This window comes from Periplaneta americana, chromosome 12, assembly GCF_040183065.1.
Source record: "Periplaneta americana isolate PAMFEO1 chromosome 12, P.americana_PAMFEO1_priV1, whole genome shotgun sequence".
Taxonomy (NCBI): domain Eukaryota; kingdom Metazoa; phylum Arthropoda; class Insecta; order Blattodea; family Blattidae; genus Periplaneta; species Periplaneta americana.
The window spans coordinates 74,696,180-74,840,358 of NC_091128.1; the positions used below are offsets into that span (position 1 = coordinate 74,696,180).

General features: G+C 36.3%; 4 protein-coding genes across 6 annotated transcripts; 1 reads left to right on the plus strand and 3 right to left on the minus strand.

The window, feature by feature from the left end:
* The first annotated feature begins 3,344 nt into the window (after positions 1-3,344).
* On the plus strand, positions 3,345-54,603 carry LOC138710043 (glutamate receptor U1-like). Its single transcript, XM_069840694.1, has 9 exons — positions 3,345-3,823; positions 3,900-4,054; positions 6,194-6,481; positions 9,267-9,370; positions 16,925-17,101; positions 21,526-21,764; positions 27,464-27,681; positions 40,622-40,884; positions 53,262-54,603. The coding sequence occupies exons 1-9, from the start codon at positions 3,682-3,684 to the stop codon at positions 53,518-53,520; spliced, it is 1,845 nt and encodes a 614-aa protein (XP_069696795.1). The 5' UTR covers positions 3,345-3,681; the 3' UTR covers positions 53,521-54,603.
* Positions 54,604-59,189: 4,586 nt separating this feature from the next.
* Positions 59,190-88,251, minus strand: LOC138710565 (gastrula zinc finger protein XlCGF8.2DB-like). 3 transcript variants are annotated; one of them, XM_069841549.1, is made up of 5 exons: positions 88,081-88,251; positions 86,738-86,877; positions 81,056-81,123; positions 77,257-79,363; positions 69,280-69,416 (listed from the first exon to the last, which is right to left on the minus strand). In XM_069841549.1, exons 1-4 carry the CDS (start codon positions 88,097-88,099, stop codon positions 77,266-77,268), a joined length of 2,325 nt encoding a protein of 774 aa, XP_069697650.1. In that variant the 5' UTR covers positions 88,100-88,251; the 3' UTR covers positions 69,280-69,416; positions 77,257-77,265. The 3 variants fall into 3 exon arrangements, with proteins under 3 accessions (XP_069697651.1, XP_069697650.1, XP_069697649.1); XM_069841550.1 differs by lacking the exon at positions 77,257-79,363 and having other exon boundaries at positions 59,190-69,416; XM_069841548.1 differs by lacking the exon at positions 69,280-69,416 and having other exon boundaries at positions 72,447-79,363.
* Positions 88,252-88,620: 369 nt separating this feature from the next.
* On the minus strand, positions 88,621-89,156 carry LOC138710045 (uncharacterized). The gene is made up of 2 exons (XM_069840695.1): positions 88,856-89,156; positions 88,621-88,776 (listed from the first exon to the last, which is right to left on the minus strand). Exons 1-2 carry the CDS (start codon positions 89,100-89,102, stop codon positions 88,640-88,642), a joined length of 384 nt encoding a protein of 127 aa, XP_069696796.1. The 5' UTR covers positions 89,103-89,156; the 3' UTR covers positions 88,621-88,639.
* A 12,396-nt stretch (positions 89,157-101,552) lies between these two features.
* On the minus strand, positions 101,553-114,493 carry LOC138710566 (zinc finger protein 701-like). The gene is made up of 5 exons (XM_069841551.1): positions 114,409-114,493; positions 113,613-113,751; positions 107,513-107,665; positions 105,329-105,408; positions 101,553-102,432 (listed from the first exon to the last, which is right to left on the minus strand). Exons 3-5 carry the CDS (start codon positions 107,663-107,665, stop codon positions 101,679-101,681), a joined length of 987 nt encoding a protein of 328 aa, XP_069697652.1. The 5' UTR covers positions 113,613-113,751; positions 114,409-114,493; the 3' UTR covers positions 101,553-101,678.
* Between the last annotated feature and the right edge of the window lie 29,686 nt (positions 114,494-144,179).

Genomic DNA, 144,179 nt, shown 5'->3' on the forward strand with positions numbered 1-144,179 from the left:
TTTTTCAATTGGAGTAATTAATAACACCAAGAATACAGTGTGAGTCATGGTTTACTCCGGGATTTCATATTATCACTCCACAGCAACGATTAAGGATAGGGCTAAGTAATGAATGGCAATGTCTTCTTCTGCCTTTCCAAGGATTGGGGTTTATCCCGTTCCGCGCCAAAGACATTATTCTTTGGCGCGGAACGGGATAAACCCCAATCCTTGGAAAGGCAGAAGAAGACATTGCCATTCATTACTTAGCCCTATCCGTAAAATGAAAAATTCAGAATTTTGTAACATCTCATAAATTTTCAATATGACTGTTCTTCATGATACATGATCTAATTTAATCCATACACGTTGCAGCATCGCCATGTCCACCTCTGCGATAGCTGTGGTAATGTCGTCTTGCAATTCGTATAAGTCTCGAGAGCGGGGCAATGACGTGTTTTTAACAAATCCTCACAGAAAAATATCCAAGGGAACTAAGTCCGGTGATCGAGGAGGCCAAGTGAGAAATGGTCGCCTATCGGTAGATGCATGTTCAATCCATCTGGTTGACGTCATGGGACTACATTGAAAGGCATTTCACTCGATCTACTGATTCCTCACTTGCGCCTGGTCGCCCACGGCGTTTACGCGTGCACGGACATTCTGTATTCTCGAACCGGCGTGTTGATTTGTCTGTAAGTGCATTCTTGTGAAATATAGCACGAAAATATCGATGTACCGTGATAATGGAGTTGGTTCTTGCGAGCTCCAGAATGCAGTAAGCCTTCTCATCTCCTGCCCTCATTCTCAATGTAGCTGTAACTTCAATTTCTTTTGCATTCATGGCCGCACAAACAAATTGTTGCATTAGATTATTACCAAAGTATGAAGTAACAATACTTTAAACTTTGTATTTCAAACTAGCACTGCATTCTTGTATATATTACAATTTCTTTGTTAGAGCTGACCAAAATCGAGGATTAAATTATGACTAGAGTTCTGCGTTTGGTTACCTAAAGTCTCCAGGCAAATCGCAACAGTGTAGGTATGTACGGAGTATAGCTTGAAGGTATCCGACGCTACTTCGTTCAGGTTTGCTGTTCAGTGAATCTACGAAAACAAGGAAGCTAGGCGGTTGAAAATGAGTGCTCCAATAGAAGAACTTGGTAGCGAGCATACCATTAGGAAAGAAGAAAATGTATTTTATCAGAAACAACAAATTTTTCATTCGCGCTCGTTTCACTGCCAGACGCGCTAACTGTTACTTCACAGCGATGGACTATTAGAAACACTTAAAATGTTAACAATCATTGATTGTAATATATAAAGATTCGTATTCGTTTTATTTGAAGTTCATGCTGACGTTTATATATTTTCATTTCTTAATTCCAAACTAAGGTATGTATCTAGATGCGTTTCACTTATTGTACAAATCAGGGTTAGATAAATTCCGGCGCTAGGTAGCCATGGAGAATAAAAAAAAAAAATATGTGGCGCCTGAATTGTTTATTGAATTCAAAATTTTGTAGGACTTCGATTTCTTTCAGCTTCTTTTTCTTCTTCTTCACTAGACATTACAACTCTATATTAAGACTTTTGGCCTCCTCAATAACTTTATTCCATTTCACTACGACTAATACATAATAAATTTTAAGAAAATCTAGGAAGAAACTCGAATATTTAAATCAATAGCGTTACATTTGTTACGCATCTCAAGATATTATCCTACATGTCTTCAGAGCGTCTTTGAGAGCGTGTGTCTGCATTGTATATATTATATTTAATATTGTTTAATACATTTCAATAAATGTAGCTTTAACTTAGCTCGAATGGTTTTTTCAATGCTTGTGTGGACAAAATGTGGTGGCTCCCGAAAATAAAGGAGCTGGCTTCTGATTTCTTTTTAGTTTTGTCGTTCCCTAGTAAAAATTATGTTTTATTGCATATAAACTGCCTTTAAATAAATACTTCGTTATTTCTGTTATTAAATCCAAGTGGTATTTTATACATGGGTACTACGTATTCCTGTTGTGCACCGACTTATACACACAGGTACACGAATAAACAGATGTAAAGACTGCACCGGAGAGCATGGGGAGACTGCTGAACTGCGGTGTGAACATACTGTTGACTCGTAACTTGCTCTCTAGTATGACCGATATACAGGGTCGGATTTAGGTATAGTGTCGCCCCTAGGCAGTGCTAAAATTTGCCGCCCCCCAACTCTCACAAACAGTTTATGAGCAGCTATTATACAGTTCATGTTTAGTTTAAATTAGTTTTAAATGAAATGTTACAATTCAGAAAACAATCAAAATACATGCATCTTACTCGTGAATTATAAAGATTTTCTTTGCACTTTCTTCACAGAGAAAGCACTGATGATGTCATCAAAGTCGATCTGAAGAAGCATATCAGATTCAATGCAAGGAAATAATTATATTCAAACTTATTCATTGTTGAAACAAAATTGATTTGTGAAAGTCAAGCTGTGGTTTATTTTTAAATATTGGTTTTGTTGGTAGAATAATTGAGGGGTTTGCCGGAAAAAGGGCGTATACGTCAATATGACGAATTGAGATAAGTACATGCAATCTAAGATTTTAAAACGCACCTGAATAAAATGTTATACACGCACGCAGCCCTGTACTGCAGGTATTTACAGTACACTCAAAACAAGATTTCGCTGCTATAATTAGCGAATTATTCACTACATTTTAAACCGTTTTCCCGAAGAAGGGCGTATAGGTCTATCCGCCTTTCTTCCGGCAAAGCCCTCAATTATTACTTCGATAGGAAGTATAAGTAAAGTAAATTGAAAAATAAACTTCAACTCTTTGTGGAATAAATCTTTCATATCGAATTATATAGTGCATATGTCGGAAAGTGATTAAATAGTATTGTTGACGATATATTATATTGGAAATGGAAATGAGAGTTATGGTTATTATTCATAGCGATAATATAATAAACACACATCCAATTTGATTTTCAACAATGCATTTTGTTTATACAAGCAGTTAAATTTAGGCAGTTTCAAAGTATAATAACGTGACACCGGCATTACAATATGAGGGGCTCACAACCAGAGTGGACCAAGTCCACCAGTGGACAATTTGTGGATTAATACAATCTCAGATGAAGAAAACGTAGATTTATTCATTGCCATAAAAGACCCAAGTCCATAACTGATTTCTTACTCCACAGAGAGTAGCATTTCCTATGGAAGGTGAAGGTTGGTAAGCATGAGCCAGGAACTTTAAGATTCAATTTCTCAAAATTATTCAGAAGGACTTAGTCCATTCTAGTTGTGAACCCCTCATATAACTATGCAGGTGCACACTTTTCTCTTACTCTCGCCACGACCACGACAATGCGATAACAAAACAATATCCGACCTCCACAAAATTTTCAAGAACAAACTTCAGAAAAGATTTACCAACAAGTGTTTTAGAAACATATTTCACTATCAAATTATAATGAAAAGAAGGAAAAGAATGAGAGAGAGAAAATGCCGCTCCCCTGGAAATTGCCGCCCTAGGCAACTGCCTAGGTTGCCTAGGCCTAAATCCGTCACTGTCGATGTATACCTAACATAGTCAAAGTAACCAAACGCAGGGCTCTAATTATGACTCACGGTGTACAAGCACTACTTTACACAGTAGGGTATTTTAAGAATGTCACCTGTGTTCAGAGGCGGAGATGAAGGCTGTCTTGTGGCTGTCAGTAGCGGTGCAGATAGTGGGAGTCAGCGGCAGTCTGCACGATCGAGTGGGGCTGGTGACCGCCCTGCAGGAGGCTTTCACGTCGCGGTGCCTGTACCTGCTGCGTGACCAGGAGGAATGTGAGTGGCTGTCCTGGTGCTTCTGCTGTCAGGCAGGGCTTGCCGATCCCGGACTCTGACCGTCTTATTGTTGCAGACCTGAACACTTCGCAGGCGACGACGCAGCTTGGCAGGATGTTGTTCAGCCATTGGACGCAGACCACTCTGTCCTCACGGAGGGACGGCGTCGCTGGATGTCGCGCCAGCCGTCCCATCTACATCCTGCCAGACGAGGAGACGCACCTTACAACGGTCAGTACTCAAGATTGATCGGAAAAACTGTACCTTTAACAAAGGTTTGAATTAGCATTTGAGCAAAAATAGACAACCAAACGCTATCACATGTAGGATGCGTATTTTCCGGGCTAGAGGACCGTGGTTTGTCGGTGTTACAACCAAACGATTCGTCCACTACTCCGGTGGACATCTTCAGTGGCGTGGTACACGTATGCGGAGAGATCTGCTGTATCAGGAACTGGCATTGAGACTGGTAGCACGTCGATATTTAAGGTGTGGGACTGTTGTCGCTTGTCGTTGTCGCCGTGTTCTGATTGTCATAGCGTCTAATTGTCGGAGAAAAGGTTTCTCCGACAATTAGACACTATGACAAACAATCAGAACACCGAAGCCACTGGTGCGGACCGCGGCGACAACGACAAGCGACAACAGTCCCACACCTTAAAATATATCGACGTGCTGTCGAGATGAGCCCTAAGAGAAATGGGCCACGGACCTTCCCCATAAGTTCCCCTTTTTTCTAACAAACAACTTAATGCCCTAGTTCAGAGTCTATAAAATTATGGAATACATGTGCAACGTCACTCACGTAGTCGCAATGCGAAAGGACAGGGAACCTTACAATTTGCAGATTCAGAATTCACGGCGTCTCTCCTGATGGTCTTCATCTGCCTTGTCATCGAACAACAGACGACAGAGTCTTCTCGACTCCTCCTGCACTGCGAAATGACACAGTTCGTTTCAATGTGCAGATTTACACCAGCCATCTCCTCCTCGTCCCGTCCCGTGATCATTTTGATCACATTTCCGTCCCCCTCGCGTATGTGGTACCTAAGAGGTTACGTCCATTTTCGGTTTTCCCCTTCAAAATTTTCTAGAGCTCCTTCAGTGGAGCAGGGTAACCCGGAGTGAGACTAGTGGCCAACAGGCTTGGAGCTCACATATTTAGTTTCTTGCAACCCCGAACCCCTTGCAAGGACGCGTTCTGCGTACCTTTTAAATTTGTCCTCCCAATTCACCTCTTTCAATTCAATTCAATTCAATTCACCAGTCTCAATGCCAGTTCCTGATACACACCGCAGAGCTATCTGCACACGTGTACCACGCCACTGAAGATGTCCATCGGAGTAGTGGACGAAACGTTTGGCTGTAACACCGACAGACCACGGCCTTCTAGCCCGGAAAATACGCATCCTATCAACGCCGGCCGTGAAAGCCTACATTCGAAGGCTATCACATATGTCACTCCTGATGTTCTTGGTAGTGTGTGGCAACACAGATGTCTGGCGGGGAATTAGAGAAGCCTTCATCGAGCTTCAGTGAATACACAATGGAAACGTGGAGAGTTATATTTTCATTTAGTGACTGCTTCACATTTATTTAGGATTTCGTTACAATAGTACGATATACTTCAATCCCACATTCGCTACCACGATACGTACCATCATTTCCCATAAATATGGTCCTGGAACACAACTATGGTCCACGATACAACTATTCAAAGGACATTGTAGAAGTAACATAGACCGTTCGTGGATAGCTACAGTGACTTGACTTCAAACTACAATACAGCAGAATAATAGATAAACGAGGTACTACATTATGGAGTACAACATTTGAATGGACCATAGTTATGTTCAGGACCTTAGTTATGAGAAATGACAGTATTACAAATTGCAATGGAATGCAAACAAAAGTAAATTAAATGATAAAACGTACCGCGCAAAAATATTAAAAAGTAGCAGTAAAAGGTTAGAATAGACAGAATGAAGCGAGAAACGAATAAAGGTACCAAACAGGGAGGGGATGATGCTGGAAAATGACCTCCACTATCATCTGGAGGTAGCATTTCAAACAATGTTTTATTTCAGATTATTTCAGAGAACTCTAATGTACTCTACAAGAAAAGGATGCACAGGTAAGGATTCTAAACTTGGTTAGGAAATTTTAAAGGGTAATAAACTACTAACTAGCTGTTAGTGCAAATAGTTAATTGAAGTTTCTACATTTACTTCACTAGAATTCTAGTCAATATCATGAAACATGATATAGGTACTTTATGCGTTGGAAGCTAATGGCATACAAATGTAATAATTATTACAATATTGCATTCATGATTTCTTTGGATTACCTATTTTCCTGCTCTGGATTTAGAAATTCGTTTCGAGTGCCGTCTGGTTGAAGTTCCTGCAACAGCGGTCATTGTCGGAGTTCTTCAGGGGCAAAGACGTCCCGTTCAACTGCGAATTCCTAGTGGCACGGCGGGACTACAGTGGAGGCTACGCTCTGTTGGAAGTGTACCGAATCACTCCGAACTCCTCTCTGCAGACATACCAATTTGGTAACTGGTCTTCAGCCAAAGGTCTTGACACATCCAATGTGACCTTCTACGACAGAAGGAATAGTCTGTCAGGAACCGTTCTCACCACAGCCATACCCAAGGTATATCAACAGTGACTAAATGGCATCTATGTTCCATTTAAGCTGCGTGACCTCGCAGTAACTAAGTCCTAATTTGAATGCTTCTGAGCACTAGTGCCCCCTACAATTTCTATCTTATAAAACAAAGTGAGGTAAAAGTCGCGAAACATAAGTATTTAGGATGAACAATTGTAATTATTGTAACTCACTGATTACGACCGTATTTTACCTAAATGTAAGTTTTCTTATACCTTAAATGGTGTGCTAAAACTGTTCATCTTTAACTCCTTAACACTTTTCAATTCTGTAGAGGTATTTTTACTGAAGATTTTGGAGCCTTTATTCGAAATGTTTCTGCATTCCAAACGTATTCTTGCTTTAAGTTCGCGGATACTTTCTGGGCGGGTTTGACATACAATATATTTTAAATGGTCCCACAGGAAGAAATTGAAACATTGGTCTGGGCAGGCCATTCAACAGGACATCGTTATCCAATCCTCTTTTTAGGGAATTCACAGTTTAGAAAGTCTCGCAAAATCACTGCAAAATGCGAAGGCGCTTCACCGTTAAAAAAAATTTTACGTCTATTTCCTAATGGAACATCATTGAGAAAATCCATTAGGAAGGTCTGCAGCATACAGAGATATGTTTCAGCAGAGACCTGCACAACGGCCCAGCCCACAGGCTACTTACGCACTCCACCGCACTGGGCTTCGCATTCTCGCACGGAACAAGCTCGTGACGTCACCACTCAGGCCGGACCGGGCTGCTTGCGTAGCGGTTTCGTGCGGTGGGCTGGTATCAAGGCATCGAGCACAAGTCTCCTCTTTTATCAGTTACTTATTCATTGAGTTTGCGCGGGCTTGTGTTTGAGTGTGCGGTTCGATCAATGATCACTTGATCAGCTACTGTTTCAAACATTTTTGTTTTAGTTTTCGATTTCTGTTTTTCAAGATTAGTTCAAATAATGGTGCATCGCAAAGAAAATACAGTTTCTGTGATTAAGGTTTTCCGGGCTAAGATGCCGTGGTCTACTGGTAGACTGCTAGAATGATAGATCACGGCAGCTCAGCCCGAAAAACCATAACAGACACCGACCGTGAAAGCTCGCATTCTAAAATACAGTCTCTAGAGAAAAAGTAGTGAAGGATAAAATCGCTGCTAGATTAGTTTAAAAGAACAGAGTCGGATTGAAATTAAAACATTATAATAGGGACAATTTTTAAATTTGTGTTCGACAGCAGTGGAAATACTTTAATTCCGTATGTTGTCTGGTATGAGGGGAACTGTATGCTCATGCCACACGCGAAGCGAAAGCACAACCAATACGCGCAAGCGGAAAAGCAGTAGAATACAACCAACTGGTGGGTTGATGTCAGTGCAATGCTGAGCAGTACAATGGGCTACGGTGGGCTTAGAAGCCCAGTGCGATGGGCTAGGAAGCTGTCGCGTCAAGCAATGTTGGTCTTGGGTGGCCTGGGCTTCTGACGCGTGCGGGCTGGAGTGCTCAGCTGTGAGCTACCGTGCATTACTCTGTGTTTCAGCTGTTACATTATCGTCACAAAAATAGGACCGATCCACTGTTCTTCCTATATTCCAGCCCATATCATGATCCTAGGATCATTTTGTGTGTGACAATCTTCCATCCATTGAGGATTCCTATCCGATCAATAGCGAAAAATGTGTTATTGACGTGACCACTTAGGTAAAACATAGCTTCATCTCTGAAGAATATGGATGAATTCCCGTAGTCCAAAAACCACTCGCAAAATTCAATTCGACGATTATTGTTATCCCTGTGAAAATTCTGGATCACATGAACTTCATAAGGATAGAAGGAATGTGTATGAAAAATATGCAAAACTGCTCTTTGCCAGTAAGCTCTATACTAAACTGGAGGCACCAACGCAATGCTCTTTCCTGTCTGAAAGCGTAACTGTTGGTGACGGTATTGCTCTCTCTTCCTAACTAATGTGTTTCAATGAGTCTTTCGTGAGGTTCATGTTGCACATGCGCAGTATGCAATAAAAATACCGTTATTGTGTACGATAGCATTCACTACAAGAGAGACAAGGACAACACTATGTTAGAAAGAGATAGCAATGTGCTCAGGCGCTCAGCGTTTGGTCACGCTTTTAAAGCATTGAGTTGAGCCTCCTGTTTAGTATAGAGCTCACTGTCTTTGGTTAACTCCCGCTTCTTGACTTAACTTCCTAGTTGATTTTCTTTTTTGGCTTCTCATATTATGTTTCCGGATTGGTTGCGCTCTTCTGTCTTCTACTTCGAGGGCGACCAGTACGAACGATGGTAACCAATTAGGTACAGTAATTATTAGCCTATAACATTTCATCCATATGGTTTGCGACCTTTGCCTCACCTTGTACAATGCAAAATTTATTAAAATATTTTCATATAATAAGTAGTTTTGAGAATGTTGCCCTTTGTTTTTCTGACTATAGCTATTCTTCCTGATAACTGCACGGATTTTTTTTTCATATTCTTATTTACTATGTAGGCTCAAGTCAATTGTCCAGTAATTGTGCACATGGAAAACATTAACACACGTTAGTTACATTTTCTTGTCAAAATTCTGTGGTTCGGTGCAAGAACCTTGTAACCCTAAAACATTTGGTAATATTAATGTGGATTAATATTATTTATAATCCATATTATTGTGATTATTGTGTAGGCCTAAGTATCCATATCAGAGATAGAAGAGAGATGACAACATAGGTCTATTGCATTACAGAGTTCTTGTACTGAACCACAAATTTGTACTAACGTACCCTGTTTCTGTTTTTGCCAGACATCACCATTAAAAGAACCAAAATTCGCATCAGGAAGTGAGCTGACTGGAGTGAACTTTTTCTGTGATGTCTGGATCACTTTGCAGAAATTATTGGATTTCAAGTAAGTATGTACAACAAACACACACAGTGCGTTTCTTAGTTGTATATTTAACAACCCTGTATCAACTATCGGGTTATTTAGCATCGATGAGACTGGTGATAGCGATTTGATATTTGGCGAGATGAGGCCGAGGATTCGTCATAGATTACCTTAATTCGTCTTACGGTTGGGAAAACTTTGGAAAAACCCAACCAGGTAATCAGCCCAAGGGGGAATCGAACCCGCGCTCGAGCGCAATTCCGGATCGGTAGGGAAGCGCCTCAGCCGACTGAGCTATGCTAGTAGTTCACAGTGTGTTAACAAAGAAAATTGTTACATCTTTTAAGGATTTATTATTATTATTATTATTATTATTATTATTATTATTACTATTACTATTATTATTAGTATACGGCATGTTATTCTGAATCCCTTTATAGAAATTAATTACAGTAATTTCAAAAGAGTACAACACACATGCAATGGATTAACATAGAAAATAGTTAACAGTATTTTGTCACATTATTATTATTATTATTATTATTATTATTATTATTATTATTATTATTATTATTATTCCAAATCCATGGCACTACAGCCCACGAAGGGCCAAGACCGACCAGCCGGCTACTGGCCTCGCGTGCACATGCCGAAGCAGAGGTGGACGATCATCCAACCAGTATGGAGATATCGCGTGGTTAGCACGATGATCCCCCCAGCCGTTATACCTGGTTTGCGAAACCGGATTTTCGCAACCTATTGTAGCTCCCCAAGTGCATCACGATGCTGGGTGAGCACCGGTCCCATACACTGGCCGAAATTTCATGAGAAAATTTCTTCCCCCATGAGGACTCGAACCAGCGCGCATTCCGTAACGCGAGTCCTAGGCAGGATGCCTTAGACCGCGACGCCACGGCGCGGGATTATTATTATTATTATTATTATTATTATTATTATTATTATTATTATTATTATTATTATTATTATTGATATCTTAGTAGACAAACGCCAGACATGCAGTGTGTTAATATGGGAAATACCTAGAGTGATTAAGATTATTACAGGTGGATGTGTTTTTGTTTTCCATGGCAATTGGCTAAAGAAAATTAAGTGTAAAATAGAAAATAAAAAACATTTCCGACATACCCTTTTAGATTTTACAGAGGAGTAAAAGTATCGGAGGCCACTAGAACCATTTGTGCTGCTTACTGAGAAAACGCCATCGGGGAAAGCACGGCACGAGAATAGTTTTCTGGTTTGAAAGGAGGCCATCTTGATAAGAATGATTCTCCACTCTCAGGAAGACCGTCCAACTTTGATGAAGACCATTTAAACATAATAATCAACCATGATCCATGTCAGTCAACTCAAAAATTGGCCAATATGATAAATTATGACTAATCAACTATCGTAGAACATTTGCATTCCACAGGAAATGTTCAAAATTAAGTGTAAGGATATCGTATGTTTTAAACGAAAACAACAAAAATCAGCGTCACATTTGTGCTCTTTCCTTGCTTGCTTGCCATCGTTTAGCTCATGAACATTATCGATTGTTTTTGCCCCAGGGTGTTACTGGTGACGATAAATGGTGCCTTTACATCGACATCAAGAACAGGAAGAAAATAAATGGCTGAGCCTTAACTAAAAGCAACTCACAGTACAATAACTGGTGTGCAAGCACGTAATGTGCCTATTTTTTTTCCGCGCTCTGTATTCAACAATATCCCCTTTAATCATGAAGCTGCTCTTGATAATTGATTTGAAGATTTCTTAAACTCCAAAGCATTGGATTTCTTTTGAATCGAAAAACTGCCAGAAAGTTGGGAGTCAGTCATAAACAATGGAGGAGAATATATTTTTAATTAGTTTATGTATATTGTTTACGCGAAATAAATAATTTTGAATTTAATAAAATATGCATCAACCTATTATTATTAAACTTATTATTACTGATCACAATAAATCTAATTAGTATACTTTTTAATGGACAAGTATCGGAGGTACAGTTATCAACCGAAGTTTAATAGTACGATTTTCCGAGGACAGATCCACAATATGATAAAATAAAATGTTCTGTACCACTTACAAGAGCGTATTAATTACTGTTCTCGTCTCAGCTCTTGAACTCTGGAAAAAGAATTGTGTGGTGGAGGAAAAGGTACCAGAAAGATGACAGTTACGTAATTTATATTTCGCAGTGAAGGTACAGGGCGATCCATATAAACCTTTACATTTTAATGAGTTATAATTTATCTTTGGGAGTTAGTGTAAACTTTAATGCAGACGTCTCCAAAAGCGTACACGCGAGTAAGCCCCTGAACGGAATCGAAGCCAGTACGTAATGAGCGCGCTCCGCCTCACCCTTCCCCACTCAATGTTTATGCGCAAACGAAGAGCAGTGGCGGACTACCATTATCATTGTGTTGATCGGAGTGTTCCACCGTTTCACAATGTCTTCTAATCATGGACGTAGTACATTCAAGGATGAATAGGAAGATAAATTTTTTGTGTTTGTGGGGAGAATGTGAAATGCTTAATTTGTTCGGATATTCTTAAGGGTGTGTTAAAATTCAACATGCGACGACAATACTCGACTCTTCACAAAGAATATCATACAATTACAGGCATGTTGGACATGTGAAAATAATTTATTTTGGGTTTATCTGTATAACTGTTGGTTATATGTAATAATCAGTATATTACAATACGTTTACACTCAGTTCCGCATGACAAACATATAGCTTTTCGTTTAATTTTAGGTGAAATGCGTAGGCCTACAAATATTTTGATAAATATAAAACAAAAAAATACAAACACAAATCACACACGTGTCCTCAGTCTTAAACAAAAAAAGCTTCTTGCTAGCTATGTTCTAGCTTGGAATATTGGAAAATCAATGAAGCCCTTTACAGAAGCATCATTTATAAAATCGTGCATACAGGACATTACTAAAATACTGTGTCCAGAACAAAGTCAAAGTTTAAGAAAATTAAATTGTTTCCAATTATAGTTCAGAGAAGGAATTTCAAGATTGTAAATGCAATGGAATCTGAAGTCGAAACCACAATTAACCAGTTTGTAGCTTACTGACATGCATTGGACGAAAGCACAGATAGAAATGACAAAGCTCACCTAGCCATTTTCATCCGAGGAGTTATTGAACATTTTACTGCGTCTGAATGTCTTCTAGATGTAATTACAAAATACAAATGAAGAAGATCTTTTCCAGGCACTGAAAGGCACCATAGAAAAGAAGAGGTTGAATTTGCAATGGCTTGTGTCAATAGCAACAGACGGCGCTCCAGCTTCATATATGTCAAAATAATATACAAACGTATGATATTTCTTATTCTTTTGATGTTATTATTTGTAAACATAAGCAGACTGTTGCCGCGAACCCACACTGATCGCTTCCATCTGTTGAGATACGAGTCTCTCCCCCTTCTCTAGCCTTACAGCACACTGTGTTCGGCGGGCAGCATCGAGAGCACGAATGACGATACGCTTTTTGGAGACCTCTGCTTTAATGGAATATTATGATCCCTATGGTTCTGGGAGAATTTATATTGGTACCCAGGGTCAAATGTTGATTTTGATATTGGATATTATTTCAGAACGCATGTAACGTAGTTCGCAGTAATATCGCAAATTTCAATTCACAAACAAGCAGGCTGTATGCTTGTAAACGCGATTCCTTTCCTGCTCTCTGACATGTGCCAATAAGTAGCCTGTCTCCTAGTTTAATCGGCGCAACGATTTCTTTGGCGAGTTCAGAACACAAGCTTGGGGCATACAGGTTTATGTTTCCCACTCTCGCTAATAAGTGAACCAGTTGTCTCCAGCTTTTCTCACTATCGACAAAATTATTGGCTTGGTTGGAGCACTTTTGTACATCGAATTCTGTTCGCAATGCGCGTTGCGTTTTAACCAGGAAATTTGTCATCCAGTGCGTTTTCAGCATAAAAACACGCTGTCGAAGTGAGTACTGCAAGCTTTCGATATTACGGCCAGTATTGTGAGATTTCTTGAGCTTAGATTCCCTTCAGACTGTGTAACAAGTCCCGTCCTGACATAAAAAAATCCCGCCCTCCTACCAAGCTTATACAGGGACATCATTTTATTTTTACTAACATTTTTAATATTAACCTGTCTATATCTTTAGAGAACCGGAAACACCGCTTGCTCCCCCCCTCCAAGACTGGAGTTCGATGATACTGGCGTAAAACACAAATCACTCTACTAGGTATAGGAAGGAAGAAAAGTAGTTTATCCATTTACGTAAACTAGGAAATATCGCGATTTTGAGTTTGATAATTTTCATTAGGTTTTTCTTTAATCAAAGTACAGTACTGTATTAAGAATAAGTGTTTTTACTCACGAAGTGAGTTATCCATGCGAACGTATTCATTATGCAGTGTATATTATACTGTCTACAGCACATTAGCGTACAATATAGAGAAAGAAGTTAAATTGAAAAATAATCATAATATGAATATTTAAACATGATTTTGAAAATAGTGGCCGTTCATTTCGATACAGGCTTCAGTTCTTTTGTGCATATTATCGCACTATAGACTATTGCATCTAATTCCAATTACCAGTTTCGTCCTTCGTACTAGTAACTCATGTTGAAATAATTTTGTATCTACTCTACGTACTGTGAATTCAATCTTCACTTCTGCCCGACCCGAAAATATAAAATTACTCAGACATGCTATCTACTGTCCGTCCAAGTGGTTATGCCGCAGGATTGTCGAAAGGGAGGAAATCACGTGACAGTTAATTACTTAACGAGGCCCTTTTATTTAAGTTAAATTAAACAGCTGTATAATATTACGTAAACTTCCAATTCCTAAGAGAAATTAATGTTTTCAGAAAAGAGCTAAGACAGCCCAGCTTTTACAGAGGGGCGAGCAGAAGCAGGTGGGGGAAATCGGGATGCGACGTAGGCAAACGGACAGTACCTGTGCGAAAATATGATTCAATATTGAAAGCTCTTTCGTCACTGGAAAACGCGAACATATTTCTGGAACGTACTATACCCAGTAACTCAGTACTGCTTACTATCTGTGGTCTTGGTTCTGTGTGGAGTTGGAATTTCCTTAGTAGAAGGGGTGGGAGTGAAGTACATTCAAAAACTCAGGTACAATAAAAATTGAAGTAAAAATAAAATGATGTCCCTGTATATCTACAAATTGGTTCAAAACCTCTGCGACAAACTCTGATAGATATAACAATAAGGAATCCTTTTTGTTAAACAACCTATGTCTTTTAACGCGTCGTTACCGTATGTCAATGTATGCGAATGTGTGCACCCCTGTTTGTTTGTTGAGATGTTTGTAAGAGACGAAAAGGGTTGTTGTTGTTGTTCGTTTACGTTTAATGTTCAATACCTTTTCCTTTCAGTTCAGTCTAATCATCAATTGAGAATGGATGTCTAAACTTTTCCCGAGTTTTTCGACATGGTAATGTGTTATGGCAGGGCTGGGCATCGGGAGCGGAACTAGACTCTAAACGGGGACGCTTGATATTCATCCGTCACTCAATCAACGCTGCGCGGTGTACGGCGGGGAAGAAAGGGGATGAAGAGAAATCATATGGCTCCCCGTGAGAGAGTAGAATCCGCTCTTGCTGCTCAGCTCTGTGTTATGGGGAGGCTCGCGGAAACGGAAGAAGATCTCTTCACATGTACCAACACCAGTTTCAAAACAGAAATCACCCTCACCACACAATGTTTGCTCGACTTTATCAGCGCCTTCGAGACGATGGTCTCTTCGTCCTCGGCGCATTCGTGGAAGACCGCATACTGTAGACATCCATTTTCAATTGATGATTACACTAAACTGAAAGGAAAAGGCATTGAAAATTAAACGTAAACAAACAACAAGAAGCCTTCTCGTCTCTTACAAACATCTCAACAAACAAACAAACAAACAAACAAACAAACAAACAAACAAACAAACAGGGGTGCACACATTTCCATACATCGACGTACGCCCGCGCAAAAACATTTTCAACGGTAACTTCGAAATGACGCATCAAAAGACATAGGTTGTTTAACAAAAAGAGTTCCTTATTGTTAGATCTATCACTCCTCAGAGTTTGTCGCAGAGGTTTTGAATCACTCTGTATAGGCCTAATATCAGGCCGCTAGATTGTTCTGAAATGTCAAATCAATGTGTATTTGAGAAATAATGAAATAAAACAAATAAATAGACATTCATATTAACATTTTTGTTATGTTACAGTAGTAACAAAGTAGACAGTATTAACAGATAGCAGTCGATTATGAAGCTCACATTTCCATGATTTGGGGGGGGGGGTGAATGACTAGCCTGCATAAAAATTATAAGACAATCTTAAGTATTATTTTGTTTTCTATCTCTCGCAATGAATATACTGAATGTTCAATTCACAACAGTTTTTCTTTCACTTATTCTGTGTGAAAATTCAAGTGTAATGTGGCCCTTAATTTAAGACGCACTTGCACCTATGCCAGAATATGATACCCATTTCGTACATGTGCAAAATGTCTTGATAGATGATTCAATAAAAAAATTTAATTTATGGTTTATTTAACGACGCTCGCAACTGCAGAGGTTATATCAGGGTCGCCGGTGTGCCGGAATTTTGTCCCGCAGGAGTTCTTTTACATGACATGAGCCTGTCGCATTTAAACACACTTAAGTGCCATCGCCCTCGGCCTGGATCGAACCCGCAACCTCGAGTATGGAAGGCCAGCGCTATACCAACTACACTACCGAGGGCGACATGATTCAATAATATAATCCAGAATTGCTCAATATTAAAAAAAAGTAATTAATATAAAAAGTATACATAACTTTAAAAATGTCTAGAAGTGAACATTTATACTACAGTAACATTACAACTGGCAAAATTATAACAAATAATAAATAACACAAATTATACTAAAATTCCGGATTCGACCCTTTAATGCAAAAAAATTCCCACCATCTCGCCCAAACCTAATATTCCCGTTTTTCGTATTTTTTCACGCCGTCTGACAACAATGATTACGGCGAACTAATCACCACATACGTTCTGCAATAATAGCCAATATTAGTATCAACAATGGACGACAATCGTGCCAGAGGTACCAATATACATTCTTTTCAGAATCACAGAAAACACAATACAATTTCAACTTTTTACTAACTCCCAAAGAGAAATAATAACTAATTAAAATGGTAAAGGTTTATATGGAACGCACTGTATAACTATGCCCAAAAAGCACTGACCATAGGTTTAGTTCGCACAAAAAGAGTTCTCTACAATAGGGTAAATGACGTTTTATAATACAGCGGTAATAGTGCACTAAACTCCGCTTTGTCACAGACGTGGTCTGTATTCTTCAGAGGTACAGAGCAAAGGTAGATTTTGGAAGTATTGTTGTTGCTGAAATGATGATTCATCTGATGAAGTCACCATTTAGCAAATATTTCTGAGATTATTATTATTATTATTATTATTATTATTATTATTATTATTATTATTATTATTATTATTATTATTATTATTATTATTATTATGTGTCTCTTGTGATCCCCACAGACCGGAATATCGTGTCGCGGAGGTGAGAATCCATGGAGTTGAGGATGGAAACGGCACTTGGAACGGAATTTTGGGTATGATGCAGAGAAAAGAAGCGGAAGTGACGTGCGAAGACCTAAGCATGCTCCCGTCCAGAGCTCAAGTGGTTGATTTCATGGTTCCTCTACAGAAAGAGAGGTCAGAACTTGAGAAACAATCAGCAGCATATGAACGAAGTTATCATTCGCAACCAAATAAATCACTATTCAGGGGTTTAAATATGGCTCAGGATAATATATATTTAAAGAGAAAAATCCTTTGAAGGCAATCTATCTAATGCTGGGGCTGTGAATAAAATACCCTGCAAGCTAGGAGGCAGAAGTAGCAGTCCCACACACTGAGCTTAGTCTAGCGCAGGGCTGGGCACATTACGTCATTCTGAGAAATGAGCGCTGTGTGCTTTAAAGAGCCGGTATTGCGAGCGCTCTGACGTATGCATACTGTACGTCATTCATTGTCGGTGCAGTGGTGACTCTGCAGTATAATGGCGAACTTTGAAGACGGAACTTCCGCCCATACACTAAAGCGTTCCACTACTCCCGATGCTTTTAATCTATCATGGGAGGAGGAGTTCTTTTGGGTAGAGAGCAGTGGATTAGCAAAGTGTTTAATTTGGCATAAAACATTCCAACTGATTAAGAAGTTCAATATCCAACGGCATTATTCTTTACAACATACTACTGAATATGACAAATATGTTGGTAATGAGCACCATAAATTAATACAACTTAAAGAAAATGTTTCTCAGGTACATTATATTAGAGTATCTATTTGATATTTACATTGCATTATAAGTTATTACACATTTAGTAATATATAATTTTAAATTATACAAGCATTATGATATATCATAGTATAGTATATTAAAATTCATGATATATCATATTATATAATATCATGAACTGTAATATATTATACTATGATATTTCATAATATTTGTATAATTTAAAATTATATATTACTAAATGCACTATAATAATAATGTAAATATCGAATAGATACTCTAATATAATGTACCTGAGGAACTTTTCTTTAAGTTGTATTAATTTATGGTAATATCATATCATATCATATCATATCATATCATATCATATCATATCATATCATATCATATCATATCATATCATATCATATCATATCATATCATATCATATCATATCATATCATATCATATCATATCATGTTATATTATATATTATATTATATTATACTATATTATATTATATTACATTATTTTATATTATATTGTATTATTTCCTGCCTAGTGTCATTTATATTTGTTACTGTTGCTCCTTTTCAAAGGATAAAATTCCAATTTTTATACAATTTTTATATTTCCATTTCGTACTGTGTTCTGGTCACGAGATATAATCATATACTTTGTCTCTTCGGGATTTACTTCCAAATCTATCTCTTTACTTGCTTCAAGTAAAATTCCCGTGTTTTCCCTAAAAGTTTGTAGATTTTCTCCTAACATACTCACGTCATCCGCATAGACAAGCAGCTGATGTATTATTATTATTATTATTATTATTATTATTATTATTATTATTATTATTATTATTATTATTATTATTATTTGGAGTCTGTCCGTTATTCACTCCCGGATGCACTGTACCTTACTACGCTATCACGTCAGCTGTAATACTTCCTACTTTATTTCCAGTGTTATTTATCTTAGGTCTGAAACTAGACGAGTACTCTGCACCTTCAATCAAAGCACTTACTCGCAGAACGTGTCCTAAAATCAGAGAACTGGTAAAACGAGAAATAGCTGTTCAGTATATTTTGTCTGGAGCGTTCTCAGTAAGGAAAATAATACGTTACAACCTTGATTATCCGTTTTAATGAACAGGTCTAGTGAACGGTCAATTGAAAAAAATGGATAATCCATATTACCAAAAAATATTACGGAATTAAAACTGAAAGGAAAAAGAGAGTAAAAAGAACTAGACTTCGTTGTGTAGGACTAGATTGCATTATGAATGACAAGGAAGTTTAGTGTCGAATGCTGGTGAATGGCAGCCAAAATTAAGGACTTATGGAAAAAGACCCTGAAGGAAGCAGAGGCATGCATTGCCATGAATGGACGTCAAATGAAGCACCTCCTATGAACAGGTGTTCAGATCTCAGAAAGTATGTGTTGTAGGATCCTGTTTATTAGACTTTTTTTTTCTTGTTTTGATGCATACTAGCACCTTCTAAGATATCGGATACTTTTTTTAACACTCTGTATATTCATTTCCGGTATCGCAAATCTAGGAAAATTCGAGTTTGCTTTCTTTCCGAATTGAGACGTAGCCTACTAAGAATCATCATCATCATCATCATCATCATCATCATCATCATCATCATCATCATCATCATCATCATCATCATCATCATCATCATCATCAGGCCTAATGCTTTAGGTTATTTTCTGTCTACGTGTAGCAACTACATATTTTCGTCACTCCTTTGTTTACGAGGCGTTTCTGACTCTCTTCTCACAAGTCAGTGGAATCTATCCGGCATGTAGCACGTAGCTTTCAATAATAAATATGTTCACCTAGGCTACGTCACGAGCGTGACGCTATATCAGGGCCGGGCATGAGAGCGGCTCCATTTAGTCAGCCAGAGCTGCTCTCGCTCCGCAAGGCACTTCAATTCCAAGCCAGAGCAGAACGCTCACTCAGTGGCGGACTCACATTACAGCTACCTTCCCTGCATTAATATAACAAGAGCCACGGTTGTTCTCTTCATTCAGTCTGTCAGTACATAATAGTTTATAAGGATATTACATCAATCCATTGTACAGTACAGACTTTATAACACTCTTATTAATTTAATGAAATAAACTTCGCTCTATGCACACACACACAAATCATTAGGCTTATTTACATAACCCATACGCACAATACTGCAATCTCCTCACCACGGTTCTACGAGACAGGCGTATGGCTTTCACTTCCTCAACTTGCTGTGGACAGAGTTCATCTTCCAATATAATTAAACATCGCTTGATAAATTCACCTTCATTGAATGTTTTCAATTCCTTTGTAATTCCGTGGCAAATTTTGTAGCTAATTCTCATAGCCGATTCAGTAAGTGCATTATTGTCATCCTGTTAATAATATAATATAATATAATATAATATAATATAATATAATATAATATAATATAATATAATATAATATAATATAATATAATATAATATAATATAATATAATATAATATAATATAATATAAATGCCTGTTATTATTCGGTTGAGAAGATTTTGTCATTCAGTCTGCTCTCAAAAAAGCTGAAAGTTAGAATTTATAAAACAGTTATATTACCGGTTGTTCTGTATGGTTGTGAAACTTGGACTCTCACTTTGAGAGAGGGACAGAGGTTAAGGGTGTTCGAGAATAAGGTGCTTAGGAAAATATTTGGGGACTAAGAGAGATGAAGTTACAGAAGAATGAAGAGAGTTACAAAATGGAGAACTGCATGCATTGTATTCTTCACCTGACATAATTAGGAATATTAAATCCAGACCCATGAGATGGGCAGGGAATGTAGCACGTATGGGCGAATCCATAAATGCATATAGAGTGTTAGTTGGAAGACCGGAGAGAAGGAGACCTTTGGGAAGGCCGAGACGTAGATGGGAGGATAAAATAAAATGGATTTGATGGAGGTGGGATATGATGATAGAGACTGGATTACCCTTGCACAGGATAGGGACCGATGGCGGCCTTATGTGAGGGCGGCAATGAACTTCCGGGTTCCTTAAAAGCCATTTGTAAGTAAATTGTAATAATAATAATAGTAATAATAATAATAATAATAATAATAATAATAATAATAATAATAATAATAATAATAATACATTATTCAGCGTGGCAATTTATGTTTCTATATACTCCTAATTGAACCGTTGAGCAAAGTAAACATATTACATTTTGTCCGACAGAAAAAAAAAGTTCTCCTAATTCTTTACGAAACCACCTTTTACTGCTCTGCTTGTAGAGACAGAGTTTGTAGAGCGACATGACACCACCACTGCTTTCCTTCAGTACGTGAATGAAACACAGCAATGTACACCCTCTTTGAATGTCTGTGATTACACGATGTTATCATGCACCCGCTTTGGTCACCGCTGTTTTAAAATCTTGATAAGTCATTTTGACTGAAATATATTCAATAAAATAATCCAATATATTTTGACTTATCTGAATACAAGCACAATGCTCTTTAAGATACAGTATGACGTGCTTCTTGTAGTTCTTAATTTTCCCACAAGCATCATCTAATCACGAAAGAAATAACCGTTAACTGCACAATAATTATTGTAATGTTGCCATTCTCTAGTGACACACAATCTTAAAGCACTGTTGAAGGAATATTTTAATAATGATGTGCTTTAATGTTACAAAATTGGAGCAAACATATTTATTTCGCGACCTGTCACTGATCACCAGAATCTGAAGTCAGACTCTCTAGAGTAAGAAATCAATGGTGTAGCAATATGGGCCTATTATGTAGAATTATTATTGTTTTGTCTCGATTCCGAAGTTGCGTTATGATTACATTTCAGGCAGTTCGTGATCTTGAAAAAATCTGACGCATTCCAGCTGTCCTGGACTAGTTTCCTGTTGCCGTTCAGTACGGAGATCTGGGTGGCCACGCTCGTCACCATGGGAACAGTCTCCTGCTGTCTGTGGTTCACTTACAGAGTCCGTCGCCATTATTGGAAGGAGTCGTTAGTAGGCGCCACCAGTTGCTTGCGCCTCCACGACTTAATTTTTTTCACATTTGGAAGTTTTTGTCTTCAAGGTAAATGTCAACATGAATAGTTACACATTGTGGAAATAGATCTGGCTTAATTTACTGGTCCATGATCTCTTATTAAAAGGTCCAGATATGTATCTCTCGTAGATATGTAATAAAAGCAGATGATGGAGAGATTATCCCCAAACAGGAGCGGCATCTGTGGTAGAAATTTCGGTAGAATAATGCATGGAAGTCTTATTTTATAACACCTTACACTAAATGTACTATTTAAATTATTGTATAGAGTGAGTCAACCAGAGCTAGACCGGCGTCAGGAAAAAGTCGTATGTGTAGTAACTGCTGCGCTATCGCAGTGATCAGACCTCTTTCTCGCGTACGTTTCGTGTTTAGTTACGTAAACACGTTCACACAGTGAGAGTGCAGATGTATACCGTACATTTAGATCCAGTAGTGTGTCCATTATGAAATATAGTCTTGAATAACGAGTGTTTATTTACGACAACTTTGTGAAATATGAATCTTGGAGAACAGTTGTAACAAACTTCAGTCAGTCATTCCTTGATTCGCCAGAACTTTCTAAAGCATTGATTTACAATTTAGTGAAGAAATTTCGTACAACTGGATCAGTATTGGATAAGAAACGAACATGTGTGAAGCGTGTTCTTACTGAAGAGATGTTAGATGAAATTGGCTACCGACTAGAGAGAAATTCTACATCATCCCGCCGTGTAGGGGTATCACAGTCTTCAGTGACAAGAGGTACGAAACAATTATAATTAAAACATTATAAAATTCGTGTAGTTCAGAGGTTAACAGAATCCGATTATCAGAGCAGAGTTTGGTTTCACATGTGGTTCCAACAGTCAGTGTATGATGGACTACTTGACCCCACCTTAATTTTTATAGTGACGAAGCATGGTTCCACCTCAGTGGTTAAAAATTTAAGTTTACGCGAATAACCCATATTCACTTAACCCACTTCACAAAATATTCGGCACGAAATTCAAACCATTTCGGAGAACGAACTGCGGCGAGTTGCTGGACATGTCTTCAGGAGATGTGCAGCCTGCCAGATATCACAAGGACGTCATTTCGAACATGAATTGTGAATCCGGTAAGTGCATCATTACGGAATACTAACCGCAAAAGGGCGGAGCGAACCCTTCGCATATGGTAGTGTCGTTACGTATGAATCAGCCGTCGTGATTGCAGTTAGGAGTCTAGCCCTGAATTGTTTGTCATTACAATTCATTCTGGCTCCACTCCTACAGATTTAGTTACTTATTTAATTAATTGAGCCGTTCAGAGCAAAAGCGGTGTAAGTCAAAATTGAATAATGAGGTTTAAAGTAAAAATTCTGTAAAATACAGCGCAAAGTAGCAATTAATATATTATTCTTCCTATCCACTGACTACTAATAGTTTAAATAAAGTGAATATTAATTGCTACTTTGCGCTGTATTTTACAGATGTTTACTTCAATCCTCATTACCCATTCTTGACTTACACCACTTCTGCTCTGAAAGGCTCAATTGATTTATTTATTTATGCCCTATCGAAGCATATTAAATAGGAAACAGATCGAGACGGACCTCGTGGAAAACAACTTATACTTCCGTTTCCATGGTACGAGTGACGTCATCGTATTACAAAAAATTGGAGAATTTTATCAATATAAGGTTCCGCTTAAAAATGTAGGTAAATTTCTAAAATTCCGGAATATAAAATATATGAAAATTAGGCTTATAAGATACAATAAAAATATCTTTCACTTTAAAATGAAACTGAAGCCAATTTACTCTCGTGACAATATACGAGTAAAGGTCATTGGCGTGATGTAGAAACAACGGGACTTGGCCTGCGAGATTGCGCTCGGGGATAGTTTTCAATCCCGATTCGATTAATTACATAGTTGAGTTTTTCCGAGAGTTTCCTCAACTGTAAGAAGAATGTCAAACAATCCCACAGTGAATCTTGTGATATATTCCTATAGTTTATCAAAAATTCCACAGACGCTATCAAATGGTGTGGTGTACAAAGGAGGATTGTCCATCTTGGCAAATTTGTCTCAAATTAAAATTCTGACGCCAACAATTCTATATCCACTGCAAATATGTATCCAACGAACCATAATTCAACCACTGCTTAAGGAACAATCTCTACCCAAAGAGATCGCTGTTCGGGAACCGATGCCTGGAAAGACTTCGAATTTTTCGTTCTAGTTTCCATATTTTGTAGCTTGTTAACTAATCACTCATCTCTCATACGGTTTATATGCCCAAACCGTCCGGATCCTGATCTTTGTGCCATGACAAAATGTATTATATTTTTTACTAGCAGTACCCGTGCGCTCCGCTGCACGTATTAGAAATAAATATAAAGTAATTACATAATTAAAATAGAACGTTTGATCCAGGGAACATTCGTGTTTGATAGAAGGATAAATCGTTTAATATGTTTTTAATATGTTACTTAATTTAAATTGTATTTATATAATTAAAATGCGGTCATTTTGGTCCATAGAGCAATCATTTGGTGCAATGGCAATTCCTTTAACATGTTTCTTAATTGTTATTACATGCAACCATAGTTTAATGAAGATTGACATATCATTTAGTTTTAACGTGTATACTTTATATTACTTGCTATATGTTTCAGAAGTTACTGTAATAACATTGTAGAGAAACTACACTTTCCAATGGTGAAATAATAATTAAACAATTAAGTAGCTTCCGATATTACTTCATACAAACACAGAAACATTCTCTTAGGCTATGTTTAATAGCTTTCGATTGTTGTTGTCCAAGGTCCCTTATAGACGAAGTCATTTGTTTTTATTTCAGTACAGCGCCTTAGATGGCGTTGTTATTGTAATTTTAAAACTAATTTATCTCATTAAATATCAGTCCTATCAACATTCTGTATAGAATAAAACTTATCGGAAATTATTTGTAAAGAAACTTTTGTTACGTAATATTTTTCATGAAAATCAAAAATAAGCGAGATATTTCGATTTATTTAATTCAGCCCCCTTATAACCCCCCTTTTAAATAAAATATTTTGAATGTCATATAGCCTAAAATCTAAGTTACAACGAACTTAATTTATATTCCAATTTTCATATAAATCAGTTCAGTCATTATCGCGTGAAAAGGTAACTAACATCCAGACAGACATACAAACAAAAATGTCAAAAAAGCGATTTTCGGTTTCAGGATGGTTAATTATACATGTTAACACCAATTATTTTTGGAAAATCGAAAATTGCCAGAAAATTTTGGCTACAGATTTATTATTAGTATAGATTTTGAATCAGTGTAAAAGGTTCGTTACTCGTCTGGATTCTCCAAGTACCATGTTTTTTTTTTATTGGTTCGAATATTGTCAGTTTAGAACAGCGGTTCCCAAACTGGTGTTCGTCTACAAAACTGAGAAGAGTCGCGAGATTATTTACAAAATGAAACTAAAAACGTCTTATCAGCATACACCTACTGCGTCTTCAAAAACATAAACAGCATTCAACTAGTTATAGGCCTATACTAAAGTAAAAAAATTTGATTAATGTGACAAATGTGTCTGTTCTTCAGAAAGTAGCTCTCAAATCTGGACTCTGTATTCGATACACATATAGTGATATCACTTTCAAATTCAATGAGCCTTCTCATCTTTGTTTTGACGGCAATATAGACGACAAGCTAATTTTGCATAAATATGAGGTTGAAAATTTTATAAAAAGTTGAATCTCCTTTAGGAAGCTCGAGGTATTCAAGCAATCTTTTGATCCAACACTGGTCTACACCATGCGAAAGCCTGGTTTTTTTAACATTCCATCAGTAGATACGTATGCAGGGTGATTCACGAGGATTTAACGTCCTTTACGGAGCTTATTTCCGAAGACATTCTGAGAAAAAACGTCACATAAACATGGGTCCTATTCTCAATATTTACAGAGTTACGGTTCGTTATTGGAACGCATTGCTGTGAACGCGTGATCTTGGTCAGCGTGCAGTCAGCAGCCAGCGCGAGCGCTACGGAAATCAAAGATAGCCGTATGCAGTTACGTAGCGCGACGAGTGCCGTTCACATGTGTGCGGCCAAGTGTCTCAAGCGGACGGCGACATTTTCAAACGTATTGCAAACTCTCCAAGACTGTAAATTAGGATGCAAAATTGAACTGCAAATAATTAAGTCGGTGGAAGTGGTGTGACTTGTAATAATTGTTGTGAAAAGTGCGTAAGAATAATGTAATTTTCTAGTTAAAATAGTAAAAGATGTCTGTACGAAGCAACTAAGGAGTTCACAGCACATTTTTAGCTCCCTAATACTTGCCAATTAAAGAAATGATACTTCTGAATGGTTCGTTCTCTATTTGTATTATTCTTTTGCCTTCAAACTAAAGAAAAAAAAACGTATTTTACAAACAACTTTAAATTTTCTCAAAATGTCTTCAGAAATAAGCTCCGTAAAGGACGGTATATCCTCGTGAATCACCCTGTATATTTAAATTAATTTGTCCTATTTTTAACCTTTTTTGGGGTGGAAGATTTCAGCTAGTTGAACCTAATTGTCTAAAAATAGATTTAGTAATTATCAGTGACTGCCGTATTGGTTTGAGTGTCTTCTGGAAAATACTCAAAAAGCTGTTGTTTAGAATTTTTCAAACTTAATTTTACAAACTCAATATTTGCCGTATCACATGTAGCTAAATTTTCCACGAGTTCTTTAACGCATTGGAATGTATCACATTCCTTCTTGTCAAGTGACGTAGACCAGAAATCAAGTTCCTGAATAAAGCCTTTGATTTTATCCCTGGCTATTATTATGCTAACATCTTGGCCTTGCAAACTCTTACTATTTACGTTTTCGAAAATATCAGCAAAGTAGGCTACTAGAAATGATCTTCATGTAATATTTCATGTAATTGTTGCAATATATTTTTCTATTTTGGTCGTTCTTTGGGTGGTTTCCACTAATTTTGAGTGAAACTTTAATTGTTTTCGATTTGATAGGGATTTGTATTTTTCGAATGAGATTAAGTACCCTACCAGTTCAATAGTGTGGGGTCGCATGCAGAAGTCTTGTCCATAAGTGGGTCGCGCCTTCAAAAAGTTTAGGAACCATTGGTTTAGAATATACGCACATTTTTCAATCACATGCACTCCAGCATAAGCATTTTTCTGTCAGTTATGAGCTGTTAATCTTGCAAGAAACTCATTCGTCATTATCTGAATTAATAGAATCAGCTGATAATAATATAATATACGTAGCAGCAAAGAATCTGCAAATGTGGCAAGGGAGCTCTCTCGAATTTCAAATAGACGAATGTTCCCGTGCATAAAAAACTTCAGGATACAGTGTCTCATCATCTTGGAAGCATTAACAGACCTAGAAATATGGCATTTTTTTCATGTATAAAATTAACTCCAAATTAAAGGATTAAGAGATTTTTTTACATAAAGCGGTTCTGTGTAATCATCTCCGATTACATCTACAAATATTTGCACAAAAACCCATTACACTTTGTATATAGGCTAACGTAATACTGACCTCTTCTTTGTACAGTGTGGTGCTCATGACATTCCTGTGTTCATTTTTTATAGGTCACGATAATGAGCTGCTTTACCGTCAATGTCGTCCTGGCATGTCTCCGACGCAGTATTTTTTATAGTACATAACGTACAGCCGATCTCCTCTTTGCATACTGTGATGCTCCTGTTACCTCTCTGATGTGTCTTTTTGCAGGTCATGACTTGGTACCGATTTCCTCCTCTGGAAGGATAGTGTTCCTGGTCTCGTATTTGACCGCCGTTGTCCTCCTCGCTGGATATTCAGCATCCCTCATCTCTTATCTGACTGTTCGCCAGCCTGTGGTCCCCTTCACCACTTTTGAGGGACTCTTACGGGATGGTACCTACAAATTCGGGGTGCCAGCTTCCTCTTCTGCGTTTTCATTCTTCAGAGTAAGTACAACTGGTATAAAATTCTGTGGTTCAAGACCATAGGTTTAATAAAATGTAAATTCGATGGTGTTCTGGTAAAGAGGGTTAAGCCATTTTTGTGGAAATGGAGTTTTGTTCCCCTGGTGAATACACAAGTTAAATTTTACTAGTTGGTGTGCAAAAAACCAAATAATACTAGCATTTGATGTGTTTAATTTGTGTAGAAAATAATTTCTAATAAGGGTTCGGAGTTTAATTTTCATTTATTTCAAAACTCATGTTTATGACTTAGCTCTCTTTACCCAAACACCGTCGAATTCTTATTCTATGGATTCGCAAAACTGTATACAACACGATACTTTGTTTGCTATCTTATGTTATATTAAAATAATGTAATTAATTCTATTTTTCAAAATGTTTATATATTTTGTATATATGAACTACCGGTACTACTAACTTTATACAGAGTGTCCACATGAAACCTTTACAATTTCAGATGTAAATAACAAATTATTTAGACACGATGTCAGGATGCGGTTTTCAGCATCAGAAACTGTCAAAGTTTTATGGGAATTTTGTTGGACTGTTGAAATGCAGTTTTTGATTGCAGGTGTGAATTTTGGTGAAATCTGACAGTGATGGAGATGTGGACACCTCAGGCGATGACATAATGGGTATCCCGGCTTATCGAGACACGATCAGAGACGCAACGCACCCAATATGGGAGGGAACCGTCATGACCATGGATGGGCAACTCGTGCTCCCAAAGTGCTAAAAAACCTTGAAAGATAGAAAGGCAGACGGAGCCAGCCGCAGCAGTTACAAGTTGTTTGTAGTTTCGCTGCAAAAGCAGTTCACTGTCGCGGTGCGTTCTGGCGGCTCATGCAGGTGATCGTGATATCTATTCCATGATTTGAATTTCAGAATGACGTATGGTACAATAATTATAGTAACTTTAGACAGACTATACCTGAACACCACATAAAATTATTTTCTAGCTTTGCAAATTAGTTTAGTACTGGAAACACAAACTCAATACAAACTTTTCAAGATACAACAAATATAGCTGCAACACTTATTTATTATTACACTATTTGTTAATATTTTTTTATTATATGTCTTATTTGAAACGTAGAACGCTAGAATTTACAAGTCTTTATATATTAGAGTATTCCTCTTTTCTCAGAAAGGTAATAGTCTGCATTCGCAAACAATAACAAGAAGTATTTTTTACATGTCACGGCAGATGAAATGTTTTTTTTTTTTTTTTACTTTGAGAGCATTTGCACTTCTTTCTTGTATTAAACTCTGCCCCAAGCACATATAGTGTGTATATATATATATATATATATATATATATATATGGAAGCAAAGAGTATATTTGGAAACTCTGACTTAGGCAACATTACGAACAGTTAGATTGCTGATTTTGTTGGAATCTGAGTGGCGTGCTGTTCTGTAGATTTATTAATTCAAGCTATAAATTTTCAGGATTTTCTATCGGCGTACGCCAAAAAGATTCCTTGTCAATTGTCACTGTTTCTCCAAACTTACCAGTGAATTCTGCTGTAGGTCTTGAAGTAGGGTCTTATATTTGATAAGAAGATTTTCTTATCACTCTTCAAGATAGTTTATAGTCAAAGAAAGTGAAGTTGTCTATGTTCTACGTGATACTACCACATTTCAAAATTATACATAAATGTTCTTAGCTAGTCGATTATATGTCGTGCAATTCTGTAACTCGCACGCACAACGAGCTAACGATATTTGATATCAGTCTCACCTTGTTGATATCTCATTTTTACCTTTAGCTGTTCTAAAGCAAATGCAGACAGTATTTCTTTACTAAAACCTTCTCTGTTTATTTGTAACATAAAATGTCATGCGTAAGAAAGTGTAATAGAATACAAGCTTTACCTCTCTTCTTAATAAAAAAAATTGTCTTTTTACTCGTAACTAAAGGGAAATTATCTGGGAATTATATTGTTTTCCACTTAAAACGAGCCGCCAATTACTGCACACGCGATCGAACTTGTGTCTCGAAAAAACCGCACACAGACAGTACAGCTAGTACAGAGTCCGTTCTACCTGCACTGAGATTGTGTTGACACTTTGAGAGCACGAGTTGCCCACCCATGGTCATGACGGCCAACAACCCGGGAATGATACCGAAATTTTATGGAGAATGGGAGTGTGCTGCGGCAAAAGGGCAGTGGGCGGCGAAACACAAGTGTGGAGGAAATTGAACGTGTGCAAGCTGCAGTTGTCCGAAGCCCTAGTAAGTTCATCCGCAGTGCCGCCAGGGAACTGAACTAGTCGCATTCGACTGTTCACAAAGTCCTTCACAGGAATCTGGGACTGTTCGCGTACAAAATTCAGCTAGTGCAAGGTCTTCAGCCAGATGATCTTCCACGCCGCACAGCATTTGCTGTCGACATGCTGTCTACCGGGTGTTCATTTCAAAGTGTGTCATGACGTCACTATTGCGAGTCAGCGATTTGAAGCGAGTTTCAGCTTTTATGTCAGAGAAGTTGCCTATTAATCAAGGCGTTCAATCTGAACTTGAGAACATGTACGGTATAACTTGAATGTCGTAGCCACAGATGGTGGTCTGTAAAGTCTGTGTGCTACCATAACCTCTTTCGAACTGTGTTTTGCGCGGGCAAGTCGTACGCACGGTATTTGTTATCATCGATTGCGTACGGCAACATTCCACAACACAAATCAAAATGCTCCGTGTCCATGTTGACCGTCCAAGTTAATGTCAACAAATACGGAAGTAATCGTCTTAACCCTCTCCCCATATCCCGACAGTAAGAAAAAAAACTCACTTCAGTACGTGTTTCCAAACAGTTCACATTCTTGCCACTACTGGCGTTACCGTACGTATCGGTAAGTAATCTTCAGAATGAACGCCGTACTTGCTAGGCAACTTCTCTCCCATTTAGGTAATACGCCTCTGCGGAAGTGTAGGAAGATTGAATTCTCTAGGCTCATCGGCTAGCCACATGACGACATACAGCGAGCCATGACACATTTTGAACTGAACACCCAGTAGAATTGACGCCGAAGAAGGATTCCTTTGAAAAAATATACCTTGTACACGTTCAATGACCTCCACACTTGTGTTTCGCTGCCCACTGCCCTTTTGCCGCAGTACACTCCATAAATTTTCGGTGCCACTCTCGGATTATTGGTCGTGATGGCGGCTCTCTTCCATATTGGGTCCGGATGTGACGTTGCTCATGTGTATCTGATCGTGTCTCGACAAAACAGGATACACATTGTGCTATCTCCTGAGGTGTTCACATCTCCTTCACTGTCAGATTTCAGATTTCATCTAAATTCACACCTGCAACAAAAAACGCATTTCAACAATCCAACAAAATTCCCTAAAAACTTTGACAGTTTATGATTAACATACAGAAAACCGCATCCAGATATCGTGTCTCAATAATTTATTATTTACATCTGAAGTAGTAAAGGTTTCATGTGGATACTCTATATATGGAGTAAATGCAGTTTTGTTACACCCTGACCAAGAATAAACTGATTTTCTCATAACATGTGCTTCGTTGTGTTTTCAGACTTTTTCCCCCACGATAGGGATTAACTGCTGGATAAAGGAAATAAGTCCACATTAAGAATATATAGGCTATATACAGGGTTTTTAAAAAATACGGGGCATAATTTCAGGTATGTATTTCCCATATATAGACAATCAAAATAGTTCATTACAACATGTGTCCGGAAATGCTTCATTTCCGAGTTATGGCCTTCACAACATTGAAATTCACCGGAACGTTTTTCTTTCTGCAGGTCGTTGCCGTCAAAGGAGACATTAAGAGGGCACTCTGACAGTTCATTCCGAGGTGAAGGTTACATTCAGTGTTGTGTAGGCGTTAGACTGTGCGACATGTATTCAAATCAAGAGCTGGCAGAGATACACTTCATGTAAGGTAAGGCGGACGGCAATGCTGCGCTGGCTCGTCGTTTGTACCAGGAGAGGTACCCACAGCGACAATGTCCAGATCGAAAGACATTTGTACGTCTCCATTACCGTCTGTGCGAGTATGGAAAATTTAACTCTCCTGGTTTGGGAAGGGGACGACCAAGATCTACAACTCCAGAAGTACAGGAGGAGATTCTGGAGGCTGTGAACATGACTCCTTCTATCAGCACACGAAGGGTAGCGTTGCAAATCAATGTTCCTCATACGACTGTCTGGAGACTGTTGAAAGAGTATCAATTGTATCCTTATCATTTGCAACGAGTATAGGCCCTGTCACCAGCAGATTACCCTGCACGAGTTAGGTTCTGTCAGTGGTTCTTGCAGCAGTGTGGTGTAAATCCGAACTTTCCTGCCTTAGTATTATTTACAGATGAAGCACAGTTCACACGAGATGGCATAACAAATTTCCACAATCAGCATGTATGGGCGTATGAAAACCCACGTGCAACTGTTCCATCTCATCATCAGGTGCGGTTCTCCCTCAACATGTGGGCCGGTATCATTGGTGATCGATTAGTTGGACCCCATGTACTGTACTTGTAAACAGACTTACGGGGCAAGCGTACACAAACTTCCTGGAAAACACCACACCTCATGTTTTAGAAGACACTCCACTGATCAATCGTCAACACATTCACTTCTTGCATGATGGCGCTCCTGCACACTTCAGTCGTACGGCTCGCCGGTACTTGGATCGAAGGTTTCCTGATCGATGGATAGGTAGAGGTGGCCCAATTGCTTGGCCTCCACGCTCACCTGATCTGAACCCTCTCGATTTCTACTTGTGGGGCCATTTAAAATCATTGGTTTATTCGTCTCCGGTGCCTGATTTGGAATCCTTTCGGAATCGAAATGTGGCATGTTCTGAGGACATACGCAATACTCCTGGAGTTTGGGATCGTGTTCTCAGGTCAATGAGACATCGATGTGAGGTCTGTATTCAAGCAGGAGGTGGAAATTTTGAACATCTTCTGTAATGACAACGACCTGCGGAAAGAAAAACGTTCCGGTGAATTTCAATGTTGTGAAGGCCATAACTCGGAAATGAAGCATTTCCGGACACATGTTGTAATGAACTATTTTGATTGTCTACATGTGGGAAATACATACCTGAAATTATGCCCCGTATTTTTAAACACCCTGCACACATTACGTAAATACACCTCAGCTGTATGAGACATGAGAAGTGTACACGGTTGGTCATAACTAGGAAACGGATTTCTAGGTCCTAAAAAGAGAGATTTAGGACTTTATAGAGTCCAATGTAGGACTTTTAGGAGTTTATATAAAACTAAAATTAATAACTTAAATGTTAATAAATATTCCATTTTAGGTGGAACTTATGTACAAATAACTGGTGCTGACAATGTGTGCTACTAATCTGAACACTCAAATTCTATCAGTGACAGAAACTAATTGCTGATTTGTCGGTTTCATTTCGCATAACGAGGATGCATTGACTCGAAAACTTAATTAGTAACTCCTCTCTTAACGGGGTTCAAATGATTTTAAAGTAACTTGAAACTCTCGCCTAACCTCAAAAACCTACCACCCCTTTAATGCTAGGATGGACTTTTCCAAACGAACTTTGGTACGAGAAAATTAGGTAAAATCTTCTTCCTTTCCCTTCTAAGATAAAAATGGAACGAACTTGCCAGACCAATTTTGTTTGTGTTATAACTTTTTTAATTATTCATTTTTACACTTATCCCACAATAATAATTTGTGTGCCCAGCATTTGACTCCTGGACAGCACGCAATTTTATGTGGATTATCAAATAAAAAGGTGGATTATGAAATGAAAACTATTTCAGGAATACCATTTTACAAAACAAAGAGACCATTGACACCTTTGATCCTCAGATGGTTTGTTTCCTTCCTGCACGATAAAGCACCATGCTTCCAGACAAACGCAACACAACAGCTCGTTGACTTCTTCAGAAACGCAGAATGGCCCGGTGTGTCACCAAATCTTAACGTGGTCGATCATTTCGGAGCAATATTGAAGGACGCAGTAGAGATTCCGATGATGCAGGAACGAGGACATCATAGGTATTATCGGATCTGATTGCACACCTCACAGCGGTTTTAAATGATATGAATGGAATACTTTTTTTTTCACACTATTATGCACGTATCCTGAAAGATTCCATGCTGTCCGGGAGGAAAATGGTGGGCACATATATTTTTGATTTGGAATAAATTATATCCTTATACGGTATGTATAAATGAATAATTAAATAAATTTCGTGTTCATACGGCTTTGCTTTTACAGTTGATCAATCCCTAGACAAAGATTATGAATGACTAGAGTCCTGCATTTGATTACTTCGAATACAAGTTAGATGTACATCGATCATACTAACTTCGTACGGAGAACAAGTTGCAACAGTTCATGCTCCAGTGAATCAAGCAGTCTTCCCTCATGCACCGGTACTAGAGTTGCCAATCCTTCCGTATTTCCCGGAATCTCCGGTATTTGCCTCTAATTTTTAACAGCCTCCCGGCTACCGTATTTTTCTTCTCTTCGAGCATTTTTCTCCCTTATTTTTGCATAATGTAAAATAATTATTATAAACATTTGATTTTGCTGTGAATGATGATTGTTTATATGATGAATTTCGTTGTTCAAGAGATGCATTGAAATGTACAATCTTCTTAGAAAGTAATGCTTGCCAGAAATGGGTTTTAATAGGCCTACTCACCCGTTTAAAATTAAACAGTATTATTATTATTATTATTATTATTATTATTATTATTATTATTATTATTATTATAAATTTAGAAAAACTAGCTAGTTTTGTTCTAATCATACCAAGTAGTAATGCTCATAAAAAGAGGATGTTTTATCTCATGAACAATAATTGGACAGATGTTTGAAACAGGAGCACGGCACATCTAATCAAATCAGAGCTACAAACTGCAGTCGATTTCAATTATTACGCGAGACAAAATCTGCCTCAAAATACTCTTAATTTAAGTCTAGCTGGCGAAGTGTAGAATAAAGTTGTTTTTTAGTAACTGAACGGAATAATTTTTCAATTTTATATGTTAAATTTTATCGATTCCTTAATCTCCCGTATTTTCTTCAAAAAAAGTTGGCAACCCTAACCGGTACTGTCTTCCTACATCTGTTTATTCGTGTGCCTGTGTGTAAGTCGGACAATACGAATACCACTTGGATTTAATAACAAAAATAACGAAGTATATACAGTGCTTAAAGGCAGCTTATATGAAATAAAAGATAATTTTTACTAAGAACAGACGAAACTATGTATATATATACATACATACATATATATATATATATATATATATATATATATATATATATATGTACACAGTGATTCAAAAGTCCGTCGACATAGGCAAACTCCGTTATTGGTACAGGTAGCGAAAAAATGGAAAGGGCGAAAAGTTGTTGGAGATTATGTAGTTTTCAATCTAATGTGCTTGAATTTTCAACGTAGAATGCACCTGTCGGATTGTAAGTATGTAGGCCTATTACTTAACGTATTTGTTACTTTAAAATAGTTGACATGCGGAGTTTAGCGATTATTTAACTTATCACAGTCCAAAGAAACATTTCTTTAGATTGATAGCATAAGAATTCAAGGAAATTTCATTCTTATCTGGCGATTTTACCTGAACTTGCATTGGCAACACTGCTAATTATAATAACCATTTCGTAATTTACCCGATACACTACGTATCTAAAATCCGGTAGAACTTGCGGAAAAATCACAAATTTAACAGCATTGGATGAGCATTGGGAGATACTCAAGGAAACTTAGTATCTAGAGAGCGGCCACTTTTTCTTTTGACAGCTGTACACTTAAAAATTGGTTCGAATTGATTTTCGTTTTCAACATCACAATGACTTTGCGTTCTGCCTACTCTTCCAGCTTCAGTGCTAATATGTACGAAACGTCCAACCAGATACTGTAAATGGAAAAAGTAAACAAGCTCTAGCATGTTCCCCCCACCTCCATCAATAGTCCACACCTGTGGAGTAACGGTCAGCGCGTCTGGCCGCGAAACCAGGTGGCCCGGGTTCGATTCTCGGTCGGGGCAAGTTACCTGGTTGAGGTTTTTTCCGGGGTTTACCCTCAACTCAATATACTTTCGGTGTTGGACTCCGGACCCATTTCACCGGCATTATCACCTTCATCTCATTCAGACGCTAAATAACCTAAGCTGTTGATAAAGCGTCGTAAAGTAACCTAATGAAATAAATAGAGCAAATGTTTTTTGTACGCTAGTACTAACTGTTGTAGAATGTTGTGAATACATCTCGCTTATCGCGATTACGTCATAATCAGGACGTGGCCCTACAATAACTTTAGGCGCTGGACCCTGGACTTATTTCGCTGGCATTATCACTTTCATCTCGTTCAGACGCTGCATAACAATCGCAGTTGATAAAGCATTGTAAAATAAGCAAATAGAAAAAAAAACAACTTTATTTCTGTGACTTGTTGTGACTTATACTTTATAATTAACTTACTGTACGGTATTCATGTCATTTCTTTTCCTTATACTGTAATTCATGTACATTTACAAATGTAAGTTATGTTATAATATTCTGATGATAAATTGTTGTTATTATTATTATTATTATTATTATTATTATTATTACAAAGTACGTTTGTAAATAGTCTTGAGCTACATAGTAAATAACTGTTTATAGATCTATGAAAAGTGATATTTTTCTACATCTGAGAAACGATAATACATTGTATTCCATCATGTTTATGTTTGTCCTTCAAGTGAGGGTTGATTTTTTTTTCCTTCCTGGGTCTGTATTACGCATTATATCAACTCCATTCGACTGACAGAGTAGGCTATGTGTACGAGGGCAGAGGACTACTTTGCCAGTTACTTTGCAAACACTTCCGACCTGTGTTCACATAACTTAAGAGATAAGGTCCCTCAAATTCGAACTCTAGTTATGACCAACCCCGTATACTGTGGTGGTAATGTCTGAAAGGTAGTAAACCGTAAAGGATACATTTATACTTAACTAATCAAGTAATTATACAATAAAACAATTTGTTATCTCTGTTTCTTGGAGAATTCATTACTAATTGGTATATTGGTAAAGAATTGTACCTTTCTCGGTGTTATTATTATTATTATTATTATTATTATTATTATTATTATTATTATTATTGGTATTAGTTCATGCGGTCGATGGATACAGCACGCTTTTCTAAGGATAGATAATTTTATGGCTACTTTTACAGATAGGCCTACCGATAAGTAAAAAGATGGCATATATAATGTTAATACCCGTACACGGTTTCTTAAATTGAAAAAAATCTATTGTTCAAGCTGATAGGTCTATACAAGGTGTAAGGGGTATAAGTGTCATTATTTTAACTGATGATTATTCATGTCATAAGGAAGAGAAAATGTCCTTACAATTTTTTTTATAATTGCAATATTTAATTTAATAATTATTAAAGTTTACAAATTAGACGTTTTGCAACGTTGCTGGATGGGGAGGAGGGTGTTTAGAAGTACACAGTACAGCTCATGCATTTTAAGACACTCGCGATGTGCAGTACGGGAACAACGTTTCTGTGGAGGGGGTAGGAGTAGAAGGGAAGGTGGGGCGTGTGTCTACCGAGTTCAAGGCAAAGAGTAACCCATTCCCCTATAATTCGTAAGTAGACTCATCCGATCTCGTGCGCAACTCTGTAGGAAGAGTGGGGGAGTGTCTTGACAAAATGCATGAGCTGTACAGCTCAAGCGGAGAGGAGGGTTTAGAAGTACACAGTACAGCTCAAGCGGGTACAGACATACCGGTACAAAACATGCTCTGTTCTAATGCAGGAGCGGACCATGACAATACTGTTGTTTACATAACACGAGCAGCAAATACAAACTTTCAATCTCATTAATAAAACATTATGGTAAATTTACATTTTATGTAACAATATTGCTCCATTTTTAATTGTACGTCTAAAAAATAAACAATAATGGTTTTCTGCACAAAATTACACGAACTTTTTTTTCTAATACAACATTTTAATCTCTCCCGCTTCCGTAAAGCAGTATCATTTTTAAACAAATTTCAGATTATGTAATTTTTGAAACGGGGTAAGAGACTTATAGTTTCTAATAATAGTTGAAAAATTGCTACAAAAATTTCGCCGATTAGGTAACCTTCTTTGAGGAAAATATTAACGGTACATCCTTCTTGCCTCACTTAAATTACGACGATTTTCTCCATAAATTAATAACATATGATATTCCTAAACTGTGAATGACATTGTGAGTTGTTTACCGAATACCCTGTACTGAACTGCCATCCGTTCGGCAGTAGAGCTATAGACAGGGAGCTTGAACTCAGCTGACTCGTACTTACGTCTGTGCAGAGTACTGCCTGCTGAAATTTGCCGCGTCTCTCACGCCAGAATATTAACAAATTTAAGCATGCATTTTTATTTAATTTCACGAAAACCTAATAGAACACACAAATATGTATTTAAACTAATATTAACTCTTTGCTAGATATATCTGCTGATGTAATTGTTTTCGTAATTTTACTAACGATATAAGCAGTGTAACGCAAATAAAATAAGAATTTTTTTCTGGGAAAACTATCAAGCTTTGGCCCCATGTTATATGGACATTTTTTGATCTTGTAGACCAGGGATGAGACGATATTAGCTCCCAATCACGGTAGAAGAGCTCGACCTTGATCACTAGCGCATAGCGCATCCACTACGTAGCGTTGTAACGTAAACAGGGATGTACAGTACATGTACATGCAGCGAATAAAGGCAGCCATTATTACAATAACTTGCGTTACTAAATTTCTGGCTATGTAACAGGGCTAATTATTAAGTTATTTAATATACATGTACATATATAAACAAATCGCAAAGGGAAGGGTTTTTTAGGAACAAAAAGAGAAATAGGAAAAATTAATTGCATGTAAGCCATTTTCTTGTTAAAAGCAATTATATATTATGTAAATACTTCACTTCATTGGTTAGGAGAAACTAATAGGGTCTACCTGCTCGACGTGTGTGATCTCTAAGTACTTTTGAGTATTTGTTGAAAAAATAATAATGACAATATTGATTGAAATAGAGTATATTGATTGTGTGATTGTGAAAATGTAGTCCTTACTCTCCAGTCGTGATTATGTAATGAGTTTTCTTAGAGTGATTTGTGAGATGCACGTAAGACGAAAAAACAAATTGATTAAATTAAGATATTGAGAGCCATCGTAATTTTTGGGGTCAATCATTTAAGAGGATATGTATGACTTTTAAAACTTCCACAATTTCGGTCAAAATTTGTTAAATTTAAACTATATAAACAAATAATATAATAATATCATCTGTACAAAATTTGGTGCAATTAGGTCTAATAGTTTTGAAATTATATTTTTAAGTATATTTTATATTGACGTTACTAAAAAAGCTCCTTGCATCAAAGTTTTCAAAATGTTTAATTAATATTTGCTCAAAATCCTGAAAATAGTTATTGGAATAAAAGTGAATTAGCATTTTGAGCTTAGTATTAGTATAAGTTAAAGTGCAATCAAAGATAAAATATTATTTCTAAATTAACGAAACACGTAGTCTAATAAAAGTAAATATCCAGAAACAAGCAACAAATAAAACATCAACAATACATTTAAAATAAAAAATAAAAGGAATCTAGATACAATCTACTGACTCAAATGTAGATTAATTTACCTTTGATGTCAATTCCGAAATGAATTTATTTCTCTCTTCTCCTGAATAATGCCTATATATTTTTCATGTTGCGTCTCATAATGCCGTTTTATGCAAATGATATTTTTTTACACAACAAACACTGGACTTCATCACCATGTTCGAAGCATAAATATTATATCTTCCACTCTTTCTTGAAAGCTTTAAGCGCTTCCGTTCCGTCATGATGCCCTAGGTTCTAAGATCTGTACATCCTTTAGCAATGTTTACAGGTAAAAGAGCTCCGAGCGCGCGTAGCGGACATAAAAGAGCTCTCGCTCGCAATTATTAGTCACCATCGCAAGACTGTTGTAGACCGTCCCCGACGATTGTGAAAAGAACTGAACTTATACCGCTTATCTCCTGTATATAAAACTGAAAATAAGAGTTTCATCATCATACACAGCTTAAAAATAAAGCTGGATAGTTTATATGCATTTCACATTTCCCAACAGGGGATTTTGAGCTCCTGGGGAATATGCCCAGGAGACCATCTGAATTCACTACAATAATCACAGTCATAACCATCACCACAACATCGCATTAACAAAATCGCATCTAAAAATTGGAGTGTGGATAAAGATTTATTAGTTACATTATTATTACGCCACCCCAAAAATTTCGGTTCTACCTTTTTCACTAACGATATAATTTAAACAATTTAAAGTCAGTCATAGGTAAGCATCATATGTATTTTCTTGATAATTACATTTACATATGAGATATATATGCAACTGAAATACATTACAGTGAGATTAAAACAGCAACAGACTGGTGACATATGAAGGCGCCAAAGAGTTTCCATGGCAACATCTCTTCCCCCCTTTTTGTGGTCAACAAAGATGCTACCGCCCTTTCTTCCTTACAGCACAGTCTAGTATACAGTCACGAAGGTCAATACGTAGTAAATATGCATCCATAGATAGTTGCTAACCACTAGGATCGCTAATATCTCCTCATTACAGATAATGCGAAATAGTGCCGGCACAGTCTATAGTTTCTAGCACACTCACAACTCAAGCTTCGTGACTGTATATACTAGACTGTGCTTTCAGTGTCTTGTTGGCCACAAAGATAGGGGAATGAATGTTGCCATGGAAACCCTTAGGCGCCTTGAAATGCTTCAATTCGGTTTTTGTTTTTAATTCCATTATAAGCAATTTTCTGAAGCTTTCAATGACAAAAAACTGTTATCCTGTCCTACTCACTCAAGAACACGACAGACAAGCTGATGCAGGACATCTACTGGCGTCTGATAGCTCCGCAACAGCAGGCCTTGCCTCGCACGACGTCGGAGGGGCTGCAGCGCGTGTGCGAGGATTATAAGTATGCCTTCCTGGCGACGCGGGAGAGCACCGAGCAGCTGGCCGCCAACTTGAGCTGCCGTCTGACGGCCTTGCCGCGAGCCTACCTGCCTGGGAGCCGCGCCATGGCTGTTGCACGAGGAAGCCCCTACCTTGGAGTCTTCTCACATTTGTAAGAGCATATAATCAATACAGAATTCCTATTCAGAGTCCATAAGATGACAAGTTACCTTGCGATGGCGGAGTTTTTTTTAGGGGGGAAGGGAAGGGGATGATTTTTAGGTTAGCTGGAGAATTTTCAGATATACCCTAAGCACTGATTTTCAAAGTGGGGCAAAATCATCCCCCCTTATGGACTACTTTGCTCCAATATTTAACCAAATTAAAAAAAAAAAAAACATAATAAATACAAGGTAAATTGTTCATAAATTTCACAAAGTGATCCATTATTAAGTTTACTACGTTAGGTACTAACTTTAATTACTTTCCTTTGATTTAGTAATTAAAAATTTTTAATGTCCTTTTAAAAAGTGGAGCAAAGTAGCCCATATGGGAGGATGATTTTGCTCCACTTTGAAAATCAGTGCTTTATAGAGCGAAAAATAACATTGTAATAATGACCCCACTAAAATAAATTGCTAGTTTTGAGTGGAAATTTTCAAGTTATTTGGGTATAGGCCTAAATAAGATTCTAGACAGGAGATTATGTGCTTTAATTACAGGAAAGTGCAAACACTATAACTTATTTCGTCCCTAACAGCATAATTATTGTTGTTCAAATGGAACTCAGAGTAACTAAAAGTTCGAAATGTATAACTGATTAAATAGAAATCACAAAAAAAAAAAAACTTTAGACTACAGACAAAGGATTAAGACGATTAAGAGAGAAAAATTGTGATGGTAAAAGAGAAAAGTGATGGGAGGCTACTTTGCTCCACTTTTTGCGTGGTGCAAAGTAACCTCATATCTAATGTCATTGTAATCTACATGATACACAAGATAATAAAGAAGTAATAAAGGAATATTCAAGAAAACGGTTATTTGATTGTTCATCAGAAATTAATAATTATGAATATTAACTTGGGAATATAAGAATAGGATAAAAAAATTGTAAGGAAGTTTATGTGAAAATATATTATTTTGCGTAGAACTACGTCTTTCTCTCCGCTAGGTATAGGATGGTAACTTAGGAATGTAAAAATAACATAAAAATAGCAATGAAGTTGTTTTCTTTTCTTTTTTTAGTTGGTTATTTAACGACGCTGTCTCAATTACTAGGTTATTTAGTGTCGATGAGATTAGTGATAGCGAGATGGTATTTGGCGAGATGAGGCCGAGAATTCGCCATAGATTACCTAGCATTCACCTTACGGTTGGGGAAAACCTCAGAAAAAACCCAACCAGGTAATCAGCCCAAGCGGGGATCGAACCCGCGCCCGAGCGCAACTTCATACCGGCAGGTAAGCGCCTTAACCGACTGAACCACGCCGGTGGCCAAGAAGTTGTGTGGAAGAATATTAATTATTTTGCGTAGAACTACCTCTTTCTCCCCACTAGTTATGGGAGGGTAACTTGGGAATGTAAGAATAACATAAAAAATCGCAAGGAAGTTATGTGGAAGAATATTAAATATTTTGCATAGAACTACGTCTTTCTCCTCTCTAGGTACAGGAAGGTAATTTGAAAACTGACCGTCACATAAAAATGCATCCCTTCTCGCCGCTATTGCTTGCATTCCACTTGTTCTCCTTTATTTTTCTTCTTCTCGTGTTCTCCTTCTTTTCCCCTTCTTCTCGTGTCCTCCTTCTATTCCCCTTCTCCTTATATTCACCTTTTCGTTCTTGTGTTCCTCTAGTCCTCGTCTTTCCCTTGTATTTACTTCGTTCTCTTTGTATTACTCTTATGTTTCCTTTCCATTCCCCTTCTTCTTCTTCTTCTTCTTCTTCTTCTTATTCTTTAGTTCCTCCAGTTCTCCTTGCTTTCCCCTTAGCCTATTTCCTTCGTTCTCTTTGTATTAACATTGTGTCCTGTTCTTCTCGTGTTTTTTATATTCCCCTTATTCTGCTTACATTCCTCTTTTTCTCCTTATGTTCCCCTAGTTCGCTTTGTTCTCGTGTTTCCATTCTCCTTACATTCCCCTTGTTCTCCTTATATTTATGTTCTCTCTGTATTCCCCTTCTCTTCTTCTTTTGTTCCCCTCGTATTCCCTTGTTCTTGTCTTCGCTTTGTTTTCCTTGTATTCCACTTGTTTTTCCTTGTCTTCTTTGTATTTCCTTTCTTCTCCTTGCCTTCACCTTGTTCTCCTCGTCTTCGCTTTGTTCTTGTATTCCACTCGTTCTCTTTGTCTTCCCGTTAAGGTGAAAACACACTACTGTCACTTCACGTGAGCTCACGCCAACCTGATCAATAAGGAGGTACGGATTTATTATGACCTGTCATGTCGCGTGAGATCAGAAACATACTTTCCTCACGTCACGCTTTATCAGATGATCCGTGCGTAAGGTAGACATGGTGTGTTATAATAGTACATCAAATTCATCGGATTCCGAAGACGAACTTCTAACCGCCTGCCTGTGCCATTTCTGTAGCAATGAGTACTATATATTTGTCGAAAAGTGTGCTGGGAGGTTTTCAACATGGACGTGAGCAACGGACAAATTGAAGAGGCCTACAGGGTCGGAAGAGGGTTGAATCGACCTATCGTGGTCAAATTCGAAAACATATTAACAAAGGAAAAAATTCTGTGTAGAAGAAAGAACTTAAAAAACTCAAATATTCGACTCGAGTTGGATTATGATTATGAGACGAGATGTAGAAGAAGATTGTTGGTACCGTTTATGTGGGCGGCTAGGAAGAACGGACATTTCGCCAGGCTGTATGGAGATAAATTGAACATCAATAATGAGACTTTCGAGCTAGAATTTTGTTTAGAAAATTTAAATCAAAAGGAATTGGAGTCAGAGGATATGAAAGAAAACAGGAAGGACTTGAAATTGAAAATGAGGAAGATGATAAACAAGCAAATGGGTTGAAGAAGTGAGATTAGTAGCCAAGAAAGTGTAGCAGAATTTATAAAAGGAATTTAGTTAGTTCAGGGCAATCCGAAGCAAGGGCAGTAACCACACAAGGAATGTCTGACACAGCAAGTTCAGGAAAAATGGAAGCAGACACGTATGACGTCATTGAAAGAAAGACGCGTGGTCGCAAATAAGTCCATCGTCACCATGCAAGCAACAATTACTGAAGACTGCTGACAATAGCGGAAGGGATAAGATGACGAATCAGCTGACGGCGGGAAGAGTAGGTCATAGAAAACAGATCAAGAAGGTGGTTAAGGAGAAACAAGCAAGACGTCCGAAATCGACAAGGAGGGGAAGCAAAGAAGATTTGGGTAGTCCACCTACTTGTGAAGGGTAGAAAGGAGGAAATAAGGAACCACAGAACTACAGTCTACCAAGCTGGTGCTTAAGGGGGGGAAATGATAAAAGAGTGGCAAAAGACATAGAAACAATTGAGTAGGAGTAGGAGTAAGAGTAACTATCAAAATAATCGGAGGGAAAATGTATGAACGAGTAAGTGAATTAGTGTCCAGAGAAACAATAGATGATAAAGGAGGTGACTAGAGGAAATTGAAAGTGTTTGTTAATAGGAATTGGTAGTGAAATGTTACTAATATTGGAATTGTCGACTAAGTTAGTGTACAATCAGAGAAATTGAAATGATAGGAACAGAGGAAGTATTTCAATGTAAGTTTACAAATGAAGGTTGAGTTGAGCATTGACTTACAAAAATAGTGCTTAACAAAAATTTATCGGGGTGAAAGTGAACAAGTATACATGTGATTCAGTGACTAATGGAGAAATAGGGGATAAGAGTGATGACAGAAGTGAGGAGAGGTAGAAGTGATTGTAAATGTGATGAAAGTGAATGATTATGATTAAGTAGTGCTAGTAAAAGTTAGTTTAAAATTAGGAAAATTTTAGACGATAGGAAGTATTTCAATATAATTAAACCATAAAAGTGGTGAGGTGTTCATTAGATAGAAGGGAAAATTTTAAGATTAGAGGTTGGAGAGGAAATTGAGGATATATATTATAGTAATAGGGGTAGCAAAGGTAAAATAAGATGACTGCACACGACGATGAAAGTTTGTATGTGTTATTGTAATTAGAAGGTGATGGGGAGCACGAATACAGAGATGTGGTGGCGACCCATTACTAAATAAGAGTTGTAGAAATAAATAAATATATCATAACATATCATATTTGCCGAAAAATACAGTGGGTACATGAAAGGAATTTGCGGATAGAGAAAAAAGGGCGAATTTTTTTATTAGCAAAGAAGCAGAAATATTTCAAATGTATTTCAGAATGAAGGAAGAATTCGATTAATTATTTGCACAATCATATTAGAGATGAAATTATTGGCCAAAATACACAATTTCGCGACGCAATCTGCAGACATTAACTGTATGTTTAAGGTACAGTATCCTATTTTGCCCGTGGATATTTTTGTACTACACTTGTAATAATAATAATAATAATAATAATAATAATAATAATAATAAATTTATTTAATCTGGCTGAGCTAAGGCCAGTAGGCCTTCTCTTTCGCCCAGCCAGACTCTAATTCTAATTGTACATACAATTAAAAAAATAATAATACCGGTATTAAAGTTATATTAAACAGTATTTGCATTATGTTACCTACAGAAATTACAATTAAAATAATCTACCAAGTCTTAGTCAATAAACAATATTGTATTAAGAAATACATGAGAAATAATAATATTAGATTAACATAAATGACAAAAATATTACATATTACTTCAATTAATTTACATAGAACAATTTTACATAGCTTAAACAATTTTACTATTAACTATAGGGTATATGTAACACAGGAATGATAGATATGAAATGCTTTGATTTTATTTTGACGTAGGGCCTACCCTATAAATGTAATGTAAGGATAAACTGCCGGTTTGATGATGATGATGATGATGATGATGATGATGATGATGATGATGATGATTAGGAGGAGGAATTTTCTTGAAACCTTATCTGTGCCTGTAATACCACGTTGCTGACCATTAATTTTAGTTTTAACTGTTCAATCGCTGGTAAAGTTTTTGTTATGCTGGCCATGTTTAAAAAAAAACATGTCCATATCGTCCATGCTATTTTCTTTTTTGTTTCTTTTTTCGACTCTATCTCTCTTCATATCTTTAACTTCCTTGATTATCTTAGCCATCTGACTAGCTATTATGTCAGGTCTGGGTCTTTTTCTGGGATTAGTCTGGAAGTCGCTACAGTTGGCAGTCACATTATTTTCACTTCTATTTCCTGGCAGGCAACTCTGTTCAACAATCTCGTCTTTAATGTTAGTACATTCAGTCACGAGTTCAGTAGTCACATCGTCAGTGGCAGCGTGCTCGCTAGTCACAACTTTTCGGGAGTCTGTTATGTTAGTCTGTGTCTGTCCCTTCTTTGTAAAAGGGAGAAGAAAAGCCATCTGAAACTCGTATTTCCATGGCATTAGTTTTTTCGTCTCGTCACCATTTTTCTTCGCACGACGCCGGTTGAATGCGTTCATAGAGCATCTTCGCAATCTCTCCCAAGTCTCTTTCGCATTTTCAGCTGTAAAAATGGAAGCCATACATAAATTTCGAATTAGTGACTATGATATGGGAGATATTGCCGTATTTTATCACGTAAGTCCCTCCTTCGCGTAATTCCCCATTAAGATTTTCATTAAGGGGTTAGGTACAGCTTACAGCAATAAAATTTTGGAAATATTCAACATTTTTTCCTCCATTACTGTATCTTGTACAATAATGAAAATTAGTATGTGTAAAAAAACTGTCCTGCTAAATGAAAAAAAATATTTTTAGAATTTAAAAAAATTATTTACATTTTTTTTTCAAAATTCAGTTCATTGTGCAGTGATGAAGCGTTCCCACATAACTAAAAAACTATCCAACATTCTGTGATGAAATTTTTTGTGTGTATTTATGCATGTCATATCTGCAATATGATGCAAGGTCACTTATCTACCTTTGATAGATTGTCTGATAAAAAATAAATTCATTTAAAAAATGGTCAAATATCAGTATTTTCTTCTAACACAAAATAAAAAGAAATATTACTTATTAAGAAATGTAGTTGAAAAAGCATATTATAAATATGAATTTCAGCAATAAAATAAAAGAGAGAGAACATGAAAAAGTTGATAAGTTTATGAGTTATGAGGGAAACGCTTATATATATATATATATATATATATATATATATATATATATATATATGTATATATATATAATTTTTTTAAATCGTAAAAATATTTTTTTCATATAGCAGAAGGACAGTGTTTTACACATTCCAATTTTCATTATTGTACAAGATACAGTAATGGAGGAAAAAATGTTGAATATTTTCAAAAAATTTTACTGCTGTAAGCTGTACCTAACCCCTTAAAATAAATTAAATACTACCTATTTCCCTCCCTTAGTACCGTACCATTCAAAGAACACTGGAATCTCCCTTCAACTAGTTTGTACTAAAAAAAATTTGTATGTTTAGTGTTTTCAGCTTTCCGTTATGTTTTTGTGCTCAAAGGCCCAATGTCAGGGAACCCATATCTAGCAATAAACATACTGAAGTGTTTTCATTTCTTATAGAAAAGACTGTGGTCACAGTGTACTAATGGAAGTCACAATGATCAACTCCAGCAGCTACGCATTAATGAATGCTCTATAGATATCTATCAGAAAATACACACTTATAAACCTTCCTAGTATCTTTGAGCAAATAATATCGCGAAAAAAGGGAGGGAATTACACGATAATGTATGGAATTTACACTTACGTTTGCTTCATTACTGTTTAAAGTTACAGTTATTGCAAAAAAAGAACAAAGTATTTTGTATACTAATGGTCGAGTGCACCAATCTCGGTTAGGAACATTTAAGTGATAGATATTAGTTAACAACGTATTATGTTGTTTTTCTGTGGCATCAAGCTCGGTTACGACTTAAGGAGGGAGGTACACAATTGGCCTTCAAAAATTTAGTGAAATCCATTTTTTCATATCGCAACTACTATTAAAGCTAAATAAACACAACTTTTCGTGCTTAATATACATACACTACACTTTATAAAAAAGTATTCAGAATATTAAAATAGCTAATAATTACCTGTAAAATAATATCAAAGTTGCATAATTCTTTTTACAACCGTAAAGCATTTTCATATTAAAATAAACAATTGATTAAATATCTGCATGATTCTTTAAGTGGAATGATATAAAGACCTACAGCAACAACAAAGTCTAGGATCTTTTGCCTCTTCCTTCAAGAAATACTTTTTCTTAACAATTTTTTTTTTAGAAAATTTAATACTGAAGAAAAAATATATATATTTCTTGAAGGAATAGATAAAATATCCTACACTGCGTTGTTGATGTGGGTCTTTAAAACATTCAAGTATTTTACTCTTCACCTGACATAATTAGAAACATTAAGTTCAGACGTTTGAGATGAGCAGGGCATGTAGCACATATGGGCGAATCCAGAAATGCATATAGTGTGTTAGTTGGGAGGCTGGGAGGCCAAGACGTAGCTGGGAGGATAATATTAAAATAGATTTGAGAGAGGTGGGATATGATGATAGAGACTGAATTAATCTTGCTCAGGATAGGGACCGATGGCGGGCTTATGTGAGGGCGGCAATGAACCTTCGGGCTCCTTAAAAGCCGTAAGTAGATAGTTCTTTTACATGCGAGTAAATCTACTGACATGAGCCTGTCGCATTTAAGTACACATAATTTCCATCGACCTGGGCCGGGACTGAACCCGCAACCTCGAGCACAAAAGGCCAGCGCTATACCGACTAAGCTATCAGGCCGACTTCATTGTGGAAGAGAAAATTGAAGAAAGAATAAATGTATGTGGAGTGTTGAAGAGGCCTAACACTGTAAATATTCACTAATATTTAACTGAACAGACAATTAGTATAAATTTAATCGTATGTAATCATTTAAGGTAGAAACACATTATTGCCACGGCACGGCACGAAATGTGATTTCCTGTGCTGTCACGTTCTGCATTCAATGTGTGGTATTCGTTTTCTCCATTTATTTACGTTGCTCAGAACCACACTGTTCCCACGCCACGGACGCCACGTCCTCTCCTGTGTAGCACTCGTGCCATCACGTCTAGATTTTCTGTCGCACCGGACATTGTTGGACGGTGGAGAGCACGTGCAGGTTCATTATGGAGGAATATATCATTGAAAAAGTAAGGCAATATGAATTTATGTATAATTTTAAATCATCCAATTGCAGAGACTTAAACACGAGAAAAGAAGCTTGGGAGGAAATAGGAAGAGAGATGAATATAAGCGGTGAGTACTGTATGTTAACTTATTTTCAAGAGCTATTCCATCTCAAATCGACCGAAATATAGAGAAAATTGACCTTAAAATTTCTAAATACAATGAAACTTTTTTTGTACGTAGAGAACAGTGATACAATGAGTATAAAAAATGCGAGGTTTTTTACTGATCGATTTCATATGGAATAGCCCATAAGTAAATCATCGATTCAACTTAACCTCATTATTACTACTATATTATTATTATTATTATTATTATTATTATTATTATTATTATTATTATTATTATTATTATTATTATTGTTATTTTAGGAGGTACATCAGTGTAGATGCGACCATACACATAAAAGTGCATATTATCAATGACTACAACAGCTGTACTGTAGACATTAATCTTAATTTTGCGATCTACCTCGACGAACAACATTCAATTGCCAAGGCACTGAGCCTAGAGAATTAAAATATTCCTTGAAGTTTTCTCGCGCTTGAAAAGACTCGCGTGTACTGTTTCTTCTCAAGTGGTCTAGGTTTCTTAGGGCACAGGTTGGTAGTGAAAGTGCTTGCACATTAGGCTCAAACATATTGTATTTACATAGCATATTATGCAGGCAGCATGACGCAAGTACAATTCTATCGACCATGTTCTGTTGTACCTCCATATATCTTCGAAAAATTCTCCAACGAGCAGTCAAAATTCCGAATGCATTCGCGACCACATTTCTCGCTCGGGAAAGTCTATAGTTGAAAATCTTTTTTGTTTCGTCTCCATCTAAATGGTGCCTGCCATATGGACGCAGAAGATATTTTTTTAGTGGAAATGCTTCATCTCCAACAATTATGTGTGGTTGTGGCTCCCCATTTTCAACTAATGGAGCATTTTGTGGCACATTTAAAACATTAGATCTCAGTTTTTTTTCCCAAAGCGTGAATTAGCAAAAACACACCCATCACTGTTTCTACCGTAAGAGCCTACATCAATTGTAATAAATTTATAATCCGCATCAACCAGAGCATTTTCGATGTCTTCTTCAAACTCTGAAGAACTACTAGAATTACTAACCCATTCACCTTCCATCTCTGCTACAGAAAGCTACTGAATAAAATAGCGACTGAACAGATTGTAAGTTTAGTGTGAAGTGACATGGCGTGGCGATAATGTGCACACAACGCGACACAGCACGTGCCTTCCAACTTATATGATCTCACAGGAGAACACATGCCGTGGCAATAATGTGTTTCCGGCTTTAGTGTTGCGTGTTCATAACTTGATATATTAATAATATTGTATTAAATAATAATAATTATTACTATTATTGAATAAGAATGCTATTTTTACATACTTGATACTTCTTGTAGATAATTCTAGTGTGAATGTATGATTTTCAACTGCTTTTCAATTTCTCTCCAAGCGTCCTGACGCATCTGCTGATTTCTATAATTATAATTATAATATTATTTGAACTTCTATCATAAAGGACAGAGGTTCTCTCGCACCCGCATCAATTCGATCAGCATTTCTTTCATATTGTTCACTCTGTAGCCGTCGGTCACGCGTCTGGAAAATGTGCGACAGCAAAAATATGTGCTCTACGTGAGGCGCAGTCACGTAATTCAACGTCACAGAGACGTCAGGGAAATAGAAGGCGCGGTGACGTGAGGTAAATGTGCGTCTAGTGCCTTCCGTTTAATAGGGAAAAGGCACAGCACATTTTATTGAAGCGACCATATGCGTGAGCTCATGTGACGTGACCAGGGTTGCCAGATTAATCAGTAATCTAGGACAGGTGATGATACTGCGTACTGGTACCCTAACATGACTACACATTTGAATTAATTCAATTTGCAATACAACTGATTTTATTCGTTATATGTATTTCAACTAATTATATGGGGCCTAAAATTTTAAGTTTTTTACATTTTTCCTAGATTGAGAAATTTCCTTTGAATTATTATTGATAAAGTCTGGAAAAATAATGCCAGATTACAGCCTGATCTATACAGAAAAAAATGCATGATACAGTGTTTAAATCCTATCAATTTCCAGAGAGAGTAAAGCATAAGAATACTGTATAATACCTAATACATATTATAGCATTATCATTTTTATTTCAATGCAATCTGATAGGAAGTGCCAGGCAGCAATGACGACGATGTTGAACATAGGTTGGACAGGATCTTGTAAAAATTAATAACGAATTTTAAAAATGATTTTATAAAAATGAGCAAGAAATTATATTTTTAATTTTTTTTTTTTTTTTTTTTTTTTTTTTTTTTTTTTTTTTTTTTTTTTACATCCAGAACACTGGACACACCGTTAAAATCCAGAACAATCCTCAGAAATCCAGGACGTGATTATAGTATGTTTCCGCCTGTTTCTCATGGCTTCTGTTTAATGGAGAAAAGGCACAGCACATTATATTCTTGAAGTGACCCTACGTGCGAGCTGAAACATGACAAATGGGAGCCACTGGCGCGTGGCTCAGTCAGTTAAGGCGTTTGTCTGCCAGTCTGAAGTTGCGCTCGGGTGCGGGTCCGATCCCCGCTTGGGCTCATTACCTGGTTGGGTTTTTTTCCGAGGTGTTCCCTAACCGTAAGGTGAATGCCAGGTAATCTATGACGAATCCTCGGCATCATCTCGCTATCACCAATCTCATCGACGCCAAATAACCTAATAGTTGATACAGCGTCGTTAAATAACCAACTAAAAAAATGACAAATGGGTTTCCGCCTATACCCTCGCACCACCCGCATCTAGCTCTATGTAAAGCTATGCACCTGTCAATTTTTCTTAATGTATGATACTACAAAAATATTCTATAAAATGAGAAGTAATCGGAGAAAACCTATCCCAAAATTACTTCGTCCACCCCAAATTGTATATGACATTAGTCAGCATTTTATACCTTCAGCCATTCTATAGTGATCGTAGCAAATATAGGCTACCTAGCTCGCTAAACTCATATGCTAAACATGAACAAACCCTGCTGGTACAGGTGAACTAGAGGGTGGAGGTTGAGAAGTCACGTTCTACATGTACTAAATGTACTATATTTGCCGACCTCTGGTATTGGACATACCGGAGATTGAATTGCTACACCAACTGATTTAATATAATAAGCTTTGACTAGGTCTACACTGCACACATAAAAGAAAGAGTCGCTGTCAGCTGTCTAGTGGTTATCGTAGGCTACTTATCTGACCTGAGGTTCACGAGTTCAAACTCAGCCATGAGTGATGCGGTTTAGGAGTGATAAAATCATGTCTTCATGAGGAAAATAAAGCTTGAAGGCCCATATCATAAGATTTATGCTATATAGAGAACAATGTCCTTGAATGTGTCAGCTTACTTATTTACTTACAAATGGCTTTTAAGAAACTCACAGGTTCATTGCCACCCTCACATAAGCTTGTCATCAGTCCCTATCCTGTACAAGATTAATCCAGTCTCTACCGTCATATCCCACCTCCCTCAAATACATTCTAATATTATCCTCCCATCTACGTCTCGGCCTCCCCAAAGGTTTTTTTCCCTCCGGCTTCCCAACTAACACTCTATAAGCATTTCTGGATTCGCCCATACGTGCTACATGCCCTACCCATCTCAAACGTCTGGATTTAATGTTCCTAATTATGTCAGGTGAAGAATACAATGCGTGCAGTTCTGCGTTGTGTAACTTCCTTCATTCTCTTGTAACTTCATCCCTCTTAGCTCCAAATATTTTCCTAAGTACCTTATTGAATGTGTTGGCTACTGGACAAGTTACCAACCAATTCAAAATTTGTGTGGGCAGCCTAAGTGAGAGTGATTTTCTGCCAGTCTTCGTAATCAATCCAAGTGAATACTGGGAAATTTCGATAAAGACATAATAGAAAATAAGTACCTAAGTGGAATACAGATGTTACATGCCAAAAAGAAACAAATCAATTATACATATCACACTAACCAACCATCAACCAATGACTAAATCGGGAGGTATGATTATATACAAAAATGTCTATCCAACACACCATTGTATGAGAAAGAAGAGTCTAAAATCTAAGTGCAATGTTACTGCTATCAAAGTAGAAATTACATTTTTCCAACTGCACAGCACAGAAATTTTCTTCACCATGTTTAAGAATAATATTGTGATGCTTATAATAAAATTTGTTTTTCAGCCTTCAGAAATTGGACGCTGTTGGCATCTTGAGAAGATTGAAACTCAACACATCCAGAAAACCTGAAGCTGAAGAACCAGAGTTTGTTGCCATGGATATATCTTCAGTAGCACCTATGTTTGCTATACTTGCTGCTGGACTAGCAACTTCCTTACTGATTCTGTCACTAGAAATAGTGATATATAAACAGAAACTATACAGAAACATATTCACAAAAGATGACCGGAAATCTTTTCATTTTGTAATAACTAAAACTTAGGAACTGTAATCTATACCAGGTGTTTCAGACCACCCGTATCAGCCTTTTTTCTCGAAAACTATATGATAGTGATTGTTCATTAAAAGATTTGATAACCAAAACCTATGGAAAGAATCACTTGGTGGTAGTACAATTTCCCGTAACAAACCGGAAGCAGAGGTATCTGTGGTCAACTTCAAAATTTCAAATGAGAACATAGGTCATTGAAGGTACCATTGGAAACTACTTTTAAAAAAGAAACAACTTTTACTGAAACTTTTTTTTTTTCTAAATTTTATTGTTTGCTTACAAAACAACACACCTGTGACACAGTGCATGAGAGTTGGCCACTAATGGGAAACTAAAAGGTGGAGCTTAAACTGAGGGGATTCAATCCGGCATCAGAATTGGAATCTGATGTGGTTTAGTGAATAGAGCGTCAGCACGTAACTGAAAACTCAGGTTCAGATCCCGGTGCTGGAGAGAATTTTTCTCCACTCCATCGATCCTTCATCATATGATAACGTAGAATTTCTGCATGGAAATATCATATGTACTTCGGTACATCACTATAATATTGAAAAGTAAACTTCATGCTTACGTTAGTGAATTTGGTGCCCATGTGTTTTCAACTGATGGAACAGTTTTGTTATGTAAGGTTTGTGAAAAGACAGTTAATCACGAAAAAAAAGTATTTTATAAGTCAGCATGTGTGAACTACGAAATAAAAATATGAGTTATGTTGATATAATTTAAATTTATTGCTAAAATATATTACACCTTTTTAAAATTTATGCTTTTTTTCAAAATGTATTGTGCCTTTTTTACGTTTTCATTGCCTTTTTTGCCTGCCTATTTTAACTGTTATAAATGCCTAAACATCCGGGCTCTAGTGGGAAGTTTTGTAACTGACCAAAGACATCATAATGCACATAATAGGAAAAAAATGCTGAACGATATGTGAAATCGTTTTTTGTTAGAATCATAATGGTCAAGATATTAGAATAGGCATGCAAAGGACACGGGGAAGGTTACGAACTGGTATCTATCAGATCGTACTTTGCATGCACTGTGGTTTGAGGGAGCATCACAGCTTGTAATAGAAATCGTCAGTTAGGGTTGTATGCTGTACAGGAGGGAATCAGTTACTACAGTTAATATTAGGCTATGCAAGCCTTCCCTACAAGGATAATTTATTTAGGAAATTTATGTTTCGACAGTTATGTTAAATAATATTTCTTTCGAGGTATACTTGACACTAATTCTTAATAAATATTATTTCACGTTATAACACAAACAATTTCAAATATTACTATACATTTTGAATAACACTACTTGTATCCATTCATGAATAAATGCGCAGTAGGCTATATCCTCACACCTTATTGACGAATTTTTCAAAATAAAACTAGAGTAATTCAAATCTCGTTTCTTTTTACACACACATACACAAAAATCCGAGTTTGTCCTTATTTGTGAAAGTCTCAATCTTCTAAATTTTTGTTGTGTTCTCTAGGAATAATTTTTCCAATAACCGAAAAAAAAATAATGCCAGGAAATGCAACGAGTTCAGGACTATCAGCCTGATATCGCACTCGACGAAGATTCTCTTGTGAATACTGAATCGACGTTTATATTCTAAGATGGAAGAACAGTTGGAAGAAGAGCAGTTTGGCTTCAAGAAGGGAAAAGGTAGGAGAGATGCAAATGGACTGCTATGGACAATCGGCAAAAGATACCTAGAGAAGAATAAAGAAGTATATGTAGTATTTGTGGATTTAGAAAAGGCTTTTGATAGAGTGGATTGGAATAAACTGGTGGGGATTCTAAAGAAAATAGGTGTGAATTGGAAAGAGAGAAGGCTGTTTAATAATCTTTATATGAAACAATGAGTCAAAGTCAGGATAGGAGAAGAAATGTCAGAAGGAAGTGAAATTGAGAGAGGAGTACATCAAGGATGCCCTTTATCACCTACCCTGTTCAACATGTACTGGGAGGATTTAGTAAAGAACTGTTTTCAGAACATGAGAGGAGTGATAGTAGGGGAGGAAGAAGAATAAAGTGTATAAGATTTGCTGATGATATGGCGTTGTTAGCAGAAGAGATGATACTAAGGGATATGCTACTGGAGCTAAATAACAGTTGTGAGCAATGTGGGATGAAGATAAATACAAATAAAACGAAGACCATGGACATAGGAAGAAAAATAAAGAACGTAAACTTGAGAATTCTAAATGAGACAGTAGAACAAGTGGACAGCTTCAAATACCGGGTGGGCGAGACAAAATGCCACCAAAGCTGCAGAAAACTAGACGCTGGAGTGCCACTACCTGCTCCCGGGTTTATGGCCCTGTTATTCTCGGACTAGATCTCGCGCAAAGTATATATGGATTAGTTTGCAAGGTCTAATTGAATGATTAACAGAAATCGAGCAATAATTCATAATTTTTTTACCGTTCTTGTGCGCAGTAATAATGAGTGTGCCAATTTACTCAAGACATGTGGAACAATCGAGAGAATATTCTCGGACTACCAGATCCCGCACAACAAAATATTGCAGAAAGCAGTTTTCAGTTTTGTGCTGAGTGCCGAGTGTATATGTGTTATGGTTTATTTAACGACGCTCGCAACTGCAGAGGTTATATCAGCGTCGCCGGATGTGCCGGAATTTTGTCCCGCAGGAGTTCTTTTACATGCCAGTAAATCTACTGACATGAGCCTGTCACATTTAAGCACACTTAAATGCCATCGACCTGGCCCGGGATCGAACCCCGAGTGTATAAATTGTGTCATGAGATACAAATAAAAGTGCGTTGTTATATACTGTAATACTTTCCCAAAAAAGTCTTCGTGGAGAATGCATCACCGTATGTTCAGTCGTCAATTTCCTGTATAACAACGTGTTTCTTCCATCACTGTCTTATTTAATTTCCCATAATTCATATGGTGCTTCATGATATGAACTATCCAGATCTATAAATTCCAGCACTTAGCACTGACTTTTGCAACTATGGCTGATTATTTACAAAGTTCCCTCTCTTTTGTTTGCCATACTAAGAGAGATGGTTCAGAGATGTTCAATGATACAAGCTAACTCTTCCATTTCTGTTCCTTTTGAGAAGTTATTCACTGGAAATTGTTCCTAGTACCCTTCTTCTTTCACATCCAGCTCTCCATATCTTTCTGTACAGTAAGTTGTTCAAAAGTATCAGTTCTTAGAATTACATTCTTCAAAAGAGCTGGTAGGTAGATTACAGTGTGTGGGATACATGCTATCTACTGTCCACCCGAGTAGTTATGTCGCATCACGGTTCCCCCCCACCCATTTCTGCTGGCTCCTCTATAAAGGCTTGTGGTTGGACTGTCTTAGTTATTTTCTGGAAACATTTGCTATCTGGTTGGACTTCTACGTAATATTATACAACTGTTTAAATTAAATAATTAAAGAAAAAGGCTAATGGCTTCATTGCCAGATGCAAGACACTAGACAACAACAACAACAGAAAAAGGCTTCATTAAATAACTGTCATGTGATTTCCCAGTTTCGATGACCCTGCGACATAACCACTCGGTCGGACTGTAGTTCATATTCGAAATGGTTCAATTATCTATAGATGGCAATCCAATGTAATTTCTTCAGGTGATTACGGGCAGCCTTCTTATGATAGAAAAATTCACTGATCTGTGATATTTCAAACTAAACAGCAGAATGAGCAAACCTCTGAAAGATCAGCACCCCAAAATAAATGTTAGTTTGAAACTGGAAGACGTTATGAATTAATGGCATTTCATGTTAAGCCCTTCTTCACATAGATTAATGTCATACTTTATGTAAGCCTGTTACATTGATTTCAGATTTTATCCTTCACGATATAGATACAACATTTAACACTATATAAGGAATATTGGTATTACGATGTTTTTTGCATAAAAACAGTGCTGCGGAAACCGGACTCGTATTATAATCGAGGCCTAAGCCATTTCAAGTGTGAAAGAAGTTTACTTATACATTATGCAGACAACTATCAACCTATCGCACAGCATCTTCTTCCGTGATGTGTACAGGAATGGGCCTGCTGCTCTGTCAAGTTCACACATTCAATCTGATCAACTCCATTTCCGATTTTTTTTTTACTATACTGGTACCATAATATTGCCGTCATACATTGGTTAAATTTATTTTAATGTGTTTAAAGTTTGTTTGGAGGTTTCGTCAATTCTTGTAAAATACAAAAACAAGTCTATAAATAATTACAGATGACTACAAAGGTGCAGTTCACGCTATTTATTTAGTCAACAATCGCAATCTAACCACCAATGAGATACTGCATTGGGTAGTAATGAAAAATTAAATTATAGTTTATTTAACAATGCTCGCAACTGCAGAGGTTATATCAGCGTCGCCAGTATGCAGTAATTTTGTCCTGCAGGAGTTCTTTTACATGCCAGTAGATCTACTGACATGAGCCTGTCGCATTTAAACACACTTCAATGCCATCGACCTGGGCCAGGATCGAACCAGCAACCTTGAGCATAGAAGGCACTGAGGCCGACGGTAGTAATGAAGGATTTGGAAGAAATTATGGTACTACTAGAGATAAAGGTACAGTTTATTAATTTTCTTTCATTCCATCACTTTTTTAATGTGTACACTGTATATAGTGTAATATTTTTATTTTCCTAAAAAGAACATCTGAAAACTAGGGGTCGTACTATATTCGAGATCGTACTAGATTCGGGCCAATATGGTACTTGCTGCATTAATATATCAAAGGTATGAATTGCTCCATCTCCCTTAGCAAACCATTAGACTGCATTTCAATTAGTGACATTTCGTGTTTGCTATATAAAGTATTGTTTTTATCCCATAAAGTTTCGAGTTTTTGTTATTATTTTAAATGTCACATACAGAAAAGTTAGAACATATTTATTTCAATTGTTATACAGCAAAGTTTATATCTAGTTATCATCCCTGTGTTACTGCAAACTTGGTTCCATGAAAGTTACAGTGTATCAATATTATAAATATTGCTGCCATAGTGGTCTAGTGGCTAGAGTGCTGGACTTAAAATTCTTTGGATCCGGGTTCAGTCCCCAGTGTACCCCTGACTTATAACTTGTGTTGGGCAAGCCTATGGCCCAGGTAACACAGGGGTTTTCTTCAGGAGCTCTGGTTCCCCTATAGTATCCCAACAAATCTCCATCATCGTCTCATCTCATCACAGGTGTAGTGTAGACCAACCTCCTTGGGCAACCACTATGTCAGTAAATTGGTCTACACAAACTGACTTTATATGGGTGAATCACGAAAAGTCAAGTACCTGCCATTAATATTTAAAAAATTACAAATATTAGGTCTCTAATTTATCTCTCTCCCTCCCAATTCACTGGATCATCGATAATGTTAACATTACAGCTTTCAAAATATATCAACATTCCAACTTTATCTCAAGATCAGATTTTAATACATAATCAATTACTTCTATTTCAGCATAAAGTAAGTTAAAATTAAATGAAAATTTGTTGTATAGGTAAGCTGTAACATCCATGAAGGAATCAGAGATGCTTTGTAAGTAACAGAGCCTACATTTTAAGGATTATGAGGTATTTCAATTATTATGACAAAGGAGAAAAACTTTTTTTTTAATTACAGAAATTATATCAGTGTGCTAAAAAACAACATTTCGATCTCTTGCTGTTCATTTTATTTCAACAACGAATATAAAATGAAGTAATATAACACATGGACGAATTCTTATATTTGTATTTGCATTAGAAATTACAGGCATATCTGGGTTGCCTCATTATTCACTTCATTCATTCATTCATTCATTCATTCATTCATTCATTCATTCATTCGTTTATTTTATTCCATAGATCTTACATGAGCAATGAAGCTTTAAGATGTGGAACATGTCAACATTTTACAATATTACAATTACAATTTTTACAAATTTTTATAGTTTTACAATTTAGTGAACCATTCAATAACATATTTCAAATACTGAACACAATAAAAAATAAAGATTTACAAAATCTCTTTGATTGAGTGAAACATCTTTATTCTTGGTAGCCTATGTAACTTTTTGGTTAGGTAAGGACGGATTTACAGATTAAACAAATATTACCACACACAGGCTTAGTATACCTTATCTAATAATCAGATAATGAAGTGAGATGGGCCGTGTGAAATGATGCAATGAAAGAAAGGGAAGAGAGAAATAACTAAAAGGTAGTAACTGCTCATCCTTGCAAGGGAATTTGGAGCTGTGAGGCACAATCTATGCAAGCTCCAGGCCCAATGGCCTCTTGTCTCACTCTGTTATTCACAGTCCCATTGAACTTAAAAGAATTTTGAAGGGAAAAAGCCGAAATTGAAGCTAACCTAATAGTTGCCATATGAGGAGGACTGCTGGAAAAACTCAAGGCACATTAAATGGGATGAGAAGGACCACATCGAAAACTATGAGCCACGAAGTTAGTCTCACACTTCTTTTTCGATGGTACTACTAGTGACGACAGAGTAAACAATTCATTTCAAAACGTTACAGTTTTTCTCTTTTTGTAGGTCGAATATAAACATTTCATGTCAAAATACAGTAAAGGAGACACGACCTGTTATGTGACCCTTTCAAGCACTGTGGCTATATCATTAGTGGGTATGGAGGAGGAAGAAAAGGCTTTAGTTTGAGCTGAACTTCCGTATTGGTAGATTCGTGTAATATATGGTGAGGCAATGGAATGTGATGGTTTTCAGAGCCTTCTTGTATGACAATAACCTATAAATTAAAAGAGAACACTTGTTTTCTAAAAAAAATAACAGCAGAATACAATTTGTCAATCTGTATATAATTTCTTAATGACATTCTTTAAATAACATCACACAGGGTGTGCTAGCAATAATTTAACAAAGGGCTCGCAAGAGAAAAAACAAAGTGGGGTGGCAAGCAGAAATATACAAAGGAGGGACAGGAGGAACAATGGTTACTTTATAGTAATAATAATAATAATAATAATAATAATAATAATAATAATAATAATAATAATAATAGTAACAATTACAGCTTTTTACTTTTGAAATAGGTTTCAACCTGCCGTTTAGTTCACTGATGCCTAACAAGTCAGCTCAAATGTGGGATGCACTCGAATGTCAGTAGAAAGGCAATTATTTCTCAACCAGGATAGGACAGAAGAGATCGCCTCCCATTCTGTAATATATTTGTCGAAAATTTTAAGTCATTAACCTGGACAAGTGGAATAGTGTAAGCTTACTTCTTTCAAAAGTGGCAATCTCATATATTACACTACAGCCTCTTTCAGTCTCTTTGCTGCCGATAGTGAGAGGATTCGCGATTTTTTTTTTTTTTGTTTGTGGCTATAATTAAGTTATCCTCTAGGAAATATCGGAAATCATAATCATAAGAAGTCTCCAACAAGCAGTGCAAAAGCTGCTAAATTCCTGTATTTTCAATCGATCACCTTTACAGAATGTAGAATAAGAGAACATTTATTTTATTGATTTTATCTCGTGAGCTATTTTAACCCTGTGTAAATGTGGCTCAACACTGCAACATCTTCAGTGTGGCTGGTCTCTCAGACCAACCTACCAATATGTTCTTTATTTTAAATTTTATTTGATGTTATGTTTGTGGGTAAGATTGCTGACTTAAATTTTGAAAAACCTTGGGTTCAATTTAAGGACAGGTAGGTACCAGGTTTTGGGTTCGATCCTTGTTATTGCTGTAGAAATTGTTTAATTCAGGGTCCCATTCACTGTAACTGAAAGTTCTTATAAATTATGAAGGGGTGACAGAGAATTATTGTGAAGTTTATGGAATATCTAATATAAATATGGGCATTCTGTTAAGAATGGTTTGTCCTGAGTGCTGGGTTCAAATCTTGTCATTCCAATGAGTATTTTTTTTTTTTATAAATTCTGTATCTATGGTCACTAGATACGAGAGAGACTTATAGGCCTATTTATGGATAAGGAATCGACTCCATTGTTGGGGATCCAGGTTTCAATTAGTTACATTTTGGTAAAGGGTCCAAGGTTCAAATTTGTCATTTCACTTCAGGATTTTATTAACTTAGATCCCATTCTCCATATTTTGTAAAGGCAACGAAACTTGAAAAAGGAAAAAATGTTTCTTTCTACAATATAGTATAGATTCCCTTTCATCAGCTACCCACCATGTCATCAAATTGATTGAATTTACCATTTTACCCTCTCATTAGGGAAAGCCCCATTCTACGCCTGATATGAGAAAAATTTAATCTTGGGGAGTCATGATATATATAATATATAAATGATTCTGTGGTGTTATGACAGAAGCTGATATGTACAATTTTGGCAAAAATATTTTCTTGTCTAGATATGTGGCAAATGTTTTTATTGTTATAGCAAAACATGGCATGTCTACTCCCATTAGTAAAAGGTAAAGGTATCCCCGTAACATGCCATGAAGGCACTTGGGGGGCCTGGAGGTAGAGCCCCATGCTTTCCATGACCTCGGCACTAGAATGAGGTAGCTAACAGTAATACTAATAAAGAAATATTCCTTCTAATGTATCCCTGATTTTTCCTGAAAGAGTAACCTTTAAAACTTCTCTCCTGTAATATAAAGAAGACATACATATCAGCTTATGCCACAACACCACGGGAATATAACTGTAATTTTTAAAATAAATCAAGAACCAAAATTCTGATTTATTGTGAACAAAACACTAAAAGCCAAAATAAAAAATAGAAAACAAAACTAAAATTAGTTACACACTTCTGTTCATTGTTCATTCACAATCTTTGCACAGCACTTCAATATATTGAAGACACAGAAACTTGTTGCACTTTCTGCAGTGGTACTTAGTTTTTCTGTTTTGCTTGGAGGTCATACACGGCATCTTCCAATGGCCAGCAAGAAATGGGGTTCTTCTTGTTTGCATTGAATTTTCGAAATAGCAGCAATCTTCTTGCGTAGATGTCTTGGGATGTTGGTCATAGCAGCACGGTTAGCAAGGTGATTTTGTACAATTCCCATTTCCACCCCCCTGAGAAACTTTCTTTGCACAATGTTTTGTTTGGTGCATTCTGGCTGAATACGACTTGGCTATTGATACTTGCAATGTTTATGATGGCATAGAAGAGTACCATAGGTCAACGTCGTGTATTTATTGCCACGTAATTGACGCATAGTTGATCGACATTGATGCCACCTTTGGTTTTGTTATAATTCAGAATTATATCTAGTTCCCTGTTTCTACGTCAATGATGTCATCATCATGCATCGAAGATATCAACACAACATTCTTTTCTTTAGATGAAATGTGCGAAACAAGAGTACAATCATGACGACATGCAAAAATACTGGAGGGAATAGGCCTCGATTGTCCCTGAACAAATTGAGGTGATAACTGCTGTTTGTTTATTCTTATGATGCCTACAAGAGCCAGTTTATGATCTTCTCGAAGTCTTTCACACAGATCAAGACTTGTGAACCAGTTGTCTGTTGTAACATTACGGTTCGTTCCAGAAATAGGTTGTATCAGCCTTTTACAACGTCAGCTGGAGAGTTATTGACAGCATGGTTCGATCCCTCTGATTGCCTCCCTACATAAACTTCCATTTTCGAAGTATAAAATAGTTTGGCGTCACATAAAGCAAAAGCTTTGATTCCGTACTTACTAGGCTTCGAAGGAATGTACTGACAGAATCCAACCTTCCCTCTAAATGCTAGAAGCATTTCATCAACTGTCGTATACTGACTGAGGCTAAAGCTGGATTCGCATTTACTCACAAACAGCTCAAAAAGATCGCGAATTGGAGCCAGTCGATCTGATTGTAGTCTCTCTTGTCTGGTCTCCGAATCGTCAAATTGAAGGTGAGACAGCAGACAAGAGAAATGTTGTTTGGACATCACTAAATGAAAAATTTCTGGAGAGTTTCCATCTGTAGAAAACAGTTTGGAAACATTAACCCTATTAGATTTTTTTACACCAGCCAAGATGAGAATGCCCAACAGAGCTTGTATTTCACTATGATCTGTATCACGAATGTGATATTCTTGTTCATATTTTCCTCGTGCACAGATCTGGATACGCTGATTCGTGTAATAAACTATTATGTCACTCATTTTAGTATCGAAGAAATGCCTCCAAACTTCAAGGGGATTAGTTTTTTCTCTAATAAGCCCTCTAACTCCCGGTAAGTGATTTATTAAGATATTCTTTCGTGTAATTCTGACATTTTTCGAGGGTGCACGAATTCTCCACTTGAAGTTATCTTTTCCAAAATAAATATAGAACAGTTTGCAGTATCAATTTTAAATTCTGATAATACAGTAGCATGCAAATTAACCCGAACACGACATATTTTTACATTTTCTGTCATTGTTGGCCTCATAGCTGCTCATACCGCTTTAATTGACATCTGTAATTCCATTGTTGAAGGTCTGTCATTATTTTTTTTATAATATGTGACATTTTGCCTGTCGTTTTGTACTTATAAGCATTTCAGTTGTGTTGAAGACTTAATACTGCAATCCTGTGTACATTCTGTCGTCTTCACAAATGGATACAACTCCACGAAAACGGTCTAAAATTATAACATTAGCAGAGAATTCTTCTATGACACAGAGGCAAATTGCTGCAGAATGTCACATCGGTTTGGCTACTGTTAATTCGATCATAAAACGAGACAGGGAGACTGGATCCATCACACCCCAGAAAAAAGGAAACTGTGGCCGGAAAAGGAAGCCTTCACCTGCAGATGATCGTTTAATTGTCAGGAAAAGTAAATTAAATCCTAGACTAACTGCTGTCGACTTAACCCGCGAGTTAATGGCTACCACTGGGGCGAATATTCACGTCACAACAGTGCGGCGTAGGCTTTTGGAAGCTGGACAAAGGGCTCGTAAGCCTGTTAAGAAGCAACTGCTAACCCCTGTTATGTGCAAAAAACACTTAATGTGGGCAAAATTACATCAACACTGGACAGTGAATGACTGGAAGAATGTACTTTTTTCCGATGAGTCTCATTTCGAGGTCCACGGCCACCGTGTTTCTTACATATGGAAAGGATCCGAAAAAGTAACAGCAGCTCATCTCCAACAAGCACCCAAATACCCCCCTAAAGTAATGTTTTGGGGTTGTTTTACACATGAAGGGCCTGGAGCATTAATACCTATCAAGGGAATGATGAATTCTGACAAATATATTCACTTATTGGAAACCAGAATCGTACCCCAGCTGCAAAAATCATTTCCGGATGGCAGAGATGTGTTCCAACAAGACCTGGCACCATGCCATATGTCTCGAAAAACTACAGAATTCTTCAACAAGAAGAATATTCAAGTACTCCCCTGGCCAGGCAACTCATCCGACATCAACCCCATTGAGAACTTGTGTTCAATTTGCAAAAGAAGAATGCAAAAAATGGATTGTTCTACAAAGGAGAAGATGATTTCTGCCCTCATTGGTGTATGGTTTCGCGATGAAGAAATGAAGAATATTTGTGGGAAATTAGTGGAATCCATGCCAAATCGTCTCAGAGCTGTTATTAGGAACAAGGGAGGCCACATAGATTACTGAAGTATGTCTTAGATCCTTTTTTTATCCCGTTTGAGTGTTTTTGCATAAGTAATTACATTGTTTGGATTAATTTGCACGCTACTGTAAATGAAAGCACTAGATTTTTTTTTAGTTTTTCATTTTTACGGAATCATTACAATTAAATTAAATTAAATTAAAGTTTTCAAATTTTTCCCGGCCTGACTATTAAAGATATCACCAAATCCATACTCCAAACTACTTAGGCACTACTAAAGTACGTACACAAAAACAATTAGATCACTAAAATGATCCATTAAAGAGAAATATCATTTTGAATAACTGAAAATGTGAAAAATTACATATTGAGAAAATGGAGTCTGAAGTTGCAGTAGTCCTACAGCCAATGTTTATGTCCATATAAGCCCTTCAGAAGTATCCATCACCATAGGTTGGACCTTCCTTTTCTTTTCTGGCTGTTTCCTCCCTTATTGTTCTAAGTTTTTGTGCCCTACGAATTTTTTGGTACTTCATGCTGCAATGTTGTGGACTTTTCCGTAGCTGCAGTTGATCTTTCTTCCTCGTGAGACATACACTTTTTTTTCCCGGAAGAAATTCCAGTTCTCTCTAATTTCTGCACTAGTCTTTGTGAAACCCATGTTACACTCACATATGGCATCACTTGCAGCCATTTGCACCCGTTGCTTTAAGAAATTTACATTCTGTGGACACTTTCTCCGTATGAGGCTGTGGAGACATTCATTTGAATTTTGCGTTCTTCCTTGTAAACATCTTACCAAAAGACTGTCAGCTGCTAATCGTTGGTAAACAGGCATTATTTTGGCTAAGTCCTGGGATGTGAGAGGTGTTCCAACGTGTTTCTTATGGGGTCCAGGTATTTCACCCTTGAACTGCGCCTTCTGATAGAAATACCAAGCTGGGGAGCATTTGCTGTCTTGGATTTTTATTAGTAGAGGAACAATGAAGAAGTCTAGCATAAATGCACTTTTCATAGCATTTACACTCTCATTAGAACTGGAAACAGCACGTCAGTAGTAGTTAGTTATGTTTTTTATGGTGGTGTCTTTGAGACTACTGTAACTTTTACCTCCCAGGGTGACGCCTTTCTTGCTCCATTCCTGCCTACAGTCTCGTGGTCCTTTGCCTAAGCATTTGGCCATATGATTAACACATTCTTCTTTCTGCAGTTCTATTTCTGGACCATAAACTTTCAATTGTACTAGATGAGTGAACGTCTTTGCATCTCCACCTGATAGCATAGTTGTATAGCGAAATCCAAATTGCTCCACAACCTCTTGTCTGCTATCATCTCCATAGCGGGTAACAATTCTTCATAATTACACTGGCACTTATCTCTGTGGCCCTCGTACCAGAAGCCAAACTCTGGACTTGATGCACCCAAGTCATGTTTTGCAAGTGCACATGAGTGGCAGTACTTTGAAAGGACTTCGAAATCTAGCACTAGTCCTGTCAGAAAATCAATGACGCAACAATGCCGTAATTAGACAAGTGTGGGGTCACTTTTGTGTCATGTGCCGTCGTAGCTAACACCTATATTTATAATGTCATTTTCGCAAATGTTTGGATTTAGCTCTCTGTGGGCTTTGCGTACTTCTTGCCTCGCCTTCTGAAGTACTTCTGCAACAGATAAGGAAGTAGCTCCACTGACTATTTTGGAATGAGCATTCTCACTTAGACAATTCATGTTCATTACAGAGCAGAATTCAATGCTGGTAAAAGCCTGGGCAGTTCGTGAGTTTACATCAAATGGTGGCCGAGTTGAATGTGTGTAAATGGAACCTACTCTTTGTGATGTACAACCAGATGAGAGTTGTGTCTGACAAGTTGTACATTGTAATACTAGTCTATGAGCTAATCCATGTGATTCTGTACTTTTCAAACCAAGTGTCTTCTTCTTGCATACATTACATGACAGATCCATCAGTAAGTTGGACACACATTCTAAATTCATTATAGAATATTGTGGGCTATTATAAACACTGGAAGCATCGTCATTATACTCAATAATTATCTTCTCTATCATTTCCAATCTTTTTGTGTTCTGTTGTAATTGTGTCTGCAGAAGAAGATGGATTCTGTTCATCACTTACTGAAGACGTAGAATTACTAGGTTGTGTGACATCAAGAACCATAGGTTTGACAACATTTGTGTCATTATCCACAATTTCACTTTCAGTTCTCAATTTTTCCCATCGCTTCAGCACTTTTTCTCTTGCATTATACTGCGCCTTACGTTTTCTACCCATTTCTATTTAGCATTCACATAGCCATAATAAAATACGAATTATAAATATTCTGTAACTGAATGATATGCAATATGTGTACCTGTTGTAATAATATTAGTATAACATAAAAAATACGCAATGAAAAATACACTATTATAAAATATTTTGTAAAGTCTGTCTACAGTAAACTCGAACACACGAACTAATGAACTAGTAGCTCTAAGACCGCACACACCACTATTCATTCACGACACAAACATTAGCCCAATGTAGCTGTTGCAGCTGAAGGGAAATCTCAAGACATGTACTTATCTCTCGAGATAAACAAAGTGTGAACTCAGACACACTTGAATGAAGAAGACCAGACCCCATTGCAAGCGCAGGACATTAGAATCCATTAGAGACGTAGATTACAGAAATCTCCGTAAGGGAAGAGTGGTTTCACACATACAGGGAAAAATTTAAAGAGACAGTCACACCGTGGATATTTAAAAATTAAATACTGGGCGAAAGGGCGCAGTAATAATCTTGGGACAAGTTGCAAAATGTTATACACAAAGCGAATAAAAATAAGAGGCAATAAAATTATTTTACTCAATTTTCAGAATTTTCATGAAGTTTTCACATTAGTCCTACCTTAAAAGTCCAAAATCGTAAAAGCAGTATACATCTTAGTAAAAAATATCTGAAGGTATCCCCTAAGGCCGTTTGCACACAAAATCAGATGTGCAGCTCTTTGCGACACGATGTTTTGCTTTACAGTGTCTCACGTCTTACGACAGCTGAACACAGTCTGCTCGTAACAACTGATCTGCTGGCTGTGTAGAATTGGAAAAACTGGACTAGGCCAGAAAATGGCGTCAATGAATGAGACTGTCTATATATCAAAAATTCTATTTGATTTGGTTGTTATTTCCTAAGGGCGTCTAATAGGCCTAAGAATCTATACAATTGAAAACATCTTATAATTAAATACTAATGTAATGCACAAACGTCATTTTGTATGTTTATGGATACTTCACGAGCAACAATAATGCAAAATATAGTAAATCAATGAGTGATAGTATAGAGTAGAGCAGTAGATATACTACAAATTATTATTGTTTATTATTCACCTGGTGCTTTCATCTCATTTGAAATTTCCTTCCATATTTTTAGAAACCACATTGTGATATTGTTTCAAAGTGGGATTGTACAGAACGTATCTTTCCTGTATTAAAACAACTAATTTACCCGTATTGAGCTCCATTCTGAATAATGTGCCCTACACAACAATAGTATCTGTAGGTAAAGGAAGCGTGTAATCGTGGACATGGCTACTCACGCATGTGCAGTACGCTGCAGTTATCAGACCATTTGCTCGTGACCAAGTTAAAGCAGGCATCCAATGTTTTCTTCCTGTGTCTGCTCACGAACATCTCATCACGTCTGATTGTATGTGCATCACATAAGAAATTAAAGGAAACACGTACCAAGAGACAAAATGTTGTGTCGCACTGTGGCACATCTGATTCTGTGTACACGTGGCCTAATACATTGAGTAAAAAAAAAAATGATGAATCGCAGGTTAACCTGTAAGGTACTGCTCATATCATTAATGATTGAGAATGGTTTGGATCGCTGCACTTGACAAGCTCATTTCTGATGTGGATGCGCATGTGAGAGTTCCGACTCTGACGACTGAGCAGTCCTTTGCCACATATCGTGCATCTGAAAGCCTGTTCTCCTGTGTGCCTACGTCCATGAGTTCTGAGAGTCGCTTGGAGAGAGAATCCTTTACCACAAATTTCACACTTATAAGGTTTTTCACCAGTATGAATTCGTTCATGTCCAAGAAGGTCAATGTTTCTTGTGAATCCTCTACCACATATATTACACTTGAAGTTCTTTTCACCAGTATGTCTATGAGCATGTGTGATAAGGTTCGATTTCTGGGAAAACATTTTGCCACAGATGTCACATTTGAAGGGCTTCTCGCCTGTATGAATTCGTATATGATCGACTATGTGAGATTTTTTATTAAAGCGTTTTCCACATACATCACAAGTGACGTAGACTGGCTGGTATGTCATATTACTGACAATGCACTGAGATATTGTGCTGAACCTGCAACAAACATTACCATTACAATCAAGGGAATTGAACATGAATGATGTAAGCAGCACGATTTGGACTTCAACTTCAAATAATTAGTATATGCTTTTTAACCAAAAAAGAAATTGAGAATTTCAAAGAAATGAAAAAACTGAATCAATTACAACAGCGTTTCTCAAACTGTGGTCCTTGAGTTTTGCCCTTGTGGTCCTTAAAAAAACACAGAAGAAAAAATAAAAATAAAACGAATTGCGTATCACACTACAGCTGAAAATCTCAGAGTTTGGAAATGACACATGACAATCGCCTTTCACTTTTTCTCTCAGTACTAATATTTTATGAAATATCTTACCCTACCCGTCTACCCACTTCACTCTACTCTCAGCAACAAAGGAGGAATTTAAAGCACTATGAGCTATGAACGTGGTGTTTCTCGTCATCTTTTCCTTGCACATCTGGCGCCACATCTGTAACCCAGCCAGGGACCACCCGAATTCATAACAATGACCAAAGTACCGAACCTTTTCATGCATTGATGACTTACTTAATAGTTTTGCCAACACCCAGTATGCACATTGAAATGGACACGTACTGTACGTCGTACACCAATAATAGAACGTGCCAAATTGCATCTTTACTTGTTGAAAATCGGGCATGTTTCTGCATTAATTTTTTTATTTGTTTTTCCTGATGACAATGTAAGAAATTTTAGACTCCGCCTATTTTAAAATCCAACAGGTTTACTTTTTACAATTGCGTGTTTCGTATCTATGTGCTGTTTCAATTTCGCGGGTTTCATACACTCGTTTGACAGCACTTTGTAACGAACAACACACCGAGGTTTTGGTTCACTCTCATTGCCACACCAAGTAAGTCCAAGTTCCTAGTAACTCTTGTCATATTTACGAAAGTATTTTTTCTTTGAATAGCTACCACTAGGACTAGATATTTCTTTAATGGCACTATAATCACTGATATTAATATATTTCTTCACACACAGATTCTGGACTATTAGCACTGCCTAAATGAAGCGTTGCTTTCTTTTCAAAGATCCGGATCGAAGCCAGTTTTCCATTATTTATAATGGACACTATTTAACAGAGACATGGACAACTACTGTGTGTACCACATAAGAAGGATTTCAAACAACTAACTGCTAACAGGCAAGTGATGAATCAACAATGCACAAAATTTGTTATAAGTTACTGTGATTGGCTACAAAAATATAATTACAAAAGTATTATTATTAATTAATTATATTTTAAAATACAAGTACACTGGTATTAAAATATGCTACAAAATGATAAATTTGCTTTCGAAGGGAACAAGAGTAAGGTGGTCTGCGGAACTGTTCTGATTTTAAAAAAGTGGTCTTCACTTCAGAAAAGTTTGAGAAATGCTGAATTTCAAAATTTACAGAAATTTATGTGTCAATTCTGAAGATTACAGTGAAAGGTGCCTAGGAAGACTTTAAAAACATGAAGTCAAACACATGACATTATGATGACCTAAGTACAGTAGAACCTGACAAAATGGCTACCTCCACTCAACAGTCACCTCAATAAACAGTTAGGCGGCTACCTTGCACTGTGGTGAGTGGCCAGACACATTTCACAGATTGACCTGTATTAGATGATCAAGCTGGCCTGACCCATCAAATTCGTACAACATGTTGCACTTTTTCTTTTCTGGGTGCAATAAATGCACCTTCCTTATCCACTCCTTAGATTGCCAGTATACGAAGTTGTAAATTACTTGTGACAATAAATAAGGCAGAATGACTGAATAGGACTCAGAAGGAATGCTTGGAAATAGGAATTACCAACTGGGAAGAACTAGCAAAAGACAGAACAGAGTGGAAGCATTTTGTGAAATCGACATGGAGTGGACATGCTCCAAAATGTCCTTTGATTGAATGATTATCGAAAAGGCCGACAGTTTGCAAGCTGTTTGTTTGGAGATGTATTGAATACTGTATTCTCAGTGGCGAAATTTAGAGCAGTTTCACATGAAGAATATTACTGTTACAGAGAAACACTCTCTTAAATTTAATTAGTGAGTTTAGTTGTGCAGTCAGTGAATCTATGATACAGTGTATACATACAGTAATGGGTGATAAGGAAATGGTGGTTTCAAGTTTGTAGAAAAGGAGAAAAGTGATTCCTCGAAAGCAATAAAGGAATTTCTGCTAGGAACCTTGCGGAAATTTTCCAATGCAGTAGAAAGCAAGTCAATAAAACTATTAAAGAGAAAGAAGGGATTTTAAAAGAATGGGAAGAAAATACACATCAAAGAGTGAAGAGAAAAACGGAGTTGAAGTGTGGAGAAGTGGGCAATTTCGTTCACAAATAGTTTAAATGAGCAAAATGATAGTTAGTGGACCAATACTATGGGAAAAGCATTACAGAAAGTGAAAGAATTGGATGTAAAAGATTTTTCTGCTACCAATGGTGGCTTATGCCACTAAAGAGAGTTGTGCAAATACTAATCAAACAAGAATGAAAGATTTTTCACAAGTTAATTAACAAGCCATATTAGTGTAAACAAATAGTAATTATATGTGTCTGATTCAACAATGATTAGCATTTATGATTATTTTCATTATTACAATAGTATATTAATGAAAGCATTAATCAGTCAATTAATATTTTACTTTCAATACATCTAATTATGTAATAAATCGAGATCTTATCGCATTAAAAAATGTCATAACCTTATTTTAGCAGTAATTTGAATGGCCATTTTTTTCGAAGAACTGCTAGTGGCTGCTTTAGACAGATTTTTCTGTATATATCACACTCCCAGTAAAATACCGTGTCATATGTCGAAAATCATATTACTTTCGTAAATTATTTACAACGCTGTTTTACTAGTTGGAGACCCACATGAAATTATAATAATAAAACAGTAAATTATCAAAGTTTTGGTATCTATTTAATAAAATATTTTCAGATCAGTATCTTATTAGGAAATAGCATATCTTTACAAATCACAATTTTCAAGTTACGACACTATTTTACTGGGAGTGCGATATGTTGATACCTTCCTCCAGCCGCAAGCAGTGCTATTTGCATCTTTTATCAATATTTTTTTTTACCTCAATTCAAATTTCATACAAGGACTAAATAACAATAATATGCAGAAGTGTCTACACACATCGACAAATAGACAACAGATTGCGCAGGAGTGCAGAATGGCAATAAATAGAAAGAGGTATAGGGATAAAATTTTCAGATGAATTGCGAATTTAAGGAAATAGATGTACGTTCCATTCTGAAACCTTCACAAGTACAGATACTTGTAAATGCGTAATAGTTACAACATATATGGCTCTTATTGTCTGTACTGTAATTTCTTTATTCTGTGATAGGCATCAATAACAATGCTTATAAAATATACTTCTGAAACTTCAAAGACAGTAAAGAAATTTACAGTGCAAAATGCTAATATGAGAACTTTTAAATATTCATCACATAATAAAAATACTATTAATAAACATTAACTAAGAAACAAGGCACAGCTTGAAACCAATTAACACACAAGAGATGTTACAAGGTCTGTGAAGTCTCAAAGGATTCTGAGCAATAAGTCATTAGAATACAAAAGATCTTATAATACTTGAGTGCATATATTTTGCTTCTTTATGAATTCTTGTACATGTCATAGGTTATTCAGTTGCGAGAAGATGTCATAACAAAAATGAGGAAAAAGTGAAATGAGAATCCAGTAACACATATTAATACATCAATAGGGAGAAAGGAACTGACTACCTTACCCCATTATCTCCAGGCTTAGTTGCCTCATGAGTGAGCCTTATTGGCATCACTTATCCTCATAAGTTCAAACCATCTTCGGACAACAACAGTATATCAACTTCCAAAGCAGCGTGTCATATGTTCAGATACTACTTTGTTTTGTGCATCACAAATCTTGCAGAAATTCCCAAAGATATAACTCTTGTCCTTTATGACAATTGAAATTGAGATACTTTGAACAGATAGATGTGCCTTAAATGCTGTAAAAGTAATAATGTGTTTGTGTTCTTTGACACAAGATTTATGTGAGTAAAAACATGACTTAAGCCATTCAAGATCTTTTTAAAATTACAAGGAAACAATCAGAGATTTTGCAAATCTAGCTTTCAGGCAAAGATCCCTTTGAAGTAGACTTGAATAATTTCAAAAGAAAACGTGTTCTGAAGCTGGGTATTGATCCCAGGACCTTTGACTGAATGCACCAATGCTCTGCCAACTGAACTACCCAGGAACTTCACCCGAACTTCACCCAATTTTTCCCTTCATGTGCACAGAAACTGTGTGTGACATGAAATTGTGGTTTTCTGTTAATGTACATTACTGTAAGTATGTTAACAGAAAACCACAATTTATGTCAAGTCACACAGAGTTTGTGTGCACTCGATGTGGGTTTCTGGCATCTTGTCAGCCCACTGGAGTTATGTGAACATGAAAGGAAAAATTGTGATGGTGTCAGGTGAAGTTCCTGGGTAGCTCAGTCAGTAGAGTGTTGGTGCATTCAGCCATAGGTCCCAGGATCGATACCCAGCCCTGGAACAATTTTTCCCTTGAAATTAGTCAAATCAGAGATTTTATTCAATATATGAACATGTGACACACTGTTATAAAAAAACAAATATGTACCCTTGGTCAAAATGAAAGTAGCAGCATCTCTAAGATTAAGCATCAATTGATTACTTCAGTAATCGTTGAGGAAAATCAAGCTATTTTCACAAGACTATGCACATAATTTTTGTAGTTGTAATGATCGATAGCTATTTATAATCACAACAATCTCGTGAAGAAACACTTGATCAGTTACTGTACTGGAGTGAAATAGTCTATACCAGTGTTCATTACAATCCAAGTACTTACTGCAGTATTCTTAGCTCAGTGGTAAAGAATTAGTTCCTTGTTGTTGAGGTTGCACATTCAAATAACCTTGGTACTGCACAGAGAATTTTTTATATTATATATGTAATAGATTAATGAAAAAATTAAGTTTATTCCATTACTTCATGCCTATAACAATTTCCTCTTTTATTATTTGGCTCTTATCTTTGGCCAATACATAGTTTAAAAGAAAGAGGGAATATGATTTTTAATTAAAATATTATTGTGGCATAAAATAAAATAATTTCTTAAGTAAAAACAATAATCATTAATACATATTCACAAAGAAAGATGGAGAAAAGAAAAGAAACAAAAAAGCCATAACCTCAATAATTACCAACAGACTTCTGCATTTATAACTCTTCTCAGCCTGTTCGGCATGGAGTTAACTAATCTAGGAAAACAAGTTCTATTCTCTCTAGAACTTCCCAAGAATTCTGGATGGTGTCACAAATCATCTTCTGTGCCATAGTGGTTAGAAGTAAAATGATAAATGAAATGGCAGAGTTATATTAAATCTACTGGTAGGAAGCAGCTTTATAGCCCATCATGGCAAATGTGCATATGATTTTTTGGTAGATGGAGAATTAATCAAATTGGGGAGGTGACGAATTTGTACTCATTCTATCTGATAGAGGAACAGTTGACTTTATAAGGACAAATGTTCATCATAATTGTAATGATCTGTAAATAAAATCAACTAATATTAGCAAATTTAACTAAAAACAGTACATTAAAAATGAGTACGGTAAAACCAATAAAAAAAAAACATCAATAGTGGCTATGAACATGGACATTATGACGAAATGAAGAGAAACGAATGGCAACATTTGAAATGTGGATATGGAGAAGAATGGAGTGTGTGTAGTGGACAGACAGAATAAGAAATTAAGTTGTGTTGGAAAGAGTGGTTGAAGAAAGAACGATGCTGAAACTGATCACAAAGAGAAGAAGGAACTGGCTGAGTCACTGGCTGAGAAGAAACTGCCTACGGAAGGATGCACTGGAAGGAATGGTAAACGGGACAAGAGTTTGGGGTAGAAGAAGATATCGGATGATAGACGACATTAAAATATGTGAATCATATGCGGAGACTAAGAGGAAGGCATAAAATAGGAAAGATTGGAGAATGCTGGGTTTGCAGTTAAAGACCTGCCTATGGGCAGAACACTTATGTATATATGTGTGTATGTATAGTGAATACCTGCAGAACTGTAGCTCCTCAGAGTGACTGCCTTACTACCCCTTTTACCCACCCACCTTTTCTACCAGTGTGATCATAGTGTTCTAGTTACACTTGGCTGCATCAACATTCATTCTCGAGGTGCCAGGTATACAATATGCTATCAAGAATTACAAATTAACAGATAATAAAATCCTTAAGGAACATACCTTTGGAAAGTAAGAGAAAAACGAATGAGGAAAATAAATTAATTAAAAGATATGTAAAATAAACTTTAAAATGTATGTGTGCATAATTATAATGTAAGAAGGTCTACTATGTATGTATCGTCCTATTACTAGTAAAACCGATTAAGTCCACTTTTTTTTAAAAATGAGTTAAATACAGTCTATGACTTGTCTTTCTATGCTCTGTAATCTATTAAAATGGAATAAGTCCGAAATGTTATAACAACAAACCAATTATATATATTACTTTATTTGAAGAATTTATTATGACTTTTTGTGCATTAATAAAGTTTTAATTCCTGTGTTTACAAAACTTGCATTACTGAACTTAACTGGTTATTACTAGTAATAAGACGATATATAAATTGCATGTTGATAAGTGAGTGATAGTTATATGACCAGAGGTCAATGCTGTCATTCAACATTGTAACGCACTGCAGCCAAATAAATAAATAGATAAATAAATACATAAATAGATAAACAAATAAATAAATAAATACACAGAAGGCATACTGCAGTTTGAAGAGAACTGGAACATAGCAAAATCTAAACCCATGAAGAAATGCTAGCCTACTTCCAAAGGAAATGGGAATATGATTTTGTTGTTGCTGTGTCCCATCCAATTTATTTCTACTCGTCATTTCAATATTAAACCACATTTCAACAAATTCCATATTAAGAATTATGGAATGGACGAATTTTCGGGTAAGTTCATTATTACGAACTGTTCATTGATTATTTATTTATATGCTGTTAAATTAAGGACATAACTCGTGTTCATTTTGAAATGAATAGTGACTTTCAAGGTTCATTACTTAAATGCTATAAATTTATGTTTCTGTAGGGAAGATAGAAGGAAAGTTTTCGAAAATCTAAAGCAGGCTGGGTGCAAACAAATCTCAAAGAAACTACCGACAGGAAATCTAGCATAATTGTAAACACTGAAACGACATAATGTATTATAAATACAATGACTTTATTACAATCATTTTTGAAAATTACAGTGCCGCCACTGATGGACCTTGCACGCTCAAAGAATGTAACCAACTCTATGCAGAAGTCGATCATCCTCAGTAGAAGTGGAATGAGGATGACGTCATATTTCCCCTACTTTCGAGTTCTGCAGGCCTGGTATAGGCTTAGTGGCTCTGAACTTTCCTGCATGAAGTCCAGCAGCCTAACCACTACTTCATTACAAGTATGCTGTGCAAGTTGTTACCAAGAGTACCTTGTATTATTGCGTGCAAGAAACTGTGTGGAAAAATTTTCTTTTGTGAATCATACACTCACCCAAACAGGACATAGACAAAATTCAGCCAGTTCCATTTTGACCAAGTGCACAGTAAACACGAGCATATTCAACTGGAACTTCATAATCTTAAGCAAACCAATCATCTGAATCATTTCCCTCCTTGGCTCCACTTTACAACAGAGGTACAGAATTATAGTAGTGATGCACTGATAAAAGTTAGGGATACCTACACTACAATAAGGAGGGTCATAAAACTGGAAAACTGAAGTGGGATGAGACTCACCTCATGTCTTCATTTGTAGAGGAAATCCATTGTCCTGTGCTTTTGAGATGCAAACTTCTCTATGACTCTGAAATTAAAGTCCTTCATCTCATGAACTAGAGGCTTTTCAATTGCCAGCATAGCCAGTGCACAGATGCTATCTTGCTCTATGGAATTTCTGAGAAATGTTTTGATTCGTTTGACTGTTGGAAAACATCTCTCGGCTTCTGATGTTATCATAGGAATAGTAATTAAGATTTTCAGCAGTTTTATCACTTCAGGAAATATGTCTTCCAAATTACTGTTAACAAATAATTTCAAAATAGGAACAACTCCATAAGCTTTGCGGAATTCCTGTCTGCTATAAAGAACCTCAAGCTCCGTATGGAGACGTTTCTCATCAAATAATTGTGGATATGTGGTTAAGGCTTCTCTAAACTCCTCTATCGGAAAATTATTTTGAAAGTACGAAAACTGCTGTACACTGAGTAACTTGGCCACTGTCAGGTAGTAGATGTAAGTGAAGTGTGCCTTAGCCTTGGCAACAATGACATCACACACTTCTTTCGCAGCTTCAGATTTGTTTTGTTCTCTTCCCCTCTTGCTTGGTGGAGGGTCAGAACATGGAGGAGGAATTTCATTAATACTGTCCCTAACTTTCTTAATACTGCATTCAAATGCCGAAAGTGCATTATGTATCTGTTCTGCATCGATGTTTCGTTGCTGTATTCTATCAAACAAAGCCTCAACCTTAGGCATTATTTTGCTAAAAAATGAAAGCCAGTAAATGAATGTAGGATCTTCTAAAGTCCGGATGTGACTATCACATTCACGTAGGGTAATGGAATCAATAGGTTTAATCTGTTTTATTTCTTGAAAGCTCTGGATCAAATACTTTCTGTTTTGAGAAATGACTGTGACTGTCTTGCTGTCATAATTCCATCGTGGTGAAACTCCTTTTGGGAGACGTATTTTGATTTCTTGGTCAAGAGCTTGTGTGGATTCACATGACCGTGAAAAAAATGGAGGTATGCTAGAGAGATTGGCGAAAAACAGACGAGCCTGATCAATTTCTGATGCTGCATGCTCCATTACTAGATTAAGATGATGTGCATAACAGTGAATATAGTGAGCTCTTGGAAAACAATGTCTTACTATTGCCTGCACTATTTTAATACTCTTATTCGTAACCGATCCGCCATCATAGCTCTGTGCTATCAATTTGTCTGGTGTTCCTTTCAGGTGGACATTCAGTTCTGTTATTAGCTCTGAAGCAAGAGTTTCTGCGTCATTATACAAAGGACTCAGAAAGCCCCAAAACCTCTCTACAGGTTCACCATTTAAAACATAACGATACACAATCACCATGTGGCAACGAGTGGAAACATCTGTGGTTTCATCTATTTGAACAGCTAGAAAGTCTGCTTTCTTAATTTCCTCTGTAATTTGGTCTCTACACACGTCCAGCATGCACTGCAATAATTCGTTTTGTATGTTTCCACACATTCCTTTGAAAGCAGTTGCAGTTTCCAGCTGCACCTTCATGTTGCTATCAAGGCACTCAACAAAATTTACAAGACCACGAGATACTCTTGGACTGTCCAACCCCTGTGACTCATCCTGCAATGCCATTGCCAATTCAAATGCACCACAAAATTTTATGCAATCTATAAGCCTGGACAGTATATACCTGTTTTTTTCTACAATTTCATTTCTACGCTTTATCTCCGATCTGTGTCTTTGATTTAACTGTGTTGCTATACTATCTCTTCCTAGCATTGCCAAATTCACTTGATTGTCCACATGCTTCAGTGAATACTCGTGTCTTTTCACATAGCAGCTCAAGTGCACCAAGTCTTTGACTCCCCTTTTTGTCCATGAGGTGTCTCCACCAAACAACAGACAAGGGAAACAGAACAAAGCATTCACTACATCACACCCACATAACCATTTATATTTTTCATACCAGTCCCTTTTAAAAGATCTTCTGAAAACTCGTTTCGAGGTCGTCACTATGCTCACAATTGCCAGATCTGGCTGATGAGGTCCAACTGTCTTTACCAGCAGCTTCTCTTCACGTGTTAATCTTGAGAATGGAGTCCGAAGAAGACGCTGCACTGAATTCAGTCTAATAGATACGTAACAAAATGTCATAAAAAGTGTAGAGAAAAATAGAAGTTTGGTTAAAATTTATACTACTGATACAGTTTCACAACACATTACATAATAATTTTATGCAAATCTAGTCTTTCAGGTAAAGCTCCCTGTAAAGAAGATTTGAATAATTTCAAGGGAAAAATTGTTCCGAGGCCAGGTATTGATCGCCAGCCCACGCGATTTGTGTGGATATGAAGGGAAAAGTTTAGACGGTGTCGGGTGGAGTTCCCGGGTAGCTCAGTTGGTAGAGCGCTGGTACGTTCAACCAGAGGTCCCGGGATCGATACCCAGCCCCGGAACAATTTTTCCCTTGAAATTATTACATAATAATTTGTTACAAATTACAATCAATTAGTACATTCTCGCACTGATTGAAACACTGATGGAACATTTCATATCCTGAGCAAAAACTTTCACCTATACCTAAAGCCTCTGATTTCTCTGTTTTTCACACCCATTAAAATACCTATGGTAGAACTCAAATTATCCGGACTAATTGGGGATCGTGCCGATCCGGATATACAGAAATCCAGATAACTGGATATAGTGCAGGAATAATTAAAATAAAACGATGTCTGACAAAGTAAAAACCCAATTTTTATTGATATAAATTAAGCAAAGATAGGTAGGCCTATGTATGTACTGTACTGTATTGCACTATTAAAATTGTATGTTAAAGTAAATAAAAACTAAAATTAGATACAGTATTGTACACAAATTAATTTTAGTACAGTTCATAATTCTATATAGTACCTCTACTCTATTTTCCTTGGAAGATCTCTCAATGCAGTGGCTAAAAATACCCAACTAGGGCATGTAAAGGTCGACAACCCGCGCTCTCACCATTCTTGTCACGATTTACTGTACAGTATTAATTTTTGTATTTCCCTCCAAATCAATCTGGATATTTGGGGACCTGGAGAATTGGGGTCCGGATATTTGGAATTCTACTGTAATTGATAATATAAATCAACCATTCTAGAATAAAATGGAATCTTAGTACATTACCAAATTTTATTTTCAATATATTCGGAATATGAATTATATTATTGCAAATCTTATAACAATGTATTATGTTTATGACAGTTGGACCCATTTAGGCAAAAACGTTCACATCTACCAAAATCACTTCTAGTTTTACTATGATTTTCAAAATTATGTGCGACAAATCCTGGTCTCTCTCAGATGCATCTACTTCAGTACACTGATTCAAGTAATGATAAAGTTGAGCCTAAAGATGGCGCACATATAGGGTATCACCTTAAGTGTAAGTCACTTAAATAAGTTTCTCAACTCTGTAGCTCACATCTGACACAGTAAGATGATGATGCTTGAAAACTTCAGACATAATCCATATGAAAAGAAAAATATATTTTCAAAGATCTCACATAATGATATGATAGAACAATTTCGAAGTGCAAATTATGAGAAATATATATTTTTTTCTGAACAGTAGGGAGGAAAAACAGAAACCTATTTATATGATCGTCTTTTTCTAATGTTCTTGAGACCTCTTAAATACTAAGATAATATTCTACTGTGACAGATATAAATACGGAGTTTAATGGACCCCACATTGAAGGAAATTGTCAATGATATCATTCTGAAACTGTCCTGAAGATCATAGTCTCACCATAAAAAAAAACTTCATGAACACACTCACCTTTCGGGCATGACGTCATTCTTCTCTAATGTTACATCTTCCATCTCCTCCTTGACCATATTTTCTTCCTGTTTTAAAAAAAATCAAAGATTAACATGACAAAAGAATAAATGATTTGCAAACACTATATAGGACATTTCAGTCCAGTTTACCTATATCTGATGGAGCTTTTGTTATGATTTTCATAATTTGTTTATGTGGTTATCGTTTAAATTACAAAAATTACCATTGAAGGTTGAAAAATTTCTTCATAAAAGTTTTCACGATTTACATAAGATGTACAATTTATTTGATGTGATTTCAGATGACATTTTTACAATTACACCGATACAATGGGATGGTGTGAATAACACCCATGTCATTCTGTAACATTAGCACGACAATTCATATGGTTGAGAGAGAAAATTAGGTAACATGCAAGGTAAGAAACTATAAATGAGACAGATTTTCTACATGTCACATCTAGAGGCATTCTAGTACATAAGTATTTAAGTGTACTCGTACTTCTTAAAGAGTCGAATGAATGGTGCGAGATTATGATAATAAGTAAAGAGTGTTTTTTTTAATCAAGAAAAGACCAAAAAGAGGCAAAATCAGTCTCAGATTGTGTTGTCCATGTCATAAGGAGGCAGTTAACATAGCAACATAATGCACATAATAATGTTGTTCAATATAAAAAACACTAAGTCAAGCAAACAAAGAAATATCCACAAGTGATCATTCATGCAAAGGGGGAAAAGTCACTTTGTTTAGTATAAGCTAGGCTTTGTTTCAGTTACATCATTTGCAGGAGAAAAAGGAAAGAGAAACTTTCAATGTTCCCGCAAATCTATGCACTGGTCAGAACAAAAATGCAGTTGTGACTGGAATATTATATTATTTTCTGAAAACTGGCAAGCATTTTACTTCCATAGAGCACAGTTTCAATTGATGCACACAGTTTTTATATGCCACCAGATCGGGTATTTAGCTGTTTGGAGAAGGCCTTCAGTAATATTGAAAAAATCATATGTCGCTCTTGAATATGATTATTAAAGGTAGGAATTTATACCACAACATGAGGATATTAGGTTAGTTGTGCTTAGACTGTCGTTACGTCATGAATGACGTGAAGCCTGAGGTATGGCAAGGTTACAACTGAAATGTGTATTGCAGCAATTGAATGGGGATTAGTTTCTCGTGCGTAGGGTTCAGCGTTGTTCTCCGGCAATTGAGGGTCTGCTGCAAGAGGAAGCTATGTCACATTAACCATAACGTGAGAAAATTAAGTCTGTTACGAAAAGGGTTGTATCCTAGAATTAGTCAGAATGCTCTGGCATTGGTTTGTGCACTGCCACATCTATATAGTTTATGGAAATGAGCAACATATGGTAGGAAGTGCCTAAGAAAGTTGAAATTTCACTGATCAGAATTTTGTGGCATAGCTTCCTCTTGCAGTGGACCCCTCAATTGGTTTGTTTACACTGCACTGATTCGTTGGTTGGTTAGCCACATAAAGCTACACCCTCAGCCTGCCTATACCACGCCAGAGTTCCCTAACAGGTACTCATGCACCTGCATTGCTAGCTATACTCCTCTCTTTTTCAACAACAAACACACTATGCATGCCTAACCTTGTAGTCTCTGTGGGTAAATTCCTGTCTTTAATGATTATATATTCCAAAATTATGGTCAAATATTGTTTCAAGAGTGGAATGTCAAAAACTTCGTATAAAGCACTAAGAATGTCTTTTGGAAGTTTCCTTCAAACTTCATAAAGAAAAGGTTATTTCTTATGTGAAGTTCAACTATGTCATGCAAATCTTTATTCAAAACACCTACTGTGGAGCACATCTGGAAGTAGACATTGTGAAAAAGAAATGAGATATTGTGTGACACAAATGAAGAAAGCAAAAGTGTTAGGAAAAAAAGAAAAAGTAAAACCACTCAAACATGGTGATGTTCAAAACCTCATGAAATATTTCAGAGTTCCAAGGTCTAGAGAGGAATTCTATCATGACGAGCTGAACATGGAAGGCAAATCTACGAAACTGGCAGATGGAATAAGTCAGTTTTATACGATGAACATAAAGCATTTATTTAGGCGAAAAGTAGTTCTGTTTTGAAATTGAAAGCATAATTCTAAGGATGTAAACAATGGTTCTTTCTTTCTTTGCAAGAGTTTCTATTTTTTGGTTCATTTGTTTTGAGATATATAGGGTATTTCAAAAGTCAGTTCAAACATTAAACCGCTTAAATATTATAATATTTGAGATAGGGAAAAAACAAAAACATTACAGTGTTGAGTAAACAACAGGGTTTACAAAACATTGGGAAGATGTCCGCCATTCTCTTGTTCAACATACAACATTCTGTCTGCAACACCATGAACAGGGCAGATGTCTTGAAATATTGGCAGTTTCTTGCGAGATGGCATCTTTCGGTTGCAGTAGGGTTCTTGGATGTGTCAGGAAAACTCGTTCTTTAAGGTAATCCCACAACCAAAAGTCGGCCGGATTGAAATCTGGAAATCGCGGGGGCCACATTGTTGGGAAGTGCCTACTGATGACACGATCGCCAAACATCTCCGTAATTATTTTGCAGGGATAAAGATGTGGGGTGGAACGCCTTCTTGCATGAAGATTATGTTTTCCATATCGTGATTCCTCAGTCTAGGGATGACGCAGTTCTGGTAACATGCTGTATTAGCGCTCCCCGTTTACTGTAACAGTCTGTCTTATTCCATTATTGTCCACACTGTAGAGTAACGATTAGCGCGTCTGGCTGGAAAACCAGGTGGCCCGGATTCGATTCCCAGTCAAGGCAAGTTACCTGGTGGACGTTTTTTCCGAGGTTTTCTCTGAACCCAACATGAGCAAATGCTGGGTAACTTTAGGTGTTGGTCCCCGGACTCATTTCACTGGCATTATCACCTTCGTCTCATTCAGACGCTAAATAAACTAAGATGTTGATAAAGCGTCGTAAAATAATCTACTAAAAATTAATGGAGTTAACACGTAATTGAGGTTCGTTTTCCGACCAAAGTCATCAGTAGGCACTTTCCAACAATGTGGCCTCCGCGATCTCCAGATTTCAATCCGGCTGACTTTTGGTTGTGGGGTTATCTTAAAGAACGAGTTTTCCTGACACATCCAAGAACCTTACTGCAACTGAAAGATGCCATCTCTCAAGAAACTGCCAATATTCCAAGACATTACCTGCAAAATGCTGTGCATGGTGTTGCAGACAGAATGCTGTATGTTGAACAAGAGAACAGCGGACATCTTCCCAAAGTTTTGTAAACCCCGTTGTTTGCCCAACACTGTGATGTTTTTGTTTTTTCCCTATCTCAAATATTATAATATTTATAGCGGATTAATGTTTGAACTGACTTTTGAAATACCCTACATAACAAGAGCCCTCAGAATAAAATATCATGTCATATACATGTCACTTATTTGAGATTAGTCATTACATAAAAACAACTGTAAACTTTGTGTTTATACAATAGAAATGAAAAATCTTTTCCTGTAAAATTAGAAAAAATGGACTTTCCCTGTATTGCGAAAACACTCTTCAATTCACACACACACTCATGCACACGCACGAACACACACAAAATCAAAGCTCCTGTAACGGTGATTTATCTGTTTCACAACACTTAAAAGATCTAAAAAATAATACAAATGTAATTCATTCTAGTGTAAAATAAAAATCTAGTGTGTTAATTAAAATTTTAATCAATTTTATTTTTATTTTCAATTACTGTATATCTTGCAACAAAGTACAGTGCATCTGAGTCATCTAGATAAAGAAATGGTTGGCAATTTATCCAATGATTGCCACGTATCTGCCACTAGAAGAGGATGTGCACATTGAACAGTGACATTGTTCATTTGGCTGTGGCTGAGTGCAGGTCATTCAGTCTATCAGTTCTTGTGCAGCAATGGTAAACAGATATTCATTAAGGGATCATCTATAAATATACAACAGGTACATAAAGAGTAAAAAATTGGGTTATACAACCAAGCAAAAGTTCGGACGTACATATGCTGACATACCAGCAGATATACAATATTAAGGTTACATGACAAACTTAAAGAAACAGGTTCTTTAAATGACAGGAAAAGACAAAAGAGCCATGTTCTTATGGAGGAAAAAGAAATCTATGAAATGGGAGCAGCCCTGGAACACAGTCCTCACAAATCTCATAAGACGTTTAGCACAGAAGACAGGAATTTGTAAAGCATCTGCAAGGAGTAGCAATAAAATTACTGAAACTAGAACTGCTCAGAATTCCAGTACTTCACGAATTACAGCACCAAGATTACTTGTAAGCTTAAGTTTTGTAATAGTGTGTTAGAATAAGGAAATAATGATAAATTCATCCCAAAAGTTAAAAAGGAAAGTGTATAAAATTAATACCTATATGATAAATGAACTGAAGCAGAATATACAAAGAACAATTTAGATTCATTACAATAGAATATATGCACATCACATGCAACATCTTCTGTCAGCAGAGTGAGTAATATTGTTAAGCTTTAATCCAGTTAACTTCAGAGAGCAAACATTCTCGTTTAGCAGTAGAGACCTTGTCTTAAAGAAAGAAAGTATTCCCTCAGTTAACATTCATTGGGATGATCATCTAAATTCATATTTTTCACTGACTTTTAGTGAAATTCACAAAAATTCACTGACTCACGATATTATAAAAACAAATTCCCTGACTTTTTCTGATCAGTTTTAATTTCCCTGACATTCCCTGATCTTCACTGACTTTCAAGGTCTGTGGGAACCCTGAAATGAAAGCTTGTTTTGTCCTTGAATGATCCTGCAAGAATCATCTTGATTTAGTGAAGAGTTGCAGCTGAGTGAGAATGTGCTGAGGGATTAATATGTTCTTAAAAATGGACGAAAAAATAGAAGAATATGTTTGCATAAAGTTTTGCTTTAAAACCAGAAAATCAGCTCCAGAGACCTATGAACTTTTAAAAACAGTTTTAGGGGATAAGTGTGTATGCAGGGCAAGTGTTTTCAACTAGTACAATAGGTTTAAAGATGGCCGAGCATCAGTCCACAATGATCATGGTCTGGTTGGTCTTCCACTTAAAAAAAAACTGATCATAAGCCTAACATTACCAGAGTTCGTGGGTTAACGTGTTCTGACCATCAACTTACGATCAGAGATATGACCGGTGAATTGGATTTGAGTTTCTATATGGATGAGTCAATTTTAACTGAAAAATTAAATGAGTTGTGTGTCTCTGAATCGAAATCCACCCCGAAATTTTTGTCAGACGAGCAGAAGCAAAATTGCCTTGAAGTGTGCAAAGAATTAATCAGACCAAAAACGATCCAGAGTTGTTAAATAGAATGAGGTGACAAGTCATGGGTTTATGAGTATGACCCAGAAAATGAAACAAATCTTCGCAGTGGAAAAGACCTGATTTGCCACAAATAAAAAAAGAAGCATGGTAATGTCAGTCAAATATGAATACAATGTTACTCATTGTTTTCAATTGTTCAGTATTGTGCACCACGAATATATCCCGGATGGCAGATGGTCGAAAAGGAATACTATAAAAGTCTTATTGAGCAGTTGCATGAAAAAGTGAGAAATAAATGCAATGGAACATAAAGCATCACACAGTTACCCAGCTTTAGGTAAGCTGCTTGGTGGTTTCATTATTGCTAACTCACCTCAACTTCGTCCTTGACCAAGTAGGATGCAGTGGCTACAGCATTCACCTCGCTCCTCATATCAACAGATTTAGGATCTGGAGGTGGTGCTAAGTGTTCATTACATGCTTCCAGCTCGAATTTAATAGAATTCACTGGAACTGCAAAAACAAAAATTTGTGGCAGTCCTCGGCCTCATGTCACTTAATAATGTCATTAATTCCCAAAACACTTAGTCAATTTAAGAGAGCAGTGTATTATGATAATAAATGATTGAAAGAATTTTAGTTTTGTCCTCTAAATGTGCAGAAATTTGATTCAAACAAATGTAAGTTTTCATTCTGAAAAAGAATTTTAAAACATGATGCGCTCTGACAACACTGTAGAGGTTATACCTGAAGGGATGCAGCTTGCGTATGAGAGAAATGGGTGAGACAACAAAAATATAAACATAACACAATTGCTTTTAAAGATGGTTCGGGAAATTTGATTTCTTGTATGTAAGTTTACTGGTTACTACTTAAAAAATTAAAGTGCGAGGGAACTATTTCTAATTAGCCGAAGAAAATGCCCGTAGTACGACAAACAGAGATTTTTTAATCATTAATTGGACTGTATAACGTAAAATAAGCTTTTCTTATTGCCTGTGTTCATCAAATATTTAATTAATAAAATCAAATCGAAGAGTTTAAAAATATTATGGAGAATGCTTTTTTTTTATCCTGTCTGATTCTGGGGGTTGCGTTGCATTGTTTTACCATGTATATTTCGGTAAATATTGCGAATTAAAGGTTAGGTTAGGTAAAGGGATAGATAAGCGACAGGAGATCGAAGACTCTGGCAAGGTTTAGATTAGGTTAGATGAGAGGACGGGACAGCTAAGGCAGAAGAATGTGACAAGGTTAGAGTAGGTTAGCTAAGTAACAAGGCAGAGAGGACTGACAAGGTTAGAATGGGTTACATAGTGAGTGACAGGAGACCCAGGACTATGTCAAGGCTCAATTTTAGTAGTTTGTATATATTCCTCAGTCAAAAATAATTACCAGTACCAAAAAAAATATCTAGTAGATTCCACAAGAGCCTTTCAGTTAATAACCTGTGTGGCATGCTATGGAACTACTATACTAGGTAATTATGCCACAGTGTAAAGAATACTGTGATTATACATATAATAAGAGGGGCATAATGCGTAACCGATTCAACACTTTTCCCTATAATCTGACCATTAAAACTAGAGTTTTAAAAACAAAAATTCTTGCTATTATTAGAAGCGAACTTACGAACTTAACCTCTAATGACATAACTGCTTATTTAAAAACGAGATATAGTCGTACGTTATTCACAATATTATATTTAATACTTACTCTCCACTTCTTCATCCATTGCTTACATAAATTTCATAAATTCATGGATGTGATTCTAAGGGGCCGTGAAGTGAAGAAAGTTGCAATTGAAAAATCATTTTGAGTATGAGTAAATGTTTAACTTAGATAGTTGATGTCATTTTCTGTAACAACTGTTGTAATAGAGTAGTATGTTTTTCTTTTTTTCGACTTATGGATTTTAGATCATTATTGTAAGCATAATTACATAAAAAATGATATTTTTACCCTATACATGTTTCCGAATAGGTTACGGCGACCAATCTCACAGTATTCAGCAAGAAGTCGTGAATCGCAGTGTGCCCAACACAAAGTGAAAAAAAATTACAAATATACTGTACATTTCAAAATTAATTAGGGATATTAAAAGTGCTCAGTCGGCAAAGTGATTTACTAAGCAATGTAGTAGACCTATAACGTTGCAATGTTCTACCCAGCATTTGCTCATGGGCTGAGGGAAAACCCCGGAAAAACCTGAAACAGTTAACTTGTCCCAAACTTGACTAAGTAGAATAATTACCTTGTTGGCATGCATCTTTATTCATCCCGGCATATGTCGTCGAAGCAGTATAATCTTTGAAGCTGGAGTACTCATAGGAGCAGGAATTGTTTGAGGCATAGCTGCCAAGCCTGCAGCCTGCTCAGTTGCAGCTTGTAAACCTATGAGACTACGCGTACCTGAAAATAAAGAAAAGAGTAATGAAATCGGAAATTTTAAACACGAATGACATAAAAACATTGCTAGTGTACTAATTACCTTCAGCAGCTGCAGAATCAATCTTCGCCCTCCTAGCATACGTCCGCAAAGTCTTGTGATGCCTGAAAGTTGGGGTAGACCCCGGTGATAAGGTCGCTCGAGGCATAACTGGGCTAGATGGTGGGCTCCGGATTTTGGGGTTTGATGGCACCACTAATCCATTAGCATGAAGAGTGGGCATTGCAGTTTGCTTAAGAATCACACTTTGAGAAGAGCTATAATAGTCAGACTCAATGAAGTGGTCCATGCAGATTTTCAAACTGTGTGTGGCATCTGTGGCAACTCGATACCGGTCCTCTAGCTCACAAAATCGGAGCCACTTCCAACACCTAAAGCAATGGATTACAATTACTAATGAGATAAACTAGAAGAAATGTTGAAAAGAAATCATGCAAAAATTGGGGAAAAAATATTAACTTATCTGCTGCATTTGTGTTATTTTAAGAGATGTCTAATGCGCATCACTAGGTAGTGAGTGACGGTATTTTCCTAGTACCGGTACTCGGTACTCGTTACATAGACCACTCTTACACTAAACATGGAGTAATTTAAGCTTATTAATCAAATAAATGATTCTACTTACTCTTTTTTATATGCTCATGCTTGTTTCCTGTATTTCTTAAAATAATGTTATGTGGCATGTTAGTTTTTATTTGTCGTTATTTCCGTAGAAATGATGCGCCAAAAATAATAATAATTTCGTACACACTCCACATCCTGTATATTCACATTTGTTTTTCAGTGATTTATTAAAGAATGTACCGGTACCTTCAACTCAAATGTGATGGACTGGTTAATTATTATAAATTAATTGCATGAAGGTTTGGGAGCCATGTCCCCAAGAAAGAACACTTCATAAAATATAAGTCGTACCTTCAACCCAAAGGTGATGGACCGGTTAATTACTATAAATTAATTCCCCAACAGGGGTTTTAGGGGGCGGAGCCCCCTAAAGCAAGAAAGAACACATAAAATATAACTCATACCTTCAACCCAAAGGTGATGGACCGGTTTATTAGGCTACTATAAATTAATTGTATGAGGGTTTGGGGACTAAGTCCCCAACAGGGGTTTTTAGGGGGCGGAGCCCCCTGAAACAAGAAAGAACACATTATAAAATGTAACTCCTACCTTCAACTCAAATGTGATGGACCGGTTAATTACTATAAATTAATTGCATGAAGGTTTGGGGGCCAAGTCCCCAAGAGGGGTTTTAGGGGGCGGAGGTTGTCACGACTGAGATACCTATTGCCAATTCTTTTATTTGTCAGAAGGCCTTGACTGACGGGTATATAAGAACTGGCGCTCTTAGGGGTGGAGGTCGCGGTTTGGGATGGCTCACAAGCAACAAGTTATACTAAATATGTTAAACATTAAAACGACCTATGTAACGAGTACCGGGTACTAGGAAATTACCTGAGTGACCATAGGAAAACTGGTAGCAGCAAAAGATATTGGGTACAAACTAAATTAAATATTAGGCCTATTATTATTATTATTATTATTATTATTATTATTATTATTATTATTACTATTATTATTATAATTATTATTATTATTATTATTATTAAACATGATTGGGAATTTCTCCAGATGGCTAACTACACCAAAGAAGCATAATTTTATTTTCCATAACTGTGAGATGTTTATACTGAAAACCACGTGGTTTTAGTTTGCAGCCATGTGCCCTAATGCTACAATTCAGGTTTACGAGGTTTCATTTCCAGCCTTCTTGCTCTTTTTTCGTCAATATTTCACATTTCATTACAGTTTGACTGAATTTCGGAACCATCTAAATTTATACTCCTACTATAATCCTAAATAAATTAGCAGAAAGCAATGCACAGCTCGTCTAACCTACCTCACCAAAAAGTACACTGTTTTCAAGTGCAAGGTTTAGGCTACACAGGACACAATAATAATACTAAAGCTTACCTCATAGGTTCCTGAGGAAAATAGAAATAATGCTTCCCTCCCACAGTATTAACAGTGCAGTATCCAGGCGCAGAGCATCTTCCTCGAATCTTTTGCATCTTTCTGGCATCCATCTTGCCTTCATAACGCTGTTGGCTGGTCATTGGCCAATGTTCTAACCAAGAGGACTAATCACATATATAGGCCTCTTGGTTTTAACTACTTCGTATTGGAAAGTGGAGAACGCTGGTTCTCATGTAGTTCTATGATTTGCCACCAACGACGTCGGGCGCTGATCACCTTATTTCAGACCACCAAATCTAGATGGTGCTGACCGCAGTTTCGCATCCTATTATATATTTATCCATGGTATTCAGCAAGAAGTCTTGAATCGCAGTGTGCCCAACACAAAGTGAAAAAAAATTACAAATATACTGTACATTTCAAAATTAATTAGAGATATTAAAAGTGCTCAGTCGGCAAAGTGATTTACTAAGCAATGTAGTAGGCCTATAACGTTGCAATGTTCTGCCCCTGATCACAGAAAGTTACCCAGCATTTGCTCATGGGCTGAGGGAAAACCCCGGAAAAACCTCAATCAGTTAACTTGTCCCAACCCGAGCCCACTCGTTGCACAGTCAGGAATGCTAATTGCTCACCGTTACTCCACAGCAGTGGACGTATTGATATTCTAGATTCTAGAAGGTTTCCTTGTTACCGTATGACAGTCATTTACAGTTAAGTTGTAACATCTCTGTAGTTGTTATATAGAGTGACAAATTTTGATGTTGGGAATTTAGGTTCCAGTACATGGCACAAAGATCTAACAATATCTCTGCAGTCAAACAATAGATACTAGGGAAAATCTAGGTATCGAATCCCAGCACCAGGGTTCACAGGGGTGCCAGATTGATTTCACCTAAAGTCTCCTAATATTGGTGCTATTGTAGCCCAATGTCGCAAATTTTCTACTTTAAAAGTAGGTAATCTCAATGTATGCGTTTTTATGATAAATCAATATAATATTCTTGTTTTATGTCATAGTTATGTAATAAATTCTGTAAATTTAGTACTTTGGCATAGCATTGCTTTTTGTACCTATCTTCTCAGATTTTCCCCACTTCTGCAATTTTGCTGGACACAAATCACTGCTATAAATTAAACCAATCTCACTCAATAACACCTTTGAATAAATTAAAGATATGGGGAATGACGTTGGAGCTGGAACTAGGGTTAGATTGTTAATTTTTACATTGCTAGAAGATTCTCTAAAGTGCTTGGTATATAAGGTTCATTGTTGGTCCTCATATTAAGAAAAAATGCAGTTGGCCTATTTCGTGGGGCGAGGAAGGAAGGATAGTTTTGTTTAAACAAGTGTCAAAGATCAATGGCAAATTTCGGCGTGTCAACAATGATAATATCTAGTATCGTATTTCATGTCGGTCATTGGATTGAATTAGTGATGTATCAGCAATGAACTACTCAATAAAATAGAAAAAAAAAATAGACGATTACGTGAGGTTTTTCTGTGTCACCTAAATTTCGCAAAATTCCAGCCAAAAGTCGCCCAAATGACGATAGTCTCAATTCTTTAAAAATAGCAACCCAAACGGCAAAATATCGCCCAATCTGGCAACCCTGCCCAGCACCCTCTTCTGAGTAGCAGAGTGATAATAAAATATGTGATCAGGGGTTCTGTGCACCATGTGGCAAAAAGTAACAAAAACAAAATTCTGTGGTAACAAAGATATGTACGTTGCACATTGTTCGCACTTTCACATTGTTGTTGTTGTTTAGTCAATGTACGAAGACAGATTTGAACTTCATAAGTGACACCAATAAGGCATCACTCATGAGGCTAGAAGATAATGGGATAGTGGGTCAGTTCCTTTCCCCCTCCTTTGCATACATCGTTAACTGGTAACATATTAGGTAATAAGACTTCAGATGTACTGGTATACAAACAATTATTCTTCCTCCGATACATATTGTCAAGTGAGATGTATTGCCTGATAATAGATGTAGCCTACATATAAGCCAGAACCTCAATCAGAAGTTATTATTGCTAAATGTAGCTATTTTCAAAAGTCACTTGCTACAAAATATTGAATTCAGCTACACAGTAGGCCTATCAGTATATTTAATTAATTAAGCCTTTTCTTTTGCCATTTTCACTTTTTCAGAAAAATATTAAATTTTTCTTAAAACGGGAATCTTTTTTATAGATTAATTAACACATATTAGTAGTATAAAATATAATAGACGACAGTTATGAATATAGGACAAAGTATTGTTGTAGCTTGAAGATGATTTGCAAGTTGGTCTTAGCCTCAGCGTAATGTCAAGAGTGCAAGAGTTACAGTAACATGTATTTCTTAGCATGAGATTCTAGGAATGTCGATCTCTAACATAATCATGGTTCCTTAATAGAGTTTTTCCGTTAATACATGTTTCGTTTTGTGGCATCATTTTCAGCAACATCCCTGGGTCTCATCTTCCTGAACTCCAACAGCACTAGTATTAGAAGAAGTAGTAGAAGCTGTTGGTGAAAAGTAGGCCTAGTATGCTGCTCAGGTGGCTATCACTTTAAGTACGTACATTTGGGGAAAGTATAGATGAATAGCAGCAGTTATAATAGTTCCATACAGCATTATACAAGTTGTGGGAATGGACAAGCATCGTTTTGAAAATAAGCTCCTCATTTTTTTGTTACTATGGTATACTTATTTGTATATTAATACGCTGAGCAGATTGTCCAAAATGAAAAATATCAAGCATTGTGCCATCACTAAATATTATGGAAAAATGTCATTAAATATTTTGGAAAAAAAAAAAAAAAAAAAAAAAAAAAAGGGAACGAGTCCAACAGAAATTAAAGCAGACATGAATAGACTAGTCTGGGGAATAAGCTTCTTCATTGTCGACTGTTGAAGAATGGGCAGCCCTATTTTAAACATGGCCAAGGGAGCATGGATGTTATAACTCTTATAACTTAATTATGGCAATATGCTTGCTCACATGAGCAATTACACGACCTATGATTGAAATTGTTGTCACATCCCCCTATTCACTGCATCTGGCACCCTTCTAACTCTAAGGCTTTTCTGTTGCAGACCTGGAAAAATCATTATCATGAAGGATCGGTGGAGCGGAGAAAAATTTTCTCCGACACCAGGATTCAAACCCGGCTTTTCAGCTCTACGTGCTGAAGCTCTATCCACTAAGCCACACCGGATTCCAATTCCGATGCTGGATTGAATCCTCTCAGTTTAAGCTCCATCTCTTAGTTTTCCTAGTTTTCCCTAGTAGAGCTGAAAACTCTGGTTCGAATCTTGGTGCCGGAGAGAAATTTTCTCTGCTCCACCGATCCTTCGTCATAATGATAATGCAGAATTCCTGCATGGAAATATCATATGTACTTCGGTACATCGCAATAACTGGAAGAATCAGTTTATAAGGAAGGTATAAGAGCATTGCAGTACCATTGAATGAAATGTCTTAATCTCAGGGGGGATTATGTTGAAAAATAACTGTTTCAAAATAATTATAATTTAATTTCTATGACAGATCATGAACTTTCCAAACAGCCATAGCTCACACTCAGTCGTGTTATTGAATAACACTGAAATATTTTCAGTGAGTACAGTGGATTCCTAGACAAACAACTTGAGATAGGGAACCCGGGTTTATGGATTCAATTTCCATGTTACAGCATAAAACCTCCAAGAAGGTGCACACACCACTGACTTCTACCATTTGAAATTATACAAAACAATAGTGGCAGTTACATTTTAACTACAAGAAACTTAGGATGGAATACAATAAAATTCCTACTACTAGTACTATGGCATCACAGCCCAAAGTCGAGCCTTAACCTCCTCAATTTTATTCCTCCAATTGTCCGTCCTGTGCTAATCTTCTCTAGGCAGTTGTTACGAGATAATTCTGAGAATCAATCGTTACCGCATCTATCCACCTATTTTTGGGTCTTCCAATGGTCTTTTACCAAATATTTTCTCTTCTAAGATCTTTGGTATTCTGTTTCCTTCCATTCGATAGATATGTCCAGCCCATTCAAGCCTCCTTAATTTGATGAAAATAACAATATCGAAACTTCTATATAATTTATATAGCTCGTTATTATAACGTACCTTCTTCATTGCATATTTTCTTCTACTGGTCCAAAAATTCTTCTGAGTATTTTTCGCTCTGAAATTCCATACAAAAAGATATAATGAAAGGAATATTACATTAAGCGGCACAGTTTTTACGGCAATACCTTACACTTGTATTTCAAAGGTGTATAGCAATGCTCTCAATGTTAGGTTATTCTGACGTCCACACAAAGCACAGCACACAATTGAAGACGGGGAGGAAACAAAAAGAGCAGCAACCAGACCACAGCCGATCTTCTAGTTTTGCTGTCTATTTGTTACAGGAATAATGAGTGGATGGTGAAAAATATGATGAATCAGTCTGAAGGCGAGATTATGATGTAGAAAGAAAATAGCTGTATTGATAGAACTGTTAGTGTCTGAAGCTAAAATACAGGGTGATTCACGAGGATTTACCGTCCCTTACGGAGCTAATTTCCGAACACATTCTAAGCAAAATATGTCATATAAACATATTATGTCCTAATCCCAATATTTTCACAGTTATAATAATTTGAAATTGTTTGTAAAATATCATAATTCTTCAGCTTTAAGAGTAAAAGAATATTACAGATAAAGAATGAACTATTTAGGCGTATCGTTTCTTTAATTAACTAGTATTCTGAAGCTAAAAATGCGTTGTGAGTTCCATAGTTTCTTTGTACAGAATTTTTTTTTTTCGATTTTTAACTACAGAATTACATTTTCTTACGAATTTGTCATAAAAATTGTTACAAAACACGCCACTCTTGTAAATTATTCAAGACTGCACATTAGGATGCATAATTAAACTGTAAAGAATCAAGTTCCTAAAGTCATATGATTTGTAACAATTTTTGTGATAAATGCGTAAGAATAATGTAATTTTTAGTTAAAAATTGAAAAACAAAATCAGTACAAAGCAACTGACAACACATTTTTAGCTTCAGAACACTAGCCAGTTAAAGAAATGGTAGCCTACTCCTTCATTCTCTATTTGTAATATTCTTTTATCCTTAAAACTAAAGAAAAAAGGTAGTTTACTAACAACTTCAAATTAGTGTAACTTTTAAAGTAATGAGATTAGAACAAATGTTTATACGGCTTTTTCCCTCAGAATGTCTTCAGAAATATGTTCTGTAAGTGACGGTAAATCCTTGTGAATCACTCTGTATAACTGGAAGAGCATCATGACTCATGATCATTTGAATGAAATCTCACGCAGATAGACGAACTCAGATGCAGAAGAGGGGAATCACTGAACTGAAGATAGACGAACTCAGATGCAGAAGAGGGGAATCACTGAACTGACTGTTCTGCTTAAATTAATTTTAAGACCACTGGTTTATAAAATGCAAGGGAGTATAACAAGAATTAGCACTCGAATATATACCGTGCATAAAAATATATGGCATAACTTCTGGAATGAGGTATCATCGATATTTCTTTAAAATTGCATAACTAAAGAAAGGTATGATGTATTTACATGGCTTCTAGTCAAATCACATATACTGTAAAAAAAAAAACAAACAAAAACAAAAAACAAATTGTGCTGTGACGCCAATTTTGCACCGGAATAATGATGGAAAGTTGTTGTAAAAGTGGTGGTACGTGGAGGGGCAGGATCACATGCCTTGAATGTAAACTTTTTGAAAGTACATACATAGAAAGTGAATTTTCGTAAGATCGTATACCAGTGACAGGTTACGTTTGATTAGTTTTATTTATTTATTTTTTTACTTGGTTATTTAACGACGCTGTATCCACGACAAGGTTATTTAGCGTCGATGAGATTGGTGATAGCGAGATGATATTTGGCGAGATGAGGCCGAGGATTCTCCATAGATTACCTGACATTTGCCTCACAGTTGGGGAAAACCTCGGAAAAAAAACCCAACCAGGTAATCAGCCCAAGCAGGGATTGAACCCACGGCCGAGCGCAACTCCAGATCGGTAGGCAAGCACCTTAGCCTACTAAGCTATGCCGGTGGCCAGTTTGGTTAGTTCAGGCTTTTGATATGACTTGCATATATATATTTTGATCGGTAGGTGAGTATGGATATCCACATTCCTTTGGGAACGCAAAGAATTACCACATCATTCTTACAGTAAGTGTTCAAATTGTCCACCTTCTGCCTACAGGTTTCACATTGACATCTCATGGCCTTATGAAGACGATCCCAAATTCTTGGCGTATTTCTTATTGTCTTACAACCTGTCACAATTTGATTGCACATCAGCAACTGGAGTCGAATACACCAATGATTTTAAATGGCCCCATAAGAACAAACCTAGTGGGTTTAAATCAGTTGAGTGTGAAATCAAGGCAACTGATATAGCTCTACCCACCCACCCACCCACCCACCAACTAGGAAACCTTCGACTCAGATAATTGTGGGGCAGTGACTAAAATGTACTAGAGTACCATTGTGCATAAAATGTGCTTCAGACATTTTTTTATAACATACACCTCATACTAAAAAAAATGAAATTATTTACCCTGCTGTGAAAATGAGATAACAATGTGTATAACAGGCTATTTCTGAATATATCTCATAGCTTAATGTGTTCGCAGAACCTGTGTGAAGCCTAATTCTCGTGTAAAATAAAGTAAAAACATGTTTTACGTGTTATTTGTCATATCCGTTAAAGAAAATAATATTATTTTAAATTTAAAATAAACAATCATGGAATTTATCAACACAGACAGTTAATGTCATCCTTTAAGTAGTACCAGTAAAGAATTTTTAAGGTATAATTATTGAAACGGAAAACAGATTTTTAAGCTAGTTTAACTTCAAGTGGTTGGCCTGGTTGGCACAGTTGGTATAATGCTGGCCTTCTATGCCTGAAGTTGTGGGTTCGATCCCTGGCCGGGTGATGGCATTTAAGTGTGCTTAAGTGCGGCAGACTCATGTCATTAGATTTACTGGTATGTAAAAGAACTCCTGCGGGACAAAATTCCAGCACACCGGCGACACTGTTATAACCTCGGCAGTTGCAAGTGTTGTTAAATAAAACAACATTTTTTAACTTCAAATGTTGGGATGGGTGTGATCTGTTACAGAGCAAAAAATTACGATAAAATGAAAATTTTCAAAGCAATAATGATGAAAATTCATTTAAGTCTAAGAAAGACAACAAAGTGATGAGGTGCGAATGCAACATCCAAAAAATCTACTTTCATTTAAAAAAATTGTGCATATGTCACATCCATTACTAAAAGAATGGCTGGCTTGTCCACAAATGAGTGACGCATCTTTCAAGGAATCAGGATGTTACATTTCTGTACACCCACCCATTGAGATTCTTTGAGAGCACACAAAACTCGTTAAACAAACATTTAAGATCCTACAAGTATGTTGATATAAATTATTTTTATTGTCAACATATGAAAACTGATTTCTGAAGTTACACTGTGTATATTTTATACACCCTGCAAAGATGTAGAAAGGAAGAAATTAATAAGTGGAAGAGATTTAATTACTTTATTACGAAGTTCTATCAGAGAAGTAGAATAACTATATATTTGATAATAATTATAAAATCTATTTGTTTCTAACAAACATGATTTGACATGACAACGCCCTCACCAATTTACCACTATGTAATATCAACAATAAATTATTTTATGTGTGCTAACATTTTGTACTACTAGGTTAACTGACCTCATACTCTGAGAAGTACAAATCCATTTTATAAAAATGGAGTGTAGAGCTAATCATTGGAAGTATAAGATTAGCTACTGTAAATCAGTAAACCATAGACGGCAGTGCTTCAAACAGTCCCTGAACAAAGTTTGTCACGTTACGCTCTTCTTCTTAAAGTCTTAGTGTGTCAACAAAAGTTCACTATGATAATAAAGTTGCTTTGTATTCGCTGGCGAGAATGTGCAGGGAATCGTTAAGAACTATAGTCACATTTTTTTCGGACACTAAGTATCTATGCACTATACTTGCTCTTGACTTCATCTTGACATTTATAACTTGAAAATTGAACGGCTGCACTAATTCAATCTATTTCTTACACGGCAAAACTCGAAAAGATAAATTTCAAGCAAAAAAATGGAAATACTTTCAATTCTGTTGAGTCAGTAAAAGAAAACCATTGTTAAAATGTACAGACGTAATTTATTTACAGGTTATGCGAAAAATGTTAAATTTTTTCATAAAGAACACTCGTTTTGGAAGATTCGACACCTCATAAATACACGTCGATTAAAGAAATATTACTTTCTAAAATAATACAAGTCAATCACTTTGCTTTAAGCAAAAACATGGTAGTATTGTGCACGAGTAAAATAACCTCATGCAATAAAAATGGACGAAACCTCAATCCCGCTATGCACCATACACGGGAGAAAAAAATGCACTTAAATGACTGAATATAACCTCTAAATTGTAGCAGACAACTCTAGAGACACGATGTGACACAGTAAAATCCACTGAACTCGCCCCACAGAATTGAGTTGAAAGAGAGGGGAAATGGGAGGAGAAATTTAAAAGGAACGCGAAAAGCGTCCTTGCAAAGGGAGTTCGGGGCTGAGAGAGACTGAGTATGTCAGCTCCAAGTCTGTTGGTCACTTGTCTCACTCCGGGTTACGCTGCTCTACTGAAGGAGGTCTAGAAAATTTTTGAAGGAGAAAGCCTTTTAGGTATCACATAAGGGAGGAGGGGGGGGAACATGCTGAAAAGCACGACTGCAGGATGGAGAAAGAAATGGCGAAGGTGTAAGCCTGCACATTGAAAGGAACTTTCTCCTTTCGCAGTACAAGTGGAGTCGAGTAAACTCGCTCGTGTAATGATGTGTGATGTTTGATAACTATGGCTAAGGCAAGGCCACCAAAAAATATGCCACGAGTTCTAAGTCTGCAAATTGAAAGGTACTCTGTCCTTTTGCAATACGAGTAGAGACGAGCAATCTTGCTCATGTAACCAGCAGTTTATGGAAGCTGAGCCAGTGCATTTATATCGAGAATTTAATTCGCAAATTTTCGGGAACTTTATAGGGAAGGGCATGTAGATCCATGATCCATTTCTTTTAGGGTTCATCCCGACATTTGTCTTGGCACCTTAAGAAAACCACGGATATACCTTAGAAAGATGAGTTGTCTCAATTTTAGAGCCAATTGGCTCTTGGAAGTGGTTCTATTGAATTATGACTTGATTCTGGATGTGTTGTCTCAAAGTAGAGACCAGCCAATTGGCTCTATGGCGACTCAATTAGGACGATCCACGAGAGGGTACTAGTTGTGAAGTGAACGAATTATTGAATGTTGAACAAATACTTGGGTCTGATGGGGCAGGGAACGCAGGTCCGTGGCCCATTTCTTTTAGAGCTCATCCCGACATTTGTCTTAGCACCTTAGGAAAACCACGGAAAAACCTTAGACAGGATGAGTGGTCTCAATTTCAGAGACTAGCCAACTGGCTCTATGGTGATTCCATCGATTGCCGAGAGGGTACTATTTGGGGAGTGATTATATTAGCCCAAGTTAGGACAAGGTCATTTCAAAGCAGTTGCATTATTCAAGGATTTACATGGAGATGATACTGAAACCTAAACCGCTGGCCTTCCTGTCCTCCTCTCTCAAGAGCATAGCTAATGGCCTGACTTGTGTCTCCGCCATAACCTAGGATCATACCGGCTGAGGCCAGATATGAGCGAATTGGGGTTAGTATGAGCTGCCATGTACAAGTTCCTAGCCAGTCGAGCAATGAACTCGTCAATTTATTTTATTTTAGTAGGTTATTTTACGACGCTTTATCAACATCTTAGGTTATTTAGCGTCTGAATTAGATGAAGGTGATAATGCCGGTGAAATACGTCCGGGGTCCAGCACCGAAAGTTACCCAGCATTTACTCATATTGGATTGAGGGAAAACCCCGGGAAAAACCTCAACCAGGTAACTTGCCCCGACCGGGAATCGAACCCGGGCCACCTGGTTTCGCGGCCAGACGCGCTAACCGTTACTCCACAGGTGTGGACAACTCGTCAATGGTTGGCAAATTTAGCTCATCATGGAACTACTCTCTCGAGGCGACTCGGGGGACATGTGTTATGATTCGAATCACCTGGTTCTGGATAACTTGGAGTTTACGGAGATGGAACACTGCCGCAAATTCCCATGCAGGTGCGACATAGGTTATGACAGAGCAAATGAGGGTCTTATACATGGTAAGTCTTTACTCCCAGGTTTTCTGGAGTTAAGGCTACCAGAATGGGATACCCAAATAATTTCATTTCTTATACATTATATCCAACAGAGGATTTTCTCCGACATTTTCACATATAATAATCACATAACCCAGCGCTACCACCATCACTCCTTTCATCACTGTGATCTATCTAGGGCAAAAAAAGAAGAAAAAAGGGGTATAGGCAAGGCATACCAAAAGCCTGAACACACAAAATCTGTTACTGATCGCACATTTTTATTTTCAGATATTTGCAGCAATGCGATACCCATTTTAAAAACGATCTGCTGGGAACATTTACTTAATTTGTACTGCGTATGTATTTGTGAAGCTATCCCATCTGTCAATTTCAATTGACTAAGGAAAAAACTCAACGCAAATCAGATAGGTATGTATGTGCGTAGCGAGATCGAAGTTCCAATAATTTCTGTAACAGTAGTAATATATTTTTTTTTTTTTTTGCAATTGCATTATATTTCTATGAGTTGTTTCCATTTTTGTTCCAAACTTACAAACAGTATAAATTAAGATTTGAATACAATAAATAAAAGAGCGATATCTTTCCACGGTTCAGGATTTCAATTACATTTGAAGTAGCTTTGCGTGATGTGCAGGCTGACATGTTTCTTTAAAGCCGAGGGTCGTGGAAAATCTTTGCCGCAAAAGTTACACTTCAATTCTTCTTCTCCTGTATGGAGACGTTCATGAATATTAAGATAATATTTTCTTAAGAAGATTTTACCACAAATTCTGCACTTAAAGGACGTCTCTCTCTTGTGGACCACCCCGTGACGCACGAGTTTGCCACGGGTTAAGAATCCCTTGCTACATATATTGCACTGAAACGGCTTTTGTCCCGTATGAATGCGCAAATGGGCGGCTAAATTTGCCCTTTGTGCGAATCCTTTGTTACAAGTTTCACATCTATACGGCTTCTCGCCAGTGTGAAGTCGTTCATGTGTAACGAGAACTTCGCGCCGAGCGAAACACTTGCCACAGATCCTACACACATATGGCTTTTCTCCGGTGTGAACACGTACATGTGTGTCGAGGTGTCCACGTTGTGCAAAGGCCTTGTTGCACTCGGTACATTTGAAAGGCTTCTCCCCGGAATGACTACGGGAGTGTATGACAAGAGATCTTCGCCGAGGAAATCCTTTGCCGCATGTAGCGCACGTGTATGCCTTCCTCTCTGTCTGGACGCACGTATGGAATGCCAATTCTGTGGGAGTCGCGTAATCACACAAGCACACGTCACATTTGAGCAGCCTGCTTGTGCAATAGGAGGAATTTGCATCCATGTCGCCATCTTCTCCAGGGTTACAGTCTTCACTGAAACAAATATTATACACGCAAATTCTAATTCTAAACACCAATCCTAAAACAAAAAAAAAAAAAAGAACAATGTGTATATATACAGTGTTTTTCAAAAGTTATCATAAAATATTTAAAGATGAAAAGTAGAAACGAAAGAAGCAAAAGAGTTCTAGTAAAGATGGGTTCACAAATTAACCGTTTACGAGATAATCAAATTTTGTGCTGGTTGGGGCCAGCTGAATACTAAGTACAAATTTCAACAAAATAAGTTCTATTTAATTTATCAACCACGAGACAGTAAAATTCATAATTTTGGCTTCAAACATAAACAAAATATATTTTTTTGTATGAACAAGAATAAAGTTTGTGGATAAACAAGATACAGTACGAACACATTAACTGAAGAATTTTATAGCAGGTGTTCAAAATGCTAACCATGCACTTGAATACATTTGTCTAGTCTTCTCCGCAAAGACCGAAGAATGTGCTCGAGTAATCCTGGGTCATTCTTCATTTGCCGGAAGGGATCTACAATCTGAAGCTGCAATTCTTCGGGTATGATGATGTATGTTGTGTAAGCTAGGCTTTTTGTATAACATCAAACACAAAAATTCAAAGGATTTAAATCCGATTATCTAGGTACAGGTCCTCCTATACCTATCCACTGTTCACCATATCATCTGTTTAGATATGGTCTCGCACTTAGAATAAATGGAATGGGGAGAATACGGCATACATACAAAGCAGGAATGATGCAGCTTTACCATATCCAGGTGCTCGGTTCACTGGTGGCCCAGTGAGCAAAAAAAAAAAAAAAAAAAAAAAAAGTCATTATCTCTTAAACGGTTCATTTCGGAAATATGTTTACTGGAAAATTTTCTGCTTTCTTTTTCGTTTATACTTCTCTTACTTAAATTTTTTACCATCTTTTTTATGAAACACCCTGTATATAAATATAGCTGTCAACTATTACGAACTGTCCATAATTATTACGAATTTTTCTTCCCCACTAATTTTATGGAATGACTGTCAAAGAGAAAACCATACCAGAAAGCAATATCATAGAAAAAAGAAATGATTTATTCTGATGCTGTTAGAAAACGAGAGAAAATAATATGTCAATATTTCTTGCTTCTAATTCTTTGCACAAGGTCTAGTAGGAATGTGGGGTGAAATCGTCACTTCCGTCTGTTACAATCGGTCACTGGTGTTAAACCAGGAATAAAGTTAATCTGTAGTGTTAGATCATCGGTGATATGATGTGGTTTGTGAAATTCTGAACAAGATGAATGAATTCAGCGCTTTATGTTCTGCTTTCGTCTGTTACATATATAGTGTAATATGTGACTTATTTCCAGTGATTGGTTTTCTCAAATTAAGCATATTAAGTTCTCAAACTGCATCCACTTGTAAGAAGACAGCAGTGTTACTAAAATATCGAGGCAGTTACATAAAGAAATGTCCACATTTAGTTGCTTCACATGTTAATGTGAACCTTATGTTTTTAGTATGTGTTCATGTGATTTTTCTATAGCTCATGGTAGTCGAGTAGACTGTAGATGACACATTGACTTAACATAAAACACATGGACACGTGAAACTGGAAAATAGGCGTATTTTGTCATTCTTTGTTAATAAGAGTAACTCTGCTACAGAAAGAGGGTTCAGTATTGTTGAAAAAGAATCAGACAGAATTCAGGACTACATTAAGCACATCAACACTAGAGTCATTTCTGATCCAAAAAATCAAAATGACATCATAAGGAGAAGTATGGTTCAAGAAGATATTTTCAGAAAACCAGTTACTTGATGCAAAACATGCAACGAACAATGTTTTGTTGCAGAAGGACTGACAGGTAACATATATTATACATACTATGGTTCAAATCTGACTTTTTCGAAAGAGGGAGAATGGATTACGGATAACCCACTTCAAAGATTGGCACCTCCAAACATGTGAAAGAGACATACAGACGAAATCTGCCTTGATAAAAAATTCTACGAAGACTTTACATGGAAAAATTTGGAATAAAAATATGTCAAAAGAAACAACAACTAAAATTTATATGAGTATTATACAAAATATTTTGCTATATAGAAGTGAAACTTGGCTCTTGACTGACTAACAAAAAATAAAATTATAAGAGTTGAATTTGCTACTTTAGGAGAAGCCTTCAGAAGACATGAAGGAAAAAGTAAGAAATTAATTTTTTTGGAAAGAAATTAATGTCACTGCATACGTTATAAAAAGAATTTAAAACCATGACAATGTGCAAATATTGTTTTTCAAGGGTCACCACAAGGTAGAAATAGACATGGTAGACAAAGATTGAAATGGAAAACGTATGTCAGAAGAAAAATGGAGGATAGAAATTTCAAAAAGGAAGACTTGAATGAAAGAGAGAGACGGAAGTCGACAAATATGTTGAGAAAAAAAGGCAAAGAAGAAATATTATAATATTTCAAATATATGGTTTAAATCAGGGCAAGATAGCAATATGCTGTGTCTTGATGAAACAAAAACCACCAAAATAGCCCAAATATTACTTGACAGATCTGGATTCAATGAAAAAGACATACATTACAGAGGCAAAGAACACAATAAAGAGCAAATGTATAGTAAAGTACGCCAGAAACATATATTTATCACAAAAATGTGGCATTTTTATAATGTAGAGATTAAATAGGTCTGTCTTGGGAAACCTACAAAGAATGGAAAATGCTACGAGCAATAAATGTGTCTCATACAAGACAACATCACATCAAATAAAGAGTACTTTCTCTACAATGTTGATAACCAACTGTAGGAATCTAGCCAGATTCTACTGTAAATCACAAAGACTAAAGGTGTACATCAAACTTGATGCATTTCTGAACAACATAGTTGATCTCTTCGGTACAGATTACCTACCTTTCTGGTAGGATATCACATTCTGCTGTTACAACTTCTTCATCCTGTTCATCTTTCAGAGCTGCGTTTTTCCAAGCTTCCTGTAATGTCGAAAGATAGACATTTATTGTAATTTTCAACACATCTGTAACACAATGATCACAATTTTTTTTTCTTATATTTCAGATAATAAACTTTGCTATCATACTGTATGCATTATTGGTTTAAAATATTTCAATTATTTTACTTCACATAGTCTTCATTCCATACAAGAAGACTCAACATAGCAACAAACATAATGCAAAATTCTTCTGTGCCTCGACCACTGATTGATTCCTATATTTGCACCAGAAAACGAGGTATGCAACGATATGTGCGTAGCAATGACAGATGATGACGTGAAATAACAAATACACTGGTATACCTAATCATTTTAAACAGAAAAGCATCGAATGCAGACGGGATTTTTACAAGAGTAAACTTACATTATTATGAAGCATGCACATCAGGTAATGGACTGATTTCCTACAACCAACTTCCACATCTTCGTTTTTCTCTATCGACAAGGTTTATTGCTGCTTGCCAACTTCTGTTAACTTGAGAAAGCATATGTCCTACTGAAGTGTGGCAGTTCTGAGTTGTTAATAACTGTAATCAGAATTCTGTCTGTAGTCACTAATTCATTTTTATGAAAGAAATCATGTATGGGTATGTGACAATGAATAGCACTGTTAGCAAATTCAACAAATTTAGTTTTTTGCTGGGGGTGCGAACAATTCTAGTTGTGCGAAATTCCGTCCAGATTCTTACAACACACCTGACGCCCAACCTCATGAGTTCGGCTGTCAGCTTTCCAACTTGCCTCACTGGTAATGTTGGGTGTTTCTTTGAAAATACCTCAAGCACATGTAAAACAGTTTGTTTGGCATTGCTTCTAGAGGATTTCCGCTTATTATGTTTCAGAGCCCTGAAGTACTGGCAACTGTCTTAGCCATTATAGCTGCCACTATCATGTATGTTGTAGGACAACGCGCGCAATTTTAACATAGCATCGATACTGCATTCTGTACAGTACAAGAAGCATACAGAAACTAACTGATCGATCACAGTTCCCATCTCTTGTGTTTGAATAACGTTGGCAGTGGTGACGCAGCCATAGATAATTACACAACCTGCTTGTCAACTTATCATGCCCTATTGTGAACGGTCTGTACTTACCCCTGTCTACAAATCACATTATTTCATGACAGCCTCCATTAGTTTTTCAATTGCTTCATATATCATATTTCCTTTTCCTGTTTAGAAAAACAGCACATTTCCTACTAAGTCTTCGAATATGTGTAACAGGATGTGTTTTCAGACTAAGAACTAATTTATGTCGAATTCTATGCACCATAAAGAGATTCTTTAGCCTGCAGCCAACAGAATGGAATTTGGACACGTACATTTGTTTCAATGTGGAGTGTTCTTGTATGGAATGAAGATAAATCATTGAACAAACGAAATTCGTTATTCAATAAAATATATACAACAGCTACAGAGAGTATAATATAATTACAGTACAACCTTGATTATCTAATTTAATAGCTGGGACATAATGAATGTGCGCCCTTGTGAGCTATTTAATTTTGTATAGGGGAGCATTATTCCATGTCGACGAAGTGATCAAGAAATTCAGACGCTTGTGAATGTCTGCAGTTGGTTAAAATGTCTACATGAATAACAAAAGAAAATAACGAATTAAATGGTCTGCAGTTGGTTAAAATGTCTACATGAATAACAAAAGAAAATAACGAATTAAATGGTCCATCTTTGTGAAGTACGAGATGATGAATGATGAATGATGATGATGACGATGATGATGATGATGACGATGATGACAATGGTGATAATAGCAGTGATGTTTGTGGTTGTAGCAGAGATGGTTGTGTTGGTAATCATGATTTTTGTGGTGAAGTCTGTACAATGTACTTTTAATCCTAATGTAAACAAATGAGCATGATTAAAAGTACAATGAACGAACTTTAATGGTGGTGGTGGTGGTGGTGGTGGTGTTTCTGGTAATGATGTTAGTGGTGGCAGTGTTGGTGGCAAAGGTTGTAGTTATAGATAAATTCCTTTACAATATGTGCAGTGTTTTCAATGTTGAGTTCTGTTCAGAATTAAACTTGTTAAGAAAGGGAAACATTCTCAATTGGGACTCACCTCTGGTTCACACTTCACTGTTTCGAATGATGGATACAGCGGACCTTCTTCTAATTTCACGTCTCCAGACATTTCATGGTTCAACACGAACTCTTCGTCATCATCATCATCAATGTCAATATTGATGTCTGGTTCAACTTTAATCACTTCCATCTGCATATAAAGAAGCACACATGTTCAGATAGATTTATTCGTTCCATAATAACCTTAAAGGAGGCAAAGGCTAATTGGAATTTCCCAGCCTCTGATTGGGTCAAAAACCCTCATGGAACTGATATTTAACCCATGCAGTGAATTTCAATGAAGTCCAGAAGGCCCAATTAATGAAATCCACTCTCCTCACCTCCACGCTGGGGCCCCCTGGGATCTTTTAAGATACGAAAGAGAGAGTGGTGTGCGGAAAGCAACGGGAAGCTACCGCATTTATCCTACCCAAGAAAAACTGCATGGTATGATGAGTCTTTCCATGATAAAAGATTTCGGACGCATTAGCAGAAGAGGAGACAATACTAAGGGATAACTACTGTAGCTAAATGACAGCTGTGAGCAGTATGGAATGAAGATAAATGCAAATAAGACGAAAACCATGGTCTTAGGCAGAAAAATAAAGAAGGCAAACCTGCAAATTTTAAATGAAGTGGACGGCTTCAAATACTTGGGATGTACTATAAGCAGTAACATGAGCTGCAGCCAGCAAGTCAAAAGGAGAATAGCAATGGCAAAGGAAGCTTTTAATGGAAAAAGGAGCATCTTCTGCAAACCTCTGGAAAAAGAACTAAGGAAGAGACTAACGAAGTGCTTTGTTAGGAGTGTGGCATTGTATGGGGCAGAAAATTACGACTAAGTGAAGAGAAACGAATAGGAGCATTTGAAATGTAGATATGGAGAAGAATGGAGTGTGTGAAGTGGACAGACAGAATAAGAAATGAAATTGTGTTGGAAAAAGTGGGTGAAGAAAGAAAGATGCTGAAACTGATGAGAAAGAGAAAAAGGAATTGGTTGAGTCACTGGCTGAGAAGAAACTGCCTACTGAAGGATGCACTGGAAGGAGTAGTGAACGGAAGAAGAGTTCGGGATAGAAGAAGATATCAGATGTTAGATGAGATTAAGATATGTGGATCATATGCGAAGACTAAGAGGAAAGTAGAAAATAGGAAAGATTGATAGATAGCTTTATTGATATTGTTCACAAAAGTACAAAACTTAATAATTTAACAAAAGATCTATATACAAATGTAGTTCTACATAATAAATATACAATTTCCTAAACTAATTAATCTATCGCAAATCTCAATAATTTATTGGTTCAAACTTGCACTTACGTCTTGTTTTAGTGCATGTTTAAACCAATTGTGATAACCATTAAGACTTAAAACCTTAATTATTTGCTCCTTTTCAAAAAATCTAATTGTAATATTTAGGTCTTATTTTACATAATAATTTATTATTCCAATTAGATGATCAGATGTCGACATACTGTAAGTCATGAACCTGAAATAGCTGAATCGGTACATTCCATATGTAGGTTAATCTTTCTTTCTTACAATATTTTCATGTCAGCAGAAACGTTTGCGTAACTTCTACGAAGACTACCGCATGCCTGCTTAAAAACAAGCTTGACAAATTGCTTACATAATCAACCTCAATTTAGTTTCATCATTATGTCGCATGTACTCATTATCGATTCATTTCTATTATGATTTCTATTATGATCTAATAAATTTATTATAATTGCATTCTTATTGAAATTAAAATATATTAGTTAATCAATTTATAAAGTCAAAATTTCTTCTGAACTTTTACTAATTAATATAACTATCGGAATACCTTAATAACTACCTTAGTTCTCTATTTTCATTTTTTTTATTATTATTTAAAAAAAGACCTTGACGTAATTCTATCTTATTTTCAAAACCTGTCTTCTTACCTTATTTAATTAATAATAAGTTTTTCTGATTTTAGGAAAATTTAATCTTTGCTGATGCCTATCTCTTAGTAGGTAGTTTCGTTCAGTATCTATAGTTTTGATTGAATCTGCTTTATTTCTGTTAGAGTTTCTATTTGTCATTTTACCTCTTATTAACTGTTCGTCACCTGCTTCTACTTCATCGGTCGGTATCGCACAGCTCCTCCAAATTGTAGCACTTCCTCTCGCACACCCTGGACTACCAACGGCATGTGGCATTCTTATTAATTGGTCTTCACTTGCGCTGACTTTGCCGGTTGATCCACAATCGCTTCTCCTTGATGTATTTTCACTTGCGCGCCTCGGACTACCCTCACTGGTCGTTCTCTCAGTCTGTGCCCCAGCTCCCCAAACAGCATCTTCACTGGTTCCAGGTTCTTCTTCCATACAAGGTTTTCCTTCTTCACTCTTCTTTCTTCTAAAGGGATCTGTGAAAACAGTGCTGTCTAGTTTATTTAGGTATGCTCTAATATCATTCACTGCCGTAAGCTCATCAATTCTTCTATTTGTTATTTCTGATTCCTTCTGCCTGCTTGATGAGTTACTTTTCTTATCAGTCCTCTCTACGCTTCTAGACTTCCTGTTTCGTGATGCACTTCTGTTTACGTGTGGTGTCGATGATGCTCTATTTCCACAAGTCTCTATTTCGTTATTTCTGTTGTTGCAGCAACTTAATAAATCCTCAGTGAATTGATTATTTAAGGCCTCTACGTTAACTATGTTTCCGTTTATCTTCATTTTATCTTTTACTAAAGTTGCCCTCAATCCTTTACCTCGAGCTTCTTTTAATATTGGAATTAGTTTCTTTCTTTTCTCTCTAATTTCTTTTGCAAAGTCATTTTCTATGAATATATTTGTGCCTTTGAGTTGACGCGTATTGGCAATGATGTGCTCTTTGATAAAGTAACTGTTCAATTTCACAATAATTGGTCTTTTTTTTCCGTTACCGACTCTATACGCGTTATTAATCGCACTTATGTCCAAGTTTAGACTGAAATACTTAGTTAATAATTCTAACACTACGAAACCAGTATCAATTCCTTTTTCATGATTGCGCTCTTCAACACCATAAATTACAATGTTATTAATTCTACTGTCATTTTCCCATTTTTTAACTATCGATTTTAACACCACCTGCTCTTGGATAACCTCCTTTAACTTCTTTTCCACTTCAGTGTATCTGTTTACTAATGTATCTATATCACTTGCTACTTTGTTTAGTAGAAAACTTGCAATAGGAAAGATTGGAGAATGCTGGGTTTGCAGTGAAAGACCTGCCCATGGGCAGAACACTTATGTATTTATCCGTATGTCTGTATGTATGTATGTATGTATGTATGTAATACTCTTACAGTTGCTTTACAGCTAGAATAAGGAACATGTCCAATCCTTATGTTTAACATATTAATATTACTGTCATTAACATTACATGGTTTTGAATAATTAAAAGTAAATAGTAATAGAAATATAACACTACACAATAAATATTGTTAATTAACTATATGCTTATGTCACGCCTTGAGTATATCCACACAAGTTAAATATTTAGGTATTATTATTGACCAACATTTACTTACACATTGCGGAATTGCTGGAAATGAAACTGCTGACTTTCTTGCCAAAAAAGGATCCAATTTAATTCAGAATACAAATACAAGCCTACCTTTTACATCCATCAAAAGACTAATTAAACATAAATATAAAATCAAGCAAAACCAAGCACTATGTACCAAAGCCAAAGATAAAAAATGGAGCATTTTAATAAAAAAACCAGAAATTATTCCAGAAATCCCACGTAAATCTGCAGTAGCAAAATTCAGACTGCTTACAGAACACGATTATTTGGCCAAACACTTGAATAAAATAGGAATTTACACAAATCCAAATTGCCCTCTATGCAACAAAGAAGAAGAAATGACTGAAGATCATCTCATACCTGTGAAGTTCTACCTGATGGATCCACCACAGAGAAATATTGGAGAGCAAGAACGCTAATGGCTTCGTTGCCAAAACCCGGCATTAGATAACAACAACAACAACAACATTTAAAATGGGACAATCGACAAATTTTCCATTCTGCACTTTTATTTACCTACTGATGTCCTATGTCTAGTATACTTAGCTCTCTTTCAGTCTGTAGTTCAGTATGGTATATTAGATTCTGGGAAGGAATGACAAAATCGACACTTCATCCTTTAATTTTGCTCCAAAAAGGAATTACCAAAACATGTCTGTATGAACCTTTAGATTACCCAGAAAAATTAATTTTTTTTTTTTTAATTTGGGGTATCAAATCTATAACAAACAAAGTATAAATAAATTGCTAATTTACTGTCATAAAAATGAAAATAAATTTAAAATTGATCCTTATTATTACTGTACCACACCACATTACAGTTTTTTTTCTAAATAGGCCTACACCCAAATGCCACACAAATTCTGGATTAAAACACAGCATAAATTTTAGATCCAGGATATATAACTCATTAATTGTGGCTAATATGGGGCAGTTTGCCACATCACATATCTTGGCGCTATCTGCCACAAACCTTGGGCTAAGTGACACATCAATCTTCCTGTCACTTAGCTATCCCGTCATAAAATCCATTCCAACCCCCCTTATCACCTCTACCTCTAAAGAGTGTTGTCTTTCTTTTTATAAGTTACTGACTTGATATCATGTTATTCTCTTGTGTTTCATGTAATGATATTCAATATTAAAAATTCAGTAATGTGTTAAATACTAAAAGGGGATTAAGCAATTAGGCTACTTCTTAATTCTGTATGCGAAGTAAATTATCAACCTCTAATTGAGGTTCTGGCTGATATGTAGGCTACATCTACTATATTGTCAGGCAGTACATCTCACTTGACGATATGTGTCAGAGGAAGAATAATAACTGAACTCTGATTAGTGTACTGTCAGCAATATATGCAATGGAGGGGGAAAGGAACTAGCCACCCCAAGCCATTATTTCCTGGCTTCATTGCCTCATGAGTAATGCCTTATTAATGTCACTTCTGAGGCTCAAACCTGTCTTCGCACAGTTGACTAAACAACAACAAAATAAATTATAATACACCATGATTCAAAATGAAAGAGCAGATTTCAATTTTGTATTACAGACAAACTATCAAAGATAGAAACACATTGCGCATGTCACTGGATAGAGGAAGGTTCAAAGTTTGGACACAGCTGCGCTGTTGTTTGTTTATAGCAACATGGCTACCACACCACAGGAAAAATCATTTTGTGTGTTGGAATTCGCGAGATGTCAATCCATTGTTAAAGTGCAATGTGTGTTCTGCCGTCGATTCAACAAACAGCTTCCTTGGCACAAACAGATTTATGACTGGCATAAAAAATTTGTGAAAGTTGGTTGCGTATGCAAACAGAAAAGCACTGGTCGCCCACGCACATCTGATAAAAATGTCGAATGTATCCGAGATGCGTTCTCATGCAGGCCTCAGAAATCCACACAATGGGCAAGCCAGCAATTTCAACTTCCTGGTTATTTCCTCTACTTCATGAAGATTCCAATAACTTCATTTTCATGTAAGATGGCGCTCCGCCTCACTTTCACCTTGAGTGCGTTGTTATCTGAACAATACCATTCCACAACGTTGGATTGGAAGAGGTGGACAACAAGATCTTATTCATTGATTTTGGCCTCCCAGGTCACCAGACCTTACTCCCTGTGATTTTTATCTGTGAGGGTACATAAAAGACACAGCACTTGTCCCACCTTTCCTTTGGCAGCTACTCTTGAAGATCTGAGAAATGGAATTGTTGAAGCTGTCAATTCAATAAACAGGGACCAGTTGTTGCGTGTGTGGAATGAACTGGGCCACCATTCTCGATGTTTCTCGCGCAACACATAGTGCTCATGTTGAGTGTACAGTGCCTGTAGAATAAAACTTTGAACCTTTCTCTAGCCAATGACATATGCAATGTATTTCTATCTTTGATAGTTTGTCTGTAATACAAAATTGAAATCTGCTCTTTCATTTTGAATCACGGTGCATATATTGACAACACATTGATATTGCAACTGTGTAAAAAAAAAATCTTTCAGGCCGGTACAAAAAATGCAACAATTTCTGTAGCTTCGGTCTATTTCATCATGTACTCACATTCTTTTAAAATTTCCCTCAAGTCAATGAATCTCACTTCAAAACAGGTTGTAATTCACAGGTGTTATGGAAAAAATTCTGGCCGAATTTGTCTCGTGAAGTCGGTTTCTCAGTCATCTCTCCAAAAATCTTGTTGACACTAAGAAAAATAATACAAATAAACATACAGTGTGAACATACAGGTACTGTAACCTTATTTACTCTTATAGGCTATGCAGTACCATTCTGAACAAAATAATCTACAGTTCAAAGGCCAATTTCTAGTCTGTCTGGGTCGCTACTCTACGTTTCGAAATACCCAAATTTCTCAAGTATATGCTATTTATGTTTATGGTTGTTTTATATTCACAGGAATCAACGTTTGATGAAAGTTATGCTAGAATACACCAACTTGTAGCACGTATGAAATAAATTGGATACCGGTAACCTTGGCGCTATGTGTCAGAGACCTCAGTACTACGTGCCACAAACTTCGTCCTGTCACTTAGCTAACCCTCTTAACCTTGTCACAAACCTCGGTGCATCGCTATCGTAGCCGTAGTGGTTGTGAAAATGTGTACTGTTGTACCGAATTTAATAGTTAATCTTCATTCTAGTTTCGATTTCAGTTTATTAATTGGAACTATCAAATAAATCAATTTCCGTGTTTATTTTCGTTTGTTTTTAATGCCAGACTTGGTTATAAAGGAGTTTACTTTATCGTATAAATAGTTCGATTCCTTTCTTCTGTACGTTCGAGAAAATGTGATAACAGTAACTTAATAGGTAGCATTTATTTGTATGAAAGGTAACTTACGTTCGTAACATTTGTTTCAAATATATAAAAAGTTCCTATCATTTCTAACGTGATTATGATAACTTGATACACATATGGGCGTTGGACCACGGCCCTATTGATCGTTATTTTATTCCCTAATCTGTATTCAGCTCAAGTAGCTGGTCAGATATGTTGCCCTTACTATATGCATGGAGCAGTATTGCAGAACATATGCCTATCAACTTCACTTCCTCTCAGAAGTTGATAAAACTCATTATTATACAATCTTTAAACATTCAGACATGAGACAGAAGAATTTAGAGTAACAAAAGTGAATCGAAAGATTATTAGGCCTACTGTTTAGTCAACTGTCCGAAGACAGGTTTGAACCTCATAAGGGAACTCGGTTATGCCAGAAACGCCCATATTGCTTCATCAGTCGTTTCTTGTATTATTTGTACTGGAACTGTGGAACCCTAATATTATTTTTACTGGAACTGCGTTCCGGCCCAACTACAGCACTGCTCGTGACACCAATCAGGCATCACTCATGAGGCAACTAAGCCAGGAGATAATGGGGTAGAGTGGCTAGTTCCTTTCCCCCCTAATGTAGCACAATAGTCGCATCGCTCTTATTTCCGGCAGTCAATCTCGTCGCAGGTCGCTTACATTTAAACATGTGCGTCTTGTCATTCGCTGCTGATGACGTTATACACTTCCCAAGGTTCGATAAATACTGAATATAATCGCCCGCCAGTTTGGCTCTTTCATTGGCGTTCGCAGAAAGCACACGAGGGCGCTATTTGCCTCACCGTTAAACATTATCGTGTCATAGCTCTTATGAAGTCAATGTCTAAGGAAAGCATAGAAAAAATTCTAAATCAAAATCTTTTTTTGAAAGTGAGAAAATATATTAACTTCAAAGTGAGCCGTCCAAAATAGACATTGATTGACATGAAAGCGACAAACTTTATTTTTCACGTTAGATAGGGGGTCAAAGCGAGAGAAATTGCCTGCTATTCAAAATCTTTAGTGGTTTGCGAGTTACGGTAAGTTAAAGAAATTTTTTGCCCCCCCCTCCTTCCCCCGCGGACTTTTGTATGCAGAGTGACAACTTTCGTCTGTTAGAACTGTGGATTCTCATGGAAATCATCGCTCTGATTTCAAATTTGTTTTCAAAATATTTCCATTACTTAAGATTTTCGAGTTAACCGTGAGTTTTGAAATGTAACTAAAATATTTCTAGTACATAAATAACATCTACGCTGATTAAACACTAGCACGACATACTTTGAAATTAAGAAAAATGAAAAGAATGTCATAGTAGCACAGTCTAGTATATACAGTCGCGAAGCTCAATACGTAGTAAATATGCAAACATTAGGTAGTTGCTCACCACTAGGATCGCTAATATCGCCTCATTACAGGCAATGCAAAATAGAACCGTCACAGTCTATTGTTTCTAGCATCCTCAAAACTCAAGCTTCGTGACTGTATATAGTAGACTGTGATAGTAGTATTTAAATTTATTATGGGTATTACTGTCACTATTATCATATTCATCATCATCATCATCATCTTTCTTCATTATTATTATTATTATTATTATTATTATTATTATTATTATTACTATTATTATTATTATTATTTCATGGACTGAAGGAGACGGCCTCCAGATATGGAGGGTAGCTGCGAATATATTGAATAAGCAGTCGTGGACAGCCGATAAGGGGTGGTCCTCCAGCTTGGGGGTTGGGCGTAAAAAACAGCTTGTTACGAATTCCTACAGTAAGCCTCGGAATAGGACTGATTCTCTGGCACGACCACAGCAAAGGAATAAGGTTTTGAGATTTGGCACTTGGAACGTAACTAGTCTTTATAGAACAGGAGGGGTAACATTAGTAGCAAAAGAACTAGCTAGATATAGAATAGACTTTGTGGGAGTACAAGAGGTTAGGTTAGATGGGAATGGCATATCACAAATTGGAGATTACTTGTTGTATTATGGGGAAGGAAACAATAATCACCAATTAGGAACAGGATTCTTTGTACATAAAAGAATAAAATCAGCAGTAAAAAAGGTCGAATTTATCAGTGACAGGTTATCATATTTAGTACTTAAGGGTAGATGGTGCGACATCATAGTTATAAATGCTCACGCCCCTACAGAAGGGAAAGACGACTATATAAAGGATAGCTTCTATGAGGAATTGGAACATACTTTTGATCAGTTCCCTAGATATCATATGAAAATTTTATTGGGGGATTTCAACGCTAAAGTAGGACGGGAGGATATTTTTAGACCAACACGCAATTAGTAGTGACAATGGAGTTAGATTAGTCAACTTTGCCACATCGAAAAATTTAATTGTCAAAAGTACAACATTCCCCCATAAGGATATACATAAATATACTTGGACTTCTCCAGATGGATTGACACACAACCAAATAGATCACATCTTGATAGATAAACGGAGACATACTAGTATAGTAGATATTCGAACTTTCAGGGGTGCAGACTGTAATTCTGACCATTATTTGGTGATTGGAGAATTAAGAGAAAGATTATCAGTAGCCAAGCGAGTAGAGCAACAAGTTAATATTACTAAATTCAATATTTTGAAATTAAAGGACGAGGAAGCTAAGCAAAATTATCTGGTCGAAATTTCGAATAGGTTTGCCACTTTAGAAAGTTCCGACGAAGTTGAGAAAGAATTAGATGTTAATAGTGTGTGGGAAAATATCAGAGATAGTATCAAAATTGCAGCTGAGCAGAGCATAGGTTATTATGAAACTAAGAAAAAGACACCGTGGTTTGATGAAGATTGTTGCATGGTAGTAGAAAGAAGGAAACAGGCAAAATTGAAATTCTTACAGGATCCAGTTGAGCAGAAGAGAGATAATTATTTCAATGAAAGACGGGAAGCAAGTCGTACACTTAGGAATAAAAAGAGAGGTTACTTGAAGGAAAAACTGAATGAGGTAGAAACAAATAGTAAGAATAAAAACATTCGAGATTTATATAAGGGTATAAAGGAATTTAAGAACGGATATCAGCCAAGGGTAAACGTGATCAAGGATGAGAATGGTGACTTGCTTGCAGACTCTCCATCAATCCTAAACAGATGGAAAAACTATTTTGCGCAACTACTAAATGTACATAGGCCAAATAGAAATGATCGGGACGATATTGAAATACAAACTGCTGAGCCATTTATACCCGAACCCACGCTTTCAGAAGTCGAAATTGCGATAGAAAATCTGAAAAAGTACAAGTCTCCAGGTATCGATCAAATTCCAGCAGAATTAATACAAGAGGGTGGAAGTGCATTATATAGCGAAATTTATAAACTTGTACTTGCTATTTGGGAAAAGGAAATTGTACCAGAACAATGGAAGGAGTCCATAATTGTACCTATTTTTAAAAAGGGGGACAAAACCAACTGTGGTAACTTTCGAGGAATATCACTTTTGTTGACGTCGTACAAAATTTTGTCCAATATTCTTTTGAGGAGATTAACTCCGTACGTAGATGAAATTATGGGGGATCATCAGTGCGGTTTTCGGCGTAATAGATCGACTATTGATCATATTTTTTGTATTCGGCAGATAATGGAGAAAAAATGGGAGTATAAGGGTACAGTACATCAGTTATTCATAGATTTCAAAAAGGCATATGACTCGGTTAAGAGGGAAGAATTATATGATATTCTTATTAAATTTGGTATTCCCAAGAAACTAGTTCGATTAATTAAAATGTGTCTCAGTGAAACATACAGCAGAGTCCGTATAGGTCAGTTTCTATCTGATGCTTTTCCAATTCACTGCGGGCTAAAGCAGGGAGATGCACTATCACCTTTACATTTTAACTTTGCTTTAGAATATGCCATTAGGAAAGTTCAGGATAACAGGCAGGGTTTGGAATTGAACGGGTTACATCAGCTTCTTGTCTATGCAGATGACGTGAATATGTTAGGAGAAAATACACAAACGGTTAGGGAAAACACGGAAATTTTACTTGAAGCAAGTAAAGCGATCGGTTTGGAAATAAATCCCGAAAAGACAAAGTATATGATTATGTCTCGTGACGGGAATATTGTACGAAATGGAAATATAAATATTGGAAATTTATCCTTCGAAGAGGTGGAAAAATTCAAATATCTTGGAGCAACAGTAACAAATATAAATGACACTCGGGAGGAAATTAAACGCAGAATAAATATGGGAAATGCGTGTTTTATTCGGTTGAGAAGCTCTTATCATCCAGTCTGCTGTCAAAAAATCTGAAAGTTAGAATTTATAAAACAGTTATATTACCGGTTCTTCTATATGGCTGTGAAACTTGGACTCTCACTCTGAGAGAGGAACATAGGTTAAGGGTGTTTGAGAATAAGGTGCTTAGGAAAATATTTGGGGCTAAGCGGGATGAAGTTACAGGAGAATGGAGAAAGTTACACAACACAGAACTGCACGCATTGTATTCTTCACCTGACATAATTAGGAACTTGAAATCCAGACGTTTGAGGTGGGCAGGGCATGTAGCACGTATGGGCGAATCCAGAAATGCATATAGAGTGTTAGTTGGGAGACCGGAGGGAAAAAGACCTTTAGGGAGGCCGAGACGTAGATGGGAGGATAATATTAAAATGGATTTGAGGGAGGTGGGGTATGATGATAGAGACTGGCTTAATCTTGCACAGGATAGGGACCGATGGCGGGCTTATGCGAGGGCGGCAATGAACCTTCGGGTTCCTTAAAAGCCATTTGTAAGTTGTAAGGAATGAAGCTCTCTTGTTTCACTTTCCTGCCCTAGCATAAGAACTAATCCACTCCAAATCGATCAAGATTTGACATTGCAATCTCTGACTTTCTTTTTTAACTTTCTCGGATACGTTTAACACTTTACTGAGTCTTGGACTCAGATGAAAGGTAAAAATATAGTTATTAACAAGGGGATTTATATGCAATAAAAATATGGAAATATGAACGCATTTATTCAGCAGCGTTAAGTGCTTGTCGCCTTCTCTTTCACTCAACCAGGTCTACAAAAATATAAGCATAAAATTTATAATAATAATAATAATAATAATAATAATAATAATAATAATAATAATAATAATAATAATAATAATAATAATAATAATACCGTAATAGTTTCGGTGGAAGAGAAGTCAAGAAGCACTTAATTTATTTGATTTTATCTGGCAGCGTTAATATTACAGTATTTTTATTATCACTATTATTATTAGTATTATTATTATTATTATTATTTTATTATAATTGTATTATATATCTGTTTCTATTGTAGACCTGGTTGAGTGAAAGAGAAGGCCACAAGCATTTAACGCCGCCGAATAAAATGTATTCATATATCCATATTTTTATTGCATATCAGTGCCCATATTAATAAATATCTTTTTACCTTTTTTCTGAACTCAAGACTCAGTAAACCAAGTAAAGTGTTAAATGTATCCGATGAAGTTAAGACAAGAAAGTCGGAGATAGCAATGTCTTGATCGGTTTGGAGTGGATTAGCTCTTCTGCTAGGGCAGAAAAGTGAAACAAGAGAGTTTCATTCAATGAAATAATCATAATGATGATGATAATAATAATAATAATAATAATAATAATAATAATAATAATAATAATAATAATAATGTCACAGTAATACCCATAATAAATTTAAAGACTACTTACTCTGACATTCTTTTCATTTTTCTCAATTTCAAAGTATGTCATGCTAGTGTTTAATCAGCGTAGCCTAGATGTTACTTATGTAGTACTAGAAAGATTTTAATTACATTTCAGAACTCACGATTAACTCGAAAACCTTAAGCAATAAAAATATTTTGAAAACAAATTTGAAATCAGAGCGATGATTTCTATGAGTCCTGCAGTTCAACAGACTAAGTTGTCACTCTGCGTAAGAAAGTTCGCCAGAAAAAAAAAATGCGTTTCTTTTACTCGCCGTAACTCGCAAACCAATAAAGATTTTGAGTAACAGCCAATTTTAAAAGTAACTTCCATTCTTTCTAAACATAAACATTTCTCTCAATTTGACCCATTATCTAACGTGAAAAATAAAAATGTTTGTCGCTTATCATGTCAAGTCTATTTTGGACTGCTCACTTCGACGTTAATATATTTTTTCTCACTTTCCAAAAACGACTTTGATTTATGATTTTTTTCTATGCTTTCGTTAGACATTTTTCTATGTATCCTAACAATTACAGTGCGTTTGATTTATTATCATAGGAATTACAACATGATAATGTTTAACGGTGCGGCAAACAGATTCCTTGTCTGGTATTCGGCAATGAAAGAACAAAAATGGCAAACGATAATACCTATCTAGACCTTATAGAGCCTTCCTAAGATGTAAGCAAAAAGGAGGAGTTACGCCGGAAATAACAGCGACGCGACTATAGCTCCCTGTACCTGCAGAGTGCTAACTTATAGTAAAGACTTCGTGCATATAAAAATTACATAATTTAATGGGTTGTATTAAAATTAATGGCTGTAATAAGTAGAAACAATGAAATTACCTAATGAAATGAAATTATGAGTTGGAAGAACTTGGAACAAAATTACCGTGACCTATTCCGTCACTCTCGGCGTGTTTTAAAAGAGATGAAAGAAAATAATGAGATCTTATGCACCCGACAGTGGCGTATGCCGAATTTTGTCAAGGAGGGGGGTCATTATTAAAATTGTTAACAATTTACATTATTGGTTATCTTAAATTTTATGTATTATTATTATTATTATTATTATTATTATTATTATTATTATTATTATTATTATTATTATTATTATTTTATTATTACTATTATTAAAATATGAACTATCAAATGCACAAAACTATAAACGAACGTTTCACAATAAAGTCAGAACTCTAAGGATCAGGTGAATACCGCTCTTAAAATAAGTTTAAAATCGACAATGCACAATATTTAACATCTCCACTGCAAAACTGTCAAAAAATATTTTCAGTATGTTTCACAACAAGTTACATACATTTCATATTGTTTCGACATCAGTTTATTACAAGGTCTGTACTAAGCGGTAGGTCTTTCTATAATAAAGATAGCATTGTTACAATTCGAACGTGCCGCAGCGCCAAGCGCGCAAGGTTTATATTGAAGGAGGGGTAGGAGGACTATGCCTTATGTCGATGTAGATTTTGTTACTCTGGCAGTGAAAAATTAGAGAAGGGAAAAGTTTATGGATAAAAAAAATATATAAGAAATCTAAATATGTAGTTCTTTAAAAATAGTTCAAGGGAGAAGTTAAACCCTGTAACACCCTTGCGTACGTCTCTGGTACCAGAACTTTAAAAATAACGCCGCAGCAGCTGACAAGGGCATAACTGTGCAATAAGTTATACGTTATGTAATAGATATTTTTTCACATAACATCAAAGTGTATTTTAAAGCAAAAATATTTGAAAATTAATTGGTTTTCCACCATTTTAAAGCCATCTTCTCCCCTTAATTAGCATTAGTTATTGTGAAAGACACATTCAATTCAAATTTATAGACCTACCTTTCTGATATTAAACTTGTAGGAATTTTAATCTCTTTCACTGGTGCCGTTGATACTTGATGTGCTGTTGTCAGTGACTGAAATCTGTTTAACTGCATGTTACTGCATCCATAATTCGCTGATCTGTTTCTTTACGTTCAATGTCTTCCAATTAAAATTATAAACAATTAAACTGAGGCGTATATATTTCCCTTTCCAGAGGTCTACGCTTCGTTTTACAGATTCAGGGTTCGTTTACGTGAAATAAATGTACGACAGGATGTGGGATATTTTCTTCATGGTAAAACTCATGCTAAGGATTTTATCGCCCTTTAAAATCCACCACCCTTGGCTGGATTTGAACCCGCGAACTTATGATCCAGCGGTCGGCATGATAACCGCCAGATCAAGGGCGATACTCTCACTTGGTGGATGAAAACTGAATGCACCGACACAAGTTCTGATCGCTGGACCCGGGACGAGTGATACACTTAGGCACGGTTTGGTCCACTGTGCTGCCTATGCGATAATTATGCAAATCTAGTTTTTCAGGTAAAGCTCCCTGTAAAGCAGATTTGAATAATTTCAAGGGAAAAATTGTTCCGGGGCCGGTGGAGTTCCTGAGTAGCTCAGTTGGTAGAGCGCTGGTACATTCAACCAGAGGTCCCGGGATCGATACCCGGCCCCGGAACAATTTTTCCCTTTAAATTATTCAAATCTGCTTTACAGGGAGCTTTACCTGAAATACTAGATTTGCATACTATATACATCACTGTGTACGTTAACAGAAAACCACAATTCAAAATCACACAGAGATTGTGTGCACTCGATGTGGGTCTCTGGCGTTTCGTCAGCCCACGCGAGTTGTGTGGATATAAAGGGAAAAGTTGAGACGGTGTCGGGTGGAGTTCCCGGGTAGCTCAGTTGGTAGAGCGCTGGTACGTTCAACCAGAGGTCCCAGGATCGATACCCGGCCCCGGAACAATTTTTCCCTTGAAATTATGCGATAATTGTCGAATCCGACAGGTGGTTCGGGTGGAATTCTTGAAACCGACGCTGACAGGTGGGCTATCCCGCCTAAACCCTGATAAAGCCAGGTCCCGTTTCGCGGACGAGTAGCCTGATAAGCCCTGGGGTTTCGGAGCCCCAAGCCCTTCCCATAGCTATCAGCATCGGAAACCCGTACTACACCAAGACTTCACTCTAGACTAATTTTACTACTGTGCAGATAATTGATAAAATGAGGAGGAAATGGAGAATGATGGTGGAATGATAGAGGGAAATGGGTGTACCGCGAGAGAAAACCTCTACAAAGTCTGCTTTTCTCACCACACAAATTCCATCGCGATCTAACCGAGGATCGAACCCGGGCTCTAACCCACAGCCATATTAAAAAAGAAATCAGTGCCTGGGACGAGAATCAAAACCCCTTATATTGCAAAATTTCAGGATAAAGACAATCGAAAATGTTTGTAATCTTTTCGCAAAGGGTGCCTCAAATTTAACGGACAGTAAGGCAAAAACTGGTCATAGACTCTAAAGCAGTAGTGTCAGGGTTGTAAGCTCCGAAACCGGTTATGGTGCTAGAGACGTCCAGTCGGAGCGTGAACTTGCTTAGGTCTGTGGAAGCACCGAAGCACGCAACGAGTTATAGTGGAGCGCTCCGCTCCGTTTAGGCTGTGTCTGACAACGCTGCTCTAAAGTATCATGTTAAAAAGAAAGGCGAGGTAGAGAATGAGGTATGTCCAATACACTTAGAGCAGAAACAGAAGAACACATTTGAATCCTATAGATTCAAAATCACTTCCACAAATTAAAGTATTTTGACCGCAACTGGTGTCCAATAGAAGGAATTTTCAACATAACAGTTACTTTTAACAAACCTTTTGCTTTAAATTTAGTGGCGTTTTGAATTCAAACTACATAAATCATTAGAATTCATTCTTAGTAAGCAGTATGTGGACATAACTCAATTTTGAACAAAATGGTCTTTAGAGGGTTTTGAATCTAGAGGATTAATTTATTTTCCTGTGACTGGTAGTTTCCAAAACGTTTATGTATCGCACCTAGAATAGCTATTTATGCAACAAGTTGCAAAATTTGTTTTACGCACGAGACGAGATGATTGTCAATCGAAGCGAGTCTCGGTAGACAACACATTTAATGCTATATGCACTTTTCGCACGTGTTACATACAATATATTTTTTAGACAGCTGTTTTGAAATAGTTTTTAGTAAATAAAAATCAAATTATTAGCCTATTATTATTACTATTATTATTATTATTATTATTATTATTATTATTATTATTATTATTATTATTATTATTATTAACATTTATACCACTTATGGTCTACAACTACATTTCTGTACACGGGTTCCTCTATAACTTCTGTTATATTTTTCTACAATTAATATAAAATTGCGACAGTCTCTTTAATAACTCCTCTAATCCCGCTATTGACTTAATTCCTAACAGTAAATGTCTTCTTACTGATCTTAAATATCCAACATCTGTTAGTTCACTTATCAGATCACATTTTACTCACGTTCATTTCTGTATTCTATTCTTACTAACATAAATTTATATAAATAATTACGATCTTTCTACGTCCCATTGCAACGGGGGCACTCTTGGTTCTGCCCCGCCGTAAAACGTTTCGGTAAGGTTGATCATTTCGTGGGGTAAGAGTGTTATGAAATTAATACATAAAAATTAAATATTTACCTGATAAAATTTTATTTATAAAAACCAGGTAATAACAAATATAAACTATATGAAAAAACAATAACAAATATATATATGATAAAAATACAAAGATGACTTGAAAATGAGTGAATAAAAAAAGAAGAGAAATGGAGCGCTCATACCAAATTAATAAACTGGCTAATACAGCCAACAACGGAAAGAACCAATTAAATAACATCCACCTAGCACCGGAAACTGACTTGCGAATCCAATACGAACTACACTGACATCCCCCATTACAAGTAACAAATCAGTATCACAATCTTCCACAAGATTTCATATAAATATATACGAGTATAACCCTCAATTCTGCTATCCTCTGAGACAGCATGAAACTCGATACAAAGGTAAACCAAATGAACCACTATAAGATAGCGATAACCACACTAGCAAATGTCAGTGGAAATGTCTAGCAAGTTAAACATGAAAAAGAAAAAGAGACTTAATTTTTTTTATTTTATTGGGTTATTTTACGACGCTGTATCAACATCTAGGTTATTTAGCGTCTGAATGAAATAAAGGTGATAATGCCGGTGAGATGAGTCCGGGGTCCAGCACCGAAAGTTACCCAGCATTTGCTCGTATTGGGTTGAGGGAAACCCCGGAAAAAACTTCAACCAGATAACTTGCCCCGACCGGGATTCGAACCCGGGCCACCTGGTTTCGCTGCCAGACGCGCTGACCGTTACTCCACAGGTGTAATAATAATAATAATAATAATAATAATAATAATAATAATAATAATAATAAAATTAATAATAATAATCCGTGGCGCTACAGCCCGTGAAGGGCCTAGACCGACCAGTCGGCTGCTGGCCTCACGCCCACATGCCGGAGCAGAGGTGGACGATCATCCAACCAGAATGGAGGTATCGTGTGGTTAGCACGATGATCCCCCCAGCCGTTATAGTTGGTATTCGCAACCGGATTTCGCTACCCATCGCAGCTCCCCAATTGCATCACGATGCTGGGTGGGCACCGGTCCCATACACTGGCTGAAATTTCATCAGAAAATTTCTTCCCCATGAGGACTCGAACCAGCGCGCATTCCGTAACGCGAGTCCTAGGCGTGATGCCTTAGACCGCGACGCCACGGCGTGGGACACTCCACAGGTGTGGACACTTAAATTTTGAAAACAATATTAATAAATAGAAAAACCTCACAAATTCCTGGATACAGCAAGTAGTCACAAGCAGGCCAGTTCCCGGATGAGCCTCAGGAATCCTTGCTGTCGGGCAGTAGAACTCCAATTCCCTGTAACAGATCCCGTCTGCCCATATCGAAGTTACAACTCCAGGTCATTATACCCGGAATACACAGACTCGGAGCTGCAATAGACTCTCCCGCAGGCTGCATCCCAACTTCCTAACTTGAGCGCCCATGACTCTCAGGCGGCGACTAACTGGTTTAAAAAAAAGATGGAAAGTACTTCTTAATTGGAATATCTATTTTAAACACTGTATTATATGTGAGAATCTTGTATGCTACAGTTATGAATAAAATGTCAATACATAAATATTGAAATTAAAATTAACAAACAGCCTAAAATAGCTATTGAATATCATATTATATAGGCTACATGATGTGAGAAAATGGAACGCACTTCTTGTTGGAGTGTCTACTTTAAAACACTTTACTGTGTGCACGAACCTTGTGTTCCACAAGTATGAATCAAATATCGGTATATATAATATTGTAAATTTTATTAGTAACAACAATGTAATTTATTCGTCACAACAATAATTCCTTCCTACAATTCGCCTTAAACGCTCTCGTTAACAATTGGATCTTCACTCAACACAGTATTCGTTATAGCACTCCACCGACGACAATGACAACTTACTTGGACTATTACGCACAACAATGAACTGTTAACCTTAACTAATATTTACACAGTACTATTTACAAATCAGAACTACCAGTTCTCAGTTCACAGTTCTTTTATCTCAGTCACTCGAGTTCACAGTATCTCGAACCACAGACCTTCAGAGACAGTTCACTGTACTCGAACTCGGGTCCCTCCAACTGCGGTCCACTGCACTCGAACTCAGGTCCCTCCAACTGCGGTCCACTGCACTCGAACTCAGGCCTTCGGATGCTGACGCAGATGCGGACGCACACTCGAGTCGAACTCCGGCACACAAGTCTGGCTTGCTTGCTCTGGCTTACTCACTGACTGAATAACTGAAAACTCTGCTCGAGTTCGCTGGCGCTTCTTCTTTTATATCAAAATCATAGTTGCGAGAAATTTCTACAGGTGGGTAGAGAATTATCTCGTTATCTCCACTTCGACGGACTTCTGGAATAGTCAGGAAGGTCGTTCCACATTCACTGCGTTAAGTAGCAGCTGCGCGCGCAGCCTCCCCTCGCGTGTAGGCCCCTTTCCCCTTTCCCCGTGAAGCCCGCGCGATATGCTCTCTCGCGGGACGCTGGTCGTGAGTTCGAATCTCACGTTGCTGTCACAATATTAAAAATAATGCTAAAGCTTGATGTAAGTTAAAATTAATAACAAATTGGCTGTTGTTATTTATACACACGACGCGAATGTATCGTACTGCTAAATGTAGAGTCACTCTTCTGACTAAGTTAAATGTTGCATTCAACGAGAAGATTCAGGATATTGTGGTATGACAAGTAATTTCGTAACGTACCACCATATGCTCAAATTTGGAGATCTGTAACAGATATTATATGTTGTGGTCGATGAAGTTTGCTAAATATTTGTATTCGGTTGTGTTTTATGTTATAGGCCTATTTCATCTATACTTACATATTGACGATCGGGACTAAGATGTGTAGACGTCTGCTTGCGTTGCAACCGACTAGATATTATGCACTGCACTCTACTCTCACATCTGCGTATTGATATTAATTGTATTGAAATAGGGAACTATATTTTGAGTGGGTCAGAAAGTGTATAATGGATTATTATTATGGATAAGGTTTTCTTTTATTATTGCACCATTTTGTAAATATTGTTTCGTTATGTAAAATTCTTCAGCGCTTTTATTATGTTATTATTGTGGCATAGGATGCTCCTTGTTATTATTATTATTATTATTATTATTATTATTGTTTTTTATTAGTTGTGTTTATTATTAATTGTCATTATTGAATGTAATTAGTTACCACTGCCACTGGGTATATATCCTTTTGCAGTGTGAATACATACATACATACATACATACATGCATACATACATACATACATACATACATACATACATACATACATACATACATACATACATACTTACATACATACATAATTTTGTAATTTTAAAGGTGCCAGTGTTATGTCCTAACTCATGACCTGTTTCTATTAGACGAGTGGCGTACTTTGATTTTCTGCGATTATTTCCGAAGTCAGATGTGTGTTTTCCATATCTGACTTTAAAGTTTCTTCGTGTTTGTCCTATATATTCGTTTTTACATGTTGAACATTCTAAACTATAAATCCCATTGCTGTATAATATGTTATGTTTTATGCTATTTTAGGCTGTTTGTTAATTTTAATTTTAATATTTATCTATTGACATTTTATTCATAATTGTAGAACATAAGGTTCTCTCATATCGTCGTTGTTCCTGCAATAATTCCTATGTGCAAAATATAAAAGTTTTCAGTAGGAAGAAAAAACACATTTATTCATCCTATGGCAGCCGTACATAGGAGACTGAATTCTTAGATTTTCGAAACAAAGAAATATAATTACAATTATGAGATTTTATTATTTGCTGTATCAGTATTTAAGTTATTTAATAGAACAAAAATCTGAAAACTGATAAATATGTCACATAGGAGTTACTGCAGGAACAACGACGATATAATACAGTGTTTAACGTAGATATTCCAATTAAGAAGTACTTTCTATCTTTTTACATCATGCAAACATAATGATAATCAACAGCCATCTTAAGTCTTTCATTCAACGGTTTTAATATTCATATGTTTATCGATGTTGTTATTCATAACTGTAGGACATAAGTCCTCACATACAATATAATGTTTGTGTATTGATGCGAACTATTAAATTTGAAAAAGTTGCAGTAATTTTAGCATTAATAGGAACTAAAATGTTATCACACAATTGGGTACCTAATTTTTTTTTTCGGAAAGCTGGAACTGTTCTTATATATAAAGGTGGAGAAAAAAAGGACCCAAATAATTATCGACCTATAACCATTTGTTCAGTAATTCGAAGAGTTTTGGAGAGGTGTCTTTGTTCAAGAATGCAACAATACGTAGAATTTAATGAAAACCAACGAGGATTTGTATCTACTGCTGGTGCACAGATTAATGCCTCTATATTAAATTCAGTTCTTCGTAAGGCCAAAATCGAAAAAGAAGATGTCACCATCTTGTTTCTTGATGTGCATAAAGCTTATGATACTGTTGGACATCGGCATTTGGAATCTGTCATTCACAATTCTGCCCTTCCCAAAAAATTACAGGATTTAATTATAAATTTACAGTGTGGAAATGAAACCCAGATAGAGGTTGGAATCCATAAAACAAAACCCATACCGTTTAAACAAGGGGTTATGCAAGGCGCTCCTCTTTCCCCAATGCTTTTTAATCTCAGCATAGACCACATTTTTGATGAATTATCCGAGCCAAGTGTGGCTGAAGAATTTGGATATGACCTTGTATCGGATCTAAATAATGTAGTAACATTAGGATTTGCGGATGATATTGCACTTGTTGCTAAAAGTACAATTGCTGCATCTGAAATATTTACCATGACAAAACGGTCATTACAGCAGATCCTTGGACGGTTTCCGTTGCAGATACTGCAACGAGATTGAAACCTTAGCACACGTCCTAGGATCCTGTCAGCATGGAGAACTCCTGAGAAATTCACGCCATCATAACATCCGAAAACTAATAGCACAAACCCTTAGAAACAAATCCTTCGAGGTCCATGAAGAGGTGCACTGCGTTGCGTCTGAAGGCGGCGGAATTAGACGAGCGGACATCGTGGCTCTAGACAAGACTAATAGTAAAGGCTTTATACTGGACCCAACTGTTAGATTTGAGATGAGCCAGACCCAACCATCCGAGGTCAACAAAGAAAAACAACAAATTTATGAGCCTACTATTCTGTATTTTCGAGAAAAATATCAGATGGAAGGCACCTGGGAAGTACATGGTTTAATGATCGGAGCGAGGGGCACCATCCCACGATCAACTGTAAACACTATCAAAACATTTGGAATCCATGACATCACTCCAAAAATAATTACTTCAACCATTAAAGGGTCTGTGGCAATTCTGAAAAATCATTTATACGGGATATCATAATACCCCCCCCCCCCTTTTCTATTCGTTAGTGTGTGATTGTTACAAATATATGTACAAATTTATTATTTCTTAAACTTAAGCTCCTAGTTCACATTTAAATTTGGCTCATCTATCTTACTGTAATCATTACTATTCTTATATGTGTGTTATTCTGTGTTTTTGGCAACCCAGGATGCCTGGGCAGACTATTTCTTGAAATAAATTATATATAGTTAAGTTTAATATGAAGCGCACTCCATCTTTTCCATAAAATCCAATTTTATCACATACATTGTCATCACATATTTATTTTAACTTTTGATTTTATTTGATATTATTATTCCAGCCTGATGATGCCCCCGGAGGGCGAAAATGTTTGCACTTGTAATAAAAGGCATTTATTCATCCTATTTAAAACAGTTATAATGTAACTTGTTTTGTATATTTTATTGTTCAGCCATTAAGGTTTATTACTTCAAATTATTGATAAAAGAATATCGTCTTTGTTCCTGCAATAACTCCTATGTGACATATTTATCGATTTTCAGATTTTTGCTCTACTAAATAGCTTAAATAGTGATACAGCAAATTATAAAATCTCCTATATGTATTATAATTCTTTGTTTCGAAAAAGTAAGAATTCACAGTCTCCTATGTACGGCTGCCATAGGATGAATAAATGTGTTTTTTTCTTCCTACTGAAAAATTTTATATTTTGCACATAGGAAAAACGACAATATATGGCTTCATATGGGCGAATGACTAACAGTCAAATACCTGCCATTAGTAAAAAAAATAACAAATAAAAGCTTACATCGTATCTAAAAAATACAAAGCAGGAATTGTGACAAAAGTTATTTAGAACGCATTACGAGATGTAATTAAAGCACATACAGTTCTCGCACATTTCCATTAAATTCCAACCAGTTACTTTGCCTGGGTGGTACATGTGGATCTTGTTTGGGCACAATATTTGAAGAGTCCACTGCAAGAATGATGGATGTCACTTTCTTGTCGAAGATGAACCAAGACTGACAACGCATAGCTTAAGACATATAGACTGTACATAGAGAGTTATATGGCATTAACACTGATAGTCATTGTCCAGTAATGATCGGAAAATTACAGTTAAGCTTTGAGCGCTAAGCATTTCAAACTTTCAATTGGTTCTCCTGAAAAATGTATTCCAAATGACATCCATCATTCTTGCAGTGGACTCTTAATTTATAATCGGCATGCAAGGCTTCTGTTCTGAAGACTCGGATCTTGAGTTACTTCTCTGGTGGATGTTTATAAGCTTTTCTAAAATGTTTTACTCATCTTTAGATGTGTTCTTATTTCTGTCTGCTTTGCAGTTAAACACATTTGAAACTGACCTAACCTGAAGTTCTTTTCTTATTTTAAACTTGATCTTAAAGGCTCCTCTGATCATTTCTGGACTCTCGTCTGATCTTAGTTGTTCTACAAAAATGTAACACCTGCTGTCTACCGCATGATGCTAGTGTCTCAGTGATAGAAAAGTCATGCTCAAATTCCTGCAAACGAACGGTTTAATAATAAGAAGTACAGATATGAAAGTTGGATAATGCTACAAATAATTAATGTTTTAGTATGTTATTTCCGATCTCTGATAACGAATTTGAATGACATCATGTACGTCAGGAGTCACACGACAGCTGAACTATGGCGCGAGGTGACAGACCAGTAGTGCGTAATCTCATAGAGTGCACGGCGACTCACAGCAGAAATTCCCAAGAAAATCGAGCCTTTTGGGAGGGGTACATTACGACCTTTTCCAATGCCAAGTACAGTTAAGTGAAAATAAAAGAAGCCTGCAATAAACATGGTTTCGTTATTTTCAAGAAAGGCATCTTCTGTGTGCTTAATAAGATTGGTAAAGCTCGAATGGAATTAATTTGTATCATCTCGTGGGGTGCGGCGACTTGTGACGGGGGGGGTGGATTTGCTTGCTTTTTCCACTCTGGAATTAATCCCATCCCAGCTTTGTCAGTCTTATTAGGTACACACAAGATGCCTTTCTTGGAAATAACGAAACCACTTTTTTTTCAGGCTCCTATGATTTTCACATAACTGTACTTGGCATCGGAAAGGGCTGTTATGTACCTCTCCCAAAAAGGCTCGATTTTCTTGGGCATTACTACTGTGATAAACCGTGCACTCTTATTATGAAATCACTCACTATTGGTCTGTCACCTCTCGCCACAATTCAGCTCTGTGTTTTTCTCACGCACATGACGTCATTCAAATTCGTTATCAGAGGTCGGAAACAACCCTGTACTGTAGAATTTTCAAGTTGGTGTGTGACTTTTGGCCCACTCTGTATAAAAAGTTTTGATATTGATTTTTTGCATTTCACTCTCTCTATAAAAGGGCTGTAGAGAGATTAGACAAATGGATCTTCGGGATGAAAAAAGCACAATTTAGTATTAAGATTGGAAAATAGTGATAGGGGGTTCATGGAATTCCTGAAATTGCGTGAAACGTTTATGCTGTCAGTTGGGTGTTAATGTGATATTTGTAAGTTTAAGACATTGGTCCTTATTATTAAGAACTGTGAATGCAATGGTAGTGAAATAAATTTAATGTAACATCGCCTAGGCCTATGTATTTATTATTGTTATTTTTCCTTCATTCATTATTGAATATATACAGTCACACATACTTACTTACTTACAAATGGCTTTTAAGAAACCGGCAGTTTCATTGCCGCCCTCACGTAAGCCCGCTATCGGTCCCTCTCCTGAGCAAAATTAATCCACTCTCTATCATCATATCTCACCTCCCTCAAATCCATTTTAATATTATCCTCCCTTCTACGTCTCGGCCTCCCAAAGGTCTTATTCCCTCTGGTTTCCCAACTAACACTCTATATGCATTTCTGGATTCGCCCAGACGTGCTACATGTCCTGCCCATCTCAAACGTCTGGATTAAATGTTCCTAATTATGTCAGGTGAAGAATACAATGCGTGCAGTTCTGCGTTGTGTAACTTTCTCCATTCTCCTGTAACTTCATCCCTCTTAACCCCAAATATTTTCCTAAGAACCTTATTCTCAAACACCCTTAACCTATGTTCGTCTCTCAAAGAGAGAGTCCAAGTTTCACAACCATACAGAGTAACCGGTAATATAACTGTTTTATAAATTCTAACTTTCAGATTTTTTGACAGCAGACTAGATGACAAAAGCTTCTCAATCGAATAATAACAGGCATTTCCCATAGCCTATTTATTCAGCGCTTAATTTCCTCCCGAGTTTCATTTATATTTGTTACTGTTGCTCCCAGGTATTTAAATTTTTCCACCTCTTCGAAGGATAAATTTCCAATTTTTGTGTTTCCATTTCGTACAATATTCTGGTCACGAGACAAATATTTATAAAGGAATTGCTATGTTTAATTTGAATTTTGATGGAGATCCGTTAGTATGGGTCAGTGATAAGAGAAATAAGAAATATAATTCATACAAAAATGTAAGTCTCCCTGCAGCAAACACCAAATCAATGCAAGGGCCTGATCCGTTGTTAAGCAAATGATGTCAGAATAGTGTTACATTGCCGTTAGTAAGCAACTGTCAAATGTTATGATTTTCGTAACACTTTATTCATTTGACACTCGAGCATAAACGTTTCACGCTGATCCGTTGCTAAGCGAATGATGTCACAATAGTGTGATTAACTTATTCCCGTTGCCAAGCAACTGTCAAATGTTGCAATTTTCGTAATATTTTACTGATTTGGCATTAAGACATATACCAGGGATGCAGAACTGGTGAAAGAGGGGTGAAAGCATGGGGAAAGCGTTGGTTCCCCATCCACAGTCTACCGGCTTTGAGTGACGTTTCTGTGACTCGTACACAATCACGTAACACAGACCAGGAACACAGACACTGAATACAAATCCCCTCTCCTACCAAGTCAATGACGCGGGGATGGAAGGAAGGAATGAGTGACGTATTTCGGCTTATGACGTACGCCACAATTGGCGCCAACTTCTACAAGCCTGACATATACGTTTCTCGTTAAAAATATTCAACTATTGAATTCAATTTTTATAGTAGTTTAATACTCACCCTAGATTTCCTGTAATTGCGAAATATCGACGAACTGAAACTAGATCCAAACTCACCTTAAAAATGTGACAAAATTGATGGGAGAAGGATTGAGGTAACAACTTGAGCAGGGTATATGAATGACACACGTTTTAAATATAAATTAACTGAGTCTTTTTTGTTTAATTCCAGAAATGCGAACATGGAACGTCATGATGGCTGATGCTCTTTTGTTTTCTTAAATAACATCGATGCAGTTATAATAGTCTCACATCCAGCGATTCACAAACATCACTGAAACAGGTTTCATTTGTTTCAATATAGTTTTATATTATTTATAAATATTATAATAAGACAGTTCACTTGTTATTGTTTCTCTTTATTATCATCGGTTTTTTTTTATTTTTGGCAGCTGGCTGGAGCAGAAGTCTAGCTAGATGCTGTTGGCAGGCCTGTATGCATGCATAGAACACCGTTTCCTTTCATTTCTGTAATAAAATACAATACAAATCACAAAGAAATGGCTCGCTTAATGCACACAGTATAACAATAGCTTATCTATGTACGATTATTATAATTATTGTACAATAGTACTGTAAATGTACCTTTTCAGAGTAGAGGCTTTTTCTCTAGTTCTTTTATAAAACGCTTGGAGAGTTAAGATTATAGTTTAAGCAAAAATACGTAACAACAACTGGCACCCGTTTGTAGAAATGTTAGTTATTTGTGGATTCACAAATCATTGCTTGACGACTAAATAAAATCGCAGTGTAACTTATTGTCAGTTACTGGATTACCAGTATCAACTTCCTGTTTCTTTAATATTAATAACTGGACACTTGCAATGGCCAAAAATGGTTTGTCATTTTTTAAATTTGATATCATTTTATACTCTAAATCTTTAGATTTAAGATGGTGTTTGTTTCATGTAAATCTGATAAATAGTTTTCAAGAAATAAATATTTTAGTGCAACGCTGCAGATTTAAGGAGCTCAAACTTCATCCCTTATTTCCTGGAGTACTGAATTTACGATACATTAATAAATTTAAACAGTGATAGCTCTAAGACTATTTAACCTGCTGAAGTGATTTTTTTAATAAACCTTATTTATTTGACTATAGCTTTAACTTCTCTGAACATACTCTTAACTTTCTATAAAATAAATAAGTGCGTACGGTATTAATAGTAAAATGCACAACTTTTTTTTAGCAATAAGTATTTACAGTATTTCTTTACACTTGAAACACTAGTCACATGAAATATTTTGTTACATACCCAGCAGTAACTTAAATCCAGCAATTAAAAAAATAATAATGAATTTATTATGATTGCAACAGAAATTAGAGCCTGTTGAAAAGAATAGCTACACTAACAATAACTTTCAATTGTTACAGGATACATGTTAATAGAATTGATAAGCCACCGATGTAGCTCAGTCGGCTAAGGCGCTTGCCTGCCGATCCGGAGTTGCGCTCGGGCGCGGATTCGATTCCCGCTTGGGCTGATTACTCGTTGGGTTTTTTTCCGAGGTTTTCCTCAACGAATGTCAAGTAATCTATGGAGAATCCTCGGCTTGTATCGCCAAATACCATCTCGCTATCACCAATCCCATGAATGCTAAATAACCTAGTAGTTTATATAGCGTCGTTAAATAAAAAATTAAAAAAAAATATATAGATGAAACTTCTAAGGGTGATTCTTAAGTGTCAAATCGCACCTTAAGATAACTACAATATTGAAAAGCTCCATCGTAACTTTCTCACAATTAAGATTTATAGCTCAGCAAAAGTGAGTATAACATACAAAAACATCTATAGGGCCTACTTTTTGTAGAAGTTTATCTTGATATTATGAATTAAATAAATTAGTTTATTCCAGTATATCCACTCCAAGATAACAATATAACGCCATACACAAAGGTTTAAATTAGAAACAGAACAAAATTGTGTTAAAATACTGACTGCCGGTTCCGGGTGGATTGACATACTGCACTTCACCTACTGCTATTTGACGTAAAGTAATTCGACACATAACCTATTTTAAATACAAGTATTTGGCTTATTTATTTTTCATCTAATTTAATTTGACACAACCTTTTAGGTATAATTTTTCTGGCATACTACTTCGTTTCATTTGTACATTCACATACCATATTTTGACATACTCTACTATAATTATATTGTGCACATTGTTAATAGTCCCCTGTTGTAGTTTCTAAGGTTACTTGTCTTTGCTTAAAAATTATAGAGGTTTCAAATATATAAAAATTATGGAGGATGAATTTGTAGAAACAACAAGAGGAGGCAACACACTTTTTGGGCAGGGGTTCTCAAACTGTGCGTCGCGACGCCCTGGTGCTCGTCGATCTATGTTGGGGCGTCGCAGCTGTAAGGTAAAACTAAAATAATTTATAATGCAGATTATAGTGAAACATGACGTGCAATTTCTCACTACGTGTAGATATTTATTTTATTTCAATTTCGTACTTTTACAAGCCGGTAAGGAAGACTAAATGACTATTTTCTTAAAAAAAAAAAATACCACCAAATCTAATTTGAGCATTTTTTAAATTTTGGGAGCAAGAACGTCGCACGGAAAATCTGACATGTGAAAGACGGCAGAATCTCAAAAAGTTTGAGAACTCTTGTTTTAGGGGATTCTTATATCAGAAGACTACAACATAAAGCCCAAAGTTATCAACAACATAAGGATGAGTGAAGCATTTTGGATTACTTAAGAACATGTGGCCACAATTTTACTTTATAATTCGTTATGTTCATTTTTTAAATATAAGTACATTATACAAAGTATATCAAATGAATACTACACCAAATTCATAGCATGTAAACGATAAGGATGCCATATTTAATGAGTAATCAAAATGTGAAGAAAGTAAAAATATGTATATTAATAATGTATTAAAATTTTGTATGTCAATTTTGAATATGTCAGATCTCTTGTAGGTGAAAAGTAGTATGTTAATCAGCCCGGCACGCTAGCTGCCATGTACGAAAACGACACAGTCTTGCCAATTGCTTATAACTACACATTTACTTGAACTAGTGAATCGCTGAGCTTTAGTCAGTTCCTGAGAGTTGTAACTGCTGCAGAAACGATCGCTTTCGGTCGGTGGAAAAAACTGGGCATGCTCACATCTCGTAATAGCGAGGTGTTTATTAGTAATGGGCACTACGAATTAAATTTAATTACTTCATTTCGGTAGACTCCACGTTCCATTTTGTAAGCAGAAATAGTTAAATCGATTGCTACCAAATAATCGAACAATTCGGTAGTTTTAAATAACCGAATTATTTAAGAGTTTGTATTTGATAATATGTTATTGTCAATACTCCCTTCTATGTGCGAACAGTAGAGATCTTTAGTAAAAAAAGAACATGTTAAGTTTAGCTTGTGTGCAAAATTGCGATGTCTTATTTTGACTTTGCTTTAAACAATTTTATTATAATAATTACTGCTTATTAAAATCAGTGCATTAATTTATACCAAATAGCTTACCATAATAATACCGGACAGATGTATACTAGCAACATTGACGCGAGTGCGAAATATTGCGGAGGTGACATCTAGCGGAGAGGTGTGATATTACGACCACAAATACAAATATTAACATAGCGGGAATCGGACTATTGTTCAAAACGTGAGTTACTAATGTGGAGTAATATATGAGACACTTAAGAAATGTTGAATAGTATTTAATGTAACATTATTTTATATCAAAGCTGCATATTATGAGAAATATTGCATACTTCGTATTACTTTCTGTAATTAATTGTTACATATTTTTTATTAGCTTTAGTGATACAAAATTAATTCTGACATTAAGACTGATTTACAATAACGCTTTATATACACATTGCTGACAGCTGCAAAGATAAAATTGGTAGTAATCTGATGCTTGTAATAATTAGTAAAGGCATGTGGACAACAATAAAACTTAATTTGATAAAACCTTAAAATTTCCAATACATTTAAACTGCTATTCATTTATTAGGCATAAATAAAAAAAAAGCTAATTTTTATTGTTCTACCAACACAGAGACGAAGGAATTAGGTCTGATAAGAATATTGTTGACTCACGTTTTATGATCCATCGGAAATCGAAAGTACGATCTGGAGCAATTTTTAATGCTGTAATTGTAGCAGTTATAAACAGCACATATACACCCTAATATTTTAACACGGCACTAATTAATAAAACTATTAACTAGCCCAGCAACAATCTACATTGTAGTAGATTACAGCTTGCTTCGCGGATTTTAGCACACCCTGCCGCCTAGGTAGCAGCACCTGCGCCGTTCGCGCGCAGAACTGCTAGCAGTCTGGTATTATTATAGTAAGATAGCTATTTGCTTATACTGCAGTAAATTGCTATTGAAGCTACTTTCAATGGCAGCAACTGATTGAACTTGATTTTTTCATGTAAACAGATTGCTTGTTTAGACAAAACTATTGAAGTGGGCCATCTTTATACCTAGTGGCGTAAACATATTCCTCCACTATTATAATATGCCATTTCTTTACTCGTTGTCTGTTGAAATAACCTGAATGGCTGGATGAAAACATTAAGTTACTGCTACTGTACTTCAACAATCACAAAAACTTGTTCCTATCATGTGTAATTTCCTATATGTTACCTACAATAAAATAAATAGGGTCATCCTGCATAACATAAAAAGTTTTATATTTATACATTATTTGTTAATGCCTTTGAGAAATTACGCTTGATAAAAGAGTTTTTACGTTAAAATTTTACGAAAATGATTATCACTCCTAACATAACGCACTCAAATGAATTTCATTACGGATAACATATATCTAATTTTATTTAGCAGTAGGCTACTATATGTGTTGAAATTAATATTTAGAATTTATTAATAATATGAATGAAGATATAACAAAAAGCAGCTTTTCCATGTGACATCCTTTATCGGATGAAACAATAATAACAATGCAATTATTTGGAACGAAATTTTTATGTATTTGAATAGCGCTATTGCCTATATATAAATACAATGACTCAAAGATAAGTATCTTCTGCAGCATCAGAAGTGAAAGAAAATGATAACGTATCTGTTGGATATACTGGGTGCACCAATAAAATGTACCTGTCTTTAGTGTTTTATATTTCTCAAAATTGGTACAATATTTTTCTTTTTTTATCAGGTAATTGTTGTGCAAGCTTGGGAGAAAATTTCACAATGGTTTTAACTACGCCACAGAGAATTAAAGTTGTTTTATTTCATTTAGAAACAAACTACATTTAGACCTACACACTGTATCTGTAAATGAACGTCGGTAAATATTCATAAGTTTTGCTATCGGATTTAACAGACATGTTTCGTAGCTTTTTTGATAACTGAATGAATAAATAGCTCCGGAACTTTGTATATTTCTATATATGTGACATGGTGCAAAACTTCAAAACATCATACCACGATGTAAAGGTTTGTTTACGAATTTACCTGATTTCGAAACTATAATGTTTTATTAGATAAAATGGAAGTAGCATAAAACTGATGAGAGTAGTCCACAAAATTTAAGTCAGCACCTCTCAAAATATTAACGGTTGAATTCCAAACTCCTTCATACTGCATTGGGTATTGAAAACCATGTTTTGTATTTCTTTAATATCTTTCTTATTAGCCATTTGTTTTCTGTGTCACTAAATTTTCAATCTGTTTACTTTATTTCTGGAATCATATTCGCTGAAATCCCTAGGTGCAGTTATGCAAAAGGGAAGCAACTCACAAAACCGTGTTTTTTTTTAGATAATGTTATAAGGAAGCAGTGGAACGATCATTAAACATTACAAAAAAATGACACAACCCATCTCTTGATATGGCTGTAGAAAAAAATCTGTTTCAAGATTTTGGTACATTAATTTTATAACAAAAGAAAAACTCTGAACTTAAATATCTCAGCTCCTACTCTCTATGAATTGGATCCCTTTTGCATAACTATGTCCATATGTTTTAACAATATGAGACAAATAGTTTACAGTTCTAATAAAAATAAAGGCAATGGTACTTTAAAACTATGGCAACACTCTCCCTACACACGGGTGCTCAGCAGCTGCTGTTCAAGTAGCCTAAAGATTTGAAGTGTCGCGCAGCAGTGCGTAAGTATCTACAATAAAATTGTCATATACGATCGTTCAATTAAAATTTGAGTAGTTCCTTAAATTTTGAGTACAGTATCTCACACAGCCCATTCTTAGGGATTATATTCTTTTATAAAAATATGTCCTGTATTAGAACAAGTATAAAAATATCAGCACTGAGCTGTATTGTTAAAATGTAATTTGTCTTGATGAAAAACTTTCTCTAAATTCTCTGCTTTTCTATCAAATTTTGTATGATATTCGTTTATTAGAGCCATAGATATCTACACATATCATTTACCCCTCTTTTGTTTCGTTGTATCTCCTGGATTCTAAAAAAAAATAATCTTATCACGAACAAAATTGTTCTATACATTAACATTTTATATCCAATTTGTAATATTATAGGTTAAGATTTTCAGAAGACAGTAATGATGTCTTATACAAGATGAGAGATTTTTCTGTCGGTGAATATATTTTTGAAGGCTTTCAGGAATGTTTGTCCAAACATTTTCGTCCAATACAACATTTCGTCCAAATTTCTATGACCAACACATTTAAGTTCAGTGGAATAAATCCATAGCATTTTCGTCCAAGAGTAAATTTCGTCCAGGAATGTTTTAGTCAACAAAAATTTAGTCCAATACACATATTGTCCAATCGTGATTGATTTTGGATATTCGGATACTAGAAGGGCATTTTAAACAGATGCCAACAATATAATACCAAATAATGGAGAACTCAAAAATGGACAGGCGTTGCTAGGGAAATGCATAAGTTACATTAGTTTTACTTAAAATTATCAGGTATGGATTCCAAAGTAATTACTTCAAAAAGGAACAAACCACTGCTCATAAAAGACGGCTACTGTTATCAACACCACTCTTATAATAAGGATCGAACCAGGAAATATTGGCGACGTGAGAATCGGTCAACTTGTAATGAAATTACACAGCAACCCGCAGAACTCCGAAGATGGAAATTAAAGAAGGAAATTACACTTCCTAAGAAATAGCTGCAATGAATGCATCATCTTTGTTCTTTGAAATAACTGAAAATAATCTCATATTTTATTCCAGTGGTTCATTTTTTGTAATAAACACAGCTACGAAAATTTTAAGTAAATAAATTTGGACTAAATCAGGTAAGGACAAAATGTACTTATGTAGGACGAAATTGCACATAATACTAAAATGACATGGACGAAATATTTGTGGACAAAATTTGATGCAGAACAAAGATATAACTGGACAAACGTAAAATTAGGGCCAAATTACGAATGTACGAAAACGTAATGGGCTAAGATTCTGCTAACCGTTTGAAGTAACTAACATGTACGAAGATTTCGTAGATTTCATTCCTCTTCTCATTTTATAACGAACTTAAGTTCAGCTTTATAAATGTAATACTTTCTGATATATTTTGTGCTAATGAAAAAATAACTTTATATTAATTTTTTTCACAAAGAGTTTCCTTGTTTTATAGAATAGAAGTTGTGTGGTATAGTTCTGAAATAGCTGTGTATGTATCGGAAGTAATAATTGTGCTACTGTATCGTGAATTTCTTTAATTTGCAATTTTCCTCAGAACGTAAGTTATTATTCAGTTCCTGTTATTTCCTGAACAGAAAGAAAAAATCACTTTTGAATATTATTCAAGTTAAATGTTGAAACACGCAAATTTAATGTAGATAAACAATAAATCTATTTGAACTGCCGCCATATTTTACACAATATTAACATTTCAATTTGCATTTCCATTAGCAGCTTATATACAGGGAGTCTCTAAATCTGACCGAAAAACTTTGAGATCGGATAGATAATCTTTTTAAAAATACTCATTGTTAAGGAACAAACGGGCTGGTATCTTTCATTTTAGTGTTTTTTTTTATGTCATTAACTGAGCGATCTTACAGGACAAGATTGAGGTACAATTAATTAATGAATTTAAGGGGACACTCAACTATATTTTGCAACTTTTTTCCTATTTGACCAATCTTTTTCAAATTTGGAGAAAAAGTTTAATGTACACATGGAAAGTAACATGCAAAATCTCAGCTCATTAGATCCAATACTTTTCAAAATAAAAAATATTTCAATTTTTAATCAATCATAAAAAATATTTCAATTTTTAATCAATCATTAATTGAAATATCACTTTTAATTATCATTTTTTATTTTTTGGCTTTGTGCATTTGACTGTGACTTCTCAATGGATAGGGAAAGAATTCTGCGTATTGATTTAGTTCTGTCACGTAAATTAGTGTAGAAATTTAATTTTTCATTTCTATGACACTTTTTCTCCAATTTTTAAGTTGAGTATCCCCTTAATAAACAAATCATAAATGTTCCAGGTATTTAGTTGACCCAAAAATGCAGAAAAACATAAACCGAATGAAAAGAAAATACATTTATTCCAGTGTTAAATTATCAGTCTGAACCCAATACACGGGAGCCCATTTGTTCCTTAACAAAAAGCGTTTTAAAAAAGTTATCCATCAGGTCTGAAACGTTTGTCGGTCTAATTTAGAGACACTCTATATAGGCTTTGAATATTTATCCATTTTAAGGAAACTTTTCTGGCTTCTAAATGAACGGTTGTGAAACCACACTTTTTTCAACTACACTTTCATAAATTGTCTACAGGATTATCAATGTATAAGTTCATTATAAGTGTATGACACTGCATGTAACTGCATATTTCCGTATTTCTTATAAATAACTTATGTTAACATACAACATCACATTAATAAGACTATTTTGTTTTATTTTAAACCCTGGATCTTAATTATCTTCAAGTGAATATGAGAAGTGGCCATTTGAAAGGGAGAAAAATACATGAATCTCCGTGTTGATCACGAAACCAAGATTCGAACACTATATTCAAGTTTGAATAGGAAACCCGCCATTTTTTCATTGCAATGTTCTTTTAATGTCTTCCAAAGTAAGCAACGTTATTTAAACAACCTTTGGATACCAATATATGTGAGAAATTCTACAATTCTGGAAAGAAGATTCTTCATCGTACCAACAGATTTGTCTCTCTCTGGAATGGTTAACGCCATTTAGATAAACTCCAAGAACACATGTGACACAGAAAGACGTTTTTAACGAAACGAAACCATCTTGAAAGGCGATAGTCATTTACTGTATCATCAACTGTAATTCGTGGCTGATTTTAGAATTTTGCTTCAATTTCTAAGAAATAAATCTAGCTTTTTATTCAATATTCGAGATGTCACAAGAAATACAAATTTATCTATATATTAGTGTATATTTATTGACATATTTGTATCTTTTAAGGTTAGGCTATAACTGATATTTAGTGTAACTTTATGGTATGAACATTTGAGTCTCAGGAGATACAACTTCAGCCTCTAGACTTTTATTTCCCTGAGTACAGACTTCAGCGAGATACACTGCGTTAAAACCCGTTCTAAAGAAAAAGCCTCTCTCTTGTGAGTCATGGAACAGTGCGTGCTCTCTGCTGACAACATATTGTCTGGTCATTTCTCTCATTCTCACTTACAAATTAATGATGAGGTGATCAGAGACATTACAGAGACTGAGGGCAAGAATGAGAAAATGTATGAAGCAAATTAGGGAGGTGTTGAACCGATTTGACGGACTAAATCACAGTCATCAGAAGTCCTCATTTTTGAGCCTGGCGCTTAACTTAACTCATCAAACCCATTGTCACAAGTCACAATGCGATGCGAACGTAGCAAGGAAGTTTGTTATGTAAAAGAATACAAAAAGTTTCAAATCCAGTCAATTCCATTCTAAATATAAATATAGATATATATTTTGCTATATTCACTATCTCAACGAATAGATTTCGTATGCAGTATTAATACTTACAAATAATTACAATATATTAGTCATTTCGTAAATAACAATAAGTACCACATTCTAACCATACATTTATTTCACAAAGTATAGAATTAAGAAATAAATTATGGGTTCTCTGCAGTTCATTTCTTTCTTTCAATACTTTAATTTTCAGAGGAAGTTTCAATCCGTTTACTTTGTGGGTTTTCAATTGTATTTGGTTTGACCACAGGC

Bases quoted from the DNA above. Each gene is read 5' to 3' on its own strand.
- LOC138710043 (XM_069840694.1), top strand. From the start codon at position 3,682: ATGAAGGCTGTCTTGTGGCTGTCAGTAGCGGTGCAGATAGTGGGAGTC. The intron at 3,824-3,899 runs GTGAGTGGCTGT...TTATTGTTGCAG, and splicing joins GCTGCGTGACCAGGAGGAAT to ACCTGAACACTTCGCAGGCG. The intron at 4,055-6,193 runs GTCAGTACTCAA...CTCTGGATTTAG, and splicing joins AGGAGACGCACCTTACAACG to AAATTCGTTTCGAGTGCCGT.
- LOC138710045 (XM_069840695.1), bottom strand. From the start codon at position 89,102: ATGGACCACTTCATTGAGTCTGACTATTATAGCTCTTCTCAAAGTGTG. The intron at 88,777-88,855 runs GTAATTAGTACA...CTTTATTTTCAG, and splicing joins TGATTCTGCAGCTGCTGAAG to GTACGCGTAGTCTCATAGGT.
- LOC138710566 (XM_069841551.1), bottom strand. From the start codon at position 107,665: ATGGAAGTGATTAAAGTTGAACCAGACATCAATATTGACATTGATGAT. The intron at 105,409-107,512 runs GTGAGTCCCAAT...TCGACATTACAG, and splicing joins CAGTGAAGTGTGAACCAGAG to GAAGCTTGGAAAAACGCAGC. The intron at 102,433-105,328 runs GTAGGTAATCTG...TATTTGTTTCAG, and splicing joins TGTGATATCCTACCAGAAAG to TGAAGACTGTAACCCTGGAG.
- LOC138710565 (XM_069841549.1), bottom strand. The intron at 81,124-86,737 runs GTGAGTTAGCAA...TTTTTAAAACAG, and splicing joins TGGTCAAGGACGAAGTTGAG to GAAGAAAATATGGTCAAGGA. The intron at 79,364-81,055 runs GTGAGTGTGTTC...CGTATCTATTAG, and splicing joins AATGACGTCATGCCCGAAAG to ACTGAATTCAGTGCAGCGTC.